The 142681-nt window shown below is 49.0% G+C and overlaps 6 protein-coding genes and 1 pseudogene across 7 annotated transcripts; 3 read left to right on the top strand and 4 right to left on the bottom strand.

The window, feature by feature from the left end:
• Positions 1-3915: 3915 nt before the first annotated feature.
• On the bottom strand, positions 3916-4811 carry LOC308432294 (ADP/ATP translocase 2-like; annotated as a pseudogene). Its single transcript has one exon. The product of its transcript is annotated as an ADP/ATP translocase 2-like (transcript).
• Positions 4812-18185: 13374 nt separating this feature from the next.
• Positions 18186-25158, bottom strand: CLEC4F (C-type lectin domain family 4 member F; the record flags this gene model as incomplete). The annotated part of the gene is made up of 6 exons (XM_080932128.1): positions 18186-18351; positions 18853-18971; positions 19705-19856; positions 21163-22104; positions 24202-24318; positions 25083-25158. The coding sequence occupies 6 exons, from the start codon at positions 25156-25158 to the stop codon at positions 18186-18188; spliced, it is 1572 nt and encodes a 523-aa protein (XP_080788254.1).
• Positions 25159-27871: 2713 nt separating this feature from the next.
• Positions 27872-46199, bottom strand: CD207 (CD207 molecule; the record flags this gene model as incomplete). The annotated part of the gene is made up of 7 exons (XM_080932127.1): positions 27872-27934; positions 40609-40747; positions 41516-41634; positions 42834-42985; positions 43943-44317; positions 45906-46022; positions 46115-46199. The coding sequence occupies 7 exons, from the start codon at positions 46197-46199 to the stop codon at positions 27872-27874; spliced, it is 1050 nt and encodes a 349-aa protein (XP_080788253.1).
• A 29165-nt stretch (positions 46200-75364) lies between these two features.
• On the top strand, positions 75365-100038 carry VAX2 (ventral anterior homeobox 2; the record flags this gene model as incomplete). Its single annotated transcript, XM_080932644.1, has 3 exons — positions 75365-75611; positions 95115-95302; positions 99595-100038. The coding sequence occupies 3 exons, from the start codon at positions 75365-75367 to the stop codon at positions 100036-100038; spliced, it is 879 nt and encodes a 292-aa protein (XP_080788770.1).
• A 4331-nt stretch (positions 100039-104369) lies between these two features.
• Positions 104370-119950, top strand: ATP6V1B1 (ATPase H+ transporting V1 subunit B1; the record flags this gene model as incomplete). The annotated part of the gene is made up of 14 exons (XM_080931841.1): positions 104370-104487; positions 110346-110401; positions 113752-113850; positions 113982-114075; positions 114430-114507; positions 115447-115586; positions 116296-116397; positions 116964-117061; positions 117761-117884; positions 118157-118307; positions 118459-118541; positions 119286-119390; positions 119544-119673; positions 119755-119950. 14 exons carry the CDS (start codon positions 104370-104372, stop codon positions 119916-119918), a joined length of 1542 nt encoding a protein of 513 aa, XP_080787967.1. The 3' UTR covers positions 119919-119950.
• A 3583-nt stretch (positions 119951-123533) lies between these two features.
• On the top strand, positions 123534-130990 carry ANKRD53 (ankyrin repeat domain 53; the record flags this gene model as incomplete). Its single annotated transcript, XM_080932126.1, has 7 exons — positions 123534-123538; positions 125153-125383; positions 125470-125599; positions 125888-126087; positions 127959-128123; positions 128511-128631; positions 130313-130990. 7 exons carry the CDS (start codon positions 123534-123536, stop codon positions 130988-130990), a joined length of 1530 nt encoding a protein of 509 aa, XP_080788252.1.
• Positions 130991-131610: 620 nt separating this feature from the next.
• TEX261 (testis expressed 261) lies at positions 131611-138270 on the bottom strand. The gene is made up of 6 exons (XM_080931978.1): positions 138125-138270; positions 137536-137615; positions 136231-136384; positions 134883-134950; positions 134130-134232; positions 131611-133976 (listed from the first exon to the last, which is right to left on the bottom strand). The coding sequence occupies exons 1-6, from the start codon at positions 138192-138194 to the stop codon at positions 133861-133863; spliced, it is 591 nt and encodes a 196-aa protein (XP_080788104.1). The 5' UTR covers positions 138195-138270; the 3' UTR covers positions 131611-133860.
• Between the last annotated feature and the right edge of the window lie 4411 nt (positions 138271-142681).

The raw sequence follows: 142681 nt of genomic DNA, 5'->3' as shown, positions 1-142681 counted from the left end.
ACACAGGTATTCGGTGCGGGGTGGGAGGAGAACTGATTTTTTTCAGTTCCTTGTCCTGAACAATAGTTCATTGCCTTCCATACCTGCACTACCGGACTCGAGCTGCAGAGGGCGCGGTGGTCCCAAAGGCCTGTCGACAAATCAAGCAATTTTGCATCCCCGTCCAGGTCCGCCCAGCACACACTCTCTCTCTCTCTCTCTCTCTCTCTCTCTCTCTCTCTCTCTCTCTCTCTCTCTCTCTCTCTCTCTCTCTCTCTCTCTCTCTCTCTCTCTCTCTCTCTCTCTCTCTCTCTCTCTCTCTCTCTCTCTCTCTCTCTCTCTCACACACGCACGCACACGCACACTCACGACCACGGGATGGGGAGAGCCTTAGAGCATTGCTGTACCGTTGCTGTGGAATCTGCAGCGATTCAAAGGATCCTGAGGTCGTTGCTCTGACAGTTGGTGGCCGCGCCCGCGTGCGGGTGGGCAGTGTCAAGTCATGAGCCAGGGACGTAATAGCCACGGTGGCACGGTGGGGGCTCGGACTCGCCGAAGAAGAAGGGGCAGAAACTACATCCTGGAATTGTAAGGCGCTCTGTACCAACCTCTGCAGCCATGGGTCTTTATGGGTCCCCTTCCGCCTCCCAGAGCTCTTCCCACTTTCTGGGGTCTGTGGAGCTCAGGACAGAGCGGAAGCGCCATGGGGTGCGGCTCCCAGCATTGGGTCGCCTCTTCATCACGGGGACCCACAGTCCCCAGGTTTGTATTTAGACACACAGTACAAGAAAGATCGGTCTGAGTTGGAGACACCTCGCCCTCCGGACCAGTGGGACATGTTCTGTCTGTCACTTCCAGAAGTCTGGAGGTAGAGGTGTCATTTGAGGGAATTTCCTCTGTCCTTGCTCCTGGATAGTTTTACAACTTACCTCACAGGTACTAGTGAACCCTTGACTTCCGTAGACCTCTGCTCCCCTTCCCGAGTTCACTGTGCTTTTGGCTTTATCTCCAGCAGAACTGACCTGCCCTATTACACAGGAGGTGTACATGAGTCCATTCCCCTTGTCTCATTTCCCTCCAGTGCATTTTTTACACGAGAACCCTGAATATGGCGAATGGCTTAAAACTGAAATGGAGCTGGGGTTTGTAACACTAGGTTCCAGCCAGGTCTCTTGCCACTCAGTCCTCACCCTCTGTCCTTCAGCTTCGTGATTGGCAGTAACTCATGAACAGAGACCATCCCAGCTCTGACTCCCCACACCGACCCCGGCATCTGGGTTGTCTGCTCGTGTGAGGTTGTCTTACACGGATGGGCAACCTTTCCTCCCTGTTTCCTTGCCTTGCCTGTTCGTCCTGGTTATCTATGAACGATGCTGAGCACACCGGTGGCAGTTGTGTGGAGACTCCAAACACTGTAGTGAGAGGGAAGAATTGGAGCTCTCTCAGCCATGTGTATGTTCTCACCATTATTCCTTTCGAGCTCAGCGTAGGAAACATGGGGTTTCATTATACTTTCTTCATACACTCAGGTAATCAATATTGCTCATGTTAACCTCCTCACGAGTCTCCTCTGGATTCTTTGCAGCTCCGACTGATTTTCTTCCCTGAACTGTCAACCTTATGTGTTTTGTATATGCATATATATGTATACATGTATATTTACATATATAAATATATATATATGGTTGACAATTCAGGAGAAGAAAATCAAAACCCTGTGTGTTCATCTGTATATATATACATACACACACACATATACATACACACACATATATACATACACACACATATATACATACACACACATATACATACACACACATATATATATACATACACACACACACACACACACACACACACACACATATAGTTGACAACTCAGGAAAGAAAACCAAAGAACACGGAGAATAGCGGAGCCGTTAACATGAGCAATGTTTATATTATGATTATATGCAAGATGACGAGGCCCTGTGTTTCATATACACATATTTATACTATATCTGCACACACACACATTCCACAAGAGAGAAAATACTGCTTGTCTTTCTCTATCCCCAGTGCCATCTCTTCCCTTCCCTCCTTTTAGACCCTGTCTTGTGTCAAAGTGCCCTTCATGTCCTCTCTGTCACCTTAGGATTTGAAACGAATCGTTTCACCTGGAACACAAGGGTCTGTTCATCTCTGCTTTGGAGCATTGCTCATTGGCAGAGACAGATTTCCTGATTTGGTGCCTTATATCTATTTTCAAGACAAGGAAACAAGAAGTACAGGTTATTTTTTTAGAAGGAGGTGCCCGAGTTGAGTGGCCAAGGAGCACAGCAGAGAGAAGGGAGACAGCATTGGGTGTGGCTCCAACTTTGGCCACTGAAGAGCACAAGGCAAGAAGCAGAACGGCTCATGGACAGCAGATGCCTGAGGCTCACTTTGCTGTTTTCAAAGCTTCTTTGTGAAAGATGAGCGAAAATTAACTCAGGGTTCTTTCAGGAATCTAAATTTCCTCTTGTAGGATGCTCTCAACCATGTGCCCTCTGTCTTGGTTTTGGGTTTGCTTTTGTTTTTTCTCATAACATATGCTTCGTAATGTCACTTTACTAGCCTGAAATGAGGTCCCCAGATCAGCATAATTTACGTTCTTATAGTTTTAAGACCATAACTGTAATGCCCTAACTATGATATAAAGAATAAACCAAATTTATGAAAATTCATTTCAGTGTGTGACTGTGTTGGCTACCCTAGAAACATAAGTAGTACAGTATTCCCTGTGTGAAAAGGGTGGCCGTACCACAACTCAATGAAAATTAAAGTTGTGGGGAAGAAAACATTATGAACTTTTGCGAAACCAAGTTATATGTTTAGTAATAGACACATGTGAGCTCCAGTCCTGACTCTTCTGGTGATGAACAGCAGTGTGGAAGTGTGAGCTGAATAAACTTTCTCCTCCCCAACTTGCTTCTTGGTCATGGTGTTTCATTGCAGAAATCCCAAGACACCCCTGTATGAACGTTCGCATTCTGAACTCAAGAGTGGATCACAAATGAGCACAGAAATCTATAGATGAGTGTATGTTTGTGTGTCAGGGAAGGCACTGTGGTACATGTGCATAACCCCAGCACTTCAGAGGTGCGGTCACAGGAGATCACAGCACCTAAGCCAGCCTGGTCTGCAGAGTAAACTCATGGAGTACAGAAAAAAGTGTTTCAAAGAATCCAAAATCTGTACTTGGAGACAGAAGTGTGGGGAGCTCAGTCTGAATAGCCAGCACCTGTGTGAATAGCCAGGCATGGCTGCTGGCCAGCTAGCCCAGTTAAAAGGATGAGTTTTCCCTACAGTGAGAGACCCTGTAGCAAGGTCACAGGTGGAAAGCAGGAGAGGCAAACACCCAATGTGTTACTCTCTACACACATGTGATGACTGTGTGCACCCACACATGTGCATGAAACACACACTCCCCCCAAGTTAAAGTGAGTTCTTCCCAGCCTGGAAGAGAGATTGTGATGAAGCTTCCAGAAGCGTGGAGAGCTGCCCTTCTACGGGTCTCACTGCATGTCCATCTCGTGGGTCTGGAAGAGCAGCGTGGTGAGGGAATCTGAGCATGTATTCATTCTCTAACAGACGCCTGGAGTGAAACCTCCGGAAGAGTGCTTTTCACCTTGGGATTTTTTTTTTCTTTTTTGGTTTTGGATATTTTTATTTCTTCAGTTTTTTATTATCAGGAGTGACTGAAATAAAAATATAATTGAGTCCCATTATTCTTGTCATTTTGGAAATGGCTTTAAGAGAAAACTGGTCAGAGGAATATCATTGCTTCCCACTTTTCGACTGGTAAATCGTTGCCGTTGATTACAGACAGGCCCAGAGAATCTGTCCAGAATGTTTAAGAATATGGTATGTTATACAACATGCCTGTTCTCGGAGAAAACACCTAGGACATAATTATGTGTACTTCCTGATCTCATCATACAAGACAAGCACAAAGGCACCACCCATGCCTCTAAGAACTCTGGACCATGTGCCCTTGAAAAAAGCCTTGCTTCCTTCATCTCGAGCGATCTTCCGCCAGCAGTCAAGCGTGCCTGTATACATGATATCAGTTCCTTTGCGTCCAGACTGCATCATCATGTGACAGCGAACTGTGTCAAAAGGATAAGACGTCAGGCCAGCAACGGCAGTGACAGACTGCAGTGATCCAGCTGATGGAGATGTTGGTATTCTTGGGATCTGGGAGCATTCCCTTTGCAGTGTCATAGATACTGAAGTAGGCAGCTCGGTAGATGATAGTGCCCTGTACTGACACATGAAAGCCTTGGTACAGGCCCTTAATCCCATCAGATTCGTAGATCTTAACCAGGCAGTCACCAAGGCCTTTGAATTCCCTTTCAGCTCCGGCTTTGCCCACATCAGCTGCTAGACGGGCACGGGCAAAATCAAGAGGGTCCACAAATCACAAGGATGTGGCCCCAGCGGCACCACCTGATGCCAGGTTCCCTGCAAAATAGCGCCAAAACTGGGTCCTCTTGTCCACACCACCCAGAAAGATCTGCTTGTGTTTATCTTTGAAGTCAGAGTTGAGAGCCTGGGTGGGGAAGTATCTGATGACATTGGGCAGGCTACCACGCCAGAAGGACAGGACTCCCTGTTCCTTGGGGGATACGAACCTCACAGTCTATAATGCCCGTGTATTGCTTATCTGCTGTGATTTGCTTGCAGGCATGCTGCACCCGCAGCAGCAGCTTGACCCGCTCGATGGGTGCTGCCGCCATCTTGGAGATGGCTGTGGCCACTCCACCGGCCAAGAAGGCTTTGGCGGAGGACACAGTGGCATCTGTCATGCTGAAAGCAAAAAGAGAAGAGGCACGCAGGACAGGCTTGACAACCGGCTTTGACTCCTGGACTCTGGGCCACCTTTGGAACTTTTAAACAAAATCTGATCATTGATTTAACATGTCTGAAACACTATCATAAAGCAGAGTCAAATAAAACACTTCTATTTTCTAAGAATTTTGGGTTTGGGTGTACATATATATATTTACACACTTGTGTGACTGTAGTTTGTGTAAGCTCGGGTCTGCATGTGCACATATGTAGATTAGTGGGAGTTATTGAGTTATCTGTCACTCTTTCCCTGTTCCTTTGAGAGACCTTTGAGGCAGGGTCTCTCTGGGTACCTGGAGTTCATGGGTCTTTCAGCTAGGTTGGAATTGAACAAGTCACACAGTTCTCCTGTCTCCATCTTGGTCAGGAGCAGGCTCATGGGTGCACAGGACACTGGGATTGTTCTCTAGGTCCTGAGGTCTGAACTCTGGTCCCCGTGTTTGCATAGTGGGTGCTCTCCAGCACCGAGCCTCCTCTTCATTCCCAGAACTGTCTTAGTGTTCTAAATATCTGCTTACGTTGGTCTCCACCTTATGCTGATGTGAAGTCTGGCCTTCTTTCACGGGCGATTTTGATAGAGAAACTAACAGTTTACATGGTTTTTGCTTGCTGTCTCAAATGGAGGTTAGGATTTTGAGACTGAGACAGGAGGATCGTGAATTCAAAGCCAGCCTTTTGGGGTAGGGAACATGACTGGGGAGATAGCTAAGTCAATAACTCCTTACACAGTTCAGGGAGGAGGTCCAGGTCAGCCAGAGACACTTAAAAAAGCAAGGTGGGTAGCTCCTGAGGAAGAACACTCAAGGTTGACCATCAGCCTTTACATGCATGTATGCACACCAGCACATGTGCATGCATGTGTACACACCAGCACATATGCATGCACATACAAGATCATGTAGTCATAGGAGATGTTGGAGAGAGGAATGGAACTGTAATGTTTACTTATTGTGCCTAAGTAAGTCCCTTCTCCTCAAGTGACCTTCGGTAAGCATGAAACGTTGTTCCCCTTCCCCCCAGCATCAGCCCCTAATAACCTCTGATTCTTAGACTTTCTGTGTTGAGTGAGTGAACTACACCAAGCAAGCACTGACGGTTCCTGAGGATTCTTCCCCTGGCGTCAAACAACACAAGCACCATTTCCCCGTATTGTAGATCCACATGTTCTGCTGTTCACAGCAGAAAGCTGACAGTCAATAAAACAAAGCACTTTTTAAAGAAGGAGCAAGAGACGTCTCACCTCTGTCGAAAGTGGCAGCGTCCCGACATGATGCCCGCAGTCTTTGCTGTGCACCTCCTACAGCCGGGTGGTCCGGGTGGTCCGGGTGGTCCGGGTGGTCCGGGTCCCGTCTGTGTGCCCGTTGCTGTGTGGGCTCATGGCTGACACGGGCCCTCACTGTCCGCCACGGGCCAGCCCGAAGTAGAAGAGCTTCGGCCTGCGCCTCTGGACGCATCGCCTTTTTCTTTATATCTCAGTGGCTTAACTGAGCACTGAACGATGCCAGGGCCCTTTTGTCATTCTGCAGTTGGTTCTCTAAGTGTGTCCCAGCTGATGCTGGTACTATCTAGATTTTAATCATATATGTGGTGTGTGTGTGTGTGTGTGAGAGAGAGGGGGGGGGTAAATATAAACTGTCACAATAATCAGACATAACTTTGGCAATCCAAAACAACACGGTCTGTGGTCTGTTTCCTTCCCAGTATTCTGCTTCTTTGCAGCTTTTAAAAAGCTCCCCAGTTAGACAAGTCACTCCATGATTGTAATGCCAGCATCTAACAGGAAGAGACAAGAGGACTCTGAGCTGCAGGCCAGACTGAGTGTGTGGTGAGGTGCTGTCTCAGAATCCCCTCATAATACATAATCCTAACTCATCACACACGGTGTAGAGAATACGTGACAGTTGAGCATCTGTGTCAAGAGTGCATCCCTACAGGAGCTCTGGTGAGGAGGTGACAGGCAGACAGTAAGAGCAGCGGGTGGGAGGAGAGCCGTGACTGCCATCTTCTGGACACAGCGGGCTATTGCACTCATGCGCTCTGCATTACAGGATAGATAGTCACAGATCAGGGCTAAAGGGTCTTAGACCCTCCGTACTTTCTCCTCGAGCTCAGAAGGCCAGAGTGGGACTCACTGTGTGTTGGGACAGGCTATTGGGAGGAGGGAGATCTAGGTGCAGGATTGCACACAAGGAAGTCCATGGTCTATACCTGTCTTACCTCTTCAGGAGGTCTAGGCAGGGCCCCATGAAGAAACAGGTTGTGTGAAGGGTCTGACTGTGCAATCAAAGGGCCTTTGCCTGCCTTACATTTTCCACTTTCAAAAGGCAGGAGGGAGAATGAGTCTGGGAGGATCCGGAGGGCAGAGCCCAGGGGGCTCTACCACCTGTAAGTGCTGGTATTACCAAAAACCTCTAGAACCATAGCATTGCTCTGATTATCCCAAAAGCTGGAGTCACCAGGGAGGTTTGTGTCCTTACACACGTGCAAACACACACACACACAAACACACACACACACACACACACACACGAAAGTGCCTGTGCCCAGGGTTCTGATCTCATGGGTCTGAGTTCCTGGATGCATACAAATGTATATACACATGTAGCTACAAATACATGTCTACCCATGTTGTAAAGCTTTGAAATAAATCTGCCAGAAGTGCTCAGACGTATACCATTCGCCCAGCACTGATAAAGTTCTGGGTTCCATCCCCAGACAAAACTGCCAGACTGCAAACAGAGTTTACAGTGCAATAGCAAAGAGCCCAGGGCTCCCTGGTGAGAGGTCCCCTTGTTTAAGCTCCGACTTATTTCTTTTCCTGGCTTACCACTTTCATTATGCTGCCAAAACTTTTTTTATTATTATTTGAAACTTCACTGCTTAAAGTATGTCTGAATTTCTGGGCACAAGTCATCCTCCTGCCTCAGATTCCAGAATACTGGAGTCACAGGCAGGTCAACCCACACCTTGGGGGTGGGGAATAAAAATGAGATAAAACAGGGGAGTCAGAAGGCATGCAGTAAAGAGTCAACCTTCTCCTCCCCCCCCCCCCCCGCTGCCCTTCCTGCGCCTTCACCAGATGCACGCTGGGGTGACTGTCGGCCACACCCGCAGCTTCAGCTTCACAGTGGGTCAAAAGAGCATCTCTGCAGAAACAGAGAAGGGAACAGACACACAGGCGCTGGCCCTGGCTTCCTCCCCAGGGAACAGCCAGCGATCATTCCCTCACAAGGTCAAACCCTTCTTGTTCTCCACGTGAGCCTTCGAAGCCATGAGCCACAAGAAGATGCCAGTGCAGGGCCCTGTGTGTGCTTTGGCCGGAGGGGTTGTCACTCAGGCGGGGCTGGGAGACGCCTGGACTAAACTGCGCGCATTCTAACGCTCAGGAGCTTCGGCTCTGCATCCGCCGAGGGCCAGGCCAGAGAGGACTCTGGAGTGAGTGGGAGTCAGAGGCCGTCTTCACAGTGAGCGCAGGACAAGTGCATGATGGGACTTATGTGGAAAGTCTGATTCTAAATCCACCTTATATCGTGACTTGTCTTCTAGAGAGAGGGTCTCATGTAGTCCAGGCTGGCCTTGAACTTGTTCCTTGAAGGATGACTTCGAACTCCTGATTTTTCTGCCTCCAACTCCCAAGTTGGGAATCACATTCACGTACCCCCGGGTCGGGGTCTATGCAGTGGCTCCAATTCCCACAGCAGCCCCCCAAGGGTCTCCAGCTGCTGCCCTCCACAGAGGAGGAAGCAGACACGAGAAGCTGCCCTCCCTGCTACAGACACAGGGGTGGAGCTGCCCCCAGCCCCTTGTCCCATGAGGAAAGTTGAGTCTCTGAGAGCAAAGATGGTTTCTAAAGCAGATAATGTAGGAGCTCTGCCGATGTCCAGAAGGATGGACAGGGCCCGGGCAGAAGGCTCTCAGAGCTGGACGAGCCACGGCTGAGGGGCGTAACTGTTGAGGTGACTTTGCAGAGGTGCAATGACAGGTGCACAGAGACAGTGAGGACCTAGACTGCCTTCCTGAGACCTGCAGATCCGAGAGGGAAGACTGCAAGAAAGGTAGGACTTTGGGGAGGCTCAGAAGGCAATAGGGGGGTGAGGAGCAGGCTCAGTCAGTAAAGTGCTCGACCTCAGGAGCCTGAAGACTGAGTCTGGATCTCTGAGTTTCACGGAAAAGCCAGGCTCCTTGTCTTCAATCCTAAGGATGTGAGGATGAGAGGACCATACAGAAGGGTACCCGAGGTCTCAGCCTGCCTGGATCACACGACAAAGTGAAGCTACTGAGAGACCCTGTGTCAAACTGGAGGTAGAATACGCTTGAGGGCTGACACCCATAGCTCTTTCATGACCTCCACATATGCACACATGCATACACGCACTCCATGCAAACATGCACATATAAATGCATACATGCACAATGCACTTCATGCACAGATGTACTCCATGCACATATGCACACACAAATGCATACTGGAGTGGGGTAATAGAAGCAGAACTGTTTCCTGAACACTGTAGATCACAGCCTAGTTGTACAGCAGGAGAGCCAGGGTCTCCCTCTTCTAAAGCTCACGGGTCTCACCGCCTCCCACGTGCAGCCCAGGCCCCTTCTCTCCCTCCAGCTGTCACTGAGCTTGCAGCTTGGACTATATCCCGAGCTTCCTGTGGCCACAGAAGAATCAGCAGTACTGGTCCTTAACTGAAGGCGGGAAAGAGGGAAGACACCCCTCACAGGTGTGTCGCCCACCCAAGCACTCAGGCAGGAGTTGTTCTGGACCTAAATTTCAGGATTGAACATTAATTATACGCGTTTTCGGCCCAACATGTGGGGATGACTTGCTGGAGGACTGAGTTGCTCGATCCTTTTATTTGCTAACCTCCCCTGTCCTCTGTCACACAGTCGGCAAAACAACTCAGTGGGCAAAGGCCTTGCTGTGCAAGCTGTTTAACTCCTGGAACCCATGGAAAGGGAAAGAGAGAGCCTGGGCCGTCTTTTACTTCCACAAGCACACCAAGAGTCAATGCTTTGCTTATTTAACTCTGCTACATTTCCTTCCAAAGTTCTCCATTTCTTAAGAAACTGCCTCTCATCCCCAGGAAGCCAGTTTCTAGGTCCGAGGCTTTTAGAGCTGCGCTTTCCCATCAATTTGTAGAGCCCAGGCTTCTGTCAATTGCAAGCTTAAGGGTGGGAGCCCTGGGAAACCATGAATGCACATAGGGGTTGGGCATTGCCACAGCCTGCTTGTGCCCACAAGCAGTCCATGTCACATACAGCAGCTGTGTGGAGTTCTCACTGGACAAACAGGGTGGACGAGCACTTCAGTGTGACAGGAAGTGTGCCCACTTCCCCCAAATCAGCTGAGGATCTGTCTCCTCAATGGCGCCAGGCAGTCTGAGAAGAACTTTGTCCCTCTGTCTCTGTCATCCTCTGGAGGAGAAGTAGCCAGCCTGAAACTGAGCACGGATCCTGGAGTATTGGAAACAGCCCTATCCTCACTCCACCCCATTGGTGGTGGTGATAGTGTTGGTGGTTGTTGTTGGTGAGGAGGAAGATGATGATCCTGATAATGATGATGTGTTGTGGTTTTTTTTTTTGAGATAGGCTCTATCTACATAACCCTAGCTGTCCTCAGATTCACTTTGTAAATGAGGTTGGCCACAAACTCACAGAATTTGTGACATTTTCTTTCAAAGTGCTCAATTTCTTGACTAAGAAACTGCCTCTCGTCTTCAGAAAACCAACTGTGAGGCCCTCGGTTTTTCTTCTCTCTTCTAGAGTCATGCTCTCCCATCAATTTGTAGAACCCAAGCTTCTGTCAAGTGTGAGCTCAAGACTTACAATTTAAGAGGCTGCTTCTGCTTCCTACACTCTGGGATAAGGTTGCATAGCCACACCCAGCCAGCCCTACTGTCTTTCGATGGTGAGTATCCCGAATGATACATGGTTTCTTGTACTCCAAACACCCTAGATATCTAGCTCACAGGGTCTTTCCTATTGGTCTACATCCTAACTCTCTTCTCCTCCCCACCACAGGATGCACTGTGAGAGCCGGGGTTGTAATACTGGTTCATTGTTGAGTTCCTAAAACTTGAATACTTGGCCCACAGAACATACACAGTGAATATTCCCCAAACGAATGCATGTCAGTGTGAACTTCTTCAGAGGAAGCATTTGAGATAAATCATAGGTGCTAGAGTGTGATGACTCAGTTAAGAGAATGTACCTGAGTATCTTAGTTAGGGTTTTACGACTGTGAACAGACACCATGACCAAGGCAACTCTTATCAGGACATTTAATTGGGGCTGGTTTACAGGTTCAGAGGTTCAGTCCATTATCATCAAGGTGGAAGCATGGCAGCATCCAGGCAGACATAGTGCAGGCAGAGCTGAGAGTTCTACATCTACATCTGAAGACTGCTAGCAGAATATTGGCTTTTAGGCAGCTAGGATGAGGGTCGTAGAGCCCACATCCACAGTGACCACTCTAATAAGGCCACACCTACTTCAACAAGACCACACCCACTCCAACAAGGCCAAACCCACCCCAACAAGACCACACCCACTCCAACAAAGGCCACAATTTCTAATAGTGCCACTTCCTGGGCTGAGCATATACAAACAATCACACTGAGTTTGCTACCTAGCACCCATTTGCAACTTCAGCCTCCCTGGGATCCAGTGTCCTTCTTTGGACTCTTCAGGCACTGCACTCAGAGGCATATAACCACACACAAACACATACTTGTATCAAAAAAAATGAATCTTTTTAACTTACAGAAATTGCTAGCATGAGTAGAGAAAGCATAAATAGAAATGTATTTGCATAATAAAATGGTATTTGCATAATGAAATGGTATTTGCGTAATGAAATGGTAAACTGAATCTAAATAATGTGCTCATGAAACAGCTATAAAAACTGTTTACATACCTAGAAAATGTTCCCCAAGTAGGACATTACTCAATACTGACTCCTAATGCTACAGAGTTAGGAAAGCCCTAAAATAAAGGATCGAAGTTCATATAAGGAAGACAACAGTTTCTGAAAGAAGTAACTATCAGAACTCAGGCCTAAACAAAGCATCTGTATAACGTCGGGGAGGAGGAGTCAAAGAGAATCTAAGAGTCTGAAAATCGGGAGGAGTGTGGTAAAATGCTGTCTTCTAGACTTGACAAGACCATTGTACTCATGAACTGACAGCATCATAATTATCTGCTCAGGATCTACACAGGATCATTCTGAGTCCTAGCACAGATGGGAGAGGGTTTATGATGCCCTCCTCATTGTTGAGGAGCTCTCGATAGCCAATGGCTGCTGAAGAATGGGAAGTCATTTTTATTCAAGGTGTAAGCTATTAGTAAGTTTCCTATGATCAAGGAAAGAACCCCATACCCATGTGCATGCAAGCTGTCTTAGTCAGGGTTTCTATTCCTGCACAAGCATCATGACTAAGAAGCAAGTTGGGGAGGAAAGGGTTAATTCAGCTTACAATTTCACATTCCACTGTTCATCACCAAAGAAAGTCAGGACTGGAACTCAAGCAGGTCAGGAAGCAGGAGCTAATGCAGAGGCCATGGAGGGATGCTACCTACTAGCTCCCTTCCCCTGGCTTGCTCAGCCTGCTTTCTTAAACAACCCAGGTCTACCAGCCCAGGGATGACACCGCCCACAATGAGCTGAGCCTCACCTGCTTGATCACTAGTCGAGAACATGCCTGACCTCTGGATCTCATGGAGGCATTTCCTCAGCTGAGGCTCCTTCCTCTGTGACAACTCCAGCTTGTGTCAAGTTGACACAAAACCCGCCCATACATAAATGCAATGCCACAGTCACTTGCAGAAATCTGAGGGGGTCCCTTCATCTTTTAGAGGAAAAAATCAGATAAAACACACCACACACACACACACACACACACACACACACACACAGCATGTCAGGGTGAGCCAGTGGGGAGTAGAATTAGGCTTTATTAAAACTAATAAATGCACTTGCATGGTGTTTCGAAGAGGGAATTACCATCTTTTAAAAGATATTCAACACAGGTTTCTAAGTGCAAAGGATAAAAGAAAGAAATAGACTCTCTCTCTCTCCTCCCCTCCCCCTCCCTCCATCCTTCCCTCTCCCCTCCCCCCCCTCTCTCTCTCTGTGTGTGTGTGTGTGTAACATATCAAAGTGTGGATGGTCTTCTAAAGGTAGAGTCACAAATAAGTGGTGGCTGTCAAGTTATGTCTCAGTGGATGGCTAAAATGTCATTTTTTTCCTTCCCCCCTTTTTATTGTTATCAGAGGGTGTCTTGGATGGGATTCCAAACTGCTAAGTAAACCTACTAAGAATAGGAGCCACTAAGCTTCCACCATGGATTAAGCATGTCCTTTCATATAGAAAGAACTTTGATGAGTTTTCTAGAGAGCTTCGGGTTTGCAGCTGAGAAGAGAGGTCTTAAGCAAATGAAAATCATTTCTTGATTTTCAACTGGCCTGGAAAACACTCCAACCAGACTCCTGAGTAAGAGGGCTTCTTTCCATACCAAGGTCCCTGTAATATTTTTTCTTTCTATCATGTCTCAAAATAAAATAAACTTTATTATCATTTTGGTAGGTTCTGCAACCCACTGGAGAGTGATTGTTAAGTTTCACGGGTAGTGAGAGACCTGGTTTTAGGGAACAAAGAGACAGAAGAAGACCCCTGAGTCCAGGCAGTGGTGAGGCACACCTCTAATCACAGTGCTATATTTTCGAAATATAATGGCACAGGATATGTGTTATCATCCCAAAAGGTAGGGAAGGGATCATGGTGGACCAAGTACTGGACCAGAGAAGACCCCAAGCCAGCTGGGCAAACTCCAAACTCTTCATCTCCGTATCTAATGTCAAATGCTCTTCAGATCTCCAACCCTCTCCAGCCTTGTTGACTACAAGTTATTTCCCTTGTGCTGGTTACACTCCCTGGAAGCAGATTTCCTCAGCAGGTGCCCCAGAAGTCTGGCATTTCTGACATTTTGAGGGTTCCAAGCTTTACACGGTAGCCTTTCTAGGCCTCTGTGTAGGGATATTCAACACACACGGCGTCCTTCCTTGGTTGTGGGAAGTCATGCCGCTCCCTACAGGCCAAGCATTGAAACCCATTCCATAACCCCTGTCTTCTATCCTTGACTCTCAAGCCTGAACCATGTGGCAGAAGCTGCCAAGTTCTGCTGCTTTCTGAGGTGAAATATGACCTTCATTTAATGACCACTTCACCAGCTCTTTGGTCTTGGTGGTTTCTTTCACTGCCTAAGATTGGCTGTCCTGGAGCTCACTCAGTAGTAGACCAGCTTGGCCTTGAACTTAAAGATCTGCTAGCCTCTGCCTTCTGAGTACTGACATTAAAGACATGTACCAACTTTAATTTCTTTTCAGAAGTTGGACGCTTAGCTGGTGAAGGTCTTCCCTGAGGTCACCACCCCTTTATTCCATTTCTTAATTTGTCTTCTTGAACACAGAGCTTAGTTCCATCCTACTTGCTGTTGACTCTTTTTTTTAAAAAATATTTATTTAGTATATATGAGTACATTATCACTGTCCTCAGATACACCAGAAGAAGGTATTATCCCACTACAAATGGTTGTGAGCCACCATGTGGGTGCTGGGAATTGAACTCAGGACCTCTGGAAGAGCAGTCGGTGCTCTTAACCGCTGAGCCATCTCTCCAGCCCCTGCTGTTGACTCTTTTCGCCTCAATCTGTACATTTTGTATCTTCACTTGTGCAGTTTGATCCCTTTCATCATAGATCTTCGTAAGAGTGAACACTGATACCATGACTGAGTCCATACTAGGCGGTTTAAAATTTCCTCAGCCAATGGAATTAATCTCTTCACTTTAGCCTCGGGCAGACTCTTCAGACAAGGACAAGAAGCAGGCACACTCTTCACCAAAATATCACAAGAACAATCTCTAGGCCACATACTAAAATTCTCCTCTGAAGCCTCTTGAACTAGGCCCCCACAGTTCAAATCACCCTCAGCACCATTGTCTTTCATGTTCTTACTAAGATGACCCATAAAGCAGCACTTGAAGCCTCTCAATACTTTCTTAACCCAAAGTCAAAGTCCCTCCAAACAAAGCACGGCTGGCCTCTCACGACAGCACCCCACTCTTGGTAGCTTTAGTTAGGGTTTTATTGCTGTGTAGAGATACCATGACCATGGCAACTCTACACATTTAAATTAAATATGTAAAGAAAAACATTTAGTTGGGCCTGGCTTACAGCTTCAGAGGTTTTGTCCATTATTGTTATGGTGAAAAACATGGTGGCATGCAGGTAGACATAGTGCTAGAGAAGAAGCTAAGAGTTTTACAGCTTGCTCCTCAAGCAGCAGAAGACCAGGAGCCACACTGGGTGTAGCTCAAGCACAGGAGACCTCAACACCCACCTCCATAATGACCCACTTCCCCCCACAAGACTACACCTACTCCAACAAGGCCACACCTCCTATAGTGTCACTCCCTATGAGTTGAGTATTAAAACACATGAATCTATGGGGGGGGCATCCCTATACAACTACTACCAAAGCAAAGAACTAGGGGGCTTTTGAGGGTTCATACAAGAAGCTACTAAAGAAGTTGCTTAAAATATATACACATAGCTGAGTCACCAAATAACAAGGGAGATAATGCCCCAACTAGACAACTTTCCACCAAGTAAAACTTACCATGTCAGGACATTGACCATTGGAAACACCAAACATCTCAGGCTATTAACTGGACTTTAAAAACTGATGACAAAAGCACATATCTCATTGAACACAGAGAAGTTGAGTTGGTAGCTAACTAGAATCTCTGCTGCTACTAACTAATGTTTATGGTACCGGAAGGTATTCTGCGTGCCAGAGGAGAAAGGTGACCGCCAAGCCAGCTACAAACCCTGTGATCTACAGTGGTGATTTGCCTGAACGATGCGCTATACAGTAGTGACATGAACATCGTGGGAGTAACCAGCAGTCTCTGAATGGTTTTCAGGTTCACTCCATAAGATTAAATCCACTCCAGCTTGTGTAATCATGAAACTGAGACTTGATCTGAGGGTCTGGATCTAGAGGATCTAGAGGAAGGTCTAGAGAAACACAAACCAACCAAAGCAATAAAATGACTCCTGATGAAATTCTGCTATACTGATAAATCAAAGCTTCACTCGGCCATCGGCAGAGACGCTTCTCCTGCAATAGATGAGAGCTGACACAGAAACCCACGGCTGGATGGTGTGCAGAGAGTGACAGATCTTGAAATATTCAGTCCTAAATGGGATTTCTCCATCAAATTGCTCCCCTTGGAGCGCAGGGAACAATTTGGAGGCGAGGCTGAAAGATTGTAAAAGCCAGAGGGGCTGGATCACACCATAGGAACTGTCTTCTAGACACAACGGGACTGACACACATGTGAACACAGAGAAAGTGGCCAGATAATGTCCCGACACGGGGTGCGGGGCAGACACAGGCTCCCATACCTATGAAGCTATTTCAAACTGATAATGATCACAAAGAAAAACAATCTTCTCTAATGGTGTTACACTGGATATATATATTTACGGGTAGCTCCCATGCCTTTGGTGGCCAACACAAAATAAACTTCAGATCATATTGCCTTGTTTGGGCATATTTTTACATTACTGGTCTTTGCTTATATATTATAGTTTCCAATTTTGTGTTTTTATACGTTTCTTCTTCTTCTTCTTCTCCTCCTCCTCCTCCCCCTCTCTCCATCTTCCCTCTTTCCCCCCTCTCTCTTCATCTCTCCATTTTCTCCTCTCTTGCTTTCTCTCTCTCTACCCCCTCTCTCTTCCTCTACCTTTCCATTCTTGCCAATAAATCTTCTTTATACTAAAACGAATCTGTTTGCTTGTTTTATTTGCCTGTTTTCTAATGAGAGAGAGAGAGAGAGAGAGGAAAGCGAGCACCGCCCTTCTTGGAGAGCAGGCCCCACAGCAAGGCTGACCCTATTGGTGGGGGCACCAGCGAGCCAGCCCCAAAGGGCGAAGTATGTAGGAGAGCTGGCCCCGCCCCTCACAGGCTGCAGCACTTGGGAGAGTTGGCCCTACACCTTGACTGGGCAGCACAATGGAGCTGGCGCTGGAGGTGTGGTGCAGGTCAATCCTGAGGGCAGGAGAGCTTTCCCCGCTTCCTGCTGAAGGCAGCACAGGCCATCTCAGCCACTGGCTAGGCCTCTGAGTTGACCCACCCTAAAATCCATATCTATAATGAAGGGATGTGTGAAAGCTGCAGAATCTCCACTTCCCAGGGTAACAGCAAGATCACTGGAGAAGTACTGATGAGGATCCAATACTGATGGTGCCGCAGAAGCCAGATCTTGAGCCAGACCAATGACTCAACCCAATGAACACTTGCGAGTGAAGATGTATGGACAGAAGGAAATACTGTGGGACACTGTGACACACTACAGCTTCCACCATGGGGTGTTCTCTAAGCTTTCTTGGGGGGAGGTTGTTCTGTTTGGTTTTTTATTTTGGGGGGAGATTGCAAGCAGGACTTGGGTGCATGATGTGAAACAAAGAATGAAGTTAAGACAACAACTAGGAAGCTCATCACACTGGCTTAGGAAACTACTATTTCCAGATACCGGGCAGTAAGCAGACTAAATCTTGTGGCCAAGTGGGAGGCTGGGAATCAGATGGAACCTTGTTCATGAAGGTTCGTCCACAGAGCAGGGAAGACAGTATTTATCAAGGAATGGCGTCCCCGTCCCCAGGTTGAGAAGAGAGAGCTCATTGCAATTTGAGGGAAGAATATGAAGAGACCAGAGAGAGAGAAAGATCCAGAAACCTGAATGGGATTCCTCGTGTGTGGGTAGAATGTTCCGCAGACACCAAGAGGTTCTCATCCTAGGATGAGCAAAACGTAGATCCTTGCAAAGATTGGTGAGATGGATCAAAGGGTGGAGCTACCAGCCCACAGGACAGGGGAGAGAAACAGGACCCCATCTGCATGAATAAAGAAACACATGGAAGCCCTGGGGTGACTCAGAAAGTTCCATGTGGTTCCTGTGAAACCCTGTCTGCTGTCTGCACTGTCACTGAAAAGTGTACCTGTAGAAACAGAAAGACCCAGGGAGACGTGGATGTGAAGGCAGCTGCAGGGACTATCAAGAACCAAGTTTCTGTCTGTTCGATGTTTATTGAGGGCTTATCTAGGCAGACATGTTGGGGTGCTGGGGGGGGGCACCAGCATGCAGGATTTATCTTATAAAGGAAGCAAGCATGTTAGAAATGGTGGAACAACGGGGCTACACAGGACCCAAGAAGCCCGGAAGTGGGTTCAAGGCTGTAGGAGTCTCAGGGAGGACAGTCTCAGCTCTGGCCCACTCTGGCCACAGACCAATCTGTGGACTTCTTGCACACCCAGGGGTAAGAGGACCCACAGGTTATGTCGTTCCACTGCTGCTGCATGTGGACGCAGTCTTCATACTCTCCGTTCCTGCTTCTCCAGTTGTCAGGCTGGTTTTTCCCCCAGAACCTGGAAGAAGGCGGTTTTACTCTGCTGGACAAAGCAGAATTCCTTCCCCATGCTAAAGAGGCCTACGGATGGGGACAGGACTGGGACTAGAGGAACGCTCGCAGCGGCCCTGCTGGGGCTGCCCTCCTATGATCATACCAGAATCCCTCCATAGAATCCAACACTCGGAGGAAATACATGGCAGGATGAAATCAGAAAAGCAGGAGGGCAGCTGGCCTGCTAACCCCAGGACCTGGTCTTTCTAGAAGCTGCTCTACTGGCCTCAGAGGTCAGCTTCTACATGCCATATCACATACCACAAGCACTGCACATCACACGCCATGCAAGTCACACTCACCACATATATGTACAAACACACGCATACACCATAGACACACATCACATACACACCCTACAGGACACACACTACTAACACTCACTGAACAGGACCATACACAAAGACCAGTAAAGCCTTCCCAAGGCAGACAGACCTGGACAGAGCTAGACAGAGGTTAGACTCACCTTTTGCTCTGGGCATAATTGAATGGTGTCCCATCTGCCCAGCGCCATTTGCCCTCTGTGCCCTGGTCAGTGAGCCCAATCCAATGGTGCCCAGTTCTCGTGGTCTGTACCAGGAATGCCTGTGTGCAGGGGACAGGACTGTGAGAAGCTGCCTCTTTGGACCATCCCTTCCCTGACCCCCTAATCAGGGAGCCCATCTCAGTGTCGAAGCTTCCAGAACCTTCCATGGCTTATCCAATACCTAGAGCAGCAGGTAGGTCCCTCTGGGGAAGCCCCATCTTCCCCCATAGTGACTTGTCTTTGGTGGCTCTCACAATTGAGCAGGGGTGTGGCCTTGCTGGGGTAGAAATACTCATCCTAGTTTATTCTTAACAGCACGGAATGGACAAACCATTTAACCAAACCAAACTTAGCACAGTCCTGTTAGTCTGGTGGACCGTATTTCCTTGGAGAGTCCTGGATGCTTTGGGTGAGTCTAGCTCCCAGAGGGCCAGGGTCTCCTCTACACCACAGACACTGGGTATTCCAATCCAGACTGATGCCCAGAAATGAAGGCTGGCAGGGGCTGAGGGGAAGTGAGAGAGAAACACAGCCTACATTGTATCACAGGTGTCTTTTCCTTCCCTTCTTGCTGACATGGGGTAGGGGCTGTAGCTCTTCCTTCTTCCCTGAGCAGGTGGCAGTAGCTGTCCATACTCTCACCTCCATCCAGAGTGCTCTTGGGAGCACAGTAAACATTTGTTCCTCCCTGACAGGAACACGAGGGACTCCGCCACCCATCAGGAGGCCAAAGCTTTTTGTGTCCCTAATCATACCTGACTCTCAGCCTGTCCCCGGGCCCACAGCTCTGACCTGCTCCTCCTGAGAGGTCACCGATGCCAGATGCGCTCCCTGGGACACACAGAACTTCTCAGCCTCGTGCCATGACTTCTTGTCACGAGAAAAGTAATAAAACTTTCCATTGAAGTACTTCCAGCCCTGCAGGATCAGCTGGAGAACCTGATCTAGAACAATGGTCAGGGAGAAAGAGTCAGGAGCAGACAGTGTCCCAGAGCCATCCTCGACTCATTCAGGAAAGTCACAAGCCCTGGTCATTCCCAGTTCCAGCATCAGGGCTGAGACCTCACACCCCAGTCATACAACCTCATCCTAGAGGCAGCATTCCAGGGCTCCTAGATGTCCCAGTCATTCCTGGGGACTCTCAACTTTGTCACCCATCGGCACTCTCTGCAGACGCCTGCTTTCTGGTATTCAACGCTCTCCCCTTAATGGCTGCCACCAGCCATTTTCGGCCATTTCTGTCTGCTTCCAATCCTGCAACCTGTAACCCCTTCCACTTCCTGACTTCATCTCCATCCGAAGACTACGGCACACACCCGTGTCCTCTGTAAGGATGCTCAGGCTGGAGAAATTTTATTTATTGGAAGGATGCCACACACACGTGCCACAGCATGCATGAGGGAGGTCAGAGGACAGCTTGCAGGAGTCAGTTCTCTCTTCCCACCATTCGGGTTCTATGGATCAAATCCTGACAGTGATGTCTCTGTAAGCCTCAGATGCATGCGTGGGTCCTGGTGCTCTGTGTAAAGCATGTGTTGACCTGCTTGGTTTGGCTGTGAAACAATCCTGTCATCCCCATCTTGGATATAGGGTCTTATATATTCCAGGCCATCCTTAAACTCACTCTGAGGTTGGCCTTGAACTCCTGACCCTCCTTCCTCTACCTCCTGAGTTCTGGGAACATAGATGTGCCACCAGCATATCTTTCTGTCCGCCAAACAAATGCTTAGTGCCCTCGGGTCTCCTGGAACTGAAACTGCAGGTGGCCTCCGTATGAATGGTGGGAATAGAACACTGGAAATGCAACCAGTGCTCCCAACGGCTGGGTCATCTCTAGCCCTGTTTGTTTGTTTTTGAGGCAGAGTCTAGCCGTATAGTGCAGGCTGCTCTCAAACTCTTGTAGCCCAGCCCAGGCTGGCCGAGAACTCACGCTCCTCCTGACTCTGCCTCCTGAATGCTGAGATTACAGGCAGCAAAGTGCAGGGAGGAGCTTGTTCAAAGTCTCCTGGCTTCTGAAAGCAGCAAGTCAGGAACAGAGCCGTGCTCCCCAGCTGGAGGTGCTCACTTCTGGCTGTCCCAGGCTACCCAGGCTGGCTTATCTCACTGAATGACATCCCATCCTCATACAGTGCCATCCTTCTCCCCATATGGTTAGGTAAGTAAACAGGCTAAAGGATTAGAGGTCATCACCCTCCCCAGAGGATGTCCAGACACACACACACATGCACACACACACCTGTCTCTACTCACTCTGAGTCTTCTGTTCCTGCTTCTGTACTGCCACAGCTTCCTGCAGGGCCCCCAGGTGACTCTGTTTCTCCTGACTCCTGGCAGTGAGAGTTTTGGTAGCCTCCAGATCTGCTTTCAGACTCTGCATCTCTGCCTTGGTCTTCTGAAGATCGCTCTGTAGCGTCTGGACATTGGACTTCAAGGCGGAGACATCATTCAGGTTCCTTCTCAGTGTCTGTAACTCTCTGCTGGCTTCTTCCAATTGGCCACCGACCACCTTGATCTGGGAATTCAAGGAACCGGTGGTTTTCAGCTCAGTTTTCAACCCCTGGATCTGGGCGTCTGTCTGCTCCAGGTGGCCGTTTGCATTTTGAGTCTGAGCGGTGAGTGTTTCCAGATCTTTCTTTAGTGAGTTCATCTCATTACCAGTTCTTTCCATATCTTCTTTCATGGTCTGGATTTCAGCACTGACGTTGTTCATGCTGTGCTGGAGAAAGCTGTGAGTCTGCGAGCTGAGGTCCTTTGAACTCTGCACACTTACCCTCAGAGCCTGGATCTCAGACTGGGCTTCCTCCAGGCCTCTGCCCAAAATGTGGAGCTCAGCACTGGTGTTTTCTGTGCTGCTCCTTAAGAGACCTTGGGTCTGGGAAGTCATAGCATTTGCCTTTGCCAAATCTCCTCTCAGACTATGGAGATCAGCACTGGCCACCTCCAAGGAGTTTCTTAGTGCCTGGGTCTCCAAAGCCAAGGCCCCAGAGACCTTCAGCACATCTTTCGTCTGACGGATGTCAGCGCTCGCATCCTCCAGTTGGCTCCCAAGCAACTGCACCCGAGAACTAACATTGTCCACTCGATACTGCAGTATCTGTATCTCCATGTGACAACTGCTAGAATTCTCCTCATAGTTCCTAAGTCTCTGGATAGCCTCCTGCATTTCTGCCACCCTGACAAACTGGGAGTGATCTGAAAAGAGGAAACAGGAGGTACCATAAAGGCATGTCATGTGTGGGGAAGTTCAGAATATTCCTTAATGTTCCTGAGTGTGATAGTCAATACTGTCAACTTAGAAGAACCTAGAATTACCCAGAAGACAAATCTCTAGGTATATCTCTAAGATAGTTTTCAGAGACATTTAACTGAGCAGTAAAGACTCACTATGAATGTGGGCTTCACCATCCCAAGTGCTAGGGTCCTAGACTGATTGAAAAAAAGGAAAAGCGTATGTATGTATGTATATATATATATATATATATATATATGTATATATATATATATATACACACACATATATATATGTGTGTGTGTTTGTGTGTGTATATATGTGTGTATGTATATGTGTGTATGTATATACATGTATGTGTGTATATGTGTGTATGTGTATATATGTGTATATACATATGTGTGTATGTATATATATGTGTGTGTATATATATGTGTGTATATATATGTATGTGTGTATATATGTATATGTATATATGTGTGTGTATATGTGTATATATTTGTGTGTATATGTGTGTGTATATATATGTGTATATGTGTATATATTTGTATATGTATATATGTGTGTGTATATGTATGTGTATATGTGTATATATGTATGTTTATGTATATATATGTATATATATGTATATGTGTATATGTGTGTATAGCTGAGCACTGAGATCATAGTTCTCTGCTTCCCAACTGTTAACACAATATGATAAACTACCTCATGCTTTTGCTTCCATGCCTTAAGGCCATGATAAAATGTGGCTTCAAACTGTGAGCCAACATAAATTCTCCCTGCAGTTCCTTTTATAATGTATCTGTTGCAGCAGATACATTAGAAACTCCTCCACACATGGCTTTGAGTGATTCTAGGGCAGCCAGCTGGTGCCTGAAGCTACATAGACTCTGGAGATGGACCACCCAAGAATGCAAGCCTAAAAACAAGGTACATAGAAGCAGCCTGCTGCACACACACACACACACACACACAAGAGCAGAAAAACTGAAGCTCTGGACTGGGTTCAATTCCCAACACTACCAAGAATATTTTTCTCAGATCATGTGACTGAAAAAAGGATGAAAAGACATTTTTTTAAAAAAATCTTTCCATATGAAACTCTGTAAGGGACAAGTGAGGTTGAAGTCAGGAGGGAATGAGACGGATCACAGAGGGTTGAAAGTAAACCCTGGGGAGGGGATGGCAGATTGGCTCCTCACCTTGACTGTAGAGATGGTTTCAGGAACATACTACATAGGGATTTATCAGGTTGTGCAATTTAAATATGTAAATGTAAATATTTACAGCTATTGGACCTCAATAAAGCTGTGCTTAAAAATAAGGAACAATTTTGGGTTTGGAGAAATAGCTTATTTGATAGAACACTTGTTTAGTTTGCACGAGGTTGTGGGTTCAGTCCTCAGCACCGTGTGACCTGGGCATGGAGCTACACACCTATAATCTAGCGCTATAGAAGCAGAGGCAGGAAGATCAGACATTTAAGGTCATTCTTAGCTTTTTAGTTCGAAACCAACCTGGACTGCACGAGAGAGGCCCTGTGTCAAAAAATAAGTTTACAATATTTTTAAGAAGGGAGGTGGGACCTGGAGCTAGGTGTGGGAATAGCAGCCGAAACCAGGGTGCGTGCCCCACACCCCACACCCAGCTCCCTGAGGCATGCCCTCACTGAAACTACTCACTGTCACGTTCAGAGGAGTTGCCTCCCAGAAGCGGGGCTTGGAAGGAAAGAGCCTCCATCCGCTTATGTCTCCAAGGCTGTAAAGCTGAGAAAGCCATTCCTGGGTTAGCTCAATCTAGAGCCCTGACATGATAGGCCGCCCACACAAGCTAGGGTTCCAGAAAGGGAGGAGCACCAGGACCCCTCCCAGGTTCCCTGGAGGGCCTCCCCTCTCATGATGCATCTCAGCACAATGCACTGTTGACTTCAGGTCTGGGGCTAGGTTGGTGGTGCAGTGTTACTTCAGAGAGCAGTGTCCAGAAGTCTGCCGTCTGAGTCCCTTGGGACCTTGGCACAGTAGGAGAGTAAGATGTGGCTAAAGTCACTGAGAACTTACCCACCACAAAAAGGGCAAGGAGAGAGAGGAACACAGTCACCACCATCAATGCCCCAACGGCCTGGGCGTGCCTCAGTGTCCTGGGAGCCATGGGAGCAGCTGACTTAGGCCCCAGTCCTGCAGGGGAGAAGCTGAGACTCAGGGTAAAAGTGCAGGGAGGACCAGGACTGTAGGGCTCCACACAGTCCCTTGGCTTGTCCATTGGGGATGAGAACAGCCACATGCTTCTCACCGAGAACAGGCAGAGAAAGGAAACATTCTCTCTGGACAGACAACAGCCAAAGATCAGGGGCTCACAACCTAACGAGGTGCAGTGGTGTCCTGGGCATGGAACCCTCCCCAGAGAGAGCTTTACCATGGAAATGTGATCATAAAGGAACAAGAAAGTGAAGGGGAGGTAGACAGAAAGGAGGCACATAGCAGGGGTCCACACCTCCAGGTCCTCATCTCGTTAACAACTTGACTAAATTAAGCATTAGTGTCCCTTGGGTGGATGTTTTTGTTCCTGGAGCCTTCCACAGAGCTTGAAATGTTGCTATGCATATCCTGGGCCTTCTGAGAAATTGGGTAATAAACAGCTAATGATCTCAGAGAGCACCAGCCACAGAGGATGCAGGGGCTAAACAGTAAACAAAGCTGGGGTTCAAAACCAGGCCCATCTGAACTCCAAGTACATGTTTTTCCTGACATCAGGTGACTGTGCCCAGTGGAGGAGCTCTTGGAGGTTTCATACAGAACCTGGGGTGCTCAGAGTTATGGTCCTCTGCTGACCCATTTATTCTGACCTATCTATTTACTACAGAACCAAGGCAGGGGTGATACAAATCTCTGGACTGGCAAAGATGGGCTCAGAGGGCAGGATATAGGCAGAACTTCCTCACCTCGGGGCTGCAGGGAGACGCACTGGTTGTCTATGCAGTATCTAGCCGTATCTCTGTTCAGCTCCGCCTCCTTCATCCTCCTGCTCTGCTCTTACCACAGGTTCCCAAGGTCTGTCCTGTGAGCCCACAGCGGTGGGAGCCGGGATTTATGTTCTCCTGAGGTCGTGGCCAGCCCTGCCTCCTCCCTCTGACTCTTCAGAAACCCAATGTTACCACTGGCCCCTCCTCTCAGAGTCCCAAGGGCCAAGAGCCCAACAGCCCTCTTCCCCTCTGCGCCTGGCTTCATACCAGGCTCTGTCTCAGAGTCACATACCACCCAGTCCCCTTCGACAGGATCTGAGATCTGCACCTAGGAAGAAGACCGTCAACTTTTTGGAGGAAATGTGCTTCTGGGGCTGAAGAGATGGCTCAGTCAGTCAAGTGCCTCTGTGTAAGCATGAAGACACTTTGACTGTAGTCACTGTGCTGGGGAGGTAGAGGCAGGAAGATCCCTACAGCCTTCTAGCCAGGATGCCTCACTGAATCAATTAGCTCTGCATCCAGAGAGAAATTCTTTTTCAATAAAGGTGGGAAGGGTAAGGAAAGATGCTCAGCGCTGGCCTCGGATTTCCATCAGGCTGGAGGTGACTCGCACCTTTAATCCCAGCACTTGGGAGGCAGAGGCAGGTTGATCTCTGTGAGTCTGAGGCCACTCTGGCCTGACAGTAAGTTCTAGGCTATCCAAAGCCACATAGCGAGACCCTGTCTCAAAAGCCAAACAAACAAAAACAGTGCACGAGGTGGGGAGGATTCGTAGGGGGAGGCAAAGACTCTGCCCGCTCTGAACCTCAGAACTTTACAGACAGGTCACACACAGGAAAGGAGCTGACATGCTTCATGTAGAGTGAGAAGGGAGGCCAAGCTTCCCAGGGGATGATATATGGCTTCTGCAGGGTGGTGTCTCTTGCTAACCAAGACTCCCCTCCAAAGTCAGAGGAGCCTGGCATATTCTGACCCCACTCCCCTGTGCCTGTTGAGAGAGCTTGACATTCAGTTGATAGTTGATTTGATAGACAAGCCCCCATGTTAGGCGCTCTCCCCTCTCAATTACGAACTCACAGATGCCTCTTCCCATGCGGACCATGTGATGCTTCTTGTTTTTGACTCAGTTCCTGTACCCCATTCCCATTTCTTTCCCCCAAATCTTGGAGCCACCCTTTCACAAGCCCAGGGGCACTGACTGAGAACCCTGAAAGTTCAGTACCCAAGAAGCCACTCTGACAGGAGCCAGCGTGGGTCCTGTTGGGCAAGGAGGGGTCTGGGTAATGGTGCTGCTGTCCACTCAGGAGGAAAGCGGCCTGTGAAGACAGATCTGCTGGGTGGTCTTCATCCAACTCCGTGTGTGTGTGTGTGTGTGTGTGTGTGTGTGTGTGTGTGTGTGTGTAAGTATGCAGAGTACATAGGATATGGCTGTTGACCCCCGACCTTCTGTGTACCGAATGCTAGCCTTCTGTGTAGGAAAGGCACCCCTTCTGGGTCACTCAGCAGTCCTGCCCAAACCCCCAGCCAGGTCTTCCACACTCCTCTCTCTGGGAGGGGTTGAAAGTCATAGGCAATGCCTTTCTGGGCATCATAGAAAGAGGAAAGGGCTGGTCCTGGTTTCTATTTCCCCAACACATAAGAAAGGTCAAGCTGGACCCAACTCAGGAACTATTTCTCCTGACATCCTGAGAAACTGGGGGGACCTGAAAAGCAGAACTTTGGGGATCCCTTGCTCAGCAGCAGGGTGTGGTCTGGGCAGGAGAAGGGCAGCGTCCCACAAGCTGTGACCACCAGGTGCCTTGTGTGTGTTCACCTTCCCAATTCTCTCTCCCCTCGGACCAGGGTCCCAGTGATTGCGTCTTCCCCAGGAAACCGTCTGCAGGTAAGGAACCCTGGATGCTGTTCTCCTCTTTGCTAAGAAGCTTCTCTACTCTCAGATAAAGAAGAGCAGAGGAGCCTTTTGCACACTAGCACGAGGGGTGTCATCCACACATTTGTTTTTCTATTCCTAGGACACGTTCCCACAGGGCTTGCTCTTGAAGATTCTTGAACATTCATTCCGGTTTATTCACTTGTTTGTTGTCTGTCTGTCTGTCTGTATGCTTTTTAGCAGTGCTGGAGATTGAACCCAGGGCCTGTACAGAGTAAGCAAGTATTCCACCACAGAGACACACATCCAGCCTTAGAGATGGGTGTTGAATTCAGCAACTGGGGATGCACAGCTTTGAATCTCAACAATGCCAATGCCTAACACATGAGACATGCGAGTTGGCCAACTGTGGCTTGGTCAACAGTGGATGAAGGACAAAGACCTCTAAGACATCCACGGGCACCTGTGCAGGCTGACATGGCTCTCAGCTTCAGGTTGCATGCTTAAGGTTTGCCTTGGCAACATCCTACCCCCGCCATCTGGAACTCGCGTGACCAAAGCTGGACCAAGACCTGGCACCAGGAGTGAGAACTGGCTTGACCCACCTCTTACCCTTACCTCCTCGCAGCTTCAGGGACCAGCATGCGACCCAGCCCTGGGATTCTTGTATTAGAATTCTTGGTCAATTCTTCCCTCTGGTGTTATGAGGGCCCAGGGTTGTGAGGACTCAGGGCTGTGAGCTTCTAGTTTGGGGTCTTCATGATGCCCCCAGCCTTGCTCTAATTTAAGTTCATCCAGCACGACTTCCTCTTTTTGGTTACCTCACTCATCCTCCTGTATTTTCTAGTTTACTTTCTTTCTCCAGAGAAATGTTCTGATTCCGCCAGCTCATCACTGCTCACCAGGAGCCACCCCGGACCCCTGTTGGCTTCTCTTCATCCTGGTGTGCGATGTGTTCGCTCTGCAAACCACATGGGACACAGTAAAGACCAGCAGAGACCTACCAGCCATGGATACTCATAGTCTAGGGGAGAAGGGCACATCTTCAGAGCGTCACAATATGGCATCCATGGGCTCAGCTACCAGCGAGGCTTTGGAGGTGTGTGGTAGTATCACAGGAGAGAGTGACACCCCACCCTGGGTGACCTTAGCCTGCTGAAGGATTTCCCAGGCTAGCAAGGAAGGTAAACCCATAAAGTACATGTTATGGAGTTTGAGACCACAGGAAAAAAGACTACCTCAGATTATAATTAGCCAAATTTATTAAACTGCTAGCAGAGTCTCAGGCTCTAACACATATCAGAGATGGGCCACCTAGAGGCAGGCGAAAGCACGGGAAGTCCTTGAGCATCTGTTTAAGCAAGTTACAGAAGCCAAAGAGCCGTTCTGCTTGGTCAAGACTAAGTAGTCAAGGTGGACTTAACATAGGCCTCGAATGTTTGTTAAGCAACTTACAGAAGCCAAGATTTAGTAGTTAGTCATATCATAGCAAGCAGGGACTCATGTCACAGTGTATGTGTCTGGGTGTGGGGGTCAGGGAGTCAGGGTTTCAGAAAACTCGTCTCCTTGAGTTGTATGAAAACAACCTTTAAAAAAAGCCCACGACAGCACAGGCTCCTTCCTTTAGAAATAACAAATCTAGTCCTCCACAGTTTTTTTATAAGAACAAAACATTTCTGCTAGGAAATCCACTTGCTTTTCAAGCTGTCTTGTGGAATCCTTGGGGTGTTGTGTATTTTAATCTTCTTTATCACTCAGATCTTGAATAGTCAATGCTGATGTTTCAGCAGCAGCCACGCCTGTGATCCCTGATGTCACTAGGAAAGCTATAGCTATAACTAAGACTGGTTTTCACCTAATTGTGCCCAGGACTTCATAGGGGGAGTGTCCTCCACATGCAGGCTAGAATTCTCCATCCTCCTCTACAAAACACACACCTCCTAGGAGAAGGATATGGGCTGGAATACAGAGATTTCCTTCCTGTGGCCCTAATTCTAGAAGCTCAACAAGATTAAACCTACAGGCCCATCATGTCCCTAAAGGAGCCAGAAAATATAGCCCATTGCGTTCAAATGTATCGGTGTGCATGGAGTATTACAGGACAGAATTGGCCATAAAGGAAAACTGAGTAATGTGGGTTGATGTCAAGGTGACACATGATTGAACATGGGAGAGGTAGGTGGGAAAAAGGCTAGGAAACCGGAAGAGAGGGAGAGAAAGGGAGATTCGAGGAGGAATCAAGATGGAGCTGGAGAAGGAGGATCTAGAGCCAGGTGGTCTTAATCACCGATAGGTAGATATGAATATTTTAAGGGTTTCTGTAGGTCTTTTTATCTCATATAGCAGGGCAGTTTGTATCTTTGTCCATTGGATGTAAACTTATTGTGTAGACGGTTTGTAGATTGAGAATTTAATGTATAAGCCTGTTTGATAATCTGCCGGGCTTTGGAATCAGGTCTGTGCAGGGCCATGGACAAACGGAACACGCCGGAGCGGTCGTATCCATCAGGGACAGAAGCAACAGGGCAGAGTGAACCACCTGGGAGGGGAATTGTGTGGAGAGGGCGGCTTGCAGACGGAGTGACAGTCTGTGATCTCGGCTCCGCACTAGAGTGGCATCCGCAGAGTGAGACCACGGGGCGAATAAAAGGTTAAGCCATCCTTTTAATATTTACCGCAACAGAGTAATTCTAAGTTGAAGTGATTAAACAAGTCTCCTAAGGTAAGCCTAGTTTCTTCTGGTTCACAGTTTGAACTTCTTGGTGGGGTTGAAGTTGGGGTGATAAAGAGCTTGACCTTCACCCAAATAAAAATGAGGCTTGGGATCTAGGCAAAGCCAGCAATGGAAGTGAAAAATTCAGGACTCTTTTTGGAGAGTCAGTTGTGTTGGACGGTGTTTTGCTGGGGCAAACACGTGAAGGAGTGTTTTTCTGAAGTGGATACAGGTGAAAAACTATGGCAGACTCGTGAAGAAATGTTTCCCCGAAGCGGACACGGGAGAGAGGGTGTTGTGCTAAAGCAAACACGGGAAAGGACACATGTTGATTCTTTGCTCACAGCACACATGTATTGGTCCGCTCACATTATGTAAGTGAGTCCCATTTGTCGGGACTTTACGGACACAGGCTGATTAGCATGTGCTGAGGTAAGACCTGTACTGAGAAAGACACGTGGTGGGGTAAGACCCATGCTGAAGCACGGGGCTTGGAGGACACGTGGTGTTTGGAGGGTGTAAACAGGACTTGACCGAGCGACAGAGAGAGTGGCTTGCTGGTACAGCTGTGCAACGCTTGTGGGTCTCCAGTCTTCGCTGATTTTCATTTCCCTGAGAGAGGCACAGCTAAGAACTTCTCCTGGTGTTCCTGCTGGTCCCTCCTGATGACTAGAGCCAAGGCTGAGGCCTGACTGTCTCTGCTAGGTCGTGTCAGCGCTGTTGCTAACCCGACTCTACCGAACTGAACTGCTGGTGTATCCGTGACGTGTTTTCGAGTGGATCAGGCTGCCACTGCTGACCTGTGAACTGAACTGCGGATTTCCAGACAACAGGCAGGAGCTGCTCCAAAGAACAGGTCTACTTCCCACTGCCCCATATCTTTTCTTTCCTAATATCTCTGGTGGTTAGTGGGCTCTAAGGAGGTTAAAGCGTTTAAGAACCATCACTAAAAGTAGGATTTTAAAAAGTTAAATTACAAGCAATCATTTCCAAGGCTGGGAATAAGTATGGTTTATCCCCTTATTTAGAAACTTTAAAGTCTCAAGCTCAGAAACGTCATCAGGAGATGAAAGTGTTCTATGTCCCTCACAGATTAGAGTTTATGTTGAGTTTGTTACAATAGCAGACTATGGATTGATTTATTAGCGTGGTGGAAACACACTAGCCTTCAGTTAAGGCAGCCAGCTTTTATCTGGGCATGTAGAGCGAGCTTTATCAGGTGACATCTTTCCTATAGCAGATTCCATAGCATACTCAAATCTATATCTCTTATCAGCAAGCCATAAAACCCCCGGTACTGCCTTTAAGCAAGGGCTGTGTGCCCAACTAATTCCAGGCTATGAATTTTAGAATAAAGGGTTACATTTCCCATAGGCACAGCCCGAGAGGATATTCCCACTTAAGAAAGATGTGTGGGCCCAGACGGCCTTTTCAGATACTCAGCCTTACAGTCCTGGGCAGACCAAGGGTGATTTCCTTTCTGCTGATCACAGTGAGCTGGCCCATCAGTTGCATGGATGTGGAAAAGGGTCTTAGTTAGAACATTCTCAACATATCTGAAATCACCCCCCCACTTCCTTTATAATACACCTTGTGGGTCGGCCAAAGTCACATGGATCAACTTTAAACATAGGCTGGGGGTTGACATTCCAGAGAATATGCTCACTCTGATAAAGGGCGCATGTCTCCCCAGACAGTTCCCAATCTCAGACCTTTTTAGCTGGCCAAGCATGAGAGACGGGGGTCAAGATCCCCAATGTCGGCGTCAGCTGAGTCCAAGGTACAGATGAGCTGTACATTTAGAGAATTGGGAAACTCACTTACCCTCCGTTTATCACCTTTTGTTTGGCCCATATTGATAGATGGGATTGGTGGATCCAAGCTATGGTCCCTTGACAGTGGGTTGTCAGGGTCACAGGGTACAGTCCTTTCCAGGAAGGTTCCAAGGATTTGTTGGGTAGGTGACAAATCCACACCAAATACATACACTAGGACTTGTATGCTGGCTCAGTCAAAGCGGGCTGGTGGTGAGGGTGGTGACAGACACTCTGGTTGTCTCCAGTTGTCTTCTGCAATGCCTGTAAGGACTTGGCAAAAGAATAGTTAGACATTTCCATAGTCTGAGGTCTTCTCTCTTGTACTGGCTGGTTTTAAGTCAACTTGACACAAGCTAGAATCATCACAGAGAAAATGTTTTCATAAGATCTGACTATAAGGCACTTTCTTAGTTAGTGGTGGATGGGAGAGGACTCAAGCCATAGTAGGAGGTGCCATCCCTGGGCTAGTGGTCCTGGGGTTTATAAGAAGGTAGGTTGAGCGAGCCATATGAAGTAAGTCAGTAAGCAGCCCCCTTCCACTGCTTCTTCATCAGCTCCTGCCCTGTTTGAGTTCCAGTCCTGACTTCCTTTGGTGATGAACAGTGATGTGGAAGTGTGAGCTGAATAAACCCATTCCTGCCCAGCTTGCTTGTTGGTCATGATGGTGTTTCGTTGCAGCAACAGAAACCCTAAGACACCTTTGTAGGAATAAGTGGGAAGTGGGCAGCCAAACATTATTTCAGGTGAGGTTGGCTTGTCCCACTAGGGGGAGCTCCTGATCCTGGAAAGAACAGCAGGGAGCAGCAGTCTACCACTTGCCAGAATTTAATGCTGTTTTTTAAATGATCCTGTTAACTCTTTCTATCTGTCTCGAGCTCAGGGCCTATGGATACTGTGCAGTTTCCTAGAGTTTTAGTCACTTGATAAGACTTTTTGGCTGTGAATTGGGGGCCATTGTCCAATCCCAAAATGGAGGAAGACAGAATTGGGGAATGATCTCTCTTAGTAACTCCTTAGTAACTGCATTAGCTGTTTGTGGCCTACTGGGAGGGTTTCTACCCATCCTGAAAAAGTGTCTACAAAAACTAGTAAATGTTAGAAGACTGAAGTTACTTGTCGGAGAAACTTCCGAAAGATCCAATACTCAGTGTTCACCAGAAACAAGTCCCCTTTCCCAGACATCCATAGGTTCTGTGTTTTCTCCTCTCAGGTTCATCTGGGCACAAATAGCACGGAGACTCATAATTTGTTCAGACCTCTTATATAGTTGGCTGCCATGGTTTGAATATGCTTGGCCAAGGGAGTAGCGCTATTTAGAGGTGTGGCCTTGTTGGAGTAGGTGTGTCACTGTAGGTGTGGGACTTTAAGACCCATCCTAACGGCCTGGAAGTCAGTCTTCCTGCTTTGCCTGCACCATGCCTGCCTGGATGCTGCCATGTTCCTGCCTTGAGGACTGAACCTCTGAACCTGTAAGCCAGCCCCAACTAAATGTTGTTCTTTATAAGACTTGCCTTGGTCATGGTGTCTGCTCACAGCAGTAAAACCCTATTCAAGATAATGGCCTAGGAAATACCTTTTCCTGATTAATTAATTCAGCTTAGTTGGCCCAAGGTATGTACTTTGGTGAATGTGAAAGAAAAGGGATGGTCTTAGGGCTTCTGGTATGATGAGGCAGCTGTCTGGTAGAACCCACCAGTCCTACATCTTAGTGGACCCCAGCATTCTTTCACCTTGGTCTATCTAGGATATCTAGCAGGTCTGACTCAGGCAGAGGGTGAGAAACAAGGAAAAGTGTAGTGTTTTCAGTGGCCTCACTGGCTGCTCTTTTTGCAGTAAATCTACTGCCTCAGGTTTCAACTGAGTCTCTGCCTTAATCAGTGTTCTGTTGCTATGAAGAGGCAATTCTTATAAGAAAAGCATTTAACTGGAGCTTGCTCACAGTTTCAGAGGTTTAGTACATAATCCTCATGGAGGATACAATGGTAGCACCCAAGCAGATATGGTGCTGGAAAAGGGGCTGAGAGTTTTACATCTGGATCCTCAGGCAGCAGGAAGAGAGACACTAGGCCTGGCTTGAACATTTGAAACTCCAAAGTCTCACACCAGTGACACACTTCATCCAGTGAGGCCACACCTGCCCCAAGTAAGCTACATCTACTCCAATAAAGTCATACTTTCTACTGCTGCTTCCTAAGCATTTAAGGGAGTCTATGAGAGCCATTCATATTCAAACCATAGTCTCCTTTTTTGTGCCCTGCAGCCAAATATGTGTTAAGAGAGCTGAGACCTCCTCTTCATTTTTCATCTCCTTTCCTGAAGAGAGCAACAAGTCCCACTCCTGGTGCAAAGCACCATGGTTGTGTGCAGTGGTCAAGGCATACTGGTTATCACTATAGACATTGGTAGCAAGATTATTTCCTCATATGAGTGCCTAGATCAAGGCTAATCAGCTCTGTCTTTCATGCTGATGTTCCTTGGGGCAGAGAATAGGCTCAGATGACCTCAGGGAGAGTCACCACACCTACTCCTGCATACCTGATCCTATCTTGTGTAGGTTGATGTCAAGGTGATACATGATTGGACGGTAGAGAGGTAGGCAAGGGGGGAGTCTAGGAAAGTGGAAGAGGAGGAGAGAGGTGGGAGATTGGAGAGAGGCAACATGGAAGCAGACGTGGATGTTTCTCTTGGTGCATCTCTAGATGGATAAGGTTGTTGTGATTATTTCTAAGGGTCTTCATGGGCCTATTTTTCTTATTTAGATGGGCAGTTTATATCTTTGCTGGTTTGTAAGCTTATTGTGCAGAGGGCTTGTGGATTGAGAATTTAACTTATAAACCTGTTTGATAAGTTAATGGTTGTGAAGTCAAGTTTATACCAGGCAGTGGAGGAAAGTGAGTAAAAACAACACACAGGGGCTGGTGGAGTGAACCATGCCTGAGTTCTCAGAGGCATCATGGAGCTGCTAAGTTAGAGATCCCTGCAGTGCCATGTGGCCCCATGGGAGCCGGCCCTAGCGCAGATTAAAAGATTACCATTTTTTAATATTTACCACAACAATCTTGTACATAATGTTTTTGGTGAATAGGTAGGTTCAGATCTTCCTTCCTGAGAGTCTGATTTCAGAGGTCCAGCTGTCCATATTGAAGGCAGCCAATGACCTGGATGCAGTCATGGGCTGGTGGTTCTTTAAAGTCAGGCAGGAAGGAGGCTGGGTCCAACACTGAAGAATCTGATCCTTGGTGCTTGTTAAAGGGTGAGGCATGTGTTCCACAGCCAGGGCCCAGATACTCTCTGAAGGAGCACTCTCATAGCGTGAGTAGTGGTGACAACCAGCCCCTGCCCCATGGTCACTTTGTCAGTTTCTGTTAGCAATGGTCCTGTGACAGCAATGGTCATGACACATATGGCTGACGCAGAGCCTGGGCATTTAGATAAAGAGGCCGCAGTCCTTTTTAGGGTTCCAAAGTTTGAGTCAGTATACCTTGTAGTCCCTGAGAGGCACTCTGCAGGAGCTGTCAAAATGTCATGTTCTTCCTCAGCCTGCAACGAGGAGCTGCCCGTGATGGCGGCAACCTCTTTCATGCCTCAGCCATCATGAGGTACCACCACAGGAGCTGTCCACAGCAGCAGCACCCCCTCTCCCGCCTCCCCAACTATTTCAGCAGTGTTAGCACCTCAGCCAAAGCAGCCTACAGCTAAGACCTTCCCATCCCAACCCATGGGCCCAATGCAGAAAAGGGAGAGGGATAAAAAAGCCACCAATTCCTAAGCAGAAAATAACCCCAATCCCTGCCCTTCCCACAAAATTCCACCAACCCATGACCAGAAAAACCTATCAACCCCTTAGCTCCCCAAAGCTCAGGATGTGAAAGCCTGTCAATCCTCATTTTGGAACTATCTTCCCTGAGAAGCTCCACCATCCCCTAAGAAATCCTATATAAACAGTACCCCTTTGTTCCATTTTCTGATGTCCATTCCCAGGAGTAGAGGCAGGCTCTCCCTGTATTTATCTTTCCTACCCTGGGCCCTCCGATCTCTTATGAAATTTGCTGTCTGACTCTCTCATCGGAAGAAGCCAAGGAACAATAAAGACAAGGAGGGAAGAAGAAGCTGGGCTGAGGCTCTCGAGCGCCTCTGCTCGCCTGGGGATCCCCCCCCTTGGGAGCTGCAACACCTCTGCTGAGGAGGCTTCCTCTCAGAGCTGTGTGGTTCCTGGGCTTCGTGTCTCAGGATATCCTTCTGTACTGGCTGGTTTTGTGTCAACTTGACACAAGCTGGAGTTATCACAGAGAAAGAAGCCTCAGTTGAGGAAATGCCTCCATGAGATCCAGCTGTAAGGCATTTTCTCAACTAGTGATCAAGGGGGGAGGGCCCAGCTCATTGTGGGTGGAGCCATCCCTGGCCCAGCCTATTGTGGGCGGTGCCATCCCTGGGCTGGTAGACCTGAGTTCTACAAGAAAGCAGGCTGAGCAAGCCAGGGGAAGCAAGTCAGTAAGTAACATCCCTCCATGGCCTCTGCATCAGCTCCTGCTTCCTGACCTGCTTGGGTTCCAGTCCTGACTTCCTCTGGTGATGAACAGCAATATGGAAATGTAAGCTGAATAAACCTTCTTCTCCCCAACTTGCTTTTTGGTCGTGATGTTTTGTGCAGGAATAGAAACCTGACTAGGACACCCTCCATAGGGAAACTGTCCCACCCCAGATTCCTGTAAGATTCCTGTGCACCCATCTCTTAGGATGCCCTTCCCATCCCCCCACAAAGGGAACATTTACACACCTTTGGCCACTCACCATCCCAGTTTGTACCGCTGAGAACAATAGTCACTCAGCTCTTATTTCTGCATTTTCCCTGTTACCCTGGGACTCTTTGTAGCCTTCCTGCCTTCAGTCACATTCGATGCCCTCTCCTCTATGGTGAAAGGGGTACCTAGAAACTGCTTAATATCAGTCTCCCCTGCCCCCAGAAAGAAAACACTTTCCAACAGGCTGATGAGAGCCTGAAGCTTCTCAAAGGAGGAAGGGCTCTGGGTCTTCCAGTTATACTGGTTGGAAAAGAAATAAACTAGAAAAGAAAGTCTGGGCCTCTGCTCCCCAGCTCTTTTGTCTGGAAGGGGTAGGGTCCCCACTAGGAGGTGCTGCTCTAGGAGGGAGAAAAGTCAGCCTGGCTCAGCTGGAGTGTAGCATAATCCAGCCCTCTCTTGCTGTGTGAAAGTGATGTCAGGTCTGGGGACTGCAAGTGCATTGTCCCCTTTAGACAGCTGGATTCTGGGCTGCCTGGATATGTGGGCTGTAAGATATAGGATTCTCTGCCACCTCATCCCTCCTCCCTGTCCTCCTCCTCTTCTTCCTTCATGACAAGAACAGAGAATCCAGGCATTTTGCTTAGGTTTTTAGTCAGCCTCTGACTCATTGACTTGGCAACTAAAGCAAAGGAGCGTTGTTTAAGGGCACAACATTTCATCCAGGGAGGGGGCGTCAGCAGTTAGTGTAAGGCAGGGTATCCAGGTTCCCTGTGACCACTGGCCAGGCTCTCTTTGCAGTTTTAGGACCAAAGGACACTACATCTGGCCATTCCACATCCAAAGTGGCCCATTCTAGTTCCCAGAATGGAATAGCTTCATAAGTAACATCTACTGCAAAGTAATTCTAGAGGACTTGGCTGTGTTAGTCTGGCCCCCATTTCTGCAACATAAATTATATGCACGCCAAAACAGGTCTCCTCCTCTGTCCCTGGATCGCTCCAAATGTTCAGAGATCCAGAATGGCTCGTTGATTGGTCCTGTTTCAGGAGCAAGTCAGCCAGAAATTTTTACTTTAGTTGTGTTTCCATTTTGTAAATTTGTGGTGGCCACAGGCTGGGGCTCCCCTCCTGGCCCCCAAATCTATAAATGTGTTTGCTCCTAACTAGGGCTGTTTACCTCTAGAGCCTTAGAGGATAGATGGCACTTGCCCCTGATAGGACCTTTCCTGGACCCCAGGTTCTGAATCCGGATTCTTCCTGCATCTTGCTGGGGCCTCTAGATATTATAGAGCTTGAGATCCCTGGTAAAAGGCTATCAGGCTAAACTTAGATTATAATTATTTATAAAAACTGCTAGTTGCATTGTTTAGAAGGATATTCTAGACATGCCTGGAGTTAAATACTAACAGAGAGAGAGATTAATATTTATAAAAAGCCTAGGCATTTAGCTTGGACTACCACCTAGCTAGCTCATCTAACTTGATTGTATTATTGTAGCTCATGACCCGCCACATGGCTAGTTCTTTATGTCTCTCAGTCCCGGTATATCGAACAACCTCCCTGTCCAGGTGGGGGATCCCCTCACCTCTAATTCTTCTCTTAGAGACCCTCTCTCAGCCCAAAAGTTCCTCCTCTCCTTTCCTGCTTATCTATTGGCCATCAGCTCTTTGCTAAGCCAATCTCTTAGTAGGTAGGGAGGAAGATGCTCACAAAATGCTGAAGCCATAAGAATTAACAATACTGCAATCCAGCCAGTACTCAGCTCTAAGCCAGTACGCCAATCAACAACTGAATGTGCACCCCACATGGGCTGCAGTCCCTAACCCAAATCAGAGATGTGCCACATAGAGGTAGGTGAAGGAAGGGCTTTTAAAGACAAAATCCTCAAGAAGTTCACGAGGGTCTGTTCTGCTTGGCCAAGACTAAGTGGCTAAGGTGGCCTTGAAATAGTCCTTAAAGACTTGCTAAGCAGGTTTCAGAACCCCAAAGTTAGCAGATGTGCCATAGGAAAACAAGGTGGTCATGTCACAGCTGGATAGAGGTCAAAGAGTCAGGGTTGCAGGAATTTGGTCCTCCAGGTATTTAGACCAGGGACGACAAAAGGCTAAAAACAGGCAACAAGACGGATGCTTAGCACAAAAGGGAGTTTCTTTAGCCACTGCATGGAAGGCAGATGGTCCCATGGTGGGGTGTCTAGCTAGATAGGGAGTCTTTCAGCAGGCGGGGCTTCCTGCTAAGAGCAAGGGACCTCAGTCTCTGGGGTTCTGGGAGGATCAAAGACACCATGGCCCTAAACACAAACCTATAGCCTGGTGTGGTAGCACATACTTTTAGTCCCAGCATTCAAGAAGCAGGAGCAGAGACAGGCTGGTCTCTGTAGGTTCAAGTCTAGCCTGATCTACACAGTTAGTTCCAGGATGAAACAGAAAGACCATGTTGGGGAAAAAAAAAAAAAAAAAAAAAGCTTGTACCCTCTGTGCTCCCTCTTCTCACTCAGCAGTGCCTGGTGATCTCTCTCTCTCTCTCTCTCTCTCTCTCTCTCTGTGTGTGTGTGTGTGTGTGTGTGTGTCTGTGTGTGTGCTGAGAATCCTCAATGGAGGTCAGGTCATGCTTCCCGCATTCTTTCTGATGTCCCAGTTTGTAGCCTCTGTTTTCAGGCCTTTGTCTCTGGCTTATATCTAGACACCCAGCCTTTGTGAAGAATGAAAACATCAGGAAGGATCCCCCTGAGAAGAAGGCTAGAGGTCAGAAGCCTTGCTACCCAGGAGCCCCCTGAAGAAAGTTATCAAACCGTACCTCATTTCACTCACATACAAACTGAATATAAGCTGCCCTGCCTGCAGCTGTTTACTTTTCCAGAGACAGGCTGCCCTTATTCTTCTGTATACCCTCTGAGTGCACCCCAAGATTGCATGTTCTTGTATACCCTCTGTCTGAGTGCACCCCAATATTGCATGTTCTTGTATACCCTCTGTCTGAGTGCACCCCAAGATTGCATGTTTTTTTCAGGTCACAGTGGTCACTAGAAGTGAAAACAAGCACTCCAGGGAAAACTCTGAGCCAGGGGGTGTTTAAGGTAGATAAGGATGTCATAGCAAGAGAGGAACACAATGGAGAGGAGGCTGAGAAGGCTGTGGTGTCCTAGGCATGCGATGGCCTGGTGTCAGGAGGGAGGGGAGCTGAGCCAGGCAGCTCAAACAAAACAGAGGACCTGCTGGTCCTGACATGCACTGGGTTAGCTCAAGGAAAAGACAATTCAGCTTTCAGAGAAAGTGGATAGAGAGGGGATGGACATGGGAAGGACAGGGTGACCAAGAGCTGCTGTTCCCATGGAATTCACCCAGACCTATGGGAATTGTGGTCTCAACTAGAGAGAGCCTCATAGCAACACAGAAAGAACTGTGTGGTTATCCTGACGCAAACTGCCTCCTCTTTCAAGTCAGGATTTTCTATACCAGGATGGCCTCAAGCTCACTATGGGGCTGAGGACTGACGATTTTCCTGCCTCCACCTCCTCAGAGCTGGGATCACAGCTGTCCACTAACATACCTGCTCCTGCGGTCCTGCAGATTAGCCTCAGGGTCACTGGTGCCAGGTAGGCACTTTACCCAGTGAGCCATACCTCCAGCCTTCCTATGTATTTTTTTATATTTTGTTTTTCTATCTTATAATTTAAATCTATAGGACTGAAGAGATGGCTCAGCAGTTAAGAGCACTAACTCTATCAGAAGACCAGAGGTTGGATGTCAGCAGCCATATCAGCTTGTTCATAAGCATATGTGACTCCGACTCTAGGGAATTGGACACCCTCTTCTGGACCCTGAGGACACACACACACACACACACACACACACACACACACACACACCAAGAAATAGTAAGTTTTAACATTTATTTGCAGTAGGCTCATAAAAAAAACAACATATTTACATATTTTGAGAGTACCATGTGGTGTTCTAATACATGCATAAATTCTATCATAATTATTTGGGTATATCTGTCTCCTCAAATACTGGTTGTATTTGAATGTAGCTTTTATATGGTCAGCCAAGGCTTCTTAGAAAGATCGGGAAAATCTAAACAAAATGTTTGGGGTACTGACCTGCCTCGCCTGGGCAGCAAGGACTCCCACATCCTCTCCAGGTCCTATCCCATTTAATCCAAGCTCCCCCAAAGACCTCTGGGAGCAGAGAAACGCCAGCCAAGACAGAAGGACCTCAGAGTGTGTCTGGAACAATTTTCAAGCAAGAAAAACATAAGGTGCAGAGCCATCTTGGAGTCTCGGGGAGAGAGGCATCTCTTCAAGCTAGATTGCTGTTGCCCCCACCGATGCTGAGTTCAGGTCGGGCCTGTCATGTGATTACTTGTATGTAGGGCATCTTGCAGATGAAAAGAAACTTTATGTCACAGGAAGCGTCATTCCAGCACTTTGGCGCGGACACCCTGATGTTGACACAGTGTTCATTGTTCTCTGAATTGTTGGGTTCACCTGGAATCCAGAACCTACCAAGTGAGAAGACAAAGAGAGACACAGTGCGCCTGGCAGGATGCTCGCGTAGGGTGAGGGCAGCCCTGAATCCTACCCACAGCGCCAAGTAGACCAGGCACGATGGCACGTGCCTTTATCCAACCCCTCAGGAGGTACAGGCAGGGATATCAGGAGGCTAAGGTCAACCCAGGCTCCAAAGCAGCTTTGCAAGCCAGCCTGAGACACACAAGATGCTGTCGGTTATTTTAAAGCCCAGCAAGATGGCTCGGTGGTTTAGAGGACCTGCAAGCAAAGCTGATAACCTGAGTCTGATTCCCCACATGGTAGGAAAGAACAGACCTGGACAAGTTGTCCTCTGGCCTTTACACACATGTGACAGACACATCTGTGATGTATGCACGCAATAAAATGAATTTAAAAAATTGATGAGTTATCTTAACCCAGGTTTTCATCCTGAAGAAGACCTAAGAGTTAAAATAGTCTTCTAACTCTTAGATCCCTGCTGTGCCCTTGGCCTGCATCTCTCAAGGTTCTCATGAGTCCACACTGCATAGGCCTGGGCTTGGGTTAGATCCTCACCCCAGCTGGGCAGAAAGGCTTGCTGTTAAGCCCCATAGGACACAGAGGTCCCTAACTGGCTCCAGGTACCCAATGAGCAGAAACAGCTCTTCTCCACTCCAGTGGTACCACCGGACTAGGAAAAGGACAAAGCAGAGCCCTGTGTTCATGGGAACTCATCATGGAGCAAGCCAGGCTGGGAATGACACAGCGGACTCACTCACCTCCTACTTTGCTCCTTGTTGAATGGCGTCTGGTCCACCCAGAACCAGTCCCCTTCGCTCCCTGCCTTGGTAAGTCCAATCCAGTGTGGAATTCCACCTGCTGCCTTGTAGAGAAACTCCTGTGGGGAACACAGAGTAAGTGAGCAGAGGCCCATCCCCCACTGCCCTGTGAGAATCGCAGATTCACAGGCGTAGCATCTTCTCTCAGTGCCCTTCCTGGACCCAGAGCACACACTTCCCATCCCTGGTTGCTCTTAGGTTATCCGCTAACAAACTAGTGAGGGGTCTGGAGGACATGCGAAACTCAGTCTGCCAGGCACAGCAGTCGACGCCTGCAATCCCAGCACTTTGAAAAGATTCAGCTGAGCCGCAGACAAGGGACATCAAAGGAAACTGCCTGAACAGCAATACCATGGACCCTTCACTGTGCAGGACACTAGAAGATCTCCGCCATACTCCCAGACAGGCTCTATTTCATTCATTCACTTAAGTGAGGCCTGGGCAAGTTTCCTAAGGCTCCAGCACAAGTCTGATGGCAGACTGTGACTAGAGCAGACCCTGGGACTTCACCTGCTCCTCTGCCCCTTGGATCAATAAACCTGGTCTACGGTCTGTATCACCGGGAAGGAGGCTTACTAGGTCCTGGAGTATCATAGTCACAAGTATTTCTATTTTCTGGCATGTGGGACAAGCGCCCCCTCCTGGCCCTCTTCGAAGCTATTAGCAGATTATGTGACTGGAACCTGGGGCCATGTGAGCAGAAATTATATTCCAGTTGAGGGCAGGAGCTTCAACAGCTAGTACGGCTTGCTGGGTCCCCTTGACTTTGGATGTGTGTTGAAATGAAGCCTCCTTTGGCTTAGGTCCTTGACAGCCATATCAAGCAAATCCCTGCTATCCCTTGCAAGATGTATAGTATGCATGAGAAATAAACTTTGGGGGATGGGGGTGGGAGTTAATAAAACAGCCATGTGGGTAGGAGGACTTGCTGCAGGAGAATAAGGATCTGACTTCAAATCCCAGACACCATATGACCCCAGCAGAAACAGAGGCCGCTGGAACTTGCTAGCCCACTGGGCAGTACTTGGGGATGTGGGAACGCAACAGACATTTGATGTCCTCCTATGGCCTCCACATATACATTGAAACTGCACACACACATCCACTTACCCCCACACCACGCATATTAATAAATATAAATAAATATAAATAATAAATATAAATATTAAAAATAAAAAATAAGGGATTTTTTGTTAGTGCAACAAACTTTTGCCCAGCCTTGCTGACACCCTGCATAGAACCAGATGATGGTACTTACTTGTTCTGATTCTGAGGTCACTGAGGTCAGCTGAGCTTTCCTAGAAACACAGGACTGTTCCGCACTATACCAAGTCTTTGGGGTTCGGGAAAAGTAATAGAAGTTCCCCATGAAGTACTTCCAGCCTTGAGACACCATCTCCAGAATGTCACCTGGAAGACAGGGGCTGAGGTAACTGCGGTGCTCCGGGTTCTGCTTTGTCCTCATGGGATGGGGTGTTTGATGAGATCCTGGGGACAGCAGTGAATGGATCCAGGTTCTTGAGTTCCCAGTGTCAGGAATTGGGGCCTTTCCACTGGGACCCTAAAAGTCTGAGACTTGTGAATAGTGCCTCTGAGGCTAGACAGGGACAGTGGCAGGAAGGGAGATATGACAGGAACACAGAGACCATCCCCCCAGGCCCCAGCTCACAGTAATGAACATTATGGGAAACAGCAAGGTACAGGCCAGGTGTAACATATGGCATATTGGTAAGAATGTCTCCATGTGAGCTCAGTGAGATGTTGTCTGGAGACAGGGTGGTCCCTGGCTCTGTGACAAGGAGGGAAGAGGACAGAACAGTCCAACCACAGAGAGAAAGCTCAGCTTGGAACTCCAGCTGACTGCCTCATCCTCCCAGGCCAGTTTCTGCTGGATGCTTGCGAGCTCCTGGTTGGATGACGTCACCGTCCAGCTGCTGTTTGTTCTTTGATTTGAAAGCCTTACCCTAAGGGACCCTCTGCTCCTCAGGGACTCTCTGTCAGAACATATATCAGAGGGCCTCAGGGGGCCTTCCCTAGTCAATTTCTGCTGGAGGTTTTAATGCCCAATTTGACGTTTTGCGTTATCAATCTATCACCTATCTGTCTGTCTCTCTGGGTCTGTCAATCACTTACCCATCTATAATTTGCTGTTCATTCTTTTATTTTTAGCTCACTACACATTTAATAAGCTCACTCACTTAAAACCAAATAGGTGGCTATTTTTTCAGGCCACACAGAATGTCATGTCAGACTAGATGCCCAGTGCTTCTACATTCTGCACTTTAGTGCAGAGACCCAAGCTATTGCTCAGGACAGGTAGGTGCTTGCAGCCACTGGTCAGCCTGCAGGAGGGTCTCATTTACTTACTCTGTTCTTTGAGAAGCCTGTTGACATTCTCCAAACTCTTCTGTAGTCCTTGGACCTTCGTGTTCAAGGCGCTGGCTTTATCCAGATCTCTTTTCAGCTCTGGGATTCTGTCATTGAGATTATCAACCTCTCTCCAACTCATCGCTAATTCCTGGAGCTGATTGTGGACTAGCTTCATGTTGACTTCCAAGGACAGCATCTGAGAACGCACCCTGTTGAGGCTGCTGTTCATTATCCGCATCTGAACCTCAGCATCATCCACATGGCCTCTTTCTTTCTCCAGATCATAACCCAGGGTGCTGATGTTGTCCACACGACCGCTCAACATCTGGGCATCACTCTTTACATCCAATATTTTGCCCATCAACCTGGGATCTGAATTTGAGACAGACAAGGGGGTCAGCTGATCGGTTCCTAAGCCAAATGGAGAAGCTGAAGGATCAAGCTTCATAAAGGACCAAGACAGTCCAAGAAGTTGCCAACTACTCTCTATCCCTTCATTAATATATAGCAAGTGTGCATTAGGTGCTACCATGCATCATGAACATTGGCTGATACAGGCAGCGAGGAGACCAAGAATCCTCATGAAGAAGCAGAGGGAGGGCCCAGCCCTGAAATTCCTTAGTGTGGTCTGGGTGAACTTGGTAAAGGGGGCTTCCTTACTCACCCCCTCATCGTTCCATCTCTGCATCCCCTCTCAGCATATAAATTAGTCCCCAGCCATCGCCTGTCAAAGACCCCACCACCAGCTAGAAAAGCACACCCTTCCCTTATCTGCCCACAGCCTGCTTTATGGCCATGAATGGGACCATATACACGCAGACTCCAGAGCATGTGGGAGGGGCTCGAAACTCTGCCCTTCCTTGGCCCTAACTTTCATACTCTACTAAGATCATAGGCACAGGAACCAAAACTAACCAATAACTGTCAAATGAGTCTTATGGGATGGAAGATTACTCAACAGGAAGAATACTTATCCTTGCAGAATACCTGGGTTTTCTTCCCAACATATATGGCTGCTCCTGACTGACTCTAACTTCAGTTCTAGGGAAGTCCAGTGCACTCTACCCTCTTAGTGAACCAGGGCATGTGGTGTACCATCAGGCAAGTGAAACACATATATAAAATAAAATAATGTTTTTTAAAAGAGTATATAAGAAAGGAAGTGTTGGAAGTCAGGAACAGTAGAGCCTGGTGGTGAACACCTTTACTTCCAGACTCAGGAGGCAGAGACGAGTGAATCTTAGTGAGTTCCAGGTAGGCCTGGTCTACTGAGTTCCAAGCCAGACAGGGATACATAGTGAAACCCTACCTCAAACAAAAAGAGAGAGAGGTGGGAGATCAGAGAAGAGGCAAGACTAGTGGTCTAGGATAAGATCAAAGTCAGTGATGTCCAGGAAGGGTGGGGCTGAGAATCTGAGACGAGGAATGTAGGTCATTAAAAAAAGAAGACATTTCTCCCTATGCTCTCTAGAGACTTGGCTTAAGAAAGAAGGGTATGACCACAGCAGAGGCTAAAAAGCTTCTAGAAGGGGAATAAGAAGGATCTCAAGTATGGATATATTCTTTGCCTAGTCAAGGGTGTATGGAGACTGGGAGGCTTGCTGGCTTGGCTCAGTACAGAACTAGTACCTAGGAAGTGCCTAAGATCAGGGGACATTGAGATCCCTGTCCAAAGTTAGTCACAAAGCTTTTAATTCAACATCAGGGAGTTGTGAGTAACAGGAGGCTAAGGAAATCAAAGGCAGAGATAAAGATCTTAGTGATTGTTTCCTGAAGACCAAAGAGTACCCTGAGAACAGACATATTCTAATACCAGTTATAAGCTCCCCGCTAGAGCCCAGAATGAAGGGATAGCAGGCCAGCTTCCAGAAACATCAGGAAAGTTCCTGAAATGTCATAGACCTGAGACACCAAGGACTCTAGCAGAAGGGTTCGGGTCCCCAGGGACTGACTGACTTACAGAAAACAGCTTGAAGCACAATAGAGGTGACCAGGACCAAAGCCAGGCAGATGAAGACCACGCAGACACAGAGAGGTTTCCTTAGAACTGGAGGCAGATCTTGCTTTGGAGGAGGCTCTAGAAGGGGACAAAAAGGTCTGTTAAGGATCCATGGAGAGCAGTGGTGGGTATAAGCACCTAGTGGGCACGAACTGGTAGCTGCCACTTGCCTTGAGGCCAGAGAGAGATGTTCTGTTTGTCCACTGTGAAGTGCGCTTCGGGAGCCTCCTTCTCCTTCATCTCCACCTCTGGCATAGAAACGTCTCAATATCTGTTTCCCAAAGGGCCTTTTATCCAGAAAAAAAAAAAAAAGAAAGAAAGAAAGAAACCAGGAAATTAGTCAAGAAGCAGTTCCCTTTTCTTGGCTTAGATGATTTGCCCAGCAGAGGCCACAGCTTCATCCTTTCAACAAACATTTGGGTTTTGAAGAGGAAGTCATCTGACTTCTTCCTGATACAGACACTTCAATCATCTTATTGAAAGACTCTTCTATTCTTGTAAAGGGTCCTTCACCTATTGTCCATCCATCATCTATCCACCCACCCTACAAATGCACATTGAGTGCCTTCTGAGAGCTCAACCCAGGACCCCAGAGATGAACCTCTCAGTCTTCTCACTCAGCAGCTTGCAACCTGATAGGAAAAAAGCAGCCTGGGCAAGTAAATTACAGGATAAGCTGAAAAACGTGGCAGTGAATGAGTTTGAACTGTCAAAGTACATACAGGGAGCAGGGGGTGGGGAATAGTGCTAATGGGATGCTAGGGAATCTGTAGATAGCTCTGGCCCTGTGTACATGTGTGATATGTGACAGGAGGTGGGTAAGGATCTAGAGAACCATCCGGTATCAGGTGATGAGGGTCCTTTGGAAACATCTTAAGGAGTTTTACCTCCTTCTTGTGAGTTCAGGCAAGAGATTGAGGACAAGAAAGAACACTCGAGGGGTAAAGGAGGTAGTTCAGTCAGTATAAGCCATATAAGCACACGCTGTTCAGATCTCCAGCACCTATGTGAAAGCCTGTTACACCAGCTGGCACCTATACCCCCAGGATAGGGAGGCAAAGGCAGGAGCATCTAAGGAGATCACTGGCTAACCAGACTGGAAAATAGTAAGCTCTAGGTTCAAGGGACCCTATTTCAAAAGATAAGGGGGGAAGTGATCAAGGAAGTCACTAGACATTGACCTCTGCACTCTAAAGCATCCACACACATGTACATACACATGTAAACACGTATACAAAAGTCCCCCTAGCCATGGTGAGGAACATCGGCTAGAACACAAGAGTCTGGAATCAGGGAAGCCATTACAATGGAATGTTTTCATGTGATCTCTTTGGTATAACCTTATAAAACACAACAGAGAGACTTACATTGTTAATTCTGAGGCTTGGGTTCTCCTCAATACTTCCTGTAGCTTTGGCATTCCACATAAAGTAGGGTGTCTCAGCAGCAGTTGATTTAGACATGTATCTCTCTTCCCCTCTTTACATTTTACTCCTCCCTGGAATCATTAACAAAATTCCTTATGTAGAGGATACTTGGGCTACAGAAAAGCTGATCAGGGACTCAGTGAACAAGTAAGTTTTCTCCTGAGAAGTGTTTTGCTCTGAAGAAGCCTGCTATATCTAAGAACTTTGGTAGAAAGCAGACTCTAAACAAATAGTCCTCAGAAGTAAAGAGAGAAGGGTGAAGAGGAAAGAAAAAAAGAACAGGAAGATGAAGGAACTGGCACAGATAATTGGATGGAAGAATGTGTGGATAGATGGATGAATAGATGGATAAATAGATGAGTGAATGGATGGATGGATGGATTAGTGAATGTATGGATGAATGAATGGATGGATGGATGAATTAGTGGATGGATGGATGGATGGATAATGGATTAGTGGATGGATGGATAGATGGATGAATTAGTGGATGGATGGATGAATGGATAGATGGATGAATTAGTAGATGGATGGATGGATGGATGGATGGATGGATGGATGGATGGATGAATTAGTGGATGGATGGATAGATGGATTAGTGGATGGATGGATGAATTAGTGGATGGATGGATAGATGGATTAATGGATGGATGGATGAATGGATGGATGGATGGATAGATGGATGGATAGATAGATGGATGAATTAGTGGATGGATGGATAGATGGATTAGTGGATGGATGGATGAATTAGTGGATGGATGGATAGATGTATTAATGGATGGATGGATGGATGGATGTATTCATGAATTAGTGGATGGATAGATGAATGAATGGATGGATGGATGAATTAGTGGATGGATGGAGAGATGGATGGATGGATGAATTAGTGGATGGATTAGTGGGTGGACAGATGGATGGATGGATGAGTGGATGGATAGATGGATGGGTGGACGAATAGAAGATAAACAGCTGGGTGTATGAGTAGAAGAGAAGAGGATAGGATCATGAGTAGGAATGGTCTAATTGATCAGTGGTTAGACAGAAGATCAATGAATGAATGATCAGAGAAACAATGGGTGAAAAGATGAATAAAAGACCAGTAGGTGGATAAATTGTGGAACAGTCGATGAATAGATGGATAGAAGATCAATAGTAGAGAGATCAGTAGATGAATGAATAGAAGATCAGTAGGTAGAAAGATCAGTAGATGAATGGATGGATGATAAATAAACAGGTTATTTGAAGACTGATCAGAACTCTAGCCAATCTATAGCCAGTTTTCTAGAAGTTTCCACTTCTTACCACTGAATACAGTCTCCGTTTCATGGAAAGACATAAAGAGGTGTGGCTTATACCTTACATAAAAATTAATAAGAGCTCTGGTCACAGGACTGGGCAGCTGGCCTAGCCTCCCTGTGTGTTGAGCCTGGATAATGAACAGGCGATATCAGGATCCAGGGCGGCAGGCTAATCAGCAGGATCTAGGAGCTGTCTACTGTTGCAGGAAATTCCCTGGTTGGGAGCATCTTGCTTCCCTGCTCAGCATAGTTCTGGCTAGTATCCTGCTGGGAGCATCAGCGAAGTTCCTTGTGCCCACAGATCGCCAAAGAAACTGGAAATGTTGAGCACACAGGGTTGTCTTTCCGATGCACTGGGGATTATATTACATCAGAAAGCTTTTTTTCCATGTTGTAGTTTATTTTAAATATGCTGACAATCGTGGTTGAAATTTAAAGGGGGCTGGGAAGGGCTGGCAAGGGCTGGCACAAGGCCTGTCACTGGACGAGAAGGAAGGATGGTTGGAAACAAGAGTTTTAGAAAGAGAGGGAAGAGCGAGAGCAAGGAGGAAGAAGAGCTGGGAGCAACCATGGAAGCAGATGCTGAGATTCTTTTCTGTGCATAGATACAGGTTGTTACGGATATTTGGGGTGTGTTCTTCCATGAGGCGACTTAACTGAGTTCAAGAGAAAGTGCAGTGGCAGAGCACACCAAGCCCAATGTGAGGAACTGGCGTGCTGATGGCCCACCAAGGAGAGAGAGCAGCGTGCTGGTGTGCCACAGTGCTGGTGCCATGGTGGAGCAGCTCCTGAACCCCCCGGAACGGGTTGGTCGAGCCACCGTTTTTAATATTTACCACAACCGGCAATAAACCACCTGTCATCAGACTACCCAAAGTCTTGGTCCAAGTTGATGAAGTCAATCTGAACCTCATCTCTTCATGGCTCACTTCCCCATCTGGACCCCTCAGGGTCCTCAGTATCCCTTGGAAGTGACAGCCCTTGCTGGACACCTACCTTTGCTGGGTGACTGAGCTCAGGCAGGAGCTGAGCCTCTGGGTGGAAAACACAGATAGGATCCCACCATCCATTCACCTTCCAGCCACAGAAAGGAAGCTAGGAAGGGAAGTTGGGGTTCCAGCAGTCCTGTCTCAGGTTCCCCACCTCCTCCCTGTCTGCAGCTCCCCAGGGTCTGGTCTGATCTGGTCTTTGGCAGGAGCACTTGCCAAGACAATTGCTGAGCCTGAAGCAATGCTGCTCTGACCATTCAAGAATGGAACTGCCTCTTCTTGCTGCTCACCTTGGTTCCAGCCATGTCTGTAAGGATGAGAGTGTCCTGTTTCTGGACGTTCCTGGTTAATTTTAATTGTCGATTTGGTTGGATTGATAAATGCCTAGGGTATTAGTGAGGGTCTCCTCTGGGAGCATGTGCAGGAGTTTCCAGAGGAAGTTAACTGAGAAGGGAAGACCCTCCCTGAATGCTGATGCTACCATCCTATGGACCAGGAAACAAGTTTGGAGTAAAGGGGAGAAAGAAGAAACCAGCAGATCTGGTGCTCCCTTTTCTCTGCTTCCTACCCACCAAAATATGAGCAAGCAGTCTCCTGCTGCCAGACCGGAGCCAGTGCCTCCTCGTAAGTCTGGGTAGATGGCATGCCCTGGGCCATGAGCCATGGTAAATGCTTCCTCCTTAAGCATATTGACCATAGCAATGGGGAAAGTAGATAACAATCCAGTGCCCTGTGTAAGCTAAGTCACTCCAGCCCTCTGCTCCAGGCCTTATGGCAACAACCTGGGGCCAGGGTTAGGAGGTGGAGGAGGATCAAAACCCTGGCAAAAGGGCCTAGGTATCCCAGGGCATTGAAAGAAAGGCCTGCCACCCAGTGTGCGGAATATCCGGTCCCTTCCTCCTCTAGTAAGAAGTTGATTTTTTTTTTTTCAAGAGAGACATGGATAAGGAGAGATATTGTGTGTACACATTATAAAAATTGTATACATACCATATGAAATTGTATATAATACAATATAAAGATTGTATGTGTAGAATACATTTTTAGCCACCAAGAAGTATAAGATTATGGCTACAGAGGTGGCTCAGTGGTTGAGAACACTTGTTTCTCTTCCTGAGGGCTAGAGTTTAGTTCCCAGCACCCACAATCAGTGACTCCAAACAATTGTCACTCAAGATTCAGAAGATCAAATACCTTCTTCTGGCCTCAGAGGGTACCTACACAGATACACGGAGGCATGTGCACAGTCATGCGTGAATTAAAACAACGCAAATGTCTTTAAAAGAATAAAATTATGTCATTGGAAGAAAAACAGACACAGCCACAGAGCATCCTATTAAATTAAGTCAGTTTGCAGAAAACAAATATATGGCTTCTCTCGTTTGTGAATTCTAGATTTTATGTAACTACATACATATGTGCATACATGCATATAGACATACATATGATTTGAAAGTACAAGTAAATTTGGCTAAGAGAACCGAAGGTGAACATTGCCTACAGAACTAAGGGTCCTAAGGTGTGGGGTGGGAGGACCAGGGTGGGAGATATAACAATGACAGAACAACACTTGGGACCAGGACTATACAAGGAGACCCTGTCACAAAAAAAAAAAAAAAAAAAAAAAAGAAAGAAAGAAAAAGAAAAGAAAAGAAAAATAAATAAAGAAGGAAGGAAGGAAAGGAAAGAAAAAAAGAAATTAAAAATAAACAGTTGACATTTGCACTAAATATGCACTGTGTGCTGAGTGAGAGATTCCAGTTGTCCAGGAGGCATCTGGGAGCCTCCGCAGGCTGGGGCTCTCTTTATGGGAAGGGTGGGTTGGAGACCTGTTTATGGAAATAGATTCATGGTAACAGATCAGTGTGAAAGCCAAGAAGTGAGGAATCCTGCTTTGTGGGTCACCTGGGTTTCAGGAGAAAAGCTCCCAGGCCATACAGCTGGCCCCTGTCCTCCCCCAGTGGATACAGACAAGACAGGACGGCGGTGCCTCTTGTTCTGAAGCCAGTCCTCTAGCACTCTCGGGAGCAAACCAGCTCTAAGCAAAGAGGAACTCTATCTTAACCTCAAGAGACTAAAATTTCTCCCTGACAACTGTGCCCTTTTTTCCGATCCCCTTGCCATGTTCCTGGTATTCTCAGACTTCCTATGGAGGATGGCAGAGGAGGGGCCGGTCTGGCCACTTTTTCCCTTTTCAAATGAGCCAGCCTTGTGCTTGGAGATGGAGAGTGAGCAAGGTTGACAAGATTAGAAACAAACAAGGCCCTAGGTTTGAGCCCCAGTACTTAAACCTGACATGTAATCCCAGCCTTTGGGAGGTAGAGGCAGGAAGATCACAGGTTCAAGGTAGCAAGTTCACAGGTTCAAGGTAGCAAGTTCAAGACCAGCCTGGGTACATGAAACCTTATAGAAAGTAAGGAAGAAAGAAGAGAGAAGAGAGAGAGGAGAGAGGGAGAGAGAGACGACAGAAACAGAGAGACAAAGACAAACAGAGATGGGGGAGAGAAACAGAGGCAGATGGAGAGAGAGGCAGGGAGAGACAGAAAGAAGGGGAGAGAGAGAGACAGATGGAGAAACAGACACAGAAAATGCAGAAGAGGATAAGACAAGAGGAGGCAACCATGACGGGTTAGACCGACCCCAGCCAGGCCTGGAGATTCCCTAAATATAATATGATATGGGCACACCCAGGAGACTCCAGATAGCTGACTAACCAGAATGTCGTTTAGAATTTCCTCCACCTACAAGTTGTAAAGTTCAGATTTCCATGTTTCAAAGAAAACCCTATCTGCCATCTGGAGTAAGGCAGGTGACTCAGCTGGGGGCGGAAAGCACCGTGCGGTTGACCAAAGGGGACGTCATCTCAGACCCTAGGCACCTCTCTCAGAACCCTAGGGACATGCTGACCAGTGAGAGCTTGAGATTTTCTCACTATCTGACTGGATTTTATGGTATTTTAATAAGATCACGAAGGGTATATACTGTGTGAGATTCTGCCGAGGGATGAGAGGGACAGGCAAGGAAAGAGTGTTGAAGGAGACAGGGCAGGAAATGTGAAGTTGCCGTCTAACCAGGGCAGTTCCTCTCTCCGGGGTGCAGACAAGTGAAGTTAGGAGACCCCGAGCGTCAGAGACCCGAGTCCAGCCCCTCACCCTGCAGCCTTTGTCCTCAGGACCGCACAAAATGAGCTGCTAATGGTCACAAATAGAGAAGGAATCGTCCAGGAAAAAAATGAGTGCAGCTTCACCCGGCATGGGATGATGTCAGGGACCATCACAAGGACCCATAAGAGGGAAGTGTCCACTTGACCACAGTGGTCAGGAGTTGGCACAAGCGCATCAGCAAGGAGGAACCAAAGCCAATGGCAGCAAGAGTCCTGGCAAGGGTCCTGCCAGCCATTCGTTGTCACACTGCTGTGGGCCAGAGTCCCCTCCTTGGGGCATGATGGGATGAGGCCTGGTGGGCAGCGTATAATGACACCGTGTGTATGAATCACAAATGACATGTTTCCTCAGGCCTCATGTGTGGTTGGTGAAGTTACCTGAACCACAAATGTCTGGCTTTCTGATCAGATTCAGTTTCTTGATGCCAAGAGTGAGCAAAACTGTCCAGCCTGTGTGTCCCAATCTCCGTGCAGAGTCCTGAGTCCATCCAAGCCTTGAAGGGAGGAGCCCACCACCCAACTATCACTCACAGACCACAAAACACAGTTCCAGGGAAATAAAACTTAGCAGAGCCTTTCGGGTCTATTTGATGCCTCCTGTGTGCCAGGTCCCACACAGGTATGCAGCGGGCAGTGGGAGGCAGATGCAAGAAGAACATCATAGGTTTGAGGCTAGCCTGGGCTATGTAATGATACCTTGTTACAAAATAATAATAAAAATAATTAAAATAAATATGCTGTATAATAATAGTAATGAAAATATGCTGTCTTTTCAGTATGTATTGGCTTCTTGTACTGCTGCTTTGATAAAACGCTCTGACAAGAGCAACTTAAGGGAGAAAGTGTCCAGTTAGCCTATGGGTACAGGCTGTAGTCTGTCATGATGGGGTAGCTATCATGGTGGGGTAGTTATCATGATGGAGTAGCTATCATGGTGGGGTAGCTATCATGATGTAGTTATCATGATGGGGTAGTTGTCATGGTGGGGTAGCTATCATGATGGGGTAGTTATCATGATGGAGTAGCTATCATGGTGGGGTAGTTATCATGATGGAGTAGCTATCATGGTGGGGTACTTATCATGATGGGGTAGCTATCATGGTGGGGTAGCTATCATGGTGGGGTAGCTATCATGGTGGGGTAACTATCATGGTGGGGTAGCTATTATGATGAGGTAGTTATCATGGTTGGGTAGTCATGATAGTGGTGTAGTTATCATGATGGGGTAATTATCATGATGGGGTAGTTATCATGGTGGGGTAGTTATCATGATGGGGTAGCTATCATGATGGAGTAGCTATCATGGTGGGGTAGTTATCATGATGGGGTAGTTATCATGATGGAGTAGCTATCATGGTGGGGTAGCTATCATGATGGGGTAGTTATCATGGTTGGGTAGTCATGATAGTGGTGTAGTTATCATGATGGGGTAGTTATCATGGTGGGGTAGCTATCATGATGGGGTAGTTATCATGGTTGGGTAGTCATGATAGTGGTGTAGTTATCATGATGGGGTAGTTATCATGGTGGGGTAGCTATCATGATGGGGTAGTTATCATGGTTGGGTAGTCATGATAGTGGTGTAGTTATCATGATGGGGTAGTTATCATGATGGGGTAGTTATCATGATGGAGTAGCTATCATGGTGGGGTAGCTATTATGATGAGGTAGTTATCATGATGGGGTAGTCATAATGGCAAGAGCTTGAGGGAGCTTGTCACATTGTTTCGGCCACAAGGAAGCAGAGTGGGAGAAATATGTGTTGCTAATACATAGCCTTCATTCTCCTTATATAGTTGAGACCCTGAATTCAGGTAATGACAAGCCCATAGTTAAGATGGCGCTCCCATATCGATTAATGTAATCAAGATAATTCCCCATAAGTATGCCCAGAGGCCCATCTCTCAGATGACTCTAGATTCTATCAACAACGAACACTATCCATTACATAGAAAATCCTACTGAGCTTCTAAGTCGAATCTTATAAAGCTATAGAATAGCTCACTAAAGATGGTTGCTATTTGCAGAAGCGTGGAAGTCCCTTTTGTATCTGATCTGATTATATATTTTCAGTTTTTGTCTTATAATCCTAAATGTTGATTTTAATTTAGGCATGTGTCTGAATGTTTTGCTTGCATGTACGTATGTCCACCATGCAAGCCTGGTACCCTCAGAAGTAGAAGAGGGCATTGGATGCCCTGAAACAGGAGTTACCAGTAGTTGTGAGACACTATATGTGTCCTCTGCACTCATGACAAGTGCTCTTATCCATGAAAGTTCTCTCCAGTCCCCAGCCCCAACAACTTTTAAGGGGAGAAAATAAGAACTGTTGTTATTTGTAGCTGATACAATTTTTAATTACTTTTCTGAGACAGGGTCTCACTGTGCATACCTGGCACAGTGGATTGGAATTTGCTATGTAGACCAGGCTAGCCTCAAACTCACAGAGCTCTGCCTTTTAAGTGCAGGGATTAAATGCAAGGACCATTATGCCCAGCCAAAACTGTTTTATAAGAAGCATTGTGAAAAAAATATTTAAATCCGAGTTCAATATTCAGACAGTAAAAATAGTAATGCACACGAGTAACTTTTCTACTTGTGTATTTGGGTGTTCTGTTCTGTCTGTTTGAGTATCTGGGTGTTCTGTTCTGTTTGTTTCAGACCGGGTCTTATTCTACAGTCGAGGATGGTCTAATACTTGCTACGTAACCAGATTGACCTATATCCCTCTTTAGCTTCTCAAATGCTGGGGTTACAAGCCTGTGTTTCACAAATAATTCATTAGAAAATATGGTTATGGGGCCGGGGAGATGGCTCAGTGGTAAGTGCTTGCTTCTAAGCCTGACAACCTGGGCACATGAGGTGGGGAGAACGGACTCCCCCAAAATGTCCTCTAACCTCCAAATGAGTACACACATGAATAAATGTCATCAAAAAAAATAAAAGATAAAGATAAATCAAGGGGATTCAGACAGGACCCGGAACAAAATTAACAAGATGTAGCCCTGCCGTGGTGTAGGCAGGCTGAGCTGAGGTACCTGGCCTCCCCTCAGCCACTGCCATGCAACACAGGCTCATTCCAGCCCTAGGGTGACACGTCCAGCTGTTCACATTCTCTGCCCTCATACACTGCCAATTTCCTGTCTCCCCTTTAACTGGGTGTAAGTATAAATTGTCTCCTGCCCACTATAACCTTGTCATAGCAGACCCACCAATGCCCTGGTCCCTCTGATCATTTATATAAGAAACCCAGCTACACAGAGGAGACCCAATGCTACTCCTCTGGAACAACATAACAGTGTAAGATTTAACCCCAGGGAAAGAATACATATTTCCCCATGGGAAGAACAACATTATCAACCAACCAACCCCCCCCCCAGAGCTCCCAGGGACTAAAACACCAACCAATGAGCACACAGGGAGAGACCCATGGCTCCAGTTGCATATGCAGCAGAGGACAGCATTGTCTGGCATCAACAGGAGGAGAAGCCTTTGGTTCAGTGAAGGCTCATTTTCCCGGTGTAGGGGAATGCCAAGGCGCTGAGGTGGGAATAGGTGGTTGGGAGAGGGAGAATCTTCATGGAAGCAAGGAGGAAGGGACATGGGAGAGGGAGGAAAGGGGATAACATTTGAAATGCAAATATGGAGACTATCCAATACGCATGATAAAAAATACACATTTCAGTGTAAATACTGTTACCAAGGCATTAAAGTATTGAGCAATAACTATGAAGAGCTATGGATTCCGAAAGCTGAAGAGACACAAAGTATGGAAGAAACGCAGAGGCCCCAGGATGAGGTTGATCCTGAGCCCTGATGTCCTGGTCTAGCCTCGGACGCACCGTCCACTCTCACCAGTTCCATCAGTAACAGATTTGCTGGCTGAAGGTTCTTCCTGTAAGCTCCAGAAAGTAGTGTTCCTCTTTGCTGGCCACAGAGCCTCCCAGCCGCACAGCCACAGTGCCTGATGTAAGCATGGTTCCCCACCCTGAAAGTGGCCCATGGTCACATTCTCAGAGCAGGTGACTTGCTAGGGGAAACCCCCTGGGAACCAGGTACTTCCTTGGAGTAAGATCTACCTGGACCACAAAGCCCTGTGCTTGGCCATCAGAGACATAGTGGCAGAGTGACTATGTGTCTACAAGAAACAAAGTTCCTTTCCATGGGTGGGACAAAACTCTAGGCACAGGACGACATTTCTGGGATCTGTGATGGCAGTGGGACCCAGCAGAGGCTGAACAGAGGGCGGCTGGGCAGAACGTCTGTGGAAGCTGAGAATTTTGGAAGCATCTCTGTGACTACCAGGCAACCTTGTATGAGAACCCTTCCTTCCTGTGGCCCTGGCTTCCCTGACTGTATTGTTATTAAGATTGACACTAGTGACTCCATTTTGATTTTGACACCTTCACGCATCCTTCCCAGAACCTTTCAGGTCCAGCTGTCTTGATCTGTGACTTTGGGCTTGGGACTATGGAGTCTGAGGGTAAGCATCCCCAGTAACAGAGACAAAACCTTTCAAGGAACCTTATCAAAAGCCCGTGGATTACAAATTCCATGGTGCAGCTGTTGAGACCCAGCCACCATTCTTCCCCATCCTTCCAGCTTCAAAAGGTCTCCTCCTGCTAATGCTTGCCTGCTCCGATCAGCACTCACCGCAGGGAGCACTCCTGCTCATTTCTGTCTGACACAGTGGTATAGGTGCATAATCCTAACACTCAGGAGGCTGAGACAGGAGGTCACAAGTTTTAGTCCAACATGGGGTACAAAGTGAAACCAGCCAACAAATAAGTTAAGAAGCAGATGTCAGGGCAAAACTAAATAGATATTAAACAGGTCTGAAGGAGGCTGACAGTCAGGAGACCATAGTGTCAGCCTGACTTCATGAAGGTGGGAGGAAGGGAAGCCTGTGAAAGCATTTATCCCAAGCTACTGTCTGCTTAAGGACTACAAGACACCTACGAAGGACACCCACGTGCTGGTCTGCACAGCTGGAAACGAACTGGGTTCACACACGGCTCAACTCATCTCTCCAGTTGCTCCAAAACAGATGCCACTGTGGAATTCACTTCTCACAAACCGACAGAGTGTGGACTTCAGCTCCCGAGTGCAGTCTGTATTGTTTGACAGGAGCAGGACTTGCTAACCTTACACTGTGGGCTTTCCTCCATGACCCACAGATGCTGCCATTACCTCTGCATGGACACAGATGCTCTGCTTTCCCGGGGTCAGGAACCTGGTCCTCCATAGTACAGTACAGTTGTAACTGGGTCCTGGAGTTAATAAAAGAAACTAGTGGGCTGGGGCTGGGGCTCAGTTGGTAGAGTGCTTGCCTATCACACATGAAGCCCTAGGTTCAATCCCCTCAGCACTGTGCTGACGCATTCCTGTAACCCCAGCCCCTGGGAGGCAAGGGCATAAGGATCCGGAGTTTAAAGCCATCCTCAGCCACACAGTGAGGCTAATATCAGCGTGGGCTGCAAGGGAGTCTCTCAGGAAAAAAAAAGTTAGAAGGAGTGGGTCATGGTGGCACAAGCTTTTAGTTCCAACATTAGGAAGGCAGAGGCAGGCAGGTCTCTGAGTTCAAGGCCAATCTGATCTACAGAGTGAGTTCCAGGACATCCAGGGCTGAGAGAGAGAGCAGCAGTCACGTGATCTCCTTCACTCCCTAGGCCAAGGCCCAGGATATCTTAGCAATATCAAAGCCGTGAAATTTAGCACCAGGATCCAAATGTGAGAGAAAACCAACCCCTATAGGTTGTTCTCTGACACACACATACACAAACACACACACACACACATACACAAACATACACACATACATACACATACACATACACACATACACACACATACACATACACACATAAACACACACAAACACACACACACACATACATATACACACACACAAATAAATAAATAAAGATGATTCAATTTTAAACAGAACTGTTGCTAGTGGTCTAGCAAAGCCCATTTCAACAATCTTCAAAGGTAAGACTGTCGGCTGGGAAGGAACCAACTAGCCTGGTGGTTGAGTACAAGAGTCAATAACCCCTAACACCTCCCCCAGCTGCTGTGCCTTCCCCCCAGCTTGACTCTGGGGCTGCCTCCCCACCTGAGCCTCCTGAGTGCAGCTTGTGCATTTGCCTGCGTTAATGATACTGCATCTTGCCATCCCAGCCTGTCTCCCTACAGAAACTTGTATGGCCTCTGTGAGAACAAAGTCAGACCATGAGACCTAGGCAAGGATGTACTTTATCATCCTGGAATCACACACACACACACACACACACACACACACACACACACACACACACATCACCCCCCCTCCAATCCCTTGAGATGACCTGGGATTGGAGTGTGTGCCTGGACCAGATTCAGCCATCAGTTTCTAGCACCATGCAGAGGGCCTGGGATGTGGGCTAGTGACCAGCAGTGAGCAATGTAGCCACTTCCCAGGAGCTGGCCCATCATGCCTGGGATGCAAAGCTAGAAAACACGGGCTCCAGCCGGGATATCAGGGAGAAGTAGGCCTTCACTAGCTGGAGGAGGTTTGGATGACCTGACCTTGCACTCACAAGTCATCACTAGGGGAACCAGGAATGTTACACACACAGGGTTGTCCCTTCTAAGGGAGGGGTGTGTGTCCTGTCTTCTGCCCACATGCATGCCTGGTACTTTCAGAGGCCAGAGAGCATATGGGAGCCCCTGAAACTGGAGTTGTAGATGGTTATGAGCTACCGTGGGTCCTGGAACTCGGACCAGGCCAGTGCTCTTAAGCACAAAGTAATCTCTCCAGCCCCTCAGCACTTCTCTTAAAACTCCACAGTTGCCTGGCGGTACATCCGTTTGATGACTCTTTGACTCAAGAGCGGGCACCAACCACAATCTACCACCTAATCTACCATGGTGAACCAAGGCGATTATGTGGGATTATTACTTCTGGGAACATGTGTGCCTTGAAACATTTTGCCTCACAACGTTGGCCATCACAACTGCTGCTTGCTATCACAACTGGTGGTGGTGACACTGCCACAGGTGGACAGGGAGGGGATGAGGGGGGGGATGAGAGGTGGGAGATGGAGGAGCTAGGCAGCGCCCCATCCCCGCACTGTGCTCAGTGCAGTTAAGGGAGATTGGGAGAGTGCAGCTTCCAAAAAGCTGGACACAGGAAGTCCGGGCCAATTTGAATACATTTTTGTTTTAGATCCTGTGACACCCATCTCCCCAGCATTTGCCAGAGATCCCAATACTTTTGAATTGCCATCCCAGTTCATAGTCTGAGATGGAAAGAACAGTTTATGCGGGGGCGGTAACGTCAGATAAGACATCTTTGTAGCAGATGTTCCCCCAAACAAATACCTGTCTTTGCTCAGATGAGGCTAACTGACGGGCCACAACTCAGCGGACAGCCGGGAGGGTCCTGTACCCGGACTGAGTCCAAAGAAACAGTGTATCCAGCAGAGAAGAGAGAGGGGCACAAGTGGTCCCCACGTGACCAGGAAAACCCAAAGCTGGGGACTTGTCCGGGGTTTCAGCACCATCTGATAGGTAATTTCTCCACTTGCTTAAAGGCAAGTTTATTGGGAAGCTGCTCTCAGATGGGCAGGTTCACTGGCCCCAAGGACCAAGTCCAGGGAAGTCGCCGTGGGAAATGGGAGCGGGTAGGGGAGGGATAACGAGAAAAGGGGGCCCGCATGCAGAGAGAGAAGAGGAGAGAAGAAAAGAGCGCAAAATGTCTGGATTATATATTATATGCCTCTGGGGGAAGGGCAGCTCAGTACCTGGGCTGGAAAGTTCAGGATTGGGGGCAGGGTATGCCAGGCAGGGACTGAGGGATGTTGGGGGGCCAGGCCTGCTTTGGTATGTAAAATATGCACCTCAGCCCCTCGTCCTGGGGTCGGAAACCATACACCCAGTTCACCTCCTAGGTCGGCTTCCTCTCCCTCCCCGCAGGAGAGAGTACTTCCACTAGAGGGAGCTAGAGTCTCTCCTTTCGCAGTTGGGAAACTTGTAGGAAAAACTTGTTTAGGTTCTCCATTCCAGAGGAGGTCTCCCTGAGTGGAAGACAATCTTTTTGGCCCTGCCAGGACCCAGCATTGTCCCAGATGGAGCTGGCTGCTCTGGGAACTGAGATATAGCCAAAGAGCTAAGCAGAGTAATGGTGATTTGAATGAGAACTCTCCCCATAGTCTCTGGCATTTAAGTACTTGGTCCCTCCCCACTGATGGCACCATTTGGGGAGATGATATGACTATTCAGAAGAAAGTATACCACTGAGGGTGGGCTTTGAAAGTAAAAAGGCCTTACCTACGTCCAGCTGGTTCTTTCTGCTCCATGCTTACAGTGAAGGATGTACGTTCCCGGTGCCCAGTTCCTCCTACCATATCTGCCATTTCAGCTCCATGATAGGCTGTTATACTCTGGAACTATGAGATAAAATCAACCCATTTACAAGTTGTCTTGGTCATAGTGCTTTTCACAGTGACAGAAAAGTAACCAGGACAAGAATGCAGGTCCTCAGTGCTTGGCTCAGACCACAAGCAGAATTAGCTCCCTGAGCCCTGCCCCGTCCCCTCAGGCTCCAGTTCCCTGGAGCATCCTGGAGCCAAACCTTTGCTCAGAGGAAGGCAGAGTTGTTCTCAAAGCCCATGTGTACTTACCTAACAGCCCACTTTCCCAGAGTCCCTAATACCCAAGAGACAGCATCTGCCTGGGTCTCCACCCACCTGCAGCTGGAGTTTAAGCTGAGACAGGGACCACCACTGCAGTGATGCGTTATTATGAAAATATATTAAATGCTGTAAAATACTAGAACTTTTGACAGACCTCACAGCCCAGTTAATAATGAACCTTGAGGTCCCTTAAGACCTAAGACTGCTGTCCTACTTAGACTGTCTTTAAGAGAACAATGTAGGGACTGGAGAGGTGGCTCAGTGGTTAAGAGCACTGACTGCCCATCCACAGGTCCTGAGTTCAATTCCCAGCAATCACATGGTGGCTCAGGGCCATCTGTAATGGGATCTGGTGCCCTCTTCTGGTGTGTCTGAAGACAGCTACAGTGTACGCATATAAAATAAATAAATGGAGAGAGAGAGAGAGAGAGAGAGAGAGAGAGAGAGAGAGAGAGAGAGAGAATGTAATAATCAACCTGACTTGCCTGGGATTTTCCATGTAATCAGCTTTTACAACATAAGTTAATGCATAACTCTAGTCTTAAGGTATGTCACTGATGCATCAGTCGTGTGAGTGTGTGTATGAGTGAGTGTGTGTGTGTGTGTGTGTACACTAAGGTGATAAATGTTGGAAGCAGTAAATCAGTTGAAAGAAACCCTACACAATAAATATCTGCCATTTTTAGCTGGAGACAGTGTACAGGATTCAGTGCAGCCCAGAGACATGTAGGGTGGAACCTGGTCTAGGAGGCAAGGCTGGGAAGGGGCGCTTCCCTTTCGGGGTTAGTTCGGGAGAGAGAAGTCTTGAGAATATCTATAGGTGGTTTATATAGCTGTCCGGGGGCCAGGAAGTCTGGAGCACCGTCCCCCTCTGTGGCTCAGTCAGAACCACACCCCACACAAGCATCCGAAAGAGCAGTTTGGCTTTGTCCACTTTCTGACCATGTTTAACCTCCCTGTGCATAACTTAGAAGCTATACACGTGAATCCTCCCAGTCTCATGGACCAAGAATATCTTCCTTGGGTGAATGTCCACTCGCACCCTCTATACACCAATCCACGGGGGTTCATTCCTGTAAGTAGAGGTACACCTCCCCGGGGCTCTCTTCAGTGGATCTGAGGAAGTGTTCTCAGCAGCTTCCTGAAGTTTGAGGCCCCTCCCACCCAGGTCTGCACAAGTCACCCACTCCCAGCTTCAAGGGCTCCTCCCATCGCTAAAGTAGAGCGTTCCTCTCAACGTGGCCCTCTCCCTCCCCCAGCCTCCCTTCCCTGATGGAGTGCCTGCTATGTACTGCAGATGTGAGTGCACACGCACAGTCAGGGTCACATACACGAACTGCAGATGTGAGTGCACACACACAGTCAGGGTCACATACATGTACTGCAGATGTGAGTGCACACTCACAGTCAGGGTCACATACATGTACTACAAATGTGAGTGCACACACACAGTCAGGGTCACATACATGTACTACAGATGTGAGTGCACACGCACAGTCAGGGTCACATACATGTACTACAGATGTGAGTGCACACACACAGTCAGGGTCACATACATGTACTGCAGATGTGAGTGCACACGCACAGTCAGGGTCACAAACATGTACTGCAGATGTGAGTGCACACACACAGTCAGGGTCACATACATGTACTACAGATGTGAGTGCACACGCACAGTCAGGGTCACATACATGTACTGCAGATGTGAGTGCACACACAAGGTCACAGGCAAATACAGTGCCTTCTAATGTGTCTCAAGAAACGGCACGGGTACAAAGATATAAAACTAAAGACGGTTATGGGAGCATCATGTGTTTGTATGTGTACTGTGGAGATACATGTGCTCTGCACAGCACAAGACTAAGCCAGCCAACATTCTAGCATGGACCAGGGAGAGGCTCACAGTCCTCACCTCTAGTTGAAGATATGTGCATAGTTCAAGGCTGCTAGAGAAGAGTCTGTTTTCCTTAAGAGTGATGTCCCTTGTAAACTGGCCGTGCTCCACCAGATGGCTCCACACCCAGCAGTGTGTGGAATGCAGTAATTGGACCCTGTAGGCTAGGGGGGAAAGGAGGAAGAGAAAGAGGAGGAGATGGTATCATGAAGTCTGAAGGGGAATGGGGGGGTCAGAAGAAGTTAGAGGAGAGGGGGTGAAACCTCGCTGAAGGTGGGAGAAGGAAGAGGAAAAGAAGGAAGACTGGGGAAATGATAACAGACCCTTTGGTTAGGCGAGGACGCATAGATCTCAATAAAGGAATCTGGGTGTGTGGACAGGATCCACCCTCTGGGAGGACTTGCACCTGTGCCCCAGGAGTATGGCCAAAACCAGATCGAGTCTCTGCCTTGTAAATCATGCTACATTAGAGGGCCAAGGTTCCGTAGGGAAAGACATGGCTGCATCAAAACCATGTCTGCATAGGTAACACAGAAAACCTCATGGAAGTGTGAGTCTCTTGCTAGAGATGAGGCAGAGGGAACAGAACTTGTTTTTCTTTGTTTTTCTTTTGGTGCTGGGGAAAATACCTTGGGCCTCACACGTGCTTTGTCAGAGCACCACAGCCTGGTCCCTGGGGGTTCTTTTCTTGGTGATGGTAATATTCTAAAAGGATGGCCTTCAGCAAAATCCCATCTCCCTCTCCAGTGGTCAGGCAGCTTCTCCAATGCTGGGTAAATCTCATCGCCTGAGAGGATGTGGTGAGAACAGGTTGTTTCTTAGATGTTCCCATCACAGCTGCACAGTCTGAGTTTGGTCACAAGGACACCCGAGGCAAATCCCCTCTGGAAGACATTCCTTGAGACAACTGGCCATGAAGGTCTGGCAAAGTCTGTCCTTAAACTTCTCCGAACCAACCAGAGAGAAACACAACCAAGCACAAAAGCTGAGAACTTGGGGGCACATATGAGAAACACTTTCAGGACACTGGTGACAGTGATGTGAGAACTCTGGAACAGCGCAAGTTTTCTTATGTTAGTGAATGCATTGTGACCCCAAGAGAATGTCTTCGTTAGGATGTAAGGCAAAGCATTTTGACAGCAAGGTACCACAAACAGGTCAGGACAGGGTTCTTTGTACAGCCCTTTTCCGTGTTGGGTTACCTAAACTAAAACAGGAGGTAGCTGAGGCAGAAAAACTGTGGATTGTGGATTCTCGGGCTGCTCTGAGCTGTGTAGTGCAACCCTGTCTCAGAAACCGATCAATTAATTAGAAAAATAAAACGTATGGAGGGACTAAATGTTTCCTTCAAAATTAGGTGGCAACAACAAAGAAGCAAACGAACCGTTTCCAGCTAAGAAAGACCAAAACAATTTAAAAACAGAATGCAACGGGTAATGCTGGATTAAATATGGAAAAAAAATAAGACTAGAAAGGACGCCATTGGGTTGCTGGGATGTGAGCAAGTGTGCAAGCGTGACAACCCTTCCTGAGTCTGCGTGGACACTGGGAGAGGGAAAGCATCCAGCTTGGGAGACCACACTGGAATAGCGAAGAGGAGGGACATGGTGTATCAGTTTATTCTCCAACTCCAACACCAACTACATGTGGAAGAGCAAATACACCAGCTCTGGGAAAGTCCAGTGGGCTGGGGCCTTTCTATTACTCTGATAACTTTTCCATAACTTTGAATTTTTTTAAAATTTTCGTATATCCCAGAGTGGCCTCAGATTCTATCTATGACCAGCTGCCATCAGGCCCAAAGCTAGAGAACAGCTGAGCACCTGGGAGAATCGAGACATCCTAAGACCTGGGGTAGCAGGAAACCCTGCTGTCAAAACAGAATAGGTTAGATATACATTGTTACTGAAGTCAAACAACTGCTGGACAAAGACAGAGAGACTCCTACACACTTCTGCTTAGTAATACGATGAGGTTCTGCTGAGTCCTGATTCTTTTCAAAACCAATCTTAAAGCTTTGAATTTAATTTTAGTTTTAAAAAATGTAAAATTAGTCTTAAAGCACATAGATATCCTTGTTGTGGCAAAATTCAAATACCACACTCAATTTATTAAATTGTTCATACTGTGCCCTGGTGGAGGGGTGCACACCTGTCATCCCAGCATTGGAAAGTAGAGGCTAGAGGTTCAAAGACCAGCCTGAACGCCAGACCATATCTCAAGCAAAAGAAAGCTCTCTCTTAACAAGACTCAAAAGCAACAGTGTAATCTAATGATTCTCTAACTTCCTACAGAGGCCGCAGGATGAGATCTACTTCCCAGCCCCCTGACTAGGATGGCCACCTGCGCTCTGCAAGGACCCCACTACTATAAAGTGTCCCTTTGCAAGCCCCAGACCCAAGATCCTAGGATGGCTCTGGGGTTTCTCCTTTTCAACCATCTTCTACGGCGAGCTTTATCCCAGCAACAGATGGGGGAGGGAGCTGGCCTCAAGCTTCCTTCATCTTGAAGGCTCTCCACCTGCTCAGGGACACCCGGCAAAGGTTCCGGTTCAGAGGATGTCTTGGAATGAGGGAGAATACAGCGTTGGTGTCTGAGATGCCGACTCTTGCCAAACAAATTCCGAAGTAAACGCCTCCCGTCCATGAAAGCAGGTCGATGATGTATGTCTCCACAGTGACGATGTCTCCGTGCTGTTGAGTCTGTAAAATAATCCAAAGGCTTGGCTCTGGATGGAGAAGGTTGCAGACGGGATGGTTTTAGTTGTAAGCTATTTCAACTGTAAGGTCAGTTGAAAAAATGAAGACAGAGAAATGGTTCAGCGGGTAAAGGCCCCTGTCGCCAAGCTAATGATTTGATCCATCCCCAGAACCTACACGACTGGACAAAGCCCATTCCCGTTCGCAAAAGGTGTCCTCTGAACCCAGACTTACGGATGTGCTTAAGTGTACACACATAAACAGTTATAATTTAAACAATACTAGTTAAGGACGCCAGAGGGGTGGCTCAGAGGTTAAGAGACCTACTCTAGCTCCAGCTATAGAGGATCCGACGCCCTCTTCTGTTGCCCACCAGAATCTGCGCGCGCCCGCACACACGCTTACTCAGAGACACACACTAAGGAAACGAATCCTTAAAAAAAAAAAATACTTAGTACTCTAGTTTGTTTGTAAAAAGAAAAAAAGAAGAAGAAAGAAAGAAAAGAAAAAAGAAAGGAAGGAAGGAAGGAAGGAAGGAAGGAAGGAAGGAAGAAAGAAGGGCTACAGACTTTCACCAAAATTTATTCAAAATCAGGGATGCGGCGGCGGCGGGGAGGGGGCTGGAAGAAGCTCCAGGAGAGCAGGGAAAGCAGTGGGAGGCTTTCTTGCCTCAGCCCCAGCATTTCTGCCGAGGCAGGCGGAACGGTGTAGGCCGGTTGTAAGCCGGTCAGAGAGCGCCCGCCTACGGAGACACTGTCTTCAGCTCCGGGCGTCTTTCCAGTGGGGAGGCGTCAGGCTCCTCGTGTCTGGGAACCAAGGAGTGCATTTGCACTCAGACCCGAGCCCCGCACCATCCCCGGTCCCGGTCCGCCGCCCCGCACCGGTTTCGAGCCTACGCCCCGCACGTCCACGCCAGCATCCAGGGCCTGCAGTGCGGAAGCGTCCCGGAGAGGTCGCGGGAGCCGCCCGGGGACGCCACCGCCCGGGCCTCTCCCAAGCCACCCCTGCTTTCCACCGCTCCCTGCCACCTCGGTTTCCGCGCTTTCTCGGTAGCCCAGATAGCTGGAAATGCGAAGCTTCTCCCCTGCAGGGATCCAGTCGGGCTTTCTCCGCGAAGCCGGCCGGACCGAGCCCAGACTCGCCCGATTTCAAAAAAGCCAGGTCCACCGGCGCACCGCGCTCTCCGGGCCCGCACAGCGCGGGAGGGAAAGAAGAAAAGAAGCCCGACGCCAGGTCCCCAAGCGAGCTCCGGCTACAGCTGCAGCGTGGGGACGCTGGAAGTGCGACCCAGAGGGGCCACCACCGTCGGCAGACAACGACATTCATCCCCACCGGGCTGCCTTGTGAATTGTTCTTAGGTCACCAGCAGGACCAAGATTTCGAAAACCACGGCGTCTCTACGTTTGTTCCCTGGGAAAACTCACGAGCCTTTTGGAGAAAAAGGCGGAATATTCAGGGCCCTACAAACGTTTGGGGCTCAGAGGCACCTTTTTTTCGGAAAGGAAAGACGTCGGCGATCAGCTGCACCCAGCTCTCCCTCGGCGCTGGGAAAAAAGGGTGAGACCTTTTATAGTGTCCCCCATTCCACCCCCATTTGACCCACAAGGTTCCCCGAAGCCAGGAGGAAGAGACTCTGGAGAAGAAAATTCTACCTGCGGGCGTCGATACATTTATCTGGTCAGAAAGGAAAGAGAAATAGTTTTAAAACAAAGAGGTGAGACATGGGGAGACATGCCTGTGATCTCAGGGGTTCCACAGGCTGGCCAAGAGCTGGAGGCCAGCCTGGGCTACAGAGTGAGGCCCTGTCTCAAACGTACAGAAGGGAAGAAAGAAAAGGTTAAAATGTAAATGTGGGCACTGGCTCAACAAGGGAGGGAGCTCGAACCGGGTCCTGTAAAATACTGCAGCCCCGCATGGGTTCCTGTTACAGGGCTCTGGTCCCTGGCTGGGCAGCTGCAGACCCCTGTGGCTCCCTGCAGATCGCCTGAGCCAGCCAAGGACCTTGACCTAGCATGGACTTGGTCGCCACGCTTAGCTCCCCCTGACCTGCTTTTGAACCCGCTAATCCACCCCAACTCTTGCCCCGACGTTCACTCCACGCGCTAATTCCCGCTGGCCCCACAGCCCCCACTCTCTCCCGGCCGAGGCTCGGAAGGCCACCACCAGGGCTCTAAACTAAAGCAAATGGCCTCAGCTACAAAGATCCCTCTACTTGGCTCTCCTTAATTTAATTCGTTTTTTCCCTCAAAATAATAACCATATAAACACCAATCTTCCGGAATGGAAACGAATCTGGCAAACTGGCGGTTCAGTAAAGCAGTGGTCACCATGGCTGGCCAGAGCCAGAATCGGGTGCCCTGCGGAAGCCAAAAGGGCTGGAAAAACCGCAGACACAAGTAGTTCATTCCAGATTTTAAGGAAGGAGTTTCCTGTCTGTAACGGCGCTTGTGACGGAGCCTGAGTATATGGAGAGACTCCTGATTTGCCCTTATATAATTCGTCATATCTAGTATTTTCGTAGACGGATGTTTTACTCTGTAAAAATTAAAGCTGGTTATTGCTTTTAAAAGTTGGTAAAATTAGATCACACCCGAACACCGCCCCAAAGCATGGGTCTGCAGGTTTGCCGGAAGTTGTTAAAATTGTATCCTTTAGCTAGTAGGTAATTTGTGTACCTTAGGCTGGTAGCTTCCTTTCTGGTTCTCAGAGATGGGCTATGTAAATGTGTCCTGTCTTCCCAAACTGCTAAACTAGAAACCTGAGCTTAGATACTAGGTTTGCCTGGTCCACATCTGTGAACCATCTGGTGGCCCCACCCAGCTAGGGCCTCTCAGGTCTCCAGCCTTATCTCTGCACACACAGTACATTTGGCTGTCTAGGGCAAAGCTAACAGTAGATCTCTAGAGATACAGGTCCATCCGACAGATGAAGGTTTTTTTCTGCAGTGTGAAGCTATTTCGGGAGAACTGAGAACGTCCTTAGGGGCGCTGTAGAACAGGCTCCTTAAGGTGTGACTGCCACGAGGGGTTCAGCGGATGGCTGAGGTCTTCAGGCATTCCCAGGAGGCTTTGCAAGCACCAGCAAAGGCAGCCACACTGTTCTTCAACTCCATGTGTTGGAAATCACCTCCCAGAGTCAAAAGCGGAGATCTCATACAAAAGATCCTGTGTTCAGTCCCCAATGAGACAGGGTGCAGAGGGGAACCCACCCAAGGTTAGGATTCTCCAAAATTTCCCCAGCCACCCACCAGGGAGCAAAGGCTCTCCTCAAGATCCAGGACTTCTGAATCCTCAGTACTGGTGACATGGAAGAGGGTGGTTAATGGCCTTGTGTGGTAATATTCCTTCACATGGAAGCAGGGTAACCAGAAAGGAAACTTAAAATGTTATTCCTGATAAATGCTAGATGGATGCAAATTGTCTCTGCAATGTCTCTGTCCTTTTTTTTTTTTAATGCTGAGGGTTTTTTGTTTGTTTGTTTGTTTTTGGATCAATTCAACAATCCATACAAAGGTAGACAAGGGAATAGTTATAGGCAGTTTATCCTGGGCTCCAAGAAGCACCTGAGAATTCTGGCCTCAGAAGCCCCTTTCTTGCTGGGGGGCAGCTCCTCCAGCACCATCTATCCTTGCTTCTTCCAAGGAAACCTGCCACAGTGTTTTTCCCTGGGCTGGGAAAGGATTGGTGGCCGGGTGGGGGTCTCATGCTTGGAAACAGCTCAGTTCTAGTTTCCATGTGGACACTGGACTAGAACTACAAACAAGGAAAATGGTTGTGCCAAGTGTCCGAGTTGGATGCTGAAGAACAGGGCTTCACAGCTAACGGCTCTCTAGAGAAGCAGAAGCTTAAACCACGCTGGCTGATGTGCTGTCCCAGAGGCCAACTGAGCCCCTTCTGTACCGCCACCTGGGACAGACACAGGGACCACTGAGGTCATGGGCTAAGCCATTTCCTGTCCTCCTGGGCTACCAGAACCTCCTCAGGAGAAGGAAGGGGGACCGTCAGGAGCTATGGTGTGTACATCTGTTTTTCCCCTGGCCCCAAGGACTGCAAGACATGGGGCCAGTGGTCTGCCCAAATTATTTAACCTTCGATAACAATTCCAGGGGTTGGAACTAACATTCCCATTAGATAGGTGGGGACACTGTGTGTGACACAGAAGCTAAGTAGCCCGTTAGTGACTAGTTAGTGACATAGACATGAGCTGAGACACACAGCTCTGAGACATTTCTCCAGCACCGTTGTCCCCACGAGTCCAGCAGCTCCACAATCCCTCCTTCTCCTCGTTGGACAGAATTGGAAAAGATGATTCCAGAATTTGACTGAAGAAGGCATTACTGAAGAAGGCGATGCTTCCCTGAGCCTCCACTCTGACTACTGCTGGCTGCACACCCAGAATCAGTGGAACTCACGTTCTCGCCTAGGACGGGGAAGAAATCTGAATAGAGGGTGAACACGCAGAGGTGCCACTGTCACTAGACGGAGTGGGATGCCAGTACACGCTACACACATGAACCTTGAAACACACTGAGAGAGGCCAGCTGCTGGTACACACACTGTAAGATTCCACACAGATGAGATGACCTAAATAGGCAAATCCATGGTCACAGGAAGATAATAGTGGTTCAGGGCCGAGGGGGAATGGGGTTTTGGGGGTGAGTTTCCCTCCCTCTGAGGTCTCTTGTAGCTCAGGCTGGCCTTATACTTGCTATGAAGCCAAGGGTGGCTTTGAGTTCCTAATCTTGTCACCTCCATCTCTCACAAGGGTCTCCGTGGTCTGGGAATTAAACCCGGGGCTTTCTGTTTACTTCACAAACACTCTATCCAGACAGCATCCTTAGCCTATAAAAATGCTTCAGTATTTGTGGTGGTGATGGCTGCACTTACCTGTGACACTCTGAAATCTACGGGACAACACACTATAAACAGGTGAGCCGTGTTTAGGTATCCTTCTGGCTAGAGGCAGGAACTCAGCCTCTCTGTAAAGTCGCAAGCTCTTTGCTAGAGGGCTGGCACACGGGCAGCAGGTATTGGCCCACTCTGGGACACTGGCTAGGTTTCCTTCATGAGCTGAAGGAACATCCTAGATACCCACAAGAGACAGGTCGGAACCATGCCTGTGGAACCCAGAGTGTTGGGGAGTGGGGATCCAGCATCAGTTACTGATGGCTACCTGCCTGTGGCTAGAGCACTTCTGCCAACTGAGGACCCCTGTGGACCAAGGCTGGAATCCTTTATATCCCTAGCTGAGATCAGTTAGCCCCAGTCTACTTCCGTCCCTGCTCCAGCCTCCACAGTGACCAACAGTTCTGCGCCCACTGTCCTATAGCACGAAGGTTCAGCTCCTTGCAGAACCCCAGGTCACAAGTTCATTATCACCTCTCTTAAAGGGGGCTCAAAGTGTGTTCATAGGGGCTGGAGGGATGGCTCAGTGGTTAAGATTGCTTTCTGCTCTTTTAAGAGACCTGGGTTCAATTTCCATCATTTAGTGATTTACAGTCATCCACGACTCTAGTAACACCAGCTCTAACAAATCCAGCTCTTTCTCCCGACCTCTGCCAGCACCAGGCTTGCACGTGGTATGGAGACATAAGTGTACGCAAGGCACTCATACATAAAATTACATCTTTTAAAGAGAAGTATATGTCTCTACGCATGACACACACTGGAAGGTTTTAACTTAAAAAATATATCTCTGTGAACCTGGAGGGGTTAACCCAGGAAGAGGCTAGGCATCAGAACTCGAGGAACCAGGCACATCTCTGCACCCACAGGGACCTTTCAGAGAACTCACCTCCCCCCCACACACACACCTTCCCCCTTCTCATTCAGTGTGGTTACTCTGCTCAGAAGCCATCCGCTCCCTATGGGAATGGGATAGACCATTCCGAAGCATGTGTGTGCAGAGGTCTGGCTCCCAGATAGGAGGCTGGCAAGGGAAATAGGCCCTTTTTGTGAGGTCTGCTTCATCTCAGCTCTACAGGCAGTTTTCCCTGCTCACCCCAAACTCCCAGCTCCCTTTAGCGATGGGGTGACAAATCTAAGCGCTAGATTCTCTGAGGACAATACAAAAAAATGCTCCTCCCCGAGAGATATTCATGAGGACAGTGCACAACACACACTACTAGAGGTTGAAGTAGAGAGCCCCCTACACACACACACACACACACACACATACACACCACACACGCCACACCACACCACACACACACCACACACATACCACACACCACATACACACACCACACACACACCACACACCACACACACACCACACACCACACACACACCACACACACACACCACACACATACCACACACCACACACACACACCACATACACACACACACACACACACACACATACACACACACACACACACACACACACCAAGAAGAGGAATCAACAAGCAAAAACTAGGCTGAGCTGGGTCCAGGTCCTCCTGTCCTTCTCTGCCATCTTTGTGTTGTAATCTCAGCCCCTTGCTCAGCCCTTCAATACCTTTCAGAAAAAAAGATATGACGCCTTCCTTTGCCAGGACAGCACTAAAGAATACAGTCTCCCTGAGAGCAAAGACTGACCAGAGATCAGTGGTCCAAAGAACCAATCACCTGAGTTCTTGCTGGTCACCAGGAACCGTCCTAACTTCCAAACTCTAGTTCCAAAGCACTCTCCAAACCACCAGCCTCTCCAGGAAGGAAGGTCCAGCTCACTGGGGGTTGAGCCAGAAAAGGCTCCTGGAACAAAATTTAAAAAGAAAAAGAAAAAAGAAAAACAAAACAAAAAAACTATGACCTCCTCCATCCGTGAAATGAAGATTTAAAATCATGAAAAGAAGCTGATGGTGGCGCACACCTTTAGTCCCAGCACTTAGGAGACAGAGGCAGGTGGATCTCTGAGTTCAAAGCCAGCCCAGACTACAGAGTGAGTTCTAGGACAGCTGGGAAACAGCAGCCACCAAAACACCGTGGAAAAGAAACAACTTTGCTTTTGTTAGCGCAAAGGCAGCTTCATAGGCATCAGCGGGAGGCAGAGATGCAGCCCCACTACCTTTTGTGCTTCTGTTTTTCTAAACTAAATGTAAGGCATGTTTCTAAAAACTGAGAAAGCCAGGATGAGATAAATGCAGATGGCCCAAGTAAGGTGGCTAATGTAGGGGACACTGGCCCCTAAAGGGGCTGCAGAGAAGTTCTACTTCCCTCCAGAGGGCAGGCTAGGAGGAGACCAGCTGGCCGCTTCACCCAGGTCTCAGCTGGGTCACAGTTTTCTAGTTGTCCTAACTATGTAAAGCTTTGGTATTCTCTCAGCTCCCCCCCCCCATCTCTCTCTCTCTCTCTCTCTCTCTCTCTCTCTCTCTCTCTCTCTCTCTCTCTCGTCCTCTCTCCCTCTCTTTCCCTCTCTCTTCCTTCTGTCTCCCTCTGCCTCTCTCCTCTCTCTCCTTCACTTCTTCCTACCACTCCTTCCCTTCATCCCTCCTTCCCCCTTCATCCTTCCTTCCCTTCTTTCTTCCAGGTCTATCTCCTATCCCTACCTTCTTCTCCCACACAACCTCAGGCAGCTACAGTTGTTCCACACTGCCCCCTCTGCAGTGTAACCATGGAAGCCACCCCCCATCTATTGTCTCTGGCTCAAAGCATTCTGGCTGCATCTCCCTTCTCCCATCCTTTCTGTCTTCTTCCTTCATTTCTTTCCAGTAGGGGCCAGCAGACATGGCCACCTCTTTTCTTTCCTTTTTCGACACGAAAGGAGAGTCACCCAGCCACTGGTGCACATCTACCAACATCCCCTGTGGATTGGAGAATGCCCAAGCTATTCACACACACACACACACACACACACACACACACACACACACACACACACACACACACGAGAGAGAGAGAGAGAGAGAGAGAGAGAGAGAGAGAGAGAGAGAGAGACAGACAGACAGACAGAGAGACAGAGGCAGAGAGAGACAGAGACACACACCCACACACCTGTTCACTCTCAGAGACAGAGGCCCCACAAGCCTACCTCTGGTGGTCACAGACACCCTCAACCAGATCTTGGGACCTCCTGAAGTACCTTGGCTTGGACTCATACCAAGCATTTGGTTCACCCCCAGTATCTGATTTATTCCAGATCCGCAAGTGGAGGAAGGGATCAGGATACCTGCCTTTAGAGAAGGAGCCATGGACCCTTGGTTACACACACCTTCCCTCTCAATCTTTCCCCCAAACCTCTTTTAAAGCTGAGCGAAATAAAGTGAGACTGGTCCCCACACCTCCTGACGCTGTCTAAACAGACGCTGGACTCTGCAGAACGTGTAGCCAAGAGGACGCCTCAAAGCTCCAGGCTCCCGTCCAGGGCCCTGACCCAGGCAGGCACTGAACAAGGGCTGCTCCCAGAGAGAAAGCTCGAGAAAAAAAAAACCCGAGCTCAGTCTCATTCTCCAGGTGTCAGTCCCGGGAGTGACGACCTCAGAGCTGCGAGGAAAGCCCAGCGTTTACTCCTGGCAAACCTGGTGGTCTGCCGGTCCAGCTAAGCACCTCACCCCGGCTGGGGACAGTGCATCGGCCTCCCGGGCTTGTCTGGGTTCTGTGTGCCTGAGTGTGAGTGTGGGCTTTGCTGGGGGACAGGCGCCCTGAACCCTAGGCCTACACCCCGCTCTCCACACCCGCCCCTACCGCACCAAGTTCTGGAGCCCAGCAAACCTCCTGTTTTCTGCCGGTAGAGCCGGGGTCGCTTTCCTCGAGCTCTGGGTTATCCATCAGGCAGACCTAGCGCGAAAGCTAGGTGCATTTCTCTAGGGATACAGGGAACGGAGAGAAGAGGGGCGAGGGGGATCAATGGATGGGGAGTAATAAAGTTTATGAGAGGGTGTGGGGCAGTCTTCTGTACGAAGGGGCCGTCCAGTCTCCAATTGCTGGGCTCTAAACACCGCCCCACGCGAGAAGGCGCTTAGACACCGCCCCCTCCCCCTTCTCCACTTTTCCCCCTTCCTACTATCCCTCCCCCTTCTCCTCTTTCCCTCCCCTCGTCCCTCTTCCCTTCACCCCCTCCTCCTCCTTTCCTCCCCCTTAACACTCTCCTCTTGCGCTGCTCTGACGGGATCCACCCAGAGTCCTGGAACCCCAGCTCGCGCCCAATCGCAGGCGGGGGCGGGGCCTGGAGGAGGGGCGGGGCCTGTAGAAGGGGCGGGGCCGATGGAGGAAGGGGTGGGGAGGGGCAGAGAAGGACCTGCTCCCCTGAGCTGGGACTAGCGGCTGCTTGTGGCCCAGGCAGCAGTGGCGGCGGGCATGGGCGATGGGGGCGCGGAGCGGGACCGCGGCCCCAAGCGCCAGGAGGAGCCTGGTGGCCGCAGCGGGCGTCATGGAGAGCACGGCGGAGCGGAAGATGTGCGTGCTGATACGGGTAGCGCGAGTCCGAGGGAGATCGCTGGGACCTCCGTCTCCAGCCCTGCGGGCTCCAGAGAGAGCGGCGGGGACAGCGACGGACAGCAGGCGCTCGGTGAGACGGACCACTGCCGCCGCATCCTGGTACGAGGTAAGGGGGCAGCCGCAGCTTTGATTCCCTGGGCCACCAAAGCTGCCTTTCCTGGGGCCTCCGATTTCCCATACAGCGTCCATCTCTCAGTTCGTGTACTGGTCCATTCATTCGGCAGTTCATCCTGTAAATAGTCCGAGCGCCTATTGTGTGCGGGACACTGAGCTGAACGCGGGGGACAAAGCAGGGGGCTGGAAGGAGTCCTTGTTTCTCCGCCCTGCCGGACAGGTCCTCTTTCTCTAGGCCCACCCGGGCTGGCTGGTGTACAATCAGGTGGAGAAGCCGGACACCGAGAGCCAGGGCCTCCGCGCCGGGGTTCTCAGAGCAAGGGCGGAGAAAGTCACGCGCGCTGTAGGGGCAGGATTGGGAGGGACCCGAGTGGGCAGCTGCTGGAGAAGGCTGGGCCACGTAGGCGGTCGGACTGCTCCCCCTCCTCAGCCCGGGTCTTGTTTCCCAGCACCTGGCCTTGCACGGGTTGATGCTCGGAGATGGCTGGGGGGACCCCGCCGCAGCCCCACTGCTCCAGTTCCCACTCGCTTGGACGCCGACTCCGGCGCTCTCCGCCTGGCCTGGCTTTCTTCCTCCGCTCTACCCGCCTTCACCCGGAGTACAGCCGCTTCTCCCGCGCCCCGCCCCCCCATCTCCGCGGCGAACTTGAATCCTCAGTACTCCCCTGCCTTCGCCCCGTTCAGATCCAGGCTCCTAATGCCAGTATCCTGGGTCTGGGCCTTTCCCAGGTAGAGACTTGGAGAAAGAAGTCTCCTGTCCTGAGGCCAACTGGATCCCAGGCCTGCGGCCTGTTGTTTTCCTCCGTCCTGGGGTTTCGGATTCACTCACTCGGCTTCTCCTACCTGCCTCCCGCGGGCCTCAGAAGGCCACCGACCCACAGCCAACTTTCTTTTACCTAGGAGAACCTAGGTTTCTCTCACCCAAGTCTCGAATATCTTAGTGGAGTACAAGCTTCCTGAACCTTACCACCACCACCATGTGAGTGGCCCTGGGGATCTGAGACCCAGCCAGGGCTGGGCATGGAGGTACAGGAAGCTCTCTTGAGCCGGCAGGGACCCTGCTTAAAGAAACACTCCTAGGAATAGGTGTGGTCATCAGAATACTGGGTGGCCACTGCCATTCCAGGTTCTAGGGACCAGCTTGGTGGTGTAAGGAGGTTGAGCCACCAGAAATCCCAGCAGGTGTGAGGACTCGTCAGTTACCTGAGGTTAATATGAACCCCAATTTGTCCTCTGAGAGGTTCTAAGGGCAAGGAGTGACCACCAGTTGAGTTTCTCGTTGAGGAAAGCTGCAAGGTTTCCAGAGACAAGATTCGGCATATCCCGCTCTTGGGCGAAGAACAACCTCGCCATTAACAACAGCGGTTTCCCCAGGTCAGGATGGCTGAGTTCTGAGCCCAAACACCACCTCCTCCATTCCACAAAACCTTTGTGTAGAAGAAATAAATCCTGTTCATGGGCATCAGTGGGACTGTCTCTGGTGCAGGCTTGCAGATGTGGGAGCTGCCCTCCGTCCTCTGGGGTAGAGCCATTTAAGTCAAGCAGAGAGAGAGACATACATGATGTAGGTTTGCCCAAGCGCATCTTCGGGGGTATACTTTTATAATGTACCCCCACAAGGCAATTCCTCCACATTTGTAAAATGGAATGGAAATATTAAATTCGAAGTACAGTTACCCACCACGCTTAAATAAATAGCAAATGCAGAACTCACAAATCCCTCTGCCCCTCCCCCATTTAACGATGGAGCTGTTATTACAGGCCTGAAATGCCCAGGACGTCATTTACCGCTAATCCCTCCTAGGCAGGGTCACCCGTGTCAGTCACTGCTCAAGTACTGAAGCCCCACCACAGCTAAGGGTGGAGGCCTCCGTAAGTAAAGCCAACCCAACACTGGGGAAGGCAAGCCTTCACTGTCCGAAGTGAACAGCCCTCCCATACGTTTTAGCACATTTTACCCTTGTCCTCTGGTCCTTCCAATACATGTCCCCCTCATATTCTAAGAAAGCCATTAGGAGGTGCAAGGGAGAGGTCGCTGTGGGCATAAGGCTCTCCTAAGAAATGACCCCACCCTCTCCAATTCTTTTCACCCTCCCCTGGGTGTGGGATGGGTTGAGACACTGTTAGCACTGGAAAGGCCAAAATCAGGCTGGAGGCAGAGGTGAGCAGAATTGGTGTCTCACCTCCTACCTCCACATTTCCTCCTCTCAGGGAAGCTTGCTGAGGATTCAAGGTACTGTCAGGAACGCAGAAAACACTGGGCCCCGCTCCCCAAAAATATTTGTGAAAGGGAGGGATGGGTAGCACTGAGTGACCTCTGGATCCCATCTAATGGATAGGGTGGTGTGACTCGTTAGAAACTTCTCTTAACTACCCCCCAACACACACACACACACACACACACACACACACACACACAAACACACATCATGGGATGAGCTGCTGTGGAAAGCCAGCAGTTTAGAAGTAAAGAACCAGCTGATAAAGGAGAATCCTTGGGGAAAAAGCAGTGAGACTCTCCTCAGTCCTCTGAGAAACCCTGCTTGGCCAATGTCTCAGATTTCCCAGGAGAAAACAATGCAGGAGGCCAGGAAGGCCACCCTGCCTTCAAAATGGAGGCGTCGCTGGCTTAAGTACCGTACCATCAAGATGACGTCCACAGTGAGGCTTCCTCCAGGAGTCCACAGTCTCCAAAGCACACCTGTGTCCGTCCCTTGGTCAAGAAAGGGTAATGTGGAAAGCACCTTTTGTTTTGTCTTCGAAGGCGCTACCAACACCAACGCGGTCAGGAAGTTGCCCGGAAGGAATGGGGCCTTCAGCTCTGATCACACCCTGCAGTTGGCCAGCCCTACTCTGACTCCTAGTGGATCAGAGGAACTGGGATCTTGGTGGGCAGAGGAAGAGGGGAAAAACAAGTGCAGTTCACAGATCCAGCATTGGTAATCCAAGGCCGCCACCGTTGCCTCAGAACCTGGTGCTTTGCATCTGATTTTGATAGATCTGTGAAGCTCCACGGTTTTAAGGTCAATGCCAAGCAAGAGGTACCGATAATCTGCTCTGTCACGGGTGCCATTTGGAACCTGCTGCCTCGGCAGGTCTCCAAACTCTAGTCAAGACAGTCTCCTACAGCCTTTGTAAGTTCGGTCTCCGAATGGCAGATCCTTCCTAGGAGCAGTGGTCATCCACCCGGGTAGTCACCCACTCGGCTAAAACACTCTGCAGAAGAAGCTGGACACATGGCGCCCGGTACTCAGAGGTCCAAGGGGTCCCCGAGAAGATCCAGCCTTTGACTTGAAATAGTTAAACCCTGACCTGAGCACGATTTGGCCGTTCAAACCTTCAAACCAGCCATGGCGGAGCACCCAGCGGAATGGTCACTTGGAGCTGGCCCCCGAGCCGGGAAACCTCCAGGCTTCAGGCCTGGTCTTGCTGAGCAAGCGCTGTGCAGCGAAACTGCCGAGATCTGGGCAAAGCCCCAACCAATCCCCGGCCTCTGAGGTCTCCGTATCTCAGTCTGCGGCCCTGCACACATATGTTGTGGGCTGTAGAAGAACCATTCAGGAAATCGCGCTTTGGGAAATTTTGAAGTTTAATTTTAATTTTAAATTTTTTTAGTGTTTGCGAGGAGTCCTTTTAATTTTTTTTCAGGCTGCTTTATACTGTCTTATATTTTCACCATCATTTCGTTTGTGGCGGCCTAAGACCCGCAATCTGACCGCTGGTCCGCGCCGCCCTTGATTTGGGTCTGTATTTCCCCCTGTATGTTCTGACCGCCCTCCCACCCCACAGGAAACTGAAGCAGGAGGCAGAATGCTGCATTGTTTCGGCTCCTCCGCCCAAGCCTCATTTTCAGAGGACTGTAGAGACAATCCAATGGCTCCGATCTCTCCTTTCTCCTCCCGCACAGTCACGGTGGATCCCCACATCCTCTGAACCCAACGACTGGGCGCCGAGAACGAAAATTTTGAATGCAGGAACTGGGAGTGTGGATCGGCTGGGGAGATCGAGATGTAGGCGGGCTCGCTTCCAAACCCATTAGGCACTATCCAGGAGGAAGGGTATCTATGCCCGTCCCTTAGGCCTAGTCATTGCTCAACTGCCTCTCCTGGCTGGATACAGTTCTCCCATTCCATTTTAATCAGGAGCGACAGGGGGAGCCTATGAGGTTTTGTTTGTTTTGTCTTTTTTTTTTTTTTTTTTCTGTTTGTTTAATATGAAAGAAATTGAGAGGACCTGGTTCTCCTGAGATCCGCAGACTGAAGGCTCCAGTCGGCACGCACCGTTGGTCTGAGGAAATGCGCGGAGGCCAGCAAGCCCTCCCCCCGGAGACCTAGGGTAGCCTAGGAGCTGGGCTTGGCCTCCCTTAAATCCGGAAAGGCTGTTAGGGTTCTTCCACCTCTTACAGAGCCTGGGATTCCCAGCGGCCTAGACACTGTGTAGAGGCGGCAGCGATCCTCGATCCTCAAGGATCTGGCCTTCCTGGCCAAGGCTGAAGCAATCAAGTCCAGGCCTGGAAGCTGAAGCGGGGTGTCAGCCGGAAGAGGCAGTGCCCTCAACCCCTGTGATCTCGGGGCTGTGCGCTCCTTTCTTCTCAACTCCGTCCACAGACACCAATGTGCACCCCTGCGTACCTGAATGATTGCGCCTGTGGTGTATCTTAGCCTGTAGATTTGCTGTCTCCTAAGACTCAGGGCTGGTTGTAAAACCGCCCTGCGCTGGACTCCTGGACCGTGTGGCCAGGGAGGGAGCGTCAGGAAAGCAGGGGCCAGATTCTTGGATTTCTTTGAATACCACGTCCACTAAACCCATGACATTTTTCCGTTCTCAGCTCACAATAGGCACTCAAATATTTGCCAAATAAAAGGGGGGGGAGATCATTTGTTAATGTCATCTATTTTCTAGGCATGAGACAGTTAGCGAGCGACCACTCCCAAACGAATGTTCTGAAATACCCCCCCCCCCTTTCGGTGTTATACGTTCGTGTGGACAGGAGCAACTTAGCTGTTAAAGTGTAAGATCGACAGCCTCTTATTTTTAAAATTTCTAACTTTGAGAATTGTTAAAAAGCAAGACTGAACAACCTTAATTTTTTCCATGTGCACCTGTGTGCCGGTGTGTGTGCACGCGTGTGCATGTGTGTGTGTGTGTGAGAGAGAGAGAGAGAGACAGACAGACAGACAGACAGACAGACAGAGACAGGTTTCTCTGATCATAGGATGCTTCTGTGAGGAGCAAACAGCCAAAACTGATTGCCCAGAGTGGTGGTCCGGCTGGTAATGCCAGCACGCTGTAGGAGGCCGAGACCTGAAGATTGCCTCAGCTTCAAAGTCAACCTTGAAGTATATCAAAAAACAAACAGACAAACAAAAACACAAAAGTAAAACAAACCAAAACAACAAAATCTAAGAAGGGAACTGGCTAAAACCACTGGATAAATCTGCACCCGCAAACCCATAAAATGAAGTTTCTTAGAAATAAAAAGGAATTGCTTCCTTTCAGTGGAGCCTTGACCTCACCACCTCACTCTGGGGTTGCAGGGAGGATCCCAGCCTCAAGGTCCAGTTTAGGCCGCACTCAGCTTTCATTTCAGAAGACACACTTCACTGGAAAACACAACCCAAAAAGCAAAGACCCGAGGGAAGCAGCCCTGCCCTTCCAGTCTCTTCCCCTGTGCTAGTTTGAAACTCACCTTAAACATTTCGAACATTTCCAGTTCCAACAGCTCTGTGTCCGCTGACCTCGCAGGAAGCCAATTCTGTAGTGTGGGAAGGACCTGCACTTGGTCTAATTTAGTATAAATACCATGGAATGGATTCCTAAGTCCTGGCTTTGTGTAGATTTTTAAAACGTTTCAGTGAAATAAGTTCTTAGCAGTACAAGTGCTGATTTGAAAGGCCTATATGATATTTAAAATATTTCATTTAATTGTCAAGTGTGGAATTCACCAAAACTTCCTTCACATATACCCATATGTTTATTTATTTTATCATACTTTTTTCTTTGTTTGAGCACGTGTGTGTGTGTGTGTGTGTGTGTGTGTGTGTGTGTGTGTGTGTGTTCACTCTTGTAAGTTCAGGGGACTATTGTCAAAAACTGGTTCTTGCCTACAGTCTGAGTTCTGGCGAGATAATTCAGGTTGTCCTTCCCCAGAACTGCCTAGAATCTGCTGAGCCTTCTCACCACCCCAATCCCCACCTCCCTTTCAAACTCTAAGGTAAAAACCCCATTTTAGCCTAGTCCAGTGGCAGCCATTTTTATTACCTTGTAATCCATTCTTTTAGATCATTTGTGTGTGTTTGCACATCTGTACATCTATGTGTTTGTTTTCCTTCCACTGCATTTTAGATATAAAGAATCCTTGCCTGTGTTTAACAAATGTATGGCGTCTCTTTTGTGGATGTTCCTCACCTAGCCAGAGCACTATTAATGGACTTTGGGCTGTTGCTATTGCATGCACATTGCAGTAAGTAAACTTGTTTGTTTTGTTTCGTTATTTCCACTTGGTGGGTATATTCTTTGGGGGAGCTCCTCAAAGTGGGCTACTGGGTCAAAGGGTGCCTATGTTTATCATTTGAAAGATAATTCCAAACTGCTTTTGGGTGGTGACAATTTACCTTCCTACTGAGAATTTGAAAGGTTCCTTTTCCACACTGCTCTGCATCCCGGGTGCAGGCAAGCCTTGGGTTTTTGGCTATTTTCCTAGCCTGTTCTCTTGACTTATTTTGTTAAGTTTGTTGATTTAGGGTGAGTTTGTTCTTGCTAAATATTTTACAATTTTATTCAAGTGTGTGTGTGTGTGTGTGTGTGAGAGAGAGAGAGAGAGAGAGAGAGAGAGACTACAGACAGTTGTGAACTGGGATATTATTTCCTTTTCCCCCTCTCCTACACCTTTCCCTTCCCTTTGATGTCATAAAGGTACTCTCACTCCCAACCACCCTCTCCCAACTCAGTGCCCTAGCTTCCCCTACACTGGGGAAGTGAGCTTTCACAGGACCAAAGGCTTCTCCTCCTATTGATGCCAGACACTGCCATCCTCTGCTACATATGCAACTGGAGCCATGGGTCTCTCCGTGTGTGTACTTATTGGTTGGCGTTTTAGTCCCTGGGAGCTGGGGGGGACTGTTAAATCATCTTTCCAACTTTTGGGTTGGTTTTTACATTTGTTTGTTTGTTGCTCTGTGAACACTTAAAGGTCAGAGTCAGCTCTCTCTGCCTTGTGGAACAGGGGAAGCTCCTCGGGCTTGGCAGCATAGCACTTTGACCAGCTGAGCCATAGGCTGGCCCCTGGTTTTGGCATTTTAAAACAGTGTATGTAGCCCAGGCTGACCTAAAACTCATTATATAGCTAAGGTTGATCTAAAATTCTGGATTCTCTGTCTCCACTTCCCCATTGTGTGTGAGAGCCACCACACCTGGCCTATATGCATGTAGATAGTTATTGCCAAATCATTCTGGAAAAAAAAAATCTAGTAATTCACCCTTCTACCTTTGCCCTTCCCTGAACAGTGTGCATCACTGAGACTCTGAGTAACCGCCATTTATCTTCACTTCTCTGTGAATGAGTCTTCCCACCTGTGAGCCCAGCAGCGGACTCTTTCTTTTGACAGTTTTCAAATGATTCTTTCCATATTGGCCGATTCTGCATTATAGTCCCCCGATTGCTTTTAATGTTACTATGGTTGTTCTAGTTTATAGCTTGCTTTTGTTTTTGTGATGCCTTTGTTTTCTGAAGAAGTATGATGCCTTCTCGAACACAAAGTCCTTCAGACTAGTTTGCTCTGCCACGTATTGAGAGATGCTCCCTTACTTTGTGTCAGACTAGTTGTCTTGCCACTTATTGAGAGACGCTCCCTTACTTTTGTACATGATCTACGTCCACTCCAAGGATGCCTCTAGTAACTGAAAAACATAAACACATGAGTCATGTTTGCAAAACCATGCAGTGTCTTCAGAAACTCCCTTTCTCATTTAGCAAATATGGTGTGAAAATATATATAGAATGTCTTAGTTTCTTTTTGAATAAATTATACATTGTTCCATTGTGTGTAGCTAGCATGTTACTTATTTAACTAGTTTCCTGTAGATGGGTATTCAGGTTGGTTCTTTTTCTTTTTTACAGTGCTAAACTCTCTCTCTCTCCCTCTCTCCCTCTCTCTCTCTCTTTCTCTCTCTCTCTCTCTCTCTCTCTCTCTCTCTCTCTCTCTCTCTGTGTGTGTGTGTGTGTGTGTGCATGCATAGGCATGTGCCTGTGTGTGTACATTGAATGAGAATGTGGGCTCACATGCCCTGAGTGCCTAGTGCAAGTCCAGGCAGAGGTCAGAGCAGGACAAGGCCTGTTGTCCTCTGTCCTCTATCCCTTCCTGTCTCATTGCCTTCAGACAGGGTCTCACTGGACCGGAAGCTCCACATTTTGCCATATTAGTCAGGCCGGCTGGTTGGTGAGTTCAGATCCGCTTGCCTCTGCCCTGGAGAGCTAGGGTTTCAGGCACAAATCAGCTTTCCTTGTGGGTTCTTGGCCAGCCAGCCACCCCCCAGCCCTAAGGCTGCATCTTAATGTAAACAAGCTAAGGGTTTCTTTTTCTCTCTTACGTTGGAAAATATAGAAGCAGGAGAGATCTCTCGTTATATTAACAACTGTTGCTCAGGCTCTGCTGTCGTTTTTGTTCTGCTTTGTTTGAAAATGGCCGTTTACCCCTGAACCCACCCCAACTCCTGCCTCAACCACATCTGACATAGAATGGATAATTTTTGTTGCAGTAATAGTTAATTTTATTAGATTACATGATGACAGTGAGCAGCCGTTGTACTGGCCTCTTTAATTCTGTATGTTTGAAATCATCATAACAAAATATCTACACTAATCGAAGTCACTTCACAGATACGCGGTATGGTTACAGTTACCTAGACGCAAAATTCCAAAAAACAAACAAAGCCACCATAGGCATTTGTATATTTTATGCCAAAAAACGTGCTAGCTCTCGTTCCCAGCAGGCAAGAGCGCACAAGTCTGTCACTGCTTCCTCCCAATGGAGGCCGTTCTTTAGCTTGAGCAAAATCTTTTCAGGTGAAGAAACAAAGGAAACCACAGTTTTCAACGGCCAGTGAGTTAGACCTGTCTTCCTCTGCGCTGTGCATTTTAATTTTCTCCGCTGTGCATTTAATTATTTACATGTTGAACTGGCTTCTGTTACTTCAAGTTTGGAAGAGCATTTTCTTTTTAAATGTAAGATTACTTATTTCTGTGTGTATGAGTGTTTTGCCTGCCTGTATGTATGTGTACCCATTAATACTTCTGAGCCCCCCATGTGGGGGATGAAAATGGTACCTGGGGTCTTTGCTAGAACAGAAGAGCTCTCGGTGGCTGAGCCTCTCCAGCCCTGAAAGGCTATTTATACACTAAGGAAACAATCCCTCTTTCTGAGGCTTGTGTCACACACATCCTTTCTTTTTAAAAAATCTTCCTGAGATTTATTTTGTGTGTGAATCAGAGTTGAAACTGTCATCACATCTAATGACGGTCTTCTTTGGGTATTCTAGATTTTAGTCCCTGATTAGACATGGAGGAAAGGGGAGAGAGAGGAAGGGAGGGAGGGAGGGAGGAAGAGAGGACACAGAATTGTGGAGGGATGAATCAATTCCACACAACCACATGCAGACAATTATCACTTATGCTAATGGTGCTGGGTGTGGCCTCAGCACACACATATTAAAATTGAAAAACAGTGATGAAAATGGCTCCTGTGCAGGGGGGACGAGAAGGTAAAGACAGGAGTGCTGGCCTGCTCACTGCCCACACACACCTTCCTGACTTTTGTCCCCACCGGGGACACCTAATGCCACGCAAATGCTATGTTAATAGTCATTCAACTGAATTGTTTAGGAAACTGTTAAGTAAACATTTTGATCTGCATTCACTTGAATCCTTGAATATGCACACAAGCACGCGGCTTAAGACTGAGAGTTTGGGGGAGAAGGTTGGGTGCACAGCAGGAGACCCCTTATCCCGTTTGCTCAAGGAACTGGAGGGAGCTCAGCTCAGGGTGCAGCGGGGGAGGCTATGTTTCCAAGCAAACTAAATACTTTTTAAAAATTATACAGTGGATGGTGAGAGAAAATTCCTACTCTGGTCAATGTCTAGTGTTCAGAGGGAACAGAAGGAGCGGTGTTTATCTTGCCAGAGTACTCCCGTGTGGTTACTGTACAAAGCAACAATACACACACACATGCACACACACACACCCACACAACCTCACGCACACTTGCTGTTGTACCTGACCGTGTCTGGTGAATGTCCATCCAGGTCTGTTGATGAAGACCGTCCTTATTTTTAATAACGGCTCCGGAGAAGCCAAAGGCTCCCGTTACCAAGTATTTGACACAACTTCTTATTTGCTTTAATAAAACTGCATTATGATGAATTTGACTTCATCAAACTTCCAGTGTTGCTTTAGGACAGGAAGGTCTTTGAGGGTCCTGGGAAGGACTGTGTATTTATTGGTATTTATTGCTTGTTTATTGGTTTTGTTGATTTTACATGGTACTGGTTTTCACCCAGGAAATGGCTTCCCAATGCACCACCCCCAACCCCTCCGTTACTTTCCTCCCTTTCCTCCTTCCCCTTAGCCCACTTCCGGTTTCTTTTCTTCGGCTGGTTTTCAGTGTGAATGAACAATTCTAGGACCTGAGTGTGAGAGAGAACACATGTTCTCGGTCTTTCTGACTGTTTTATGTCCTTGAACTTGCATTAATACAGCCTCCAGTTGCATTTTATTTTCCAATAATCGGCTTTCTAAATTTAAAGCATCCTTCTTTCATTGCAAATTCCGTCTATTCAGCTCCGTGTGCACGTGTGTGCATGCATGCCATAGCTCTTGTGTGGAGGTCAAAGGACAACTTCCTGTGAATCTGTTCTCTCCGTCCACCGCGTGGATCCCTGGATCCCGGCAGATGGAAACCAGGTCACCAGACTCGGTGGCAAATGCCTTAACGCACTGAGCTCTCACTGGCCCCCAATTTAATTCTTCTTTACGGCTGAATAAAAGTCCATTTGTTACCACATTCTATTTATCTGCTCATTTGCTGACAGACCTCATATCATGGCTATTATGAATAGAGCTGCAGTTGCCCTCCCCAACCCCCAGTACTTTTCGTATTGTATGGATTTGTGTTTCTATTGACAGCCTCAGAAAACAGAAAACCTAATTACCCCGACTCTAGCCAGCACGTTCCTAGTATGAGAAATAAAATAATGATATTTCAAAAATCCAGACGCCTCTCGAGCTGCTCTCCTAGTCCCTTCCTGACTCACTGGGAGTCTGAGCACTCTCCTGTTTTATCTTTCTTAAAGGTTTATTTATTAATTAATTTTATATGTACAAGTTTATTATTATAATATATTAAAATAGATATAATATAATCTTATATTTGTTATATTATATATAACAATACATAGTCAATATATCAAACTATACTTATAACAAATAAAATAATAAAACACCCAATGAAGTATAATAATTCTGTAATATAAAGTATAAATAATTTATTACATATTATTACTTTACGTGTAGTTTATCTGCATGAATGTCTGTGCTCCACACGTGTGTCTGGTGCTCATGGGTATCAGGATAGAGTGTCAGACAATCTGGAACTAGAGTTCTGGACAACTGTGAGCTGCCATGTGGGTGTTGGCAATCGTGTGACAATCAAAGCCAGGTCATCTAGAAGAGCGGGCAGCCCTCTTAAAGACTGAGCCATCTCCCTGCCCAGTGTGGCCCTGGTTCTGAGCGTCAGCGTATGTTCTGCCCCCAAGTCTCTTCTTGGGTCCTGTGTTTAACTCTCTCACTTCTGCAAAAGTAGTCAAATTGGTCCCTGTTTTCCTTTGCATGGTGTGTGTGTGTGTGTCTGTGTGTGTGTGTGTCTGTGTGTCTGTGATGTTTGAGGCTCTTTTTCACATTTAAGTGTTCATTTGGTATGGATACGATGTCAGATGGATTGGCTAATCCCACACAATGAGCTAACTGTCTAAGACCCATGCCTTTAACAGGCCTGTCTTTTCTCCAACTAATTTGAAATGCCATCTTTGTAGACACTCAGGTCCTGGAGGGCTGTGGCTCTGCTTGGAGGCTCTCTTTACAGAGTCACACCACTCTAGTGACTCTTGATTGTGACAGATTTTGCCATGTGGTGATGTTTGTGTGTGTGTGTGTGTGTGTGTGTGTGTGTGTGTGTGTGTGTTTGACACAGAGTCTCTCTATGTCCTGGATGTCCTCAAATTCCTTATGTAGACCAGGCTGGCCTCAAGCTCACAGATAATTTCCTGGGTCTGCCTCTCGAGTGCACCACCACACAGCTCTAGTTTGATGATCTGTATAGCCATATAGTCACTGAACACGGTGGTGGCTTTACAGAGCCACTTTTAGAGACTGGGATGATGATTCTCAGCACCGCTCCCGTGGTGGAGGAGAGCAGAAACCACGTGGGTGTGTTATCCCTGTGCTAGAAAGCTGAGATGGGAGGATCCCTGGAGTCCATGAGCTCCAAGTTCACTGTGAGGTCCTATCTGAAAACAAGGTAGAAAAGAATAAAGGAAGATACCGGGCATTGACCTCTGCCTTTCACACACCTAAATACCCGTGTGTATACACACACACACACACACACACACACACACACACACACACACACACACACACAGGCTTTTTCATTCCCATGGATCAAGTAATTCGGCTGATTTCTCCCTCCTTTCCACTTCTCACCTTTTAATTATTCCCGTTTGTTCCCCCAGTCTTGATTCTACCTTTATATCATACATATCCAACACACGCACACACACACACACACACACACACACACATACACACACACACACATACACACACATACACACACACATACACACACACACACACACACACACACACACACACATATCCATGCATCTATGTAATATATACCCAGAGATGAGGAAGGCATGTAGTATTGTATTCCGAATTCGGCTTGTTTTAGTTAATACAATGATTTCTGTTTACATCCATTTTATTGCAAAGTTCATGCGTTGATTCCTCTCCATGGCCGCGCACACTCCTCTGTGTAACACGCATTGCGTTTTTTCTGTCCATGCAGCTGTTGATGGAGACGGGGATAGATGGCGCCTTAATAGACCTGGGTAGTCAAGCGTCTCTAACAAACTGAATTCCGCCTCTTCCTTTGCAAAGACTTCGTCCTAACTATTTAAAATCCCCAATAAACTTGAGAGTGAATTTTCCACAAGGGATTTTTTATAGTGGCAACAATATTTCTGGATGAAGGCAGAAAGAATTTTTATCTCAATTAGAAGTTAACACATTAAAGCAAAGTCCGGTGGTATATACCTGTGATTCCCAGAGGCCGAAGCAGGGGGATTGCTGAGTTCAAGGACAGCCTGGGCTACAGAGCATGGCCTTGTCTCATAAAGACAAAATGAAGATGACCAACAACAAAACCACTCACAAAGAGCCTGAGGCAGAAAGGGTCTTCCTGGGTGAGGCAGGGAGGGAAGTCAGGAGCCCTTCAGGGTCCCGTGTGACAGGGGCCAGAGGATCCCTGTTTGGCCTGAAGACTGGGTTTGCAGCTTCCTGGCTTGTTTCATTATCTTCTCTGCTCCCACTGTTATCTTGTCCAATTTAAAACTAATCTTTTTTTACTGAAAATTATTAGGTATATTTAAAAATAAATGCTTCTATTTTTAAATTAAACATTTAAAATTAAAACATTTAAAAATAATTTAAATGAATACTTTCTCCCCATTCCCAACAAAGGACCTCTAGAAACAACCTTGTCTATTTCGTTGGTCCCTGTGTCCTCAGACTCGACAATTGATACAATAATAAATATGTATTGAACAGTTGAATATATGATTATCCTTATTGACATAAATGGGATAGTATTGTACTATTTTTCAACAGTAGTGTTTTTTTCAATATATTTCAAAAGTATTGGATTTTTTTAGATTTATTTATTTTATGTATGTGAATACATTGTCATTTGTCATGGTCTTCAGACACACCAGGACATCAGATTCCATTACAGATGGTTATGAGCCGCCATGTGGCTGCTGGGAACTGAACTCAGGACCTCTGGAAGAGCAGCTGGTGCTCTAACCACTGAACCACCTGTCCAGCCCTTGATGCGCCATTTTGTAATTGATGATCTGCTCACTTGCAACTTAATGGCATGAGGACATTTTCACTTCATCTTATTCCAAATAAATAATTCGTAGTCACCGGCATACACAACAGGTCCTCACTTGGAATGTCCCTTACAGGGTGGAGGGATGGCTCCGTAGTTCAGAACATTTGACACTCTTGTAGAGGACCTGAATCCCAGCACCCATTGGGCTCACAACCAGCTGTTTCTAACTCCAGCTCCAGGGTATCTGACAGCCTCTCCTGGCCTCTGTGGGCACTGCACACACATTCAGGGGTGTAGGGAGGTGGTGGTGGATAGTTCTAGAATGTCTCTAACCATTGCCCTATCACTGTGCACACACATCTGATGGTGAGCACACCCCCCATCCTTCTGGCGTTCCCACTTGAACACACTCCATTCCTGACATAACCATGGTCCACTTATTGACTTGGAGCTTTAGTACAGTGCACTTCTGCACACTTATTTATCAGCTGAGAGGCATATATGGAAGTCAGAGGAGAACTTTCAGGAGTTGTTTCTCCTCCGCCATGTGTGTTTGGTTCCAGGAACTGAACTCAGGGCGTCAGGCTTGGCAGTGAGCGCCTTTACAGGGTGAGCCATCTCTAGGGCTCTAAAATTGAATACCTGCCTTAACCTCATCTGAGCCACTTAAAAATCATGTGTATGTGTTATTTATCTGTTACTGTGATAAAACACCAGGACAGAAGCAACTTATAAAAGAAAGGCTTTATTTGGGCTTACGGCTTCAGAGAAATCAGAGTTTATCACAATCCTGGCAGGGAAGAATAGCAACGGGCAAACAGGAAGGCTCGACTAGCAAACTGAGACCTCACATCTTGAACTGCAGTCACTAGGCAGAAAGTGTGTACTGGGAATTCTCCATGGCTTTTGACACCTCAGAGCCTGCTCCAGGTAATATACTTCCTCCAGCAAGACCGAACTCCTAGAACCAAATATCGCCACCTACTGGAGACTAAGTGTTCAAACCAACTGTCTGAGCCCATGGGGAACATTTTCACTCAAATTTAACCTACACGTGGGTTAAAACGTTCCTAGTAAACATTAAAATGCATTTTTAAATGGTAGGCGTTTCTGGTGTACTATTTTAAATCATCTTACAGCCACAGGGTACACAGAGGCACAGAGGACCGTGACTGTCCTCTCTCTCCATTGATGAATCTGTGTATTTGGTGACAACACAGAACCCTTGCTTTGTCATTTGTTTCTGTTGTGGTTAAATTCATATTTTGAGCCACAAGAGGTACAACCAGTACAGAAAGATCAGAGTATCTACTGCCCAGCCTGGCTTCGCTCATCAGGAGCATTTGCAGCACATTACCAAAACCAGAGAACAGTCAGGCCCTGTGCTGCACACACGTACTCCCTGAACTCGGGAGCCAGGAGTAAAGAGAGTCAAAAGTTCAAGACCAGCTCAGGGTACATACAGAATTCCAGGTTAAACTGGATTTCAAGAGCTTTTGCCTCAAAAATAGAAAGTAAAACAAAAATCAACAAGAAAATCACATAGAAAATTGTGAGGAGGGCAGTCTGAGGAACAGCCACAGACCTCCTGAGCTCCGTCTGTGTGTTCTCTCTCTCACTGCTGTACCTAACAGTCCTGTGATCTCTCCTCACACGCATACCTTCATAGAGTGGCTGAAATGCAGAAGGGTTGGCTCAGCACAAAAGGCTTTTTCCTTTCTTTCATAAAGAAATTTTAAAGACTTGTTTTATTTTTAATTCTATGTGTGTCTCTGTGTGGTTTGGGCACAAAAGTATATGTGGCCTCAGAGGCCAGGAAGGCAGAGTTCTGAACAGTCGTAAATTCTGACCTGGCTGCTGGGACCCAACCCCAAGTCCTTTCCAGGAGCAGCCAGTGTTCTTAACCACTGAGCCATCTCTGTCCTGCAACTGTAATCCAGGCTGTCCTTGAACTCACAGAGATCCACCCATTTATGCTGGAATTAAAGTCACACACACACCAGCACACCGGGTTTAGAAAGGGCTTTGCAATGCTCTCCTTGTCGATCCCTGGCAGCCATGGCTCTGTCCCCTGCCTTCCTAATTTTGTCATTCTGATGTTGTAGACTCGGAAGCACCTGGCTTCTATTTGTTTTATTCTGCACGTATGTAAGTGTTTGGTTTGCAGGTACGGCTGCGCGCCACATGCATGGACTGCCCTGGAAGGCCAGAAGAGGGCATCAGATTCCCCAGAACTAGAGTCACAAATGAGTATGCTGAGATTAGAACCCAGGTCTTCTGGAAGTACAACCAGTGCTCTTAACCACTGAGCCATGACTTTTTTTCCAAGCCCGACTTCTTCACTGTGCACACCAAGCTTATCAACGCCTATCCTTCTTCACTGCTGAGCAGTATCTCCTTGTATGGCTTTAGCATAGCTTCTCCAACCGGCCCCCTGCTGGAAAACATCTTATTTCCTCTTGGAGGCTAGTAAAAGAAAAAGTTGAGGCTCATTTGCTAGACTACCGTGCATGAAGCCCTGGGCTAAATTCAGAGCATGGTGGGATAGGATATGCTTGGGATCCTAGCAGGAAGATCGGGAGTTCAAGGTCACCCCCAGCTATGCAGAGCTTGTGGACAACCTAGAATCATGAGACCCCATCTAGAAAATAAAACAGGTCCTGGAGAGAGCAGTCAACAGTTAAGGACACTGGCTGTTCTTCCAAAGGACCTGGGTTCAATTCCCAGCACCCACATAGTATCTCACAACAGCAATTCCAGTTCCAGAAGATCAAATACTTTCTGCTCTGGTGCAGTGATGTCCTTCTAACCACCTCACGTCATCCCACCCCACTCACCTGCTTCCAGGGCTGATTGAACATGAAGGTGGGATGGATCAGAGCCAGAGCTCACCCTGAAGGCTGAACTGGAGCAAACGGGAGCCATAAGGTCAGGGCATAGAATGGGAGTCAGAAGGAACAGCTAAGGCTACTTATTTAGAGCTGAGATTCTAAAACTAGGACCATAGTCCTCTGGGGCTGAAAGGCAGGCAGCATCCCCAACAGATTTCCTGTCACGTGTTCTCCAAAGGCTTCTCCAGAAGATCCCTTCTTTATTCATTGCTAAACTCCTTGCTGAGACTTGTCACCTACTATATTGAGGACGACCCACTGTGTGTTCATGAAGTGAAGCAAGGGTGGGCCGCAGCTGTGGTTTGCATGTTGGGATTGAACCTTGTGTCTACTCAGCAAGCTGCCCCACTGACCTACATCTCCAGACCCTGCTTGTTGCTGCTACTGTTTGTGGAGAAAGGCTCTCACTATGGAGACCAGGCTAGCCCCGAACTTGGGTCTTCCTACTAATATCAGCCTAGTGGTGGGATTTCCTACTACCCTCGGCATAATCAGGGTGTTTTTAGGGTTTATTGAATACTGTCAGTGGGGCCTTCAGGAAGTTTCTTAAAACTTGCTCCTCAGCTGTAAAGTGGGGAAGTGACAGTTCTATCTCCATGGAGACACTGGGAAGGTTCAAACTTAAGACCAACACCAGGCTCAGGGCAGGGGGTTGTCTATTTATGACTAGAGTCACCACCCTGTTAGCCCCACCATCACATCTCTGAACTCCTTCACAAGTCTCCTGCTTTTAAATCTTTTAAAATATTTTAATTACATGTGTCTGTGGGGACATACGTGCACATGTGTATGTGTACCCATGAGACCAAAAGAGAGTACATAGATCCCGCAAAGCAGAAGTTGTAGGTGTTGTGAGCCTCCCAACGTGTGCTGGGAACAGAACCCAGGTTCTGTAATTGCTTTTTACTGATGAGCAGTATCTACAACCTCATCTTTCTCTTCTTAGGATTTGCACATAAGCCAGTTTAGGAGTACCCAGCACATAGCAAATGCCACCTCTGCGCCCCCTGGTGGAAGTGGAGGCCCTTGTAGCACAGGAGGTGGCATTTGCAGGGGCTTCCTGAGCAAGGGCTGCCTAAGCAAGGACTGCCTAGTGGCTAAATTGTTATTTGTTTTGTTTTGTTTTAAGACAGGGTCTCTTATATGCCAGACTGGTCTTGAACTCCTTCCTGCTTCTTCTTCTAAAGGGCTGGGACTGTAAGGTGCAGCACCATGTCCTCCTGGTAAACTTTCCAGGCAGCTGCTCCTCCCATTGTGGGAGGAGCTGCTAGTTCTCTTTTGTGATCCATGGGTCCCACAGGCACAGCGCTGCCTGGTTCACTGTCTGGTTATTGCCTATGCTAACAGGTTTCACATCAGTGGTAGAGAGTTTAAAGCACTTTCCCTTCCCGGGTGCCTTGTGGTGCTTTATGCTGATGGTGATCGTGGGCTGCAGGACTTTGGCACTTAAAGCACCAGAGGGGCTGTGAAAGACACACTAAAGCCCGAGGTGGCTCAGCCGTCCAGGGACACAGCAAGTGGAATAGTTCCCTGGCTGGAAGATAACCCAGCAGTCTAGCAAGGTGATACCAGTCCTTAGGCGACTCAAGATTTTCAGCTCCAAATCTGCCCTCTTGTTCACATCAGCTAACCTCCTTATGGACCAGGAGGGAGTAGGGCTCCCTGTCTCCAGAAAGCCTTCTAAGACTGACCACATGCAGTTCTGATCCATCCTCTCTGGGCGTGAGGGCTTGTTTCTGCTTTGTTCCAGTTATTTCTTACTCTGCGGAGAGAACAGAATCCTTGATGAGCCATAGTGAGTCCTTTCCGCCCAGGCCACGATAGCTGACCTGACATTTTTGTTGAGGCTTACTTATTCCTCTCTCTCCTTCCCTCTTTTCTTCTCCCTCCCTCTCACCTCATCTTTTCTTTCTCCCTCCCTCTCTTCCTCCCCACTTTTCTCTCATTCCTTCCCTATCTATTATCTATCTATCTATCTATCTATCATCTATCATGTATCATCTGTCTATCCATCATTTATCTACTATCTGTTTGTCCATCCATCCATCTACCCATCTCTCCATTATCTATCTATCTATCTATCTATCTATCTATCTATCTATCTATCTATCCATCTATCCATCTCCTATCTATCTATCTATCACTATCATCTACCTATCTATCCATTCATATATCTCTATACATATGACTCCATGCATGGGGTTGCCAAGGAAGCTCAGCTCAGAGAGGCTCAGCAGATCCTCTGAGATTAAGTATTCAGGCAGGGTCCTGAAGATTCCTCATAGAACCTTATCAGGCCATGAGTTCAAAGTCAGACTGAGCTATACAGTGAAACTTCTATACAGTGAAGAAGAGGAAAAGGAGGAGAAAAAAAAATCCACAGATGATCTAACCCAGCTAGTGAATTAACCTGGCTCCCTTCATGATCCTTGCAGATGCCAAGGGGACCATTCGGGAAATTGTCCTGCCCAAGGGCCTGGACCTTGACCGACCCAAGCGGACCCGTACCTCCTTCACAGCAGAACAACTGTATCGTCTGGAGATGGAGTTCCAGCGCTGCCAGTATGTGGTGGGCCGAGAGCGCACGGAGCTGGCCCGCCAGCTGAACCTCTCTGAGACTCAGGTGAGAGCCAGGCCAGGTTTCCACTATCTGGTCCTGGTGACCTCCTTGGATATAGTGAACACCATACACCCGGGAAACTCCTTGGTGTATGAGGCCAAGGACTGACGTAGAGGGGCATGACTTGGGAGGAACATGCACACATGAGGGAAAAACTTAGAACCACAGGTAAGACAGAGCCAACAGTGCCAGCAAGAGGGCTGGGCTGGGAGTGGCGGCACATGCCTGTAATCCTAAGGGCTCAGGACTGCAGGGAGAAGCATGAAGACCTGGAAGCCAGTCTGGACTACATAGTGAGACCTTGTGTCAAAGCAAACAACATCTAAAAGATAAAGAGGAAAGGAAGGGATGAAAGAAAGAGAGAGAAATGGGAGAAGATTCAATGGGTAAAAGTACTTGTTGGACAAACATAAAGCTCTGAGTTCAAATCCCTAGAAAACACATTAAAAGCTGGATGTGAGCACCTGTAATCCCAATGCCCAATGGGGAAAATGGGAGACAGAGAATTAGACTCCTCCCACCCCTCATCTTGCCACAGGCATTCCAGGTATAGTGAAAAAGCAAGGAAACCATGCCTTAAATATGGTGGAAGACAAGGACCCTAGGCTGTCCTCTGACCTCCCCATGCAGGCCATGGCTCATATTCATACACATGAACGTTCACACACATGTGCATATTCATACACATGAACGTTCATAATCCACATGTACCAATGGAAAGGAGAGAGAAGGGATGGGAGAAACAGTCAAGTCTCAGTAGAAGTGTCACTCATGTGTAAGAATGGAAAGGCCATAAATGGGGAGAGCCAAGCTGCAGGAAGTGAAAGGCTCAGGACTTGTCTTAGTCACTGTTCTATTGCTGTGAAGAGACACCATGACCAAGGCAACTCTTGTGAAAGAAAGTCTTTAATTGGGGTTGGCCTACAGCTTTAAAGGCTTGGCTCATTTTCATCATGGAAGGGAACAGGGCAGACACTGGAGCAGTACCTGAGAGCTACGTCCGGGTCCATGTGCTGAGAGAAACACTGTCTTTAGCTTTTGAAACCTCAAAGCCCACTCCTAGAGACACACTTCCTTTCAAATAGTACCACTTTCTGGTACTCAATATATACTCCTAAGGGTGACCTAGCCAGCCAGCTCAGTCAACAGGGTTCTCCAGCGCCGGAGCGAGGATTAAAAAAAAAAAAAGAGACGAGTAGACAAAATTGTGGCATGACCCCCAGCCAGTTCTGAGGCCTAAAGGCGGGTTTGATTCTTCCTGTCTACTTTTATATACCATTTTAATTACATGCAAGTAATAGTAAGGTCAGCTCTAGGTTAAGGAACAAGCAAGACAGTGAACACAAACAGGGAACAAGCGAGGCCATAAACAGCATCCCATAATCACTGTTTCTAAGGCTGGTAAAGATGACGGTGTTATCTGAGCCTACTTCCCCATCCTAGGCAAAGTCATACTCTTGCCTGAAGCCTACTTCTTTGTTCTAGCCTAAAATCAGATTTCTCTATGAGCTTACTTCCCTGTCCTAGTCTAAAGTCAAGTTAGTGACTGAAGCCTAATTCATTGTTTTTGCCTAAAACTAGATTCCTGCCTAAGCTTACTCCTTGCCCTAGCCCAATGTCAAATTTCTGCCTGGAGTAGCCCTACTTCCTTGTCCTGGCCCAATGTCAAATTCTTGCCAAGCGACCCCAAAAGCTCTCCACATTTAGGGATCATTCTCTCCAAACCATCACAAGAGATATTGTCAGGTAAGAAGTGCCTCTGGGTGGTGATCACTTGGCTTCCAAGGAGCGAAAATTCCAGGGTGTACCAGGCACAATGGCTGGAGCCTGCAGTCCCAGGTTCCTAGGAGGCTGAGGTAACAGGATCATGACCCAAGAGTTTAAGACCAGTCTAAGCAACCCAGGGTGAGCCCAGATAAAAATAACAAAGGATTCTGGGAAGAATGAACCATGATAAACTGCTTTCTTCCTCTCAGCCCTTTCTCAACCTCTGTCACCTTCCCTTCATCTTGAGGTGAGTGAGGTCCTCTGTGTAAAGGAAGGGTCAGCCCCTCCTCCCCACCACCAAAGAAAGGCTGGTATGTTAACATACCATAGGATGCTGTCTGGGGATGTGGCTCCGTTGGTAAAGTGCTGGCTTAGTATGCACGATGCTCTGGGCTGATCCCAGCACAGCATAAACTGGGTGCAGTGGCACACACCCCTCCTGAGGAAGTAGGAGGGTCAAGAGTTCAAGGTTATCCTTGGCTACAGAGTGAGTCAGAGGCCTGGGCTACATGAGACAGTGTCTCACACCACCAAATAAACTTCCCCAGAGGAAGAAATGAGAAAAGAGGAGGTTTGAGTGGAGGAAAGGTGAGATGCTGAGTTAGTGGTCCTCTCCCTCAACAGGCCAACGGATGAGCTGAGGGCAAGCTTCCAAGCCCCATGGGTCGCCAGGCAGCTTTAACAAGTGCTACTCTAGCTGCCTGGCAACCGTCTTCAGTGCCACTCCATTGCCCCTGCCTTAGAAGGCCAGAACAGCAGGTGAGAGATGAGAGACACCATTCACACAGAAAGGTGAGAGACGAGAGACACCACTCACACAGGAAGGAAACGAGGGACACCTTCCACATTCCAGCATGGCCTTTAAAACATGGATGTCGAGTATCATCCCTGTTTTCAGGAGGCTGAGGCAGGAAAAAGCAGAGTTCAGAACCAGCCAGGGTTTGATAGGGAGACCTTGTCTGAGATCTAAATTGTTATTAATAGCATTTTTATTTTTCAAATGAACAAGCCTTGGAATTGAGCACTAACTTCAGGCCCAAAGAGATATTCTCTGGGGGTCGGGGGTGGGGAGTCTCCCAGCCCTAAAAACCACACTCTACTGCGGGCCTTGGTGGCCCAGCACAGAGACCCTCTGCAGGCACTAAGTAGCTCATCTAGGGCAGGTAATGTCCAGGAAACACCCTTCAGGAGAGGGCCCTGGCCCTCCAGGAGTCAGCCAGCAATGGCTTCCCGGAAGAGGGACAGAGCAGAGCCAGAAAGAACCAGCACAGAGGCAGAAGAAACCAAAGGCTCCTTGGAGGAGAAAGGATGGTTCACGGGACTCCTCATCCGGCAGCCTCCAGAAGCCCTGGGACTGATGGAGGTGGAACGGGGAGCCACCAGTGTTGGGAGTGCTGCACCAGCAGCACACTGGGGATTTCTGGAAATCCCGATGCCTCCCTCCTGACCCAACTCTGATAGGAAGTTTCGAAAGGAGCACCGGGCACTGGGGTTTACAGTACACACAAGAAGTTTGTGTGCAACCAGGCTTACGAATCCACACACGACAAATGAAAAAAGCCAGGCCGCAGCCCCAGCCCAACCTTCCCTCAGCCCTCAGTCTTCTCTCCACCTCTAGGGCACCACCAGTTGGGAGTCAACCCATGCCCTCCTCTCCTTCTGCACATAGAATTCTGCCAGCAAAGGGCATTCTGCATTGGCCATGCCCCTTGTCACTGTCATCCACCCCTCATCCCCCACAGTGGCTTTGTTTCTTTCCTAGCACAGGAAACAACTTTGGAGCCCTTCCCTCACCCCCTGAGGTCCCATGAAAGCCAGAGAAGATGAGAAGGCTCCTGGCCCTTTCCTTCAAGGTCTGGGCTGTTCCTGCTCTACTGCTGACACATGCTGTCTTAGCTCATGCATGAATAGTACATGTGACACATGTGACACACAGTATGGAGCTCAGTTGACAGTCTGTCCACCATGCACAGAGCCCTAGGTTGTATCCCCAGCAAGGTGCACAGGCAGATAGGATGGTTTGGGCCTGCAAGGCAGCACTGAAACCCCAGCAAGGGGTTCAGAAGTTCAAGGCCATCCTCAACTACATAGCCAGTTCGAGGCCAGTCTGGGATACCTGTCCAAATAAACATAAGTAAATAAGTAGCCGTTAGTTGCTCGGTTGGATCGCAGTTTAGAGGTCTGGGCCAAAGGCCCTTGGGAATTACCTACATAAAAGTGATGTCTAAGACCAACACCTGGCTTAGAGCAAAGGACCCGCAAACTCTACCTTCTGTAAGCCAATCTGCTCCTGGGTCGGAGCCAGAGCAGCAGTGAAGGGCTGTTTATACCTTGAGACCTGACTCAGCTCCTCCGTACAGCCTGGTGTGAGAGGACATTAATGGTCTGCTCTTCTTTCCTCTCCTGTCTTCCCCACCCTTTGCCCTTTTACCCCACCCCACCTCTGAACTTTCTCTCCTTTTATCTTGGCTCCACCTCCTGCTCCTCCCCTTTCCTTTCGCGCTCCCCTGTGTGCCCTCTGCCCCAAGGTGAAGGTCTGGTTCCAGAACCGGCGCACCAAGCAGAAGAAGGACCAGAGCAGAGACCTAGAGAAGCGGGCATCCTCCTCTGCCTCCGAGGCCTTTGCCACCTCCAACGTTCTGCGGCTTCTGGAACAGGGCCGGCTGCTCTCCGTGCCCAGGGCTCCCAGCCTCCTAACACTGACCCCTGGCCTGCCAGGCCTTCCCGCCAGCCACAGGGGCACCTCCTTAGGTGACCCCAGGAACTCCTCCCCACGCCTCAATCCAATGCCCTCAGCCTCAGCGTCGTCCCCTCTGCCACCCCCTCTGCCAGCCATCTGCTTCTCCGCAGCTCCACTCCTGGACTTGCCTGCCAGCTACAAACTGGGGTCCTCCGCTTTTGAGCCCTACAGCAGACTAGAACAACAGAAAGTAGGCAGCCCTGGCCAAAGTGACAAGAAAGCTGACATTTAAGAGTCCCAGCCCCGTGTGACACTGAGTCCCTAGCACAGCACTACCCCAGCCTCCTGGCCCCCGTGGACTATACTGAGCAGGCCTGGAAGAGGAAGAGAGGGCACAGCATGCGTCTCTCCACCTGCCCTCAGCTCAGAGACTGAACCAAAATGACTTGGGTCCTAATTGTACTCTCTGATGTGTGAGTGCTATGTGCGTGCGTGTGTGTGTGTGTGTGCGCGCGTTCGTGTATGTACGTTTGTGTGTGAGTGTGTATGTGTCACTGAAATAAAGAAGGGAACTGGTCCCAGAATCACCAACTCACTCCCATCTGTCCCTGTTCTCAATATGTAGCAGAATGGGAACCCCAAACTCGTTGTAGGCAAGCGTTGTAGGCACTGGGGCTGGTCCACAGTCATAGACCATTATTAACCCCTTCCGCAGGCACCGCAGCCCGGCAACACCCATGCTTTCTCTGGTTAAGATGCCCCTATGTAAGCTTTCCTTTCAAACTTCAAGAAACTTGTTCAGTGGGCAGTAAGACCTTCAAGGGGGTGAATGGTACAAGATATAAGGTCAGATCAGAGGGAAAGCCAGTAAGACCTTGGGAGAGAGCCTGGGAAGCCGGAGGCACTCAGATAGCTTTCATGTTAGTTTGTAGCAATGATATAGACTCTCAGGAAGGTACCTGTCCACTGTCACTGTACACTGACTTTTCTAGTTACTGTGGCAAGGCATATAACAGAAGCGAGCTGAGGAAGGAAAGGTTCATTTTGGCTCATTTATTTTATTGAAGGTGCTGTCCATCTTGGTGGGAAAGCATAGCCACAGAAGTGTGGCAGCTGGCCACACGGCACCCTCAGTTAGGAAGATGGGATGATTGGATGCTGGCGCTTAGGTCTCTTTCTCGTTTTCTGAGGATTGCTGCCGCCCACATTCAGGGTGGGTCCTCTCTCCTCAGTTAAGATGCTGGAAATGCCGTGACAGAGATACCTAGAGGTGTGCACAGTAGGGTGATTCTAGATCCCATCAAAGTGACAATTACCCATCATCCTCCTCACTGCTAACTTGGCACACAAACATGCCTCTCATAAACAACAGTATTCCACCCTAAAGTCTTATGTAAATTTAAAATGTGTTTAATCTTTCGTTAAGAGTTTCTAAGGTCTTCACAATTCCACAGTTGCTCAAAGTGTGGAGATTCAGACAAACTCAGACAAAATTACTAAATTCAGACCCTACTTTTAAAAATTTAATACTTTTTCCCCCCGCTGTATGGAACTCAGTCTGTAGACCATGGTGGCCTCAAACTTAGAAATCCACCTGCACCTGCCTCTTGAGTGTTGGGATTAAAGGTGTGAGCCACCGCTACACACTTTCAATACATGGCGCAGAGTAAGTTTTCCCATTCCAAAAGGGTGTCATTGCTGTGAGGAGACACCATGACCAAGGCAACTCTTATTGAAGACAGCATTTCATGGGGGCTGGTTTACAGTGTCAGAGGCTCAGTGCATTATCATCATGGCTGGAAGTACAGCAGACATAGTGCTGAGGAAGGAGTTCTACTTCGAGATCTGTAGGCAACAGAAGGGGACAGTCCTCTGCAGGCAGCCAGAGGGAGGCTCTGATTCTACACTGGGCTGAGCTTGAGCATTGGAAACCTCAAGACAGCCTAAACAGTGATGCACTTCCTCCAACAAGGCCACACCTCCTCCAACAAGGCCACACCTCCTCCAACAAGGCCACACCTCCTCCAACAAGGCCACACCTCCTCCAACAAGGCCACACCTCCTCCAATAAGGCCACACCTCTTAATAGTGCCACTCCCATGGGCCAAGCATTGAAACACAGGAATCTATGGTGGACAAACCTATTCAAACTACCACATAACAAAAAAAGACAGGGCCAAAATAAAACCAGAGTCCGGCGGGGTAAATACAAATCCTGTAGCTCTGGTATCTGGGACCAAGAATGCAAGAGGAGATATCAAGGTGCCATGAGGCTTGGGTAGTTCTGTCCCTCTGTTCTGCCACTCACAGCACATGTAAGCTAACTCAGCACTGCCTACAACTTCCCTCAACAGACAATGGTTCTATCATCTCCATCACAACTGAAGCTTTATCCTCACAGTTTCGTGCAATGGCTTCTCAAGGCTTCCTTGTAGGAGATTCAAACCCGCCTTGAATGACCTGGCCTTAACAGCTTCCTAGGACCTTGCGCAAGCCTCCATGACCATGTGACTACTACATTTTATGCCTGTGAAACCAGCAGTGTGTGGATGCCACGGCCAAGTTCTGCTATCAGCCTGAGATGTGGTCCAGCCCCTCCTACCACAGCTGGAGTGGGCTCTGTGCTCTCCAGCAGCCAAAGGTCAGAAGACACTTAGTCGTTTCTTAGGGCAGGCTCTCTCCTGGCAAATGAATTTGCACTTTTACAAGTTGGAGCGTGTGTCTGATAAGTGGGCTTGCCTTCTGAGCCCATTTCCTGTAGTCCCAGAGAGCAGAATGCCACAGTTCTCTCTGATGGCTCTAACCTCTCTCTGCAGTTGTAGCTGCTTTCCGACTCTGCTTTGACTCTAACTCTAAGCTCTCTACTTCGGGAAACTGCACACTTCATACCTCTGCTCTGCATGCTGCCCCTCCCTGCGAAGAGCGAGGAGCAGGGACCACACCAAGGCAATGTGCACAAGAGTTATTTGGGGCTCATAGTTGCAGAGAATTAGAGTCTGTCACCATTGTGGCAGGAGGCACGGCAGCAGGTAGGCATGATGCTGGAGCAGCAGCCAGAACTCACGTCCAGATCCACAAACAGAAAGAAGCAGAGACAGAACACGGGAGATGACGCAAGCCGTTTGAAACCTCAAAGCCCACCCTAAGTGCCATGCCGTCTCCTAATCCTTCCTGAACAGTTCCACTAACTAAGGACCTAGTATTCAAACATGTGAGCCTACAGAGGACATTCTCACTCAGACCAGACATCTGCCATGAGATTCCCTCTGCCAAACAGATTAGTCCATTATGTCTGAATTCAGAACCATTCAAATTCTCAATGACATGGGTAGAATCAACTCAGATTCCACCCCCCTCCCCCAGAATATAATCTGAATCACTTCTAGTCAAATTCTTCATAAAGTCCTTATTCCCTTCTGAAGCATCATGTGCTGGGCTTCAACTGTCCATATATCTCTGTCTTCATCAGAATGGCCCATTAAACTCATCTTACACCAGTCTAGAGTTGAAAAACTCTTTCACATTCCTCTCAGTTGCAGAGGCCTAAGAACCACATGGTCAGGTTAATAGTAACAACCCCCTCCTCCTGGTATCAATTTTTCATATTAGTTACTTCTTCATTGCTATGACAATGAAGTAGCTAGTAGAAGAAACAATGAATGAAAAGCTTATTTGGTTCATGGTTTGCAATTGTAGTCCAACATGGTAGGAAGGCATGGTATAAGCGGGGATGGGGGGGAGGGGCTGGCTACATTTTCTAGGTAATTCTAAGTCCTGTCAAGTTGGCAGTCAGAGTTAATCATCACCTAATTACCCACAATGGTAGCATTTTTAATAAGTAGCAAGATTTCACACAGAAAAATGACACGGGACCACAGGCATATGTTTCCACCATTTCTTTGGCCATGTAGCTTTCTGGAAGCATGAAAACAGGGGTGTGCTCCTTTATAGCCACACACAACCCCCAGCAAAAGGGTTCTTTGGCAGAATGGGAGGCGTGAGAGAGGGAGCAGAGGCCTGAAGTGGACGTGCTGGAGATGGGAGCAGGGAAGCCAGCACACAGTGTTCTAGGAAACATGGCAGCTTCCTGCAGCAGGTGACCTGTAACTGGCCAGGAGATGACCCTCAAAGAGGACAAGATGATGGAACTGGAGAGGGAAGGGTCCCCAGGTACAGCTCAGGACAAAGGGAGCAGGTTGAGAAGACAACCTGACAGAAACAGGCATGAGGAGACCAAAGAGCCATGGGGGGCGTTGGGGGGGACAACGACTTGTTAAAAGAAGGAAAAGCTGAAGCCACAGTCACTATGGAAACTGTACTGAGGGACATCTAGGCACAGAGGTTAGAAAAGGGGCTGAGCACCTTGCTCTGTCCTTCATTACAAGCTTTCATGACCGAGTGTGGCAGCCACTACAGGCTCTGCTCAGCCTGTGCCTGAGAAACCTTGGGCGCTGGTGCGTGCCAGCTTCCCTGTTTACAGTCAACCTGGCAGAGGCAGAGACATAAGGAAGGGAGGGGCGGCCGCTGGCACAGGCTGAGCAGCCCGCTCCAGCGCCACTGAAACTGAAGTCTTAGAGCTACAACCAGTCTTCTCGGGCACTGACTCCCTGCTTTCCACACGCCATGGCCACAAAAGTAGACGACAGGCCCTCGGGATTCACTAGCGACAGCTGTGACCCAGGCACAGCCCGAGAGCATGTGCAGGTTGTGACCCGAAACTACATCACCCACCCCCGTGTCAGTGAGTAGTCCAACGGGTGAGGGGAGTGGGCTGCTGGGATCACTGCTTTTTGCCTCAGAAAGGAGGACCAAGACCTAGGGAGATCAGGCGCTCTGGGTCCAGAAGAGCCGTGAGGGTGTCACCTCCACCCGTGAGCCTGCATGTGGGTCACCTCTGCAGGTGGTAAGGTGGAGGTCCCCCTTTGGTCTGGCCCAGAGGAGAGGTTATCATCAGGATCCTAAGGTCCAAAGTTCAGAGAGAGCTTGAGAGATCCAGAGAGCGAGACGGACAGACTGACAGATAGATTCACCCAGTCAGAGATAGACAGCTTGAGATTGAGACAAAGACAGAGACTGAGGGAGAGAGGAAGGAGGAGTGGAGGGGGTAGAGAGGGATGGAGGGGGTAGGGAGGGAGGGATGGAGGGGGGAGGGAGGGGTGGAGGGGGTAGGGAGGGAGGGAGGGGAAGGGGTGGAGGGGTAGGGAGGGATGGAGGGGGAGGGGGGAGGGGGGAGGGAGGGGTGGAGGGAAGAACACAGGTGAGCATGTATAAGTGAGCAAATGAAACTGTATTGGTGTATATGGCAGTATAGTCATGGGCACTGGTTTGAGAATTTCAGTATCCAATATGCTGTGCCCAGTGGATGCCTGTATCACCTTCTGGCAGGGGGGAGGGGCGAGCATCTATCCATAGAAACATATACTAGAAGGGCATTCTCCACTTGGGGGCAGAGGAGCATGTGTGTGCATGCTTGTACACACAGGGTGGGAGTGAGGTAGGTGTGGGTAAGAATGTGTATTGGTTCACACATGGTGGGCCTTTCTCATCTGGCCAGTAGGCAGCTGTGTCTGATCTGGATAGAGCCACACCATTGAGCCACACCAGCGTCGGGAACAACACCCCCCACCCCCCCACCCCCCGCAAGGCCCACAGGGCCAAAGCCACCCTCCGTGTTATTGTCCAAGGTCACTCAAGATCACTCACTCTCCCTGGCTGGTTGTCTCAGGCAGCCCAGCCCTCCGGAGTAAACCAGCCAGAGTGGCCCCAGATGAACAGAGCCCCAGGCTCCTTAACAGGGTGTGCTGGGGGAGGGGAAGGAGCTAGACACAGCCACTCCTTCTTCACGGGGACTCCAGAGCCACCCAGCCTCACTAAGGAGGGGCAGTATGCATACAGGGCACCCCATGGCTGAGCTCAGAGAAAGCAGATTGTCTTTCAGCCTTCAGGGAGCACAGCCCTGGGTGCTGAGGCTGATACAGACACAATGTGCTCCAACTAGGGAGAGAGAGAATTGCAAGGGGGCAGGCCAGGTTTCTCACAGAGGCCAGAAGGCCCTGCCTTATGAACACAGAGTCCAGAGACAGCCCCCTAGGCAGTGGAGAGAGGGCACTATTGTGCCCAGGTTTAGAGCTATTCGATACTCTGCCCCACAGGCTCTCCCATCTGCGGACAAAGGAGAGCCGCCCCCGGTTGGGTGGGGCAGGAGTCTGGACCTCCAGGCTCAGCTTTCCTTCTGGAATGTGGCCTTACAGGGATCTACAAGGATCTCTACATACAACCTTTGTGCAGCCTGGCCTCGCCTAGCACATTTTCCCCCCCGGTGGGAGGGCTGGAGTTGGAGCAGCCTCTCACCAGTTCCCTCCTGCCCAGAATGTGTTTATTGTCAACACCTTGTAGGTTCTGACACCCACCCCCCCACCCAAGACAATAAGGTCATACTCACTGCAAAGGTTACAGAAGGATACCCCCAGGTCCTGCTGTGGTGCCATCGCCTGAACACAGGGTCACAGTACTCACAGACTATCTATCCCTGGAGGCTTGGCTAGCCCTCCAAGGACACCCTCCTAGCCTGGGTCAGCCTGGTTCCCTATCCCCTCCATTTATGTTGGGTACCTGGGAGATGTTCTTCCTGGGAGTTGTGGTGAGGTGCAGGAGCTGTGTCCCCCTTAGACAGGTAAGCTGTGTCCCCTGTCCTCCTCTCCTGCCACCAGGCCCTTTGCTCTGAAATGTCATTAGCCCAGGCTGAAGAACTGGACAGGGAGTCTACGAGATGGGCCAGCCCAGAAGGTCAGGGCCCCAAGGGCTCTTGTGGCCCTGCACAAAGGCGAGTCTAGTCATCAGAGTCTGGCTATCACAGGACGCAGTGGTGGAAGTGTCCTAGGCTGAGGGACAGAGCTGGCCAGAAAAAGTGGGGGCAGAACAAAATTGGGACTGAATATGAGGGCTAGCCATACCCACCTCAAGGGGGAAGGGGGTGTTCAGCTTATGCAAACGTGCGGAAAGCAGGTCATTAACCCAGAGTTTGAGAGCCAAAGGGGAGGGAGTTACAGTAGGGTCCAACAAGCAGGTTTGACGCTAAGACCCGTCTTCCAGTGGCAACCCCTCCCCCAGGTTCCCCAGCCGGGATGCGCTGGAGGAGCCGGGATCAGCTGCCCTGGGGTTGCCCCAACCCTGGCCTCCAGCCTGTTAGGGAGGGGAAGGGATGACAGGGTGGAGGGGGTGGTGACTGAGGCGGGACAGTGCAGGTGTAACAGGGCCCGCACTAATTAGGGCCTCATAGGAACCCTGCTGAGCCTTTCAAGGGAAGGCTGCTGGCCATGGGGGTAGGGGGCTCTCTTCCACCCCGTAGCCCCCAAAGCAACTCCAGTGTCAGAGACAATGGAAGGGGTTGGGCAGAGCTGAGAGAGAGTCTGGGGAAAGCCCACTGAGTGCCCTGGGGTCAGAGGAGCTGGCTCCTGGCCGCCCATCATTCCGTTCTTTCTCCAGGGTCAAGTGGGACATCCCTGGGTGGGCAGTGGCCGTAATCCGCCCCCCCCCCCGTGCCCCAGAACCAGTCAAATCTCTCCACTTTAGTTTACCTCTCCATGGTGGTCAGGGTGCCCACCAGCCAGGGAGATCTTTGGTACTCGGTTTCCCTTTGCATGAGTCCCAACTGGACAACCCAAAGCTCGGTGTGCTGGCATGTCTATAGGTCTGACTCTCAGGAGGATGTGGGAGGGGGAGGGTCACAATAAGCACGATGTCAGTCTGGTCAATGAAACAAGCCTGAGCTGTGAGTGCCACCCAACTGCCACTAACCAAGGCAAATAAGTGACAAGTCAAATGGAGCAAGAGTGAAACCTTATCAGTCCCCCCTCCCAACCAATAAAAGCAGCTGGCTCTGAGAAAAGGGTCTAGTCTCATGTTGGGGTCTCCAATGCGTCAGAGGAGAGGCTGGGTAGGAAGAGGAGGAGGTATCCTCTCTCCAGGTAACATCGCTGGACCTCAGGGTGGATTTCACAGGGCAGACCTTGAAGTCTTGACGTTGGGGAGCAATGTCTTCTGTCGAAAGGCCTGTCTCCCAAGACTGTGAGACTGGAAGCGATCCTCCGGGATTTCTGGCTCTCTTCCCTCCTGAGACGAGACACTCTGACCCACACACCCTGCAGTCTCTTGACCCTAGATTCACTGCTGTCTTCCCCCAACTCTGTGGATCTAGCAAAAGCCTTGGGCTGGGAAACACTCACCTGCCCAGTTCCCATCCTGCTCTGGTGCTGCTACTGGTCCTGCCTCTGCTGGTCTCACCAGCTCCACTCTCTGTCACTTTCAGTGTGCAAATTTCCATCACCAGCCCCTCCCCCACCACCTTTCACTGTACCTATTCTTCCTCCTCCTCTTTTCCTCCACGGTCCTCAGAGGCGGGAGCTCGGAATGTGGCCCCCTGTGCTGGGCATCCGTATTCCCATTTGGCTTGGGACCAAGGTGAAGATGCCATGTGGGACACATGGGAATACTGAGCTCATGGGACCAGGCAGTGCCTTCCAGATCAACCAGCCCTATGTACTGCCCATGTACTGCCAGCAGCGGCCATCCCTGACAGCTCTCCCAACACTGGAAGCCAGCCTAGGGGAGTCATGAATAGTCTCTCCAGCCTTTCTGTCCCTCAAGGCACTGAAGAGCTAAAAAAAAAAAAAAAAAAAAAAAAAGGCAGGGGATGAAGAGGCTTCTTTCAACTCAGCCATGGGTACTTCCTACAGCTCCCTCAGACTGCTTGCAAGGTTCCCTTAACTGAGGGCATCCCTTACGTTTCTTCCCTGAGCACCCAGTCTGGTCTCAAGTCATTCCCAGGTCTCTTCATCTCTTTTGCCCACCTTGGCCTCCATGAGACCCACCCATCCTGTTCCTCAGCGCACTCCCTGTCCTGATCTTCCCTTCTTAACAACATCCCCGTAGTTCCTTACAGCTCCAGCAGTGCCGAGGTCAGTCTGTCCTTCCGTTGGCTAGTTTGAGTGATTGTTGATTTGCCTTGATTAGTGGCAGCTGGATGCATTTTACAGTTAGAGCAGGAGTGTGTAAAGAGATGAAGGGAGGGACAGGGGACAGAGTCCCAGGGGACAGGGAAGGAGAGGGTAGGAGCAAGGCCTGGTCTGCCCTGTAAGAAGCCCTTCAGTGGAGGACATTGTGGGTTTCTTCCCCAAAAAGCTAGAGGTGGTAGAAGAGAAGAAAAAGAAGCCTCCTGGGGAATGTGCCTGATGATGTATGGTCGTCTTCCTGTGAGACTAGGTGCAGCAGGAGGAGGCTGAGGGGGCCATTGCTGTGAGTGCTAAGGCTGGTATGAGGGACTAATCAGGACAGGGAGCTGGCCCTTCACTCCAGGAGAGGCTTCTCCTGGATCCTGCCTCCTTTAGTGCTAGAGGGAAGGGAACAGGATGTCCTACACTGGCCACCTGGGCTCAGCCTTGAGTTTGGCATAGGCCTTACACTGGGAAGGCCCTTGCAAAGAGTGGCTTTGTTTTTGTTCCTTCTGGTGTACATGGGGGTGAATGCAGCTTAAATGACTGAGAGGGTACAGACAGGGACACTGGCTTCTTCTGGGGCCAGTCATGCTGTGAACCAGTGCGGGCTGATGGGAAGCACAGGGCAGGCCCTTCCCCAGATCTGCCACAAGCCTGCCAATGACTCTAAGCCAGGCTTTTCCCAGTCCCAGGCCCATTGTGCCCACCTTCCCTGTGGTCTGTGATTGACCTAGTTCCTCTGGTCTGCCTAAGTTACTCATCTCCACTGTGCTACTGGCCCACCCCAGAACCCCTGGAAGAGACTAGCCATGGTTCCCCCTTACCACAGACAAGGGACCACAGCCCACTCAGAATCCTGAGCTAGTCTCTGCAGGACCAAAGGTAGGCTTCCTGACTGACAGTCCATGGACCTTACCCTGGGACACGCGTGCGTGCGTACGTGTGTCTGTCTGTCTGTTTGTGTATGTGTGTACTCTTCTTCCTGGTAACACCCTTCCCTCCCCCACAAGATGCACAGTGAGCTGGTGGCCAGGGCTTGGCTGAGGAAACAGAGGGTTACAGCACCCCTCATTCCACAGAGCTCATCAGTGCAGGGTGAAGGGAGGGCAGTGGGGGCCCGGGGAAGGGTCCAGGAGGCCACAGCTGTGGCCCAGAACCTTTTGGAAAATTTGAGTGGAGTTAAGAAGAGGGAATAGGAGAGGTGGGGGTTGAGGCCAGAGGGGAAGCACATGGGGAAGGGAGCTCAGCAGGCCTGGGCAGGACTCTGAGGAGGCCTCTGCCCTCATGCCCTCCTCCAGCATCCTGCAGGTGTTGAGACAATGGGGGGTCCTTAGCAGGGGCTTGACCCTTACAGCAATGGTGGCTGGTACTGTCACAGCTAATGACCCTGATGGCCCAGGCTGAGGAGGAGTGGGGGAGCACAGAAGGCAGGAGACTGAGGATGATTCTCTCTCTCTCTCTCTCTCTCTCTCTCTCTCTCTCTCTCTCTCTGTGTGTGTGTGTGTGTGTGTGTGTGTGTGTGCGCGCGCGCGCATGTATATTCTCGTGGAGGTAGACCACAGTGGGACTTAAGGGCAAGACCCTTACACACCACTTCCCTCCCCAGCCTACAGGACCGTGTGCAGTGTCAATGGGCCTCTGGTGGTGCTGGACCAGGTCAAGGTAAGACTCTTCAGTCTCTCTCCTGGTCCCTAGGCCATATTCAGGGTTTCCTTTAAGCTGTCCATCCAGTGACCTTGTCTTAATTCTCTTTAATTCTGCAAAGTTTCTTCTTGTCTGTAGGAGGCTGTGAAAACCATAAGCACTCAGGGCCCAGGGTTGGGGAGGTGGGGGCTGGGACGAGCGCTGGCCCTGGGAATCCTCTTCTACCCAGGCTGGCCCTCCTCCATCTCTTCCCTCTTCCTCTCCTGACCCAGGGGCTAGAGATTAAACCCAGGGCCAGGCAAGAGTTGTACCCTGAGCTGCATTTCTCTCTCTGATTGTGTTGAGCCGTTTTTTATTGCCTGGTTTCTTTTAGGCCCAAGTTGGTATTCTCTATTGAATTTTCCTCTTCAGGCTGACAGTCCGATCTCTCCAGTGAGAGGACAAACACTGGGGACAGGGGTGGTTTCAGATAAGACCCCAGGCTCACTCAGAAGGGAGCAAAGGAGACTTTTGCTGAAGTTTCCTTTGTCTCTCTGCTCTTCGGCGCCCTCTCGTGGTTGTGATGCCAAACTGCTGGGCTTCCGCCTTTCTTTAACCATTTCGGAGCAATTAGGAAGGGTTGGGAAAAGCCACTCCCAGAGCAACCGAGGGATCTAGAGACCACTGGGAGAAGAGGACACACAAAATCATCTTTGGTGACAGTCATCGCTGAAAATCTGAGAAGGGAAACCCTGAGAGGGTGGCCCCTTCCTGTTCCCAGACTCGTAAGGTCATTAGTGTGTGGCCATATGGGGACAGAATGACTGCCACAACGATAATTTCGGCACTAAGACATGTCACCAGATGTTAATATATTTCAATGGCAAAAATGCCACATGTTCCTTGTACCCAGAGAACAAAGGAAAGACTGTTAATCATCTGTCCCGTTGTCTCCAGACCCGTGAAACCTCATATACAGGTGACAGCGCTGGTGTGGAGAGACACCTGAACCCTGTTGGATGTTTCTGGGTACACTGATATTTGTGGGGTTTAACCTTCAATGTCAACTAGATTTTAGGATCACCTAGGAGACATGCCATTGGGTATGTGTGTAAGAGCATTTCCAGAAAGGTTCAATTAAGAAAGGAAGACTCGCCCAGAATGTGAGTGGCATCATCCCATAAGGTGGGGTTCCCAGGCTAAATCAAAAGGAAAAAGGGGAGCAGGGGCACCAGATTCCATCTCTCCTTGTGGCCAGCCACCTCAAGTTCTGCCCAAGCCTTTCCTACCACGGTGAGCTAAATACCCTCAGACCATGATAAAAATTGGGGTGAAGCGGAAGTGGGTGCGATGACCTGACTCCCAGCAGGGTCTGTGGAAAGACCCACCCTCTCTTATCTCTGTAGACCCCCTGTGTGTTTTCACCTGTGATGATTTTTAAATCTTGTAATCCATTAATAGGGTGAGCTTCTCTGGGAAGTTCCCTGTGATAGTTACTAAGTGCGCTGAAATTGGCCCTATGTGTTCATCTTCTTTTTTAATTTTAATTTTTTTTAACTTTGAGTTTGTGACTTGGTCTTTTTAATCTATTGCTGGACTCCATTTGGGAATGTTCAGTTAGGACTTGGAGATCTCTGCTCGAGAGCGGGGCAGCCTCCAATTTTCCCATAATGGCTTTATTTTGATGTCAAGGTCACGCTTGCCCCATAAAATGAATTAAACCCAGTATCTTTTGAAGAGCTTAAGAAAATGTCAAATTATTTGTTCTTGCTTGTTAAAATTTCCAGGCACAACCCTCACTGGCTGATGCTCTAAACTATTTAATATTCTTAAAATTACAGAATGAGCCAAGGAAGGTGCCACATACCTTTAGTCCCAGTACTCATGAGTCAGAGGCAGGTAGATCTCTGAGTTCAAGGCCAGCCTAATCTATAGATCGAGTTCCAGGCTAGACAGAGCTGTATCATGAGATGTTTCTCAAAAGATATTCTAAGGTTGTTCTGCCTTTTTAAAATTTCATTTATTGATTTCTGAATTTGATTAGGAGAGCGTGTTGTGATTTCTTTTTCTAATAGTTACTGTTCTCTTTCTTTTAAAGATTTGTTTTGTTTGTGTGTGTGTGGGTGTGTATGTGTGTGCACATGAGTACAATGCCCACAGAGACTAGAAGAAAGTGTTGGATCCTCTGGATTGGATCCTCCACCCCTGTTTTCTTTTCTCTTCCTTCCTTTCTTCTTCCTTTCTGTCTCTTTCTCTCTTTCCCTTTCTATTATGAATAATGTTTCTGTGAGCATTCACATTTAAGATTATATGTGTTTAGTTCTCAGGTAACTATCTCAGAGTAAAACTTCTGAGGTCAAATGGTAACTCTATTTTAACCTTTTGAGGAACTGCACACTGCTTTCCAAAGTCACTGGCTTATACTCCACCCAGAAGAGGGTTCTGATTTCTCCATATCCACAGTAGTGTGTTATCTCTGTTATTATTATTATTATTGTTGTTGTTGTTGTTGTTGTTGTTGTTGTTGTTGTTGTTGTTATTGTTATCACCGCCCTAGCAGGTGTGCAGGAGGCTCTCACGATGGTTTTGATTTTCAGGCTTTTGTTGATTAGAGAGGATGGCCAGGAACTTGTTGCTCTCTGCCTCCCTGCCATATCTGTATCTTTAGAGAAATTCGTATTCAAATGCTTTAATCAAGTCCTTTTTATAGTAGGGGTCCCTTATATATTTTGTTTATTGACCTGACTTTTGTTTAAATTTTTAAGCATTACACAGATGTCAGAGATCCACCCCCACCCCCGAAACCTCCATTCCATAGCTAGGAATGGTTGTCACTCATTAAACAGATCAACCCCCCCCTCCTAAACTAGGAATGGATATCCCTGGTTCATGGTGACACCTGGAAAACTGGAAAACAGGGAGTCTTTCTTCTGAAAAGTGTGCTTCTCCTTGGTGCTCAGGAGACCTGAGTGGCCACAAATGCCACGTTGTGCGACGGTGTCCTTACCCCCACCCCTGCCTGGCTATGCTTTGCCTGTGTAACCCATACCCTGGTCACAGCTGCCCCTGGAGTGGGGCTTATTCTTAGCATTCTTGTTTTAAAGATGGAAAGAAAAAAAAAAAAAAACTAAGGCTCATGAGTTAATAGTGACTTTAGGGTTCAAAAACTGTGTAGGTAATTAGACGCCTGCCACAAACTTGCACTAAGGAAGGAGCTTTGGCTCTACCACATGCTTCTGATTAAAGTCCCAGTTCACTCCATCGTGCCCTGCCCAAACAAAACCCTCTCCCCCACATCAGGGCACAAGAAAACAGACAGTAGTTTAAGATCAGGAGGAGAAACAGGGAAATGACATGGCTTCACCCTGGGTGGCTCTTCTCCCTAACAGTTTGCCCAGTATGCTGAGATTGTCAACTTTACCCTCCCTGATGGTACTCAGAGGAGTGGCCAAGTGCTTGAAGTGGCTGGGACCAAAGCCATTGTTCAGGTGAGTGTGCCATCTCACAAGCCTTGGAGGGAAGGACCTCTTTCCCAGAGAGCACCCTGCTCAGAGCTGTGCACAGCAGGAAGCCCCACTCATTCCAGACAAGTCACTCAGCAGTGATGCCTAACTCGCAGGTGTTTGAGGGGACCTCAGGGATTGATTCCCAGAAGACCACATGCGAATTCACAGGGGACATCCTGAGGACGCCTGTATCAGAGGACATGCTGGGTGAGAGCTGCAGGGTGCATGCCTCCCTGTCTTCCTGGCTTCCCTGGCAAAGCCCTCCTGTCTGTGCTCGCTTCCTATGTGCCCGCTGAGGCTGGAGGTTATACTTTCTTAGCTCCCATCCCTGGTGCTTAGCCAGCGCAGGGGCAGGCTGGAAGGGATAGCTAAGCCCTTCTTTACTGAGTCTGATTCTCTGATAAGCAATCAACCTGTGCCTAGGCTAGTGGACCGGATGACTCCAAAATGCCTCCTCTGTAGTATCGGGGACTGAGGAGATTCTGAAGGGGTGTGGGGAGCTGGTGGCCTTTCACATGCTGGGAACCCTGATATCTTCCTGCACCTCCTTGGCCCTCACAGGTCGGATTTTCAATGGTTCTGGCAAACCCATTGACAAAGGACCTGCTGTCATGGCAGAGGACTTTCTGGACATCAACGGTAAGACAGCGAAGGCTGCGCACGGCTTTGAGGACACAGTCCCAGCAAAGATCCGATCCAAGCCATCCTTTCTGACACCTACTCTTGAAGTCCTGCACAAATCTGGGCCAAGCAGCGCTAACCCTGGCTGACCAGATGAACAGGCAGATCAGCAAAGACCCCTCTGTCCTCAAATGCACCACAGAGCCCCCAAACTGCCCCCGCCCTCTATTCTGTCATAGCATAGCTCCTGCAGCCTTCAGTTCCATAAGCCCTCTCCCAGGAGCTGGGGCGGGAAGTGGGCACAGCAGAGACAAAGCTCTTCCAGGGACCCCAGCTATTCTTGAGGAGACCTTCCTGACTCCCCCAACCTCAGCCCATTAGTTTTCTGAGAGAGTAATGGGGGCCTGTGGAGTTCCCACATTTGACCAGGCCACACACCTAGCTAGTGGCAAAGCACGTGTCTGTTCATACCTAGTCTTTGAACCACCCTCTGGTTCTCTGAACACCAGTCAGGTGCCCAGGTGTTGAGGAGAGCTGTCTAGCTAAGAGCCTCACCTCCTGCCATATGTTTCTAGGGTGCTAGGACAATGCTGTCAAAGATATCACGGACCCATGGCTGTTTCAACTTGAAACTGCCCCTGGCACTATTCAAATGAAAGAAAATTTCATTCTTAAACTGCATCTAATATGCACAAGAGAAATGGGTGGGACGCTTGTGCCTGGGCCACACTGTGCACACAGAGCACAGTTCCATTGCTGCAGACGCTGCTGTTAAGCAGGCTGGTTGGCCTACAGACACCATGGGGGTTGGTGGTACAGGAATGGGTTTGAGCCTCCATGATCACTCTCCCAGGCCAGCCAATCAATCCCTGAGCCTGAACCTGACTCCATGATCACTCTCCCAGGCCAGCCAATCAATCCCTGAGCCTGAACCTGACTCCATGATCACTCTCCCAGGCCAGCCAATCAATCCCCATGACCGAATCTACCCTGAGGAGATGATCCAGACGGGCATCTCTCCCATCGATGTCATGAACAGCATTGCACGTGGCCAGAAGATTCCTATCTTCTCTGCAGCCGGACTCCCCCACAATGAGGTAAGGACCAGGGACAACCAGAGGCCTGGGCTTCTAGGCAAGCACCGAGCATTTCTGTGCCAGGCAAAGAGTAGGCATCACCAGTACCTATCCTGCTGGTGCTTCCTGGCCACTCAAGGTCAGGGTTGCATAAGAGACACTCCCGACACACACAGTCACACATTGCTTCAGGGAAGGGCTGCATGTTGTCCCTAGTAAATGGACCACTCACTGGCTTCAGAGAGCCCAAGCAGACGCCAGGGTAAAGCGCTTGCCTGACTACTGCCACCAGTCAGGAAGCACCGGGTCCCCTCAGAGCCACTGGTGTGACAAGGTCTCTAGGTTGCCCTTCCTCACCATTCTTAACTACCCTAACTTTCTTTCAAGTGCCCCCCCCCACATTTTTATTTGGGACAGAGGGCTCGAATGGTCACACAATTAGTCCAGTGGGCTGTGGGAGGTGCAGGTACCGAAAGGCTCAGCCATCCTAAGCTAAACTGCCTAAATTCACACCAAGAATGTTGTTCTTTGGGACTCAGCCTTATTCCTTGTCACAAGTGCCTTCAACTCCTTAGCAGCCAAAAGAACAGACCATCCCCAACCCTGGGAAAGACTGCAGAATTCAGGGCAGTTCCTTACTCTGGGCAGTCCACCCTCCTCCATGATGCTCAGCAGGCCAGACGCAGAGCTCCAGCCCTTACAGTCTCCCTCCTGGCCCCTCCTGTCTCAGATTGCAGCCCAGATCTGCCGCCAAGCTGGATTGGTGAAGAAATCCAAGGCTGTGCTGGATTACCATGAAGACAACTTTGCCATTGTCTTTGCAGCCATGGGGGTAAGGGAAGCTGGAGGCAGGTTCTGGAAGCTGGGAGAAGCAGGCTTTCCTGCCTTGGCTCTAGCACAGCCTATTCTGATGAGGGACACCCAGTTCTGCATCCCGAGAAGCCCCTAAAGTTCAGCCAGTGTGGAGGCAGAGACCACAGCCTGACCAAACGGGCAGGGGAGGGTGACCCTTGAGGTATCCCAAGGACCAGTGTAGCTGTAAGATGGGCCATACTTGACCTAGAGAAGGAGCCCAGAGGACCTACAGAGACAAGATAGCTTCTGGAAGGGGATACCATGGGTCCCCAGAGGGTTCAATGGGAGGCTGACAAGCTATGTGGGGAAGTAACTAGGAAGGGAAGAACAAGAAGTTGGGTGTAAAAAAAGAATGGTATTTGTGGCAGGGGAACCTTTTGAGTCCTTCTTGAGCCCTAGAGCTACCTCAGTGACTATTCACCTGTGGCCCCATGCTTGTTAAGCTGGTGAGTCCCCAAGATTTGCTGAGAAAAGCTGGACATGACCAAGCTCTGCCCTTGGCCATATGGCCTGTGCCTATGGCTCTTCTGGCTATGTGTCTAGGTGAACATGGAGACAGCAAGGTTCTTCAAGTCAGATTTCGAGCAGAATGGAACCATGGGAAACGTCTGTCTCTTCCTGAATTTGGCCAATGACCCTACGTGAGTGCTTCTATGCTCGGACTGCCTTTGGGACCTGCCTCCTTCCTAGACCTGGGGTACTGGGGGTTTAGGATATCCCAGAGCTTTGAGCATAACTCTTAGTTGTACAGATATGGAAATTGCAGCCTGGGGCACGGTAGGGAGCCCGACCCGGACCCCACCTGCCCTTTTGCTTCCCGTATCCATGTGCCACCCAGTTATTCCAGACAGAGACCCCTGTGCCCCGTTGCCTCTGTAGGGAGATACCACTATTCGGGGCATTTATTTAAGAAATGCTTTATTTTGAAGATTTTGAAGATGGAGGTTTAAATCTGGGGTTCACATAGATGATAAACTATTCTGTATATTAAGTAACAGAACTCTGGAGGCTGAGACAGCATTGCTGAGTAGAGACTCACAGGCCCTGAGCCTCAGAACGGAGTGGCCAGCTAAATAAAGGAAGCATGCTCAGGAGAACGTCTAGTAGGAAAGGGACAGTTGTTGTTGTTGTTGTTGCTACTGTTGTGATTGTTGTTGTTGTTGTTATTGTTGTTGTTGGCTCTTCATGGACAATGGGAAAGAGGGCGTCTGTATTGCTAGCAAACATCCACTCTGGGAACCATTGTCTTGATCAGCTGGCCTTACACTCAGTTTTGGGGTGTCATGGAACCCAGGCCTGGGCCTCCAGGCTCCCTGAACACTATCATGCTTGGCTTCCAGGATTGAGCGGATCATCACCCCACGTCTGGCACTGACCACAGCTGAGTTCCTTGCCTACCAGTGTGAGAAGCATGTGCTGGTCATCCTGACCGACATGAGCTCCTATGCAGAGGCTTTGAGGGAGGTATGCTGGCTAAAGGTGTCAGAGCTGACCCCCCCCCGCACCCCCATCCCCTACTCCCTCTACCCCCAGCCCCCACCCCTGTTTCTCTCACTCTCACATCCACCCTGATAAACAAAAGATTCTTTCATCTGGGCCTGCTCCTCAGTGAGTCCCTCTGCGCAGCCACAGGCTGGCCATTCCTCTTCTCCCCCTCCCACCCCCCAGTCCAACCTCCTGATCCCCCCCCATCTGGTCTTTCATTCCTGACATACCCATTGTTGTGGATACTGCAGGTCTCAGCTGCCCGAGAGGAAGTGCCGGGACGCCGCGGCTTCCCTGGATACATGTACACAGACTTGGCCACCATCTATGAGCGAGCTGGCCGTGTAGAAGGCCGGGGTGGTTCCATCACCCAGATCCCCATTCTCACCATGCCTAATGACGGTAGCCTTGAGCACCCCCTGCCCTCCAGAGTCTTCCCCCCTTTCCTACCAGCTACCCCATCACTCCCACCATTAAAGCGGAACTCACGTGTCCCCAGTAGGTGAGAACCCACCCAGTCCCCACACACTGAGGACCGGGCATTTGCTTGCAGATATTACCCACCCCATCCCAGACTTGACTGGCTTCATCACAGAGGGACAGATTTATGTGGACAGACAGCTACATAACCGGCAGGTACTGTTCCCTCCAAATATCCACCCCCTTCCCTCCACATCTGCTCCCTTGCCACCAAGACACTGGAACATCACATCACGTATCACTCCTGTGCAAGCAGGAGAGGTGGCCCAAAGTCGCGCATCAGGAGCTAGCGAGGTGAAGCTTGTACCACACAGCTAAGCCTGAGGCTAGCCCCCTTGACCTTGAGAATATGATCCCAATTCTCTGCATTCATGTTTAGTATCACACCTGTGTGCTGGGGGTGGGGTGGGTGGATATGCTAGCATATATGGAAGCCACCAAACATAAAGCATTTCTCTCTGTGTCATAGTTATTTGCTTTGGTGACACTGAATAGGGCTGGGGTGTAGCTCAATTGCTTAAGAGCCTGCCAGGCATGTAGGAAGCCCTGGGTTCCAATGCCAGCACTGCATAAACTAAGCAACAACTCAGCCTGCAACCCTAGCATAAGTGCAAAGCTATCTTTAATTGCAAAGCAAGTTTGAGCCCAGAAGAGAACCTGTCTCAAAACATGCACACACTCACATAAATGCACACACACACACACATACACACACACACATGCTCACACACATGCACACACACAGATGTTATTAAGGATCAACTTGTTTGTGCAAACAATCAAATGTTTTTAAAAAAGAGTGTTTCGTCGACTAATTTCACCCCATTACCCCTGAGAACGGTGTGGAGGAACAGGAAGAAGAGGTTCATCCTGCTATCGGCTACTCTCTCGTACTCCCAGGTCTACCCACCCATCAATGTGCTCCCTTCCCTCTCACGGCTGATGAAGTCGGCCATAGGCGAGGGCATGACCAGAAAGGACCACGGAGATGTCTCCAACCAGCTGGTAAGGAGAGGGGCAGTGGATGAAGGGAATCCCGACTTAGAAGCTGAAGTTCTGAGCCCCACCTGGACAAGAAGTTCCTGTCCAGGCAAAGCTGGTCTCCAGCAAGGGGAGCTCAGCCTACAGAGGTGGTGAGCCCACGCTGCCCTTCTATAGTACGCCTGCTACGCCATCGGGAAGGACGTGCAGGCCATGAAAGCGGTGGTGGGGGAGGAGGCGCTCACCTCCGAGGACCTGCTCTACCTGGAGTTCCTGCAGAAGTTTGAGAAGAATTTCATCACCCAAGGTGGGGCACGACCGGCTGCGGGGCCGGGAGCGCCTCTTTCCTCCTGGGTCAGAGGTCCTCACGCCCCTTCGTGGTCCCCAGGTCCTTATGAGAACCGCACGGTGTTCGAGTCGCTGGACCTGGGCTGGAAACTGCTGCGCATCTTTCCTAAAGAGATGCTGAAGCGCATTCCGCAGAGCGTGACGGACGAATTCTACTCTCGCCAGGGGGCGCAGCAGGACCCCGCATCCGACACGGCGCTCTAAAGCAACCCCCAGCTGCAGCCTTCTCTTGCAGCTTGAACCCATGTTTTATTGACAGGCGTGCCTTTTGGTGTAGGTGGGTGTGCGGGTTTTTTTGTTTTTTTTTTCTTTAGGGGCTTGCTGAGAATGGAAGCTTGCGGGGGGGGGGGCGTCATTCAGAACATCACCAGGCACGCTTACTACTGAATTCCACCTCAGGCTTCTATTTTTATTTTAGAAGTTCCTCCCCCTCCAAAGATGTAACTGAAATGGAAAACAAAACAGTAACGGATTTGTCTCCGGTAAAAACAAGAGTGGGAATAATTTGTTAATTATTGAAGGTGCAGATTCTACTATGTGGTTTGTAAAAGTATTAAAAAGAAATGTCTGGTTGGGCACAGTGGAGTGTGCTTTTAATCCCAATCCCAGGACTTAGGATGTGAACAAAACTCTGTCCAGAGAGAGAGAGAGAGAGAGAGAGAGAGAGAGAGAGGGAGGGAGGGAGGGAGGGAGGGAGAGAGAGAGAGAGAGAGAAAAGAAAAAAGCAAGGAAAGCTCAGCTGAATTAGGACCCCAACAGACCCACGTGGGGAGGTGTTTATGTTAAACGAGAGCATGTGGCCCGGTGGTAAAGAGTCTTCACAGCTTTCAGGAAGCCCTGGGTCCCAGCCCCGCACTGCACAGACCAGGCCCGATGGCATGTCACTATAGTCCCAGTTCTTGGAAAGTGGAAACAGGAGGACCAAAAATTCAAGGTTATCCTCCACTACGAAGTGAATCTGAGGCCAGCCTGAGCTACATGAAACCCTATTTCAAAAAATACAATAAAGTGACATACGAAAGGGCTGGGCTACACAGTTCATTAGCAAAGTACTTGCCTACTACACACAGAGTCTAGGGTGGGTCCCTAGCCCTCCACAGAAGAACTAAGAAGGCTCAGCAGCTGAAAGCACTTGCCACAAAGCCCAGCTACCTGACTACTTGAGCTCAGTCCCCACAACTGAGATGGTAAAGGAGAAACTCCCAAACTTCGCTTCTCACTTGCACATGTGCACACTGGGGTTGGGGAGTTGGCTGTATGTGGTGGCACACACTTTTAGTCCCAGCACTAGGAAGCAGAGGCAGGTGAGTTGTCAGCCAGCCACAGATCCCCAGAGAGGGGGAAATGGGGGAGTTGAGTATTCTCAATCCCAGATTTCCGGGCTGCTGCTCTTCCTCAGTACCACCTTCTCCAGGTCTCCCGGAGCTGCAGTCACAGGTTCCGGGTCCTCAGTAGGGACAGCCAGTGCCTAACAAGTGCTGAGCCATCTCTCTCCCGAACATCTCCCACTGGGCCCGTGCTCTAGTTCTCAGTGTGACTTCCAGTTCTAGAACGTTCCCTTTCTCTTTCAGTAACAGCTGCATTGGTGTGCTGTCTTCAGTAAGCCGTTCTCCCACCCTGCCCTCCATAGTTTTCTCTGGCTCTGTGAACACACGCATGAGGACTACTGTCTGCTGTCCAGACTTCTCAGTTTGCACGTTGCCCGGGTTTGTCTATTGCCTGCTTTGGGGTTATGGTTGTCTTATTTCTTTGTTCGTCTCACACTTTTTTTTCTTCTGAAAACTGCTATTTTCAGTGTGTGTGTGTGTGTGTGTGTGTGTGTGTGTGTGTGCTGGCAACTCTGACCTACCCAAACCCTCTCTCTGGGACTCTGTTTTGTTGCTATTATGTTGGTGCCCAGGGTGGGCCGTTTTAGCAGCATCTTTCCCCCTCTCTCCCACTTCTGGAAACAGCCCTGCACACACAGCCACGCTGGGAGAATGATGACTTAAGTAAAATCCTTTTTTGACGGTCTGTCTGGGATCTGTTTAACTCTGCCTTTGCTGATGGCACACCAAGCTTTTAGCTCTCACTAATTCCCAGCCTCTTGTTCTATTTCCCAAGATGCCTCTGGGGAGTAAACTGCAGAAACCATTTTTACCAAAGACCTGATAGATGTGTATTCTGACCTAGGAGGGCTCTTGTATGCTGTCTCTCCTGGGGTTCCTCTAGTAGAGCAGTTGGCCTACTAGCTTTTTTTTATCACTTGCCATCCAAATCTCCAGGATTTGAACTTCTCCATGCTTAGAAACAAATTTACTTTGACAGAAATCTTTAGAACTCTCAAGTCCCACAGACTGACTGGTTATAACCCCCCAAACCCCTCTGTGAGCGAATGGATCACTTTTCTCAGTAACACCCTGCTTTTTATTTATTTATTTTTTTTTGAAGTTTCTGAGCAATCAGAACTCCAGGCTTTTCACCTGACCTTTGAGGGGAATAGCTGCCCTATTCCGGAAGGCTTGGTGGAAAAGGATACTCAGTCTTTCCACGTAGCTCCCAGTCTGTGGCTTGGAGCTGGTGACAGAAGGAAGAAGAGGCAATATGGCATCTTACTCTTCCAGTACAATGTCATGTACTTCCAGAGAGGAAGCCCCACGTTCTCAGCTCCACACACCCATTGTGGAGCTTCTCCAGTTTGCTGAAGTAGGCGTGGGGCTAGGGATGTCTCTGAAGACGTTCTGATGTCTCCCCTTCTTACTAATGTTTTGATTTTTGTGACTTTTTTTACTTTTATATGACTAAGGGCAATGCTCTTTTGTTTTCTTTTTGGTTCTTAATTTTTTAGTTTTGAAAGTTTCACTATGTAGCCCTGGAACCCACTTTGTAGACCAGGCTGGTCTCAAACTTGCAGCAATCCTCTGCCTCTGCCTCTGGAACGCTGCTGCAGATGTGCTCTGCCACACCTGGCTCAGAGGAATTTTGGAATCATCCTTATATGCTAAGCCACAGAGTGATAATAAGGGTGAGCACCCGGACCCAGACCCATGTGGGTGTGCCCCTACTCCTTCACAAGCCAGGCGTGCAGTCAGAGGGTAATTTCTCACTCACTCATTTGCTAGTCCCCAACAGTTCAGAGGTGACTTTTACTGTCCCTTGGGTATCACAGTGCCCTAGCCACACAACTCATTCTAGGGGCCATTCTACTAGTCCTAATCATTGGAGCCCACGGAGAATTGGACAGAAGAGCTTTTTACCTATTAGGCTTTCCTGAAAGTGACAGAAACCCAATTCCATCTAGATTAGGCTTCATAAGGACCCTGAGATTACAGGATGGTGGGGGGACAGCAAGACTTGTTTGCATACTGGGGACTTCCTTTCTGGGTCCAGTGCCCTCTCTGAGCACTGCTTCCTCACCCAGCCTTCTCTCTCTCCCTTGCAGATGACTCTGGGGTCACACTACCACCACAACCCTCCTAGTGAAATTCTGATATTCTCTTGGTCAATTGTCTGCTTTTTACCAGGCCCTCTACCCTGATGCACGGGTCTGGCTGAAGTCTTCCATGGAAGCACCATCCCTTCTGATGCCTCTGCCCAACTCCCCCATCTTCTTGCCCCATTTTGGTGCTCCTCCTTCCCAGAAGTCCTCTTTCCTCTTCAGAAAGAATATAAAAGCAGGACCGCCTTAAAGTAGTTCCTGACCTGGGAGCATGGAAATATCACCACCTAAGGGATTTTGTCAAATACCTATGACTTGGCCCCCATGGCTTCCATTGATCTGAACCTATCTATCGGTATAAGTATTTTGTGTCTGTCTCCTCACGCCAGAGTGATTAGGATATGGCGTGAAGATAGGAGGTTGATGCAGGAGGGTCAGGAGCCTTGGTTACAAAGCCAAGTTCAAACCCAGCATGGGCTACAGAAGACTCCACTCAAAAAATGCCTAAATAAAAAAAAATTAAAAGAAAATAGAACTGTAAAATATCCCGGGTGCAGATAACAACATCTACAAGCACCCCCAAAAGCAGCAGTTGCCCCTCCCCCTTGTCCCAGTCACCAGACAGCCCTGAAGATTTGACCTTACTGTATTCTAATGTAAAGTCAATTGCTAAACCCCATTTGCAACAGGAAAGGCTGTGATGCGTTAGTTTTTAAGATGCCCAGCAAGAGCGTCAATTCCAGTGTTCTTTATAGTCCCAAAAATAAGGGTCATTAGCCATACCTTCAGTTTCCAATGTGCGAGTTTATTCATTATATAGTAGGCAGCAAGTGGGAAACAGACAAAACAGACAACCATCAAATCCAGTATTTAAAACAAGCCAGAGACAACAGGAAGACAACTGAGGTCAGAGCACCAGCAGCACGTGGGAGAGCACGTGGGAGAGCACGTGGGAGAGCACGTGGGAGAGCACGTGGGAGCGCTCAAACATCCTGAAGGAACGACTGCCGACTGCCTGCCGAGGTGGTCAGCTGGAGATCCAGATTGAGTTTTCCCTCCATGGATGAGCCCACCACACACACACCCCACACCCCTGCCCTATGGCTGACCGGCTGGCTTCCCTTCTCCTTGCAGGCGTCTTTATATCATGGGATAAATAATAGTTACGTCTGTTGGAAACTGTTCACCTTCTAGCTAAGACACAACGTTTTACTTCCGGGTCGCTCTGCACGTCTCCCAAACCCTGACTCAGAGTTAAGGACCCACACTGTTCCAGGAAAAACTGTTTTGGAAAACATTTTATTTATTTATTTTTTATATTTTGGATTTAAATAAAATAATGTTGGGTGCTGGCAATATAACCTAGCCCCTCTGAAAGATCAGCAAGTGCTTTTAACTCCTGGGCCATCCCTCCAGCCCCTACAGATCTCTATTTTGTACTGCTGAAGATCTAGTATACCCTTTCTCCTTTGGTTTTCTCAGGGCAAACATATCCCCCACAATCACAGGACAGGGACCTATTTCTCCCAACCCGGCCTTACTTCCCAGTGTCTACTGGGTTCCACTAACGTAATGGAGTGCAGGGCCGCAGGCTTACACCGTCATGCCTGCCACCTTTTTGAGATAAGATCTCGCTGTGTACCCCAGGCTGCTGTGGAACTCTCTATCTTCCCATTTCCCAGAAAAAAAAGAAGCAGGTGGAGTTGCTCTGCTTCGGGCGAGCTGTGTGACGTGACATTCCTGCTGTCCATTATGCTGCTGCTCCGAGGAGGACGTCATAATTTAGTATGTGGAATCGCGGAGGGAGCTAGCTGTTAATGGAACTTCAAATACAAACGCGCTGCGTGTACACTTGGCGCCGGGCCCTGCTTTCTGTGAGCAGAGATGGAGACAGTCCATTTCCCAATTGCACGTTCCACTTCATCTCTGTGATTCCAATAGAAACTAAGCCCCGGGTGCAGTTTCCAGGGTTGCAAACTTCGTCCCTCCCTTGAGTCCTGGCTGGGGCCAACGGCGGCAGATGCGCAGCCCGGGGGGCGGGGGCGGGATGCGTGCGACGGCCCTCGTGGCGTCGCTCCAGTGCCTGTGCGCCCCCCAAGGGCCACACCACTCCGCTCAGGACTGGGGCCTTGGATTCCGGAGGGCACCGAGGGGCAAAAGAGCAGCCCCAGCCGGCTGCACAGGGAGGCGCGGGGCAGGCAGAACACAACTTGAAGGTTCCCAGCAGCGACCCCGAGTCCTCGCAGATCAGGTGGGCGGGTGCCCCGGCTGGTGGGCGGTGTAGAAGCCGGGGGATGTCCTCAGGCTTCCTGCTCACCCTGGTCTGGCCGAACCTAGTACTTCCGAGTCGTGGAACCTTAAAGCCATCTCGAACTACTCCGAATTTTTCGCCGCCTCGGTGGGCAATGTGGATTGGCTTCGGTTCTGTATGAATCGGGAGCGCACGGAGATCATAGCCGACGACAAGGTAATGCTCGCAGCTTGGAGGCAGAGACTGAAATTCCCCAACACCCAACCAAGCACTACCCGTAGAGAGGCCACCTGATGAACCGCCGCTGGGGAGCTCCAAAGCGACCTTTTCTATGTTGTCCTAATTATCCACTCCTAGAAGGCCCATTTGGAAGCAGAGGGGGATAAAGGGCTGAGAACGCCTCCAAGGGACACAGGGAACAAGGAGGACAACCCCAATAACAACAGGGGTTGTGGACTCCGCTCACATCCTGCTGAGACTTTTTCTGCGCTCTCCATTCTTCAGGGCTTCACAGTCATCCACTTCGCAGCCCTGAAATGCCAGCTTTCCTGTCTTAAGGTCTTGATAGAGGAGTACAAATTTCCCGTGGACCTGCCCACCCACAAAGGCCAGACGCCCCTGCACTTAGTCATCCATGAAGACAACAGGTCGGACATCCTCCCCTGCGTTGACTACCTGCTCAAGAAAGGGGCAGCCATCAACTCGTGAGTCCTGCTGTAGGCGGAAAGACACGGGACACTGTGTCCCATGCAGGTGGAGCCTTGCGGGACAGGATGAGGGGTAGTGAGGACTAGGATTCCTGACTGGAGAGAGCACTTAGTGTCCTGGTTCTTAGGAGACTAAGCATGCAGAGAGGGCAGACCCAATCCACAGAATCTTAGCTCAGGCGAACTGTGGGTCTGTAGGCAAGTCACTCCGCCTCTGAGCCTCCCTGGTTGGTTCCCACACGCGGGTGTGTGCGCAGTGGGCCTCGCAGATACCACTGTGGGCTTAGGAAACCTTGATGATCCTCAAGTGTTTCTAGTTTGACACAAAGTTCGGGAACAGGCTGTCTTCTTTGACTGAGGTTGGGAGGATGAAGATGTCTGTTCCGCATTGCTTCTGTGATAAAGTAGTTGGAGTTCCAGGCATTTGTGTGCTGGGAGCAAATCTCAGTCCTCTGAAAGATCACTACACGCTCTTAACCACTGAACCATCTCTCCAGCCCTACTTTTGGGGCAAGGAAAATGCATACTGGAGACTGCTCTGTTCACCCAGGGTCCTTACCACACATTCACTAAGAAGCACCATACCCAAGCTGGGAACATAATCACAACACAGGGAACCACCCCTGTCCTCACAGAACCGACTTTCTATTGTTTAGACAGTTTGCTAATTAAATAGGTGAATGGGCTGCTCTATGCCAAGAACAGCGGGGTGACAGGTATGAGCACTGGAGAAGGATCTATTTAAAAAGCAATGACCTCTACTAAGGTGGCTTTTCCTTCTTCATCATTTTTGGAAGTGTCTTGTGTAGTCCAGGCTACCCTCAAACTGGCTACGGCAGTCGAGGAGGGTTTTGAACTTCTGACTCTCATGCCTCTGCCTCACAAGTGCTAGGATCATCACACCTGGTTTGATACAACGCTGGGGGTTGAACCCAGGGCTTCAAGTATGCTTGGCCAGCATTCTGAGAGGAAGAGCATCCACAGCCCCAGGTGACATTTAATTGTAACCTTTAGGGACCAGGGAGATAGTTCAGTGGGAAAAGCACTCACTGTGCAAGTTCGAGGAACTGAGTTCAAATCTTTGTCATCCGTGTAAATGCCAGTTGGGCATGGTGACCTCCTGTAATCCTAGGAGCGCCACGTAATTCCTCCACATAATTCCAGGGAGCCAGAGACAGGAAATCCCCAAGCAAAAAATGGCTAGCTTAGATTAGTTGATTCAGTGTGCTCTGAGTTCAAGTGAGACACCTGCTTCTACATATAAGGTGGAGGATGATAGAGGAAGATGCTCACTGTTAGCCTCTGGCCTCCACACCCGTACCCACACATGTGAATATGTACACACACACATATGCACACCACACACATTAAAGTCAACTTCAACTGTGGACCAAGTGAACTAACCTTGCCAAAAGCCCCAGAGGAGCCAGACTTGTTAGTCTCTACCTCTATCTCTATCTCTATCTCTATCTATACCTATACCTATACCTATATCTATCTACTATATATATGCACACTCAGTGCTCCAGAGATGGGGACAGGAGGACCAGGGATTCAAGATCATCTTTGGCTACACTACAGATTCCAGATTCACCTCTACAAGAGACCTTGTCTCAAAAATCGGACAAAAGTGGCTGAGACTGATGACTGAAGCAACCCAGGGCACTCGGTAGTTCCTAGCTGTCATATCCAAACACATCCTACGCTGAGATGTTAGTGCTCCCAGAATCTGTCCCCCCTCCTAGAGAAGAGATACATGAAGCCCCAAGGTCAGGGTATGGACAGGGTCCCCCGTGCTGATGACAGAGTGGACCCTGGATGTTGGCTTGCCTGCCTCTCTAATGCCTTTACCCTTGGTTACCTCACAGGCAGACATGCAATGGCTCCACACCCCTGCACCTGGCTTCTTGCAGTGGCCTGCTGGGATGTGTTAAGCTGCTGGTAAGGAGTGGAGCCAACGTGCACGCCCAAGACGCCATGGGCTTCAAGCCCATCGACTACTGCAGACTGTGGAACCACCGTACCTGTGCCCGGTGAGCCTGCGACAATCACACCAGCTCCCACTTCCTCTTGTGAGGTCCTTCCCCCAGGCTGAGCCTCTAAGGGGGAGAAGGGTTGAGGAAGCCAGGTGGCAGTTGGGTAAAGTCTGGGGAAGAGACCCCAAGCAGGATATGGTCACTATGAGCTTTGCCTGACCTCACCTCCTTTAGATTGAGCCCTGACCCCCTTCTTTGTCTTTGCACTCCCCCTGTTCTTCAGTCATCAGTTTTCTCTCCTCCCTCCAAGGGCCCCTGGGCAGCAGGATGGGGTGCCTGACTTCTCTCTGCTCTAGCAGTTTCTTCTACCCCACTGGCCCTCAGTACCTCACCTCAAGGGAAGCCCAGGAACTCTCCTCTGACACACCCTCACCTTGGTGCCAGGTTCTTGAAGGATGCCATGTGGAAACATGATAAGAAGGTCTTTGCCTGCGAGATGGAGAAACTGAAGACCTTGAAGGAGAAGCTCACCATTTTGGAGTATCGCTACCTGACTGAGTATCAAGTAAGGGGGAGTTCCCTCCAGGGCTGGGTTCTGCTGCCAAACTAGGGCCTTCTCGCCATGGTGAGAGGAGTGGCTGGAACACTCCCTTCTCAGAGGAAACCCCTGCTCCCCGAAAAGCCTACCTCAGGAATCATCCCTTTAGGCCAAAAGTCTTCTCCTGTGCCAGAGAGCAAATGCAGCCTGGATTATAGGGTTTTCAGAGTCCTTGTCTAGGATGAGGATCTCTAATGGAACTGGGCACTTCCTAACACTGGAGTACCTACTCATTAACGGATGCCCCAACTTCACTGTGCACTAAGTTCCTGCTAGGTCTCAAAGGCCAGCAAAGTGTGGTCCTTCCACACAAGGAATGAAGGTTCGAGGAAGAGGTAGGTTATGCTCCAGTGGGAAAGGTCCAGGAGGTTGTCTGAAGGGATGCCAAGGAGGTATCTTTGAAGACTGACAGGCATCTATCCATATGGAGAAATGACTGCCCACAGATAGAGTCTCTGTGAGGAATACATGGGGCACACGGGAACATTGTGGAGGCAGAAAGTGGCCATTTTGGGGGTAAAGATTTACAGATTAGAGGTTTGGCAAGGGTCCAGACAGGGCAAGGGTTTCAAAGATATGATCATGGAGCACAAAACACTAAACTAAAACAAAACAGGAAAATTACAGCTTGGATTCGTTGTTTTTGTTTTGTCTTGTTTTGTTTTGAGACAGGGTTCTCTCTCTGTGTAGCCCTGGCTGTCCTGGAAACCAGCTCAGTACAACAGGCTGGCCTTCAATTTAGAGATTCACCTGCCTCTGCCTCACAAGTGCTGGAAGCAAACGCTACCACAGCCCAACTCTAGAACGTGGTTCCTTACGGGAATGCTACAATGGCTACAGGGCCCTGCCATGGTTGTTTTTTCCTTGTTCCAGCTGTGCCTCTCCAGGCTATGTCACCGTGTCACCAGCCCTTCCAGCCATCAGGTCCTCTGCTGAGCCCCCCCCCACAGACCCCCACTCAGGATCCTCTTGCCGGCCCCAATGGGATCACACGACCACTACTCTTCCATTGGCTAGAACAAAAAGCAAGCCAGATGCTGCCTGACTTAGGACAGGGCAAGGCTGAAGGAATTAGGACTCCTGGCTTAATCTAATCAGAACCTGCCTCTGGAGCTGGGTCAATCTCCTGATTACTTAGCAACTGTGTAGGAGTGAGAAACAGAGATAATAGGGCAGGGACATGTCCCCACATGTTCATTCGAGTAGTGGTAAAGACAGAACTCTGGTTAAGTCTTGACCACCCAGTCTGGCAGCCAGATACTCTGAACTCCTCCAGGTCACTTCCCAGAAGCCTGTCCAACTTCATTACTTTTATCCAATGCCAGGCCTCCCAGCCCTTCATCCGTTCTGGGGTCAAATCAGAGAGCAGGACTTTCTCCACTGAGGCTGGGGCTACCTCTGGGGAAAACAGTACCTTCTCTCTGCAAAGCTGAGGTTGTCTCTATGTCTGTCCTCAAGCTGGGGGTCTCCTATGAAAGTCTTTGTCTCCTTCATAGCCTGGGAGCTCAATCAGAACAAGAGATGCCTCCCACATCAAAACAAGGCTCACATAAGGCAGCAGGGAAACTAGGCCCGAGGTTTCCCAGGGTGTTAGCCACAGGGTCTCCTGCCCATAAGCGCCACTGCCCTGTGCCCTTCATCATTGCAGAATGAACTTCAAATTCTGAGAGAGGATCATTTCAGAAAGTGGCTTCAAAGCAAGATGCTGGCCCATACCCTGAGTTCTGCTGACTCCAAGCCAAAGGTTGGTGCCCGACCTTGGTCACTGACCTCCAAGACTTCAGAATGCCATATTACCGAAAGCTTCCATTATCCATCTGTGGAAGCTCAGCTGAAGAACTTGCCCTTACCTGTGGTGCCGCCCAGGCCCATCTACAAGCAGACTGCCATCAGTCGGCCCAAGTTATGGAATTACAGCTCTAACCCTGCCAGGTCCCCGACCACAAATATTGGCTACCCACAGGGTATACGCCTGGGTGTGCACCCAGAACCCTATAAGGAGCATGACTTCTGCAGATTCCTGGAGATGACTCGAAATAAACTCGGGGGTGTAAGCCTGCGCACGGTGGACCATCAGTTGGTGACACCTGTACCCCAGCTGCCTTTTGAGGTGATGGCCCGGGTGCTGTACCCAGGGACTCAACCCTACAGGATGAAAGTGCCCCAGGGCTTTTATCCATGTGACATACTCAAAGTACCTGAGAAACGGCATCTGGGAGATACGTGTACCAACACAATGGCCATGAGCCTCCGCGAGACGTTTGATAAACCCTTCCTAGCTTCCCTGGAAGCTTGCCAGACTCCAGTGGCCCCACCCTCCAAGTGACTTCTCACATAAAGTTGTTCTGGAAGACTCTGGTGAAGGAGGAAGTGTTAAGATTCGTATTGTGGTTAGAAATGTGGTAGGGTTCTCATTCCCAAGGGCAGAGGCCATCCCTAACTATTCCTCTTCCCAAAAGCACACATCCCACCCCTCCCTTTTCTTTACAGCTTGCCTGGCTCCCTGGGGTGTGTGCATCTGGACAGAGCACAAGGTTCAGAGTAGAGAGCTGGTAATGTCCTGGGACACAGCTATATAAAAGTTAACACCCCGGTCCTCAGGGACCTTAACCTAACCTAGCAACACCCAGGGACAAGGCTTCTAGGACAGGATACTCGTAGGAATTCTGCCACGTGTCCTTCCTGTCTGCTACAGAGCCTGACTAGCAATGGGAAGAGCTAATACGATACCACACAGGCGTCTCTTCCCATGCTCCTTGCTCGCGGCCCCGTTAGGGTATACGAAGCTGCAGTTCCAGGAGGCTGGGCAATATTTCTGCCAGAGAGGAAGGCCCACTGGTGGCTTTGATGGGAAACTTTTTCAGGAGGCTATCCTGGACCCCTCCCCCACCCCGACATGCCCTGGTCACACACTACAGCTCTTTAAACAAAACATTTATTGAGTGCTTTCCATGGGCCAGGTGCCCAAATCAGGTAGTTGATAATACAAAAACCCAAGGGCTTCCCTGCCCTCAAGGAGCTTCCAGTCTAGTGGGGGGACAGACCAGACCGCAGGCCAGTGAGCCTAGAAGGATCTGTGTGGCAGCTGGGGTTAGGGAAGGCGAGGGGACATTCAAGGCTCCTTGGAGGAAATAAAATCTCAATGGAAAAGTGGCAAATTACCAAATTAAGTGGAAGGAAGGGTATTAAAACAGCTAGAGCCTTGGTGTCTGCATACAGGAGGCTGGAGTCCAGAGCACATGTCAAATGATGAAGCTAGTAGGGACCCAGGAGCCTCACACACCATGTTAAGAAGTCTGGACTTTATCCTGAGGGCAGTGGAGAGCTGGGGAGAGTCGAGGGCCAGAAAAGACTTGGCCAACTGTGCATTTTAGAAAGAACCCCAATGGGTCAAAGGACAGAGAAACATAGGAAACTGCCAAAACGAGGTGAGAGATGACAATAGGTGGCTCAAATACAGAGACCAAGAATAGAGCAGACAGACGTAGGGCAGGAGAAAACAATATTCTGCCTGGCTCCTGAGCCATCACGAGACCAGAGACGAAGTACCGTGAAGAGCAGGTCAACAGAGCAGATGCTGAGCTCAAACTGTCTCTGTGCCCAGGAGGCAGAACTGTGGTTAAGAAGTAGCTAGGGTTGAAGGTTGGGCCCGGCTTCCTCCACAGTATCCCTAAAGGCACCAGCACAGCTGGGCTTCCTGAGGAAATCCACAAGACAGCCAAAGAGCCCCTGTGTATACGGGGCAAGAAAGAAGCCGATGTAACAGAGACCGAAAAGAGAGGTAAAGGGACAACAGCCACACTGGTACTGAGAAAAGTGAGCAAGAAGCAGGCTATCAGCTGGGCCAGCTACCCCAAGGCCCAGCAGATCTGTGACGAGTCTACCGGGTTAGCTTGGGAAAGCCGCTGTCTGAACAGCAGGCAGGATGAACAAAGATAAAGCGGAAAGCAAGACAAGTGGTACCAGCCTGAGCCACGCGAGTGGCAGAAGTAGGTCTGGGGATCTCACCTGTAACTGCAAGACAAAGTCAGGGAATGGCAGGCCAAGACTCGACAGAAATGCAAGAGCCAATGTGATGAGGGATGCGTGAGAAAGAAGATGTTCACAACTGGGATCCTCCCCATGCCTTGTCCATCTGGGCACCTGCCAGACTCACTGTGAGGTATGGGATTCGGCCGGTCGGGGGCCAGGGGCCTCCACTCCATGGACTGCTGAGCCCCTGCAAGGCACTGTATGTAGTTGGAGTACAAGGTCAACAGATGCTGGTCTGTGCCCAGGATGAGGCCTGCCTTCTTAGAAGACAGAGCTCATGTCCCTCCAGGAGCCAGAAGCACAGGTGAGTGTGAGGCCTGTGTGCTCTGAGCTGCAGCCATTCCCAGCCCCATTTCTCAAGAAACAGGCAACAGCCTAGGCTGCCTAGAAGCCAATGTTTATTTTTTTTCATTGAGCCTGAGATAGAATTTACCAAGAAGTCTCTCCTTTTGATCAAAGGACATAAATAGAATATTGTGGATGGTCTGTGTCTCTAACCCAGACATCAACTTTCTATCCCCCTCCCCCACACCGGACTATCACAGTCTGAGGAGATACAGAAAGGAGAAGCTTCAGAAAAACGCCTTTGCCCACTCATCCTCATCTGTTCCCTTCTCACTTAGGGCCATGAGCATCCCTTCAGAAGAGCCATAAGAGGAGTCCCTAGAGCAGGCTAGCCCAGTCTGGGCAGAAGGTTAGCAGGCAGAGAAGATGAACTCCTGGGGTGTTAAGGCAAACAGTGTCACCTAGAATCTTTATTCAAAAGGGAATCGGCATTGGACAAAACCCACGGTTGAACAGCGAAATGCACTTTTGCTGAAGTGCCAACCCTTGGCTCCTCCCTAGGGCCATCTACCTGAGAACTTGCTGTCAGTTCCTCAGCTTCATGGCCGATTCCCTGCCTGCCCCATCTGAGCAGACCCAGCTCTGGAGAGGGGAGGGCTGGGGACATAGCCTCCTGGCATAGCAGGCTCTGCTACCCTCTCTGGTGCCCCTGGCAGCCTCTCAAGCCACCTGAGGAGGGCGGGGGTAGGGCGTCAGAACAGAGGGGAGGGAAACCTGGGTTGGCAGAAGACACCCTCCAGACACCCAGGCACTATTAGCCCAGAGTCCCAGGGGCCTGGTTCTATTGGTCTTTGCCCCCCACATGCCCTCCCCAAAGGGTCAGTATATCTTCTGCCGACTGGGTAGGATGGCCTCTTTGATGAAGGAGAAGACAACCAGGATGCCTAAGCGCTTGCCTCGCTTGCCTTTGGTGAAGTAGTTGGAGACCACGTCATCTGTAGAAACACAGGCAGGCAGATGAGCATGCACGCGCATGCGTGTGTAAATGTATGCACTTCTCATCACCCAAAGCCCCAGTGTTTTCTCACAGGGCTAGTGCCAGTCCCCCCCCCCCCCACTCCCACGTGACCTAAGAAGCCCTTCCTCACCGCCTGGCTGCATGGTAGAGGGCAGGACATTCTCCCCAGCCGATAGTGACACGAAGAAAGCAAACGGGATTATCCACAGGCAGAATGTGAAGTAGGCCAGGACCTGGTGACAGGAGAGACTGAGAAGGGAGAACCCCAGGGGTGCCCCCAAAGGCCCACCCCAACCCTGTAGGGGCTAGCACTCAGGAAGCAGGATTCTCTGACACTGGGGGAAGGAAAGTACAGCCATGTGAACTGAGTCTCTCCTCAAAGTGATACTGTTCTGGGGAGGGAGAGGGGGGCTTCAAGAGGGAGGAATCTTGGGGAGGCGCTGAGAGCTCAGGGTTCCTACCTTGTGAGGTCTGGCTCACACAGGCCAGCCTGGTGCCCCTTCTAGACCTGAAGGTGACCCTACTGAGGTACCCAAAGGGCACACTGGGGGAGCAGTGTCCTCCCACCTCACCAAAGGGATCCCTTCTGCTTTTCAGACACCCCGCCTTCCAACATCATCATCATCATCATTGTTTGTTTTAAAAAAGGGCTGGAGAAATGGCTCAGCGGTTAAGAGCACTGATTATTCTTCCAGAGGTCCTGAGCTCAAATCCCAGCCACTTCATGGGCTCACAACCATCTATAATGAGATTCGATGCCCTCTTGTGATGTGTCTAAAGATGGTTCCTGAATGGAGTCACAGTCACAAAGCAGATCATGTGAACCCTTTACTCTCCCATCCCTGCCACAACGATTATGTGCTAGAGACTGGGTACTTCTTACCTCAGAGAAAGGATAATATTCTTCCGCAAAAAACTGAAATGCCAGGTAATGGTTCACCACCACTAGCCCTGTGGGGACGGAGAGTCTGGTCACAGTGTGCTCACCAAATCCAGAAGGCCCCGAAACTGGAGCCTTGGGTCCCAGTCTTGACTCTATACCAACTCACAGCGTGGCTCCGGGCCAAGGCACTGCCTAGAACTCAGTCCCCAGCTGTTAAGACTAGGTGCTCAGCCCCAACTTCCTCACTGCAGAGGGCAACAGGAACAGAATCGGAAGAAACACTGGAACATTCTGGCATGTTATAAAAAACAAGGTTTTGTTTGTGTTACATATAATCCATGATCACGCCACTTCTCTCCCAAGAGCGAGGTTCCAGAAGAGGTCACGGGCAAGCAGAACACACACCACAGTGGCCTCTGCACTACAAGGCAGGGAGACGGTCTCCTCAGATGGAGACCAGGTACTCTCCGGGTTCCTTAGAAAGCTAAGATGGCAGAAGGCACTCCAACCTATACTGGTGTGCTCTGGTCCCTCGTGTATACAAGTTCATGAGAAAGAGCAAGTAAGGAGACAGCTGCTTAGAGGTACAAAGCCCTACTTACTTCCACGGCAGGATGGAGGGCAGGCACCAGAAAGACCATGCACCCCCATATCTACCCCACAATTACATGTCTCATTTCTGCCCTGTCATGTACAAGGCCAAGGGGTACAAAGCATAGTTAGCTGGCGCCACAAGGTACCTCAGAGAAACCCTCAAGAATAAGAAGCCTTCTGGTGGCCAGAGCTGCTCTCTGGGAGACCTACAGGGGGCCTGGTGCTGAACAAACTCCTGCTGAACCGATTCTGAGGTAAAATCACACCTGATACTGACATGCTCCAAACAATAACAATCCACCCTTCTATGGATAGCATTCAGACTTTCCCCTAGACTCAGAAACGTAACGCTGAAGCACGCCTCACACCACCTACCACCTCGACTCAGTCTACAGCAAGGGAAAACAGCAGTGTCCGTGGCCAACCACTTTCTAAAACCTTTCTCACAAGCATCTGTGTACATCTGTGACCACTGCACGAAACAACAGTCGCTCAGGAATGAGGAATGACTTTCTAGGAACAGGGAATAGTGTGTCTTCTCTTTTTTCCCAAGCCCTCCTTCTAACCTGACTCTTTGGCAAAGTCCTCCTGGCTACAGCCATTCCCCTGACGAGGACTAGGCCCTAGGCAAAGACAGGTTCTAGGGTCCTCAGGAATGAGAAGCCATTCTCGGCTGCTCCCCTCCTCAGTATCCCCGTCAGGCCAGTGTCTCACATCTAGTCACATCAGGTCCTCCCTGCTTGCCCCCTCTCACCGCATGACAGGATGAAGTTAGGTGACGTCAGCATGATGAAGGGGAAGGTCTGGAGAAGGCCAAAGTAGACGAGGTTGGTGAAAAGGCCCACGCCAATCATGCTGGTGGGGAAGCGCTCAAAGACGTAGAGGCCGATCAGCACTGCTGAGGAGAACTGAAACAGGCAGAGGCAGGCGCTCAGGGGACCTTCGGGCCTCCTGTCCCGACAGCCCCTGCCTGCTCTGCACAGTATTACAAATACACTTTGGTTTTCTTGGTCCATGGAAACCATGCTCGGATCTCAAAGGTGGTGTCTCTGAAGGTCACTTCTAAAACATTTTGACAGCGATCCAAAGTACGTAAAAACAATTTTACACAGCACACCGCCAAACGCACATCCACACGTGTGACAGGGCGCAAACTCAACTTGTCTGCGCCATCTAGTCTTTACTGTTACTGATTTTGGATCTGGAGCTGAGATCTAACCCAAGACCGCATGCATGCCCACATGCCCCCATCCTCTGTTTCCTATCTTCCTTCAAACGCTACGTACGGTCTCCTCAATCAGTTACGTAACTCAGTAATGAATCCAGCGGGCGGGCTGTGAACGGCTTCAGTTGTCAGTGATGAAAGGTCTAATTGCCATACCATACCAACCACACCCACAGACTGAGCCAATGAACTGGTGTGGCCCTGTCTTTACCACAACCCACAACCCCAGGCTACGTTAGGAGTGAAAGTAGCTGCAGACATTAGGTGAGTGAAAGGTGAACTTTTCGGTCCCAAGGCCAGCCACCTCAGCCTTCCTCATAGCTGCAGGAAACCTTCCCACAGCCTCCCTAACAGGGACAGGGAGCAAGTCTTCAGGAAAAGAAACCTCTCATGAGGCAAGAGAAAGGGTCAGACATGCTCCCTTAGGACAAACCACATGGATTAGAGAGAGGGCAATAACTAAGCATTACAAACTGTCCTTGTTGTCCCAATAAGTTCTGAGCCTGAGCAGGGATTGGGGAACTGGAGCTGGAGACAGTGGACACAGTGGGAGAAAGCCACATGAAAGCAAAGTCCTGAATACCTGTCACTGAAATATCTGCACTGTCACCTTAAGGAAGGGCAGTAGGTTGTGAAACAATGCCACCTGAAGCTGGAGGGCCACGGGTGGTCCGGGCCCAGGAATGCAGATTGCAGGGCCAGGCAGAAGGAGGGACATCCTCAGAACCTGGGTTCTCAGCACCAAAACAGCCCCAGCCCAAACAGTCCTTACTTCCTGCTTCTGATGTAGGGCAAACAAGCCCTGGGTGACTCCAGGGAAAAGCAGCCACTTACCCAGATCATGTATTTGATGATTCTGCTGGTGGCCACGGTGTATTCTTCTATCAGCTCTGCAAGATAGTACAGTCCAGCCGCTAGGTAGGGGAGGAGGGTCACAGAAGGGGACAAACAGGAAAAGATCAGCCAGGAACACTCCCACCAGCCTGCTCATCCCTTAGTCCCCCAACAACCCTGCCCAGACTCAGGAAGTCGGGAACAAGCCAAAACATCCCTGGGATGTCCTTCTCATCTGCACAAGTAGAACTTTGCCAAGACAAAGTCTGGATTTGACAGTGCAGCCTGAAGCTAACCTCTGTTCCAGAACCTTAAAACTCCACTCAGTCAACACCCGCAGAACACTTAGTTTACAGGCCGGGTGCTGTACACTTAGCACACAGCCGGGTGAGAGACAGACAGGGGCCTTCCCCCTGCCCCAGCAGGAGGGGACAGGCAGAGTGGGGAGCCCGAGCAAGGATGCGTCTCGGGAACCAAGCATCCCCTCCGGAAGGCTCGGCGGAGGTCCAGTAGGACCAGCTTGGGGTCGTCAGCACCGGTTAGCGGCTCGGGGCACCGGGGCGCGCGCGGCCCGGGTCAGCGCTCTCACCGACGGCCAGGGTGATGAATGCCACCTGGATGAACAGCGACAGCCAGCTCAGCACGTACATGAACCACATGGCGCCCCCCGGGCCGCCGGGACGGGCCTGCGCGGTCCGGCTCCCGCGACACTGAGCGGCCGCCGCCGTGCTGTCCCCGCCCCGCGGACGCCGAGAAGAGCGGGGCTGAGTGCCGCCGCCCCTGCGCCCCCGCCAAGCCCGCGAGCGCCGCTAACCGGCTCGGAGGATCGAAATCGCGCTGCACCCGGTACGGAGCACCACCGCCGAGCCCAGATTGATTGGAACCAATCCTAGCCCAAGCCTGATCCGCACTGACCTAGATCCTACTTTTCTGGGAGAGGAAGATTACCTTATCTCAGGTCACACACTGTTCGCAGTCCCAGGTGCCTTCAGCCCTAACTCCCCCTGGGCTGAAGTCTTTTGCAAAACAGGTCTGCATTTTTGCGTGGGGACTAAAGCAATCGCTCAATACCGACTGCACTTGCGACACCGTAAGCAATCATCGGAGAGATCACCACCTAGTGGCCGACACATGCAAGCTCCGAGTGTCAATATGCCTACGCTTTTTTGTTTGTTATTTTCAAGAAGGGCCTCATAGCTCAGGCTGGCCTTGAACTGTTAATGCTAGGGTGAAATAAAATGTTTGGGTTTTTGTTTTGTTTTGTTTTGTTTTGTTGTTTTTTTTTTTTTTTTGATTAAGGTAGTCCTAGAATCTGCCATGTAAAGCAGAGATCAGCCTGCCTCTGCTTTATCCCAAATCCTGGGATTAAAGGTGTAGAAACACCATGCTAAGGTCTTTTCTTTTCTTTTGAAACAGCCTTATGTGGCCCAGGCTGGCCTTGAAGACACTACGTAGCCTAAGATGACATTGAGATGTTTGCTGATCCTCTTGCTTCAACCTACTGAGTGCGGGAACCATGAGTTTTGTATGTTAAGGACTGGGTAAAACAGTAAGGCCTAGGTGACTGTTACCTGGCCAGCCTGCTATTGTAAGGACATGTTGTCATGTTCTGCTGTTGCTAGGAAACTTTCTAATTTTGATTGATTGATTGATTGATTACATACTCTGTTCTGTGCCCTGGGAAAACAATCAGGATAGAAGTCAGCAGAACTACTCTGTATGGTTATTCACAACAAGCTTTAACCTGAACCAACCACCCAGGAGCACGTCCTGCACCTATGTATCAGCTTTTATGGTATTTGCTTTTATAAGCTGCTCCTGGGATGAACCACAACATAAGAGATATAAGGAACTATTTAAAATAAGACTGCATTTTGAGTAGGGTCAAGTAAAGTTTAAGTTCCCAAGATCTCCCTGGGAAATGCCTTCCTAATTGAAAGAAAGAGACATGTACACAGGCAACTGACATCCTGATTGGCAAGATACAAGTTTTAGTTAAAACAAGTCCCATCCTGGTAGACAGGTTAAGACATGAATATTAGACAAGTCAAGTCCCCTGCTGCCATTGAATACCCCAACCAATAGGAGCAGGACAAGTATATAACAAAGACACGTTCCTAGGGAAATCCCCTATCCCCTAAATCCTGATTGGTGAAATAACTTGGCACAGATTTTGGTGAAATAACATGGCACCCATATCTGTGGTTTGGAGCTTTAAAACCCTGTAGGATCTTAACTTGGAGGTCATGATTTGGCTCCAGAGCCTGAATCGTTTCCCTGATTGGTCAGTCTTGGGGTGTGGCATTCAGTAAACCATCCATAGTTGACCAAAAGCAGTGTCTGAGTGTGGCTTGTGTGGCAATTCCTAGACCCTAACGGGTATGTGCCACCATATTCCAAGCAGAATCATATTTCTTGATTCATAAAGTAAATTCTCACTTATATGTTTGGTTGTAAGCCTAGTCTTTAACAGCTGAGCCAACTTTCCAGCCGTAAATGCTTGATCTTAAAACAACAACAACAACAAAAGAAACAGGGCTAGAGAGATGGTTCAGTGGGAAAGATCACATGTTGCTCTTACAGAGGACCCAAATTCATTTCCCAGTGCGCATGTCAGGTAGTTTACAACCACTTGTAAATCCAGGTCCAGGTGGACCTGATATTTCTGCCTTTATTGGAAACTTATACTCAAGTGCACACTACACAGACACACACACACACACACACACACAGTGGAAAATAAATAGACCACACACAGTAGGGCACACTGTTAGTCCCACACTTGGGAAGCAGAGGCAGTTGGATCTCTGTGAGTTTGAGGCTAGCCTTGTTTACATACAAAGTTCCAGGCTAGCCAGAACTGCATAGTGAGACTCTGTCTCAAAATAAACCATAAAAATAAAATACAAATGCTTAATAGAATAAAAAAAAATGCTTCACGGAGGGAGAAAATGTAGATGTGCCCTCCGACCTTTTTTTAGAACTAAAGAGAAATGAACTTGGGGCCCCTGAAAGCTGAGTGTACCCATGTTTCACAGTATACCAGCTGGGGATTGCCGTTTCTCCTGTGTTAGAGCCCAAACTGGCCTGAGCAGCCAGGGCTGAAGATCTGAATTTCCTTTGATGGCAAGAAAGGCAAGCAGGAAGAAACAAAAAGTAGTTTCCCTTTTCTTTTTTTTTTTTTTTTCTTTTCTTCTTTTGCTCCATCCAGCCCAGCTCCATACCTCAGGGCTCTGGAGCCATGGGGACCAAGGTGATCAGGGATAGGAGCTAGGAGGCCCAAGTCTCAATTTGAGGGGGTTAGGGATAAAGGAAGGAGGACATTAAATGCCAAGGACTCATTTCAAGAGTGAAAGACTGAGAGGCTCAAGGCCACGGAGCAGATGCTGACTTAGTTATGAGCAGAACCCACCCGTCATAAGTTCTCATTCCAAGGCTGTGCCAGCCCCTTCGCTCAGCTCACATCTGTGTCTGAACATGCGGAGCGACAGATAGCTCAGCCCCATCTAGACCTCTTCCTCGGGAATCACTGCCAAATAATTGCTTGGCCCTTTGGCTAAGATCAAGGTCAGAAAATGCTAAGTGCTGGTAATTTCCACTCTGTGCCAGACACGGCCCTAAGTGATTCAGATGAGCTGACCCAGTTAGCGTCACATCCAGGGTGGGAGATGGTGCCGTCACTGTTTCTGTCTCCCAGACAGAAACACTAAGACACAGAGAGCTTTGGTTCCCATCAAAGCCACATAGCTTGTACATTCTCACAGACTCACACCTCCAGATCTAAGACAAGGGACATTAACGTTGAGCTGCGGTGTCAATAGTCCACCCTGCTTGGGACTAGATTCCACTTTCTTAAGAAAGCTAGGGTTGTGGAGTCAGCATCATTCTGATCGCAAAACCCCTACGTTGGAGCTGTCGCCTTCTGCCCTCTAGTGGCAATCAGAGGAGCAGCAGAGAACAACAGAAAAGAGTTTTGAGGATTGGAGATTTTTTTTTTTATCAGTCTTGCAGTGAAGGCCAGCCAGGGAGGTCTGATAGCACCCACCACACACACACACACACACACACACACACACACACACACACACACACTGCATACACTTGTGGACAAGATTTATTTCAGCATGGACCTCAATTTCCCAGTCTTGCCAGACTCCATCAATGGGGGTTGGGGGGAGGAGAGACAGACAGACAGACAGACAGACAGACTGCCTGAGAGGTCAGACACCAGAAGAAAGAACTGGAGAGCCAGGATCTTCTTACCTCACATGCCTGAGAGAAGCATCATGGGGTGGTGGGAGCAATAAGCAGATGTGCTCTACTGCCCCCATGATGAATACATACCATACTCCCTGTGATGGTCCACTGTGCTCTACTGCCCCCCATGATGAATACATACCATACTCCCTGTGATGGTCCACTGTGCTCTACTGCCCCCATGATGAATACATACCATACTCCCTGTGATGGTCCACTGTGCTCTACTGCCCCCATGATGAATACATACCATACTCCCTGTGATGGTCCACTGTGCTCTACTGCCCCCCATGATGAATACATACCATACTCCCTGTGATGGTCCACTGTGCTCTACTGCCCCCCATGATGAATACATACCATACTCCCTGTGATGGTCCACTGTGCTCTACTGCCCCCATGATGAATACATACCATACTCCCTGTGATGGTCCACTGTGCTCTACTGCCCCCATGATGAATACATACCATACTCCCTGTGATGGTCCACTGTGCTCTACTGCCCCCCATGATGAATACATACCATACTCCCTGTAATGGTCCACTGTGCTCTACTGCCCCCATGATGAATACATACCATACTCCCTGTGATGGTCCACTGTGCTCTACTGCCCCCCATGATGAATACATACCATACTCCCTGTGATGGTCCACTGTGCTCTACTGCCCCCCATGATGAATACATACCATACTCCCTGTGATGGTCCACTGTGCTCTACTGCCCCCCATGATGAATACATACCATACTCCCTGTGATGGTCCACTGTGCTCTACTGCCCCCATGATGAATACATACCATACTCCCTGTGATGGTCCACTGTGCTCTACTGCCCCCATGATGAATACATACCATACTCCCTGTGATGGTCCACTGTGCTCTACTGCCCCC

Source organism: Micromys minutus (genome assembly GCF_963924665.1).
Source record: "Micromys minutus genome assembly, chromosome: 18".
In the NCBI taxonomy this organism is placed as follows: domain Eukaryota; kingdom Metazoa; phylum Chordata; class Mammalia; order Rodentia; family Muridae; genus Micromys; species Micromys minutus.
This window is presented reverse-complemented; position numbering and strand designations above follow the sequence as displayed.

What these genes read in the sequence shown, in the direction of transcription:
- TEX261 (XM_080931978.1), bottom strand. Translation starts at nt 138,194, where the DNA reads ATGTGGTTCATGTACGTGCTGAGCTGGCTGTCGCTGTTCATCCAGGTG. An exon ending in ATTCATCACCCTGGCCGTCG is followed by an intron (nt 137,616 to 138,124) that starts GTGAGAGCGCTG and finishes TCCCCTACCTAG; the next exon opens with CGGCTGGACTGTACTATCTT. An exon ending in TCATCAAATACATGATCTGG is followed by an intron (nt 136,385 to 137,535) that starts GTAAGTGGCTGC and finishes TGCCTGTTTCAG; the next exon opens with TTCTCCTCAGCAGTGCTGAT.